Source organism: Coturnix japonica, chromosome 3 (assembly GCF_054131305.1).
Source record: "Coturnix japonica strain WE chromosome 3, WE-NBRP24, whole genome shotgun sequence".
Classification (NCBI taxonomy): domain Eukaryota; kingdom Metazoa; phylum Chordata; class Aves; order Galliformes; family Phasianidae; genus Coturnix; species Coturnix japonica.
Genome location: NC_140665.1, coordinates 54,891,426 through 55,035,604, shown reverse-complemented (window position 1 = coordinate 55,035,604; position 144,179 = coordinate 54,891,426). Strand labels below are relative to the sequence as shown.

At 38.2% G+C, this 144,179-nt stretch overlaps 2 protein-coding genes and 1 long non-coding RNA gene across 52 annotated transcripts; 1 reads left to right on the top strand and 2 right to left on the bottom strand.

Annotated features, from left to right (window-relative positions):
* Window positions 1-4,666: 4,666 nt before the first annotated feature.
* Window positions 4,667-11,420, bottom strand: LOC107311721 (uncharacterized). Its single transcript, XR_014944050.1, has 3 exons — window positions 11,265-11,420; window positions 10,857-11,035; window positions 4,667-5,431 (listed from the first exon to the last, which is right to left on the bottom strand). It is a non-coding gene; the product is annotated as an uncharacterized LOC107311721 (long non-coding RNA).
* Window positions 11,421-31,543: 20,123 nt separating this feature from the next.
* Window positions 31,544-34,057, top strand: SMLR1 (small leucine rich protein 1). Its single transcript, XM_085541665.1, has 2 exons — window positions 31,544-31,778; window positions 33,778-34,057. Exons 1-2 carry the CDS (start codon window positions 31,646-31,648, stop codon window positions 33,882-33,884), a joined length of 240 nt encoding a protein of 79 aa, XP_085397791.1. The 5' UTR covers window positions 31,544-31,645; the 3' UTR covers window positions 33,885-34,057.
* A 5,828-nt stretch (window positions 34,058-39,885) lies between these two features.
* On the bottom strand, window positions 39,886-132,997 carry EPB41L2 (erythrocyte membrane protein band 4.1 like 2). Of its 50 annotated transcripts, none has more exons than XM_015858477.3 (25): window positions 132,938-132,997; window positions 128,712-128,794; window positions 104,076-104,151; window positions 93,656-94,128; window positions 92,324-92,512; window positions 83,210-83,314; window positions 77,494-77,536; window positions 72,537-72,612; window positions 70,833-71,051; window positions 70,339-70,426; window positions 69,672-69,824; window positions 67,940-68,037; window positions 62,602-62,774; window positions 62,014-62,195; window positions 57,777-57,839; window positions 55,571-55,717; window positions 54,375-54,479; window positions 51,725-51,871; window positions 50,719-50,772; window positions 49,963-50,520; window positions 48,317-48,439; window positions 47,717-47,815; window positions 46,655-46,735; window positions 44,565-44,703; window positions 39,886-41,153 (listed from the first exon to the last, which is right to left on the bottom strand). In XM_015858477.3, exons 4-24 carry the CDS (start codon window positions 94,112-94,114, stop codon window positions 44,596-44,598), a joined length of 3,270 nt encoding a protein of 1,089 aa, XP_015713963.2. In that variant the 5' UTR covers window positions 94,115-94,128; window positions 104,076-104,151; window positions 128,712-128,794; window positions 132,938-132,997; the 3' UTR covers window positions 39,886-41,153; window positions 44,565-44,595. The 50 variants fall into 50 exon arrangements, with proteins under 50 accessions (XP_015713963.2, XP_015713962.2, XP_085397790.1 ...); XM_015858476.3 differs by having other exon boundaries at window positions 132,897-132,956; XM_085541664.1 differs by lacking the exons at window positions 57,777-57,839; window positions 104,076-104,151 and adding exons at window positions 58,102-58,134; window positions 59,936-60,583 and having other exon boundaries at window positions 132,897-132,956.
* Between the last annotated feature and the right edge of the window lie 11,182 nt (window positions 132,998-144,179).

Genomic DNA, 144,179 nt, shown 5'->3' with positions numbered 1-144,179 from the left:
CAGTTGAGCCATCCCAAACTGACAGACCTCATCAATGCCACCATTTTTATTAGGCTAGGCTTGAAGAGTGTTTAGACACTCACTATTAAGAGATTAAACCATATGGTTAATGTGAAAACATGGTAAAGGCATAATCTCGGGAGAAATAAATAAGATATTTGAGTTTAAGAAAGGACACATTAACATTAGAAGCAGCTCATTATATTTTCTAGGAATTTAGTCAAGAATTGCATGAGTAATCCTGTGTTTACATACTCGGTCTAGCATTAGATATTTTCCAGTAAATTGATGGTAGGAACAAACCTTCCCAGATTTGCAGCAGTGAAACATAACAGATAGAGAATGTATCTTCCTTTGCCTGTTACTCCAGTAGTGACACAAGAAATAAACAAAATCCAGGGCCTAGGCTGTAGAAGGGTTAAAGAAATGCTGAATTAAGGTAAGTAAGAAACTGTTACGTCCTCAATAACCTACATGGAATTCATCTATCTAGTATTCAATCTGTTCTAGATTAAAAGATCCATTGTAATTACATAGCAGCCTCTCACATTACCCAAACAGGTATCCTCCTACCCTCTTCTTCCTGCATCCATCATGTGCCTTTATAAACTCTTCAGACTTATCCTGTGGAAATTTTCCAACTGAAGTGCAATCTATTTAGCTAAATGTCTGCTAACCTGACAGCTCCTTCCAATTAGTCCTTCCTATTTAAGCACACGCCCTGTCTGCTACCGCAGGAACATTCAATTAAGATGAAGAAAAAAAGTGCAGTAGACAAGTTTGACACTAATATAAATAAATGAGTGTATTTTCTTCATGCACAAAGATATCACAGTTCAGATTTCTATCGAGCTTTCACCTCAAGGGGATTTAAGTACAGATAAACTTGCACAATGCCTGTTTGGAGTAAGTAAAGGAAAAGTGGCATTAAGAAAAAGCAAAAATGTCTTCAAACACCATGCAAATTCATGCAGATCACTAGGATAATGAAATTAAGAATGATTTAAATGCCATTCTAACTTCTTTTCTTATACCGATACTGGTGTAAAGATAGACAACTAAATTGATAACTTTCTTCCTCAGAAAGCAGTCTTCTGCAAAATCAGAGAGGTGTAGCCCATTTTCCTTCTTGTCTTTTATTTCCTTGCATGCCAGTCTCTCACCCTCTTCTAAAGGTACCAGCTGGCTTCTCTCAGGCAGCCCAAGAGACAACACAGTCATGCTGAACCCGCAGCAGTCTGCCCTCAGATAGCATCTGGACAGAACTGCAGGGGTTGGAAGGGACCTGGAGAGATCACTGAGTTCAGTTCCCTTGCTACAGCAGGTACCCTACAATCACCATCTCCATTTCAGATATGGGAGAAGGCATCTCTCAATGGAATCTTATCTCATTTTTCATTCAGTGAAATGATACAGGTGAGAGGAAAAAAACCCACATTTTTCTCACAGCCTTCAAGATGTGTAAAATACGAGGCAGTATAACAAAGCACATGGAAATGTTGTAAACCATACCTCCTTGTATGATAGAGTGTCTGTAAGGTAGTTAAATATTGCCATGATTTGTCTGTTAAAAAATGCTTGGATTTCTTCTGCTGAAGTTTTACTTCCCAGTGTGAAGCATTTGCTTCGCATCAAGAGCCATGGTTTACTAGCACACAGTTCATCAGCAGAGGGGCCAGTCCCTCCAGCAGAAGTAATTATAACCATTTCCAAGAAGGCTGGTTGTGGTTCCTGTTAATTAGGACCCAGTTGGTGACAGATGCTCACAGATGTTCCTCAGGGACAAGGCTTGTAACATGAACTATTATTATTCCTGTAAAAGCAATGGGCGGCTGTTCAGACCTTAACCCAGTAAACCACACTTCTACTTTAAGATTATCAGGAACATCCAGAACATTAGAAGGTGGCCAGGTACTTCCACGTTTTCTCCATAGGAAGGCATGAGTGGAACAGGAAAATATTGTCTATATGCAAGTAAAAGAAACTATTAAATTTTCTGTATATAATACTGTATCCTAACTTAACATGCCAAAAACTGCAAGAAACGGAAGATGCTTGCATGAAACACTAAGTCATGGAAATGGGCATTTTAATAGCTTCAGAGCAAATCATGTGCATTCTGATTTAAATCAAGCATTGGCCTGCATTTTATAAACAAGCACATTGGTTGCGCTTTATTGCCATATGCTTACTTAGCTAATTATATCAAAATCTACTTAAGCATTTATAAGGAAATGGACTGCGGGCTGCTGAGCATCATGATAACACATAGAGCAAGAGTTAAATTCTATTCTGTTTATCCAGGCAAGTAACAGAAAACATCTTGAAAATGCCAAAGTCAGAATAAAATTTAATTGGAGAAAGAAAAAAAAGCAGAAAACCAGGGACACAGTGAGGTTCACAAGCTCTCTGTGAACTGAAATATGCTAACAGTGTTTGGAAGAGTTTCCAACACATAAAAAAGGCAAAAATTATGACAAACAACTGCCCTTGAGTGTTAGGAAACAAAAGAAGAAGACCTGTATTCAGGGCTACAATTCATGTCCTGAGTAATTTGCTTTGCTTTCAGCAAAAATGGGAATTCAGCCAAGGAAATGCATTTGACCTCGCTGTTAAGCCTGCAGATAATCTGGTTTATAGAAGGGTTTAGTCGTAAAGGGCTCCCAACACACCTTAAGCATTTGTGGTTCTCAAATAGCTGTCGTCCCTTTCCAATATCAAGGCCGGGAGATCAACAGCTGGAGAAAAACACAATTTCCAGCAATGACACACACTGTCTGATAGCACACATCAGCTAATATCAGGGAGGAAATTTTAGCTCAGTCATTTACAACCATGAGAAAACGCTGCCTGCCTCCTGCATTAGCCTTGACAAACAGGCATTGGGCCCCTCAGTACACGAAAGTCATTGAGATCCTGAAGCGTGTTCAGTGAAGGGCAATGGATCTGGAGCACAGTGTTATGGAGAGCAGCTGAGGGAGCTGGGATTGTTTAGTCTGGAGGAGGTTCAAGGGTGACCCAATAGCTCCCTATATTCTCCTGAAAGGAGGCTGTGGCAAAGTGGGCATTGCTCTCTTGTCCCAGCTAACAGTGATAGGATGAGTGAGAATGGCCTTAATTTTCACCAGGGGAGATTCAGGCTGGATGTTAGGAAAATCAAGAAGTAGACACATCAGCCTACCTCACACTTCACACAGAATTTTGACTAAGTCAGTAGTGGAAGGAAGGGAGGGTTTTTGGCTTAGTGTGATTACTTGAGCTGCTGTCCCACCATAGTCACACACCTGTGTATGCATGAAGTTGCACTGGGTGCATTTTATAGAAAACCTGAACTCTCATATTTGTGGGGTTTTTTTATTTGTTTGTTTTTTGTTTTTGTTTTTTTTTTCCTAGCTGAGCTCTGCTGTCCAGGCACCTGCACACATGGAAGCAGCTTAAATTGCATTTTTCTTCATGTCATTTAAATAATTTAGAAACTGTGAGCAGAGAGAGCGAATATTAAGCAGTTTGAAGGTTTCTCAAGAATTCCAGAGAGAGAATTAGAGGATACTGCCTGCAATCAAAGTGGAACTGGCTCTTCTCCTTTGTCAAACTCAGAGGAGGTACCATGTGAGAACAAACATTCCGGTAACAAAATATTTAACATAACAACACTTCCCTTGAAAACGTTTTTCTTTCCTTCCACATGTACAAAAAGGAAGACCATGTCTTGTATTATAAACTGTTTTCCCATACTTCTCTTTCTATACTAATCACACATAAGAAACTACATGTTGTAGAGGTTGCTATAGCAACAGAATATATATATATATTTTACAATAGTAGCTGTTCTTTTCCCAGGTACATCAGCAGGTCATAGTTTAGCCTTTGAAATTAAGCTTCTTGTCTTTATGTAGCTACATACCCAGAGTAAGAAACGGTATCTACCACTTAGTTTTCACAAATAATGATGCCTTGACTCCAACTAGCAAACAGAGAAAATAGCACACGAATTTTAGTGGCAGAGAGCACATTAGTGTGCCTGAATGCTTCATAAGCTCTGAAGCATGCATCCACATATGCCTTTCCTACCTTTAGGTATTTATTACTCATTTCACAGCAGACAGGGAGAAGACAGAAGCACACAGAGGGTAAGTGCCTTGCCACAGTTGTACAGAAGGGCTGTGTCTGAGGGGACTGTGAGATGAAGTGGCGCAGTTATGAGGCTTTTGTCCTCTCTGCCATACCATTTTGTGAACACCACTGAAGTGGAAAGGATTATTTGTGTTCATCTTGATCTCCCCTCCAAACTATGCTGAAGTTCAAATGAACTTCCTTTCCTGCTAATTCACTTCATTGCTCCTTTATCACCCAGGGCTTGATCATAAGCATCAAGTCTTTTCTTTATCATTCATTTTAGACACTCCCATCAGTGCAATCCATCCCCATGTCCACCATCATCATGAAGAACCAGCTTGGTTCTTCATCCTTTCATACTTCCTCAGACTCACTTCTCCACTCAAGTATGTTTTGTCTCCATTTCCACCTTCAAAACATTTTCTGAGCAATTCCTTTTTGCCTAAGATTTTTCTCACCAGTAAGGCTTTTTTTCATCTTTCACCTCAATCTGTTATTTTGTCCCGATTCACACAGTATCCTTTTAGGACAAAGAGCATTTCAAGTTGCATTTGATAACAGCAGCACACATTTATGCCACTGGAACAACACAAAAGCATATACAATCCAGATATCATCATTCTTGTTTGCGAGGATGGGTGAAGAAGACAGTTATCTCACAACTCAAAAAGACTATTCTTCTTCCTCCATTATTTTATTGTGCACTTAGGCTATTATTCATACTAGGACTTTAGCTTGTAAAATAACGCAATCTTTCTGTCAAATCAATCCCTAGGAGGCAAGTGGCCCAAATTCTGTTTGTTCTACACTGCTGGTTTCCCAGAGCCTGGAAAAAAATACAGACAAAACCCAACAACTAGAATGCAAAGCAAACAGAGCTGGTCCAGCAGGAGGGAGGAAGATTTCCCCAGCCTGAGAACAGTGTCAAATCAGTTCTCCTGAAGAATATCCTATAGGAGGCACAACTCTGCTAGGATCTACTCAGCATAGCCCAGAGAACTGAAGCCACCATCTTGCTCTGGTTTTAACTGGCTTGTCTGTTTAAAAAAACCTTTTCCCAAGCTGCTGATATAACATGAGTAGAGGGGGCTTCAAGGCAACCTGCTTTGTGCCCTGTGGAATATCTGGTTTTGAACAGTAACTCTCCAGGTTACAGTCTTCCAGCTGTGAAGAATGCAGGTCTTAATGAAGTGCTTGTTTGGCCTCCCACAGACCTTTCGCAATGCTGAGACTTTTTTTTTTCCAGTGAAGTGGTCACATCAAGGCACCAAGCAGGCTCAGGCCAGTCGCTGAATTTCAATTCTCCTTGTCTTCCCTAAAAACCACAGCAAGATCAATCAAAGACCCAGGAGAGGCAGGACAGATCTTGAAGTATATGGATTCTATTTTATGGGCTATCAGAGCAGTTATTTTCACATTAACATTTTCACCATGAATAGCCACTCTAATTTAACTTGGTTGCTCTTCTGTAATTCAATGAGAGATCAGTTACTCAGCAGAACAAGGCATTGGAGCAGCAAGTAAATAAAGCAGACAGGTTCTGCTGCTGTCACGTTATTTCTGTTTTGTCATGCTGAATGTGTCACCAGGGAGCAAGGATTACTTTAATTACCAACTGCTTTAATTTCAAATAGTTATGGAAAATTGTGGATCACGTTAATTTACTTTGGCAGCATGACAATGGGACTGCTTTCAGTCCTTGCTGGTGGCACTGGGAGGCTGGTGGGGAGGGAGGGAGGGTGGAAGGAAGGCACTTTCAAGTGTTTCAGTTTCAGAGGAGGTGTTGCCATTCAAAAGAAAGTATATGACAGGTTCCAAAATGCTGTTAAGCTGGAAATGAGTTGAGCCTGCTGAGGTAGTCTATCAGAATTTCTACACTGATTATTAGCAATCCAGAAATGTTCATTATCTTCCATTTCAGCAGATTGGAACTGAAGCACCTGGTGGGAAAGGCTTGTTCCTTTGACTTCTGCCTTTCCATATGTCATTTTGACCTTTCAAAAGTCTCTGTGGGTTAATTTGGAAGGCATGCCCACCCCTAAACCAGACACCTGGAAATACCTTGGAAAGGTATAACTAGAAATGCAGTGATCATAGCCCTTTTAAGACTTTTGAATTTGATACCCTCCCCGAGACAAGATACTGAGTCTGGATGTGACTCAATACACCATGCCGGGCTGCACACCTCTCTTTCCCTCCACCTCTGTTTTAAGGTCAGGGGAACTTGTAATCACAGGTAGTTTTAGACGCCTTTTATTTGGTAGCAGAACTTCATGCCTCCTCTGTACTCTTTGGTGCCCAAAGTTAAACACTAATTGTTTCATCCCCAACATACTGAAAAAAGAAATAAGTTAGTTTTGATTTTAAAAAAATTTAAGCTCTGTTGATCTCAGCAATCCACTCTCCAGTTCAGACTCATGGACAACTGAATCAGCTCAAGTGGGAAAACTATGGAGAAATGATGGAGGATCACAAATTCTTAACCGCATTTCTGTGCTCAAGATAATGCATGAAGAGCTGTATTATACCCACAAAATGCAAGTAGAATCACTAGAGATTACAGAGCTTTCAGTGCCTTTTTTGATTGATAAAATGAATTTAAAAAATGCAAACAAGTCAAGTCAATAATAAGGCAGTTTCTTCTATTTTGGACCTTAAAGAGATAACATAAGTGCAAATTTCACCCTTATAATTCCTTTGAATTAATGAATATTTCCAACTAATTCAAACATACACTGAAATTCCTTGTGACTAAGGGAGTATCAGCCACCAGAAGCACTCTATCTTGTTGTTCCTGTCTGGAAATGGGAATACATGAAGCCCTGTGTTAATAGCTGTCCTAGGACTATTTAGTCACACCACCTCAGACTAGGACACTGACTGCCTGATTCCCTCTACCTTTGTAACAGAAGCACTCTTCTGCTCATACCGAGTTCAGTAGGATCCAGAAGAGACCCTACTGTCTCTAAGATCTGACCTCAAAAACAGTGAGTGACATGAGTGGTGAAAGGAATCACCAGTATCATTAGCTGTGATCAAGGTTGCCCTGATCACAGGGTGTGCCAACGATGCTCCTGAATGCTGCAGTGAAACAGGACAAAACAAGAGGAAGAGATATGACTTCCTTTTAGGGTAACAGGGTCACTCTTTACACTCAATTCAAGTAAGTTTGTCTTATTCCTTCCAGTTCCTTTTCTAGATGCCTGCATATCATTTTCACTTCCTTCAGAGGATTACGTGTCTCGAGGACAATTGCTGTTTTTGCTGAGTGAACATAGAGTGATTAGAGCAGTGGTGTAGGCAGCCTCCCACTGTGAAGAAGTGGACAGCCTGCATACTGCCCCACTGTCAACTGCCAGCTTTGATGAAACCTGAATGAAGCAGTGGTGGTTTCAGAGCTTTGGCAGATGGTATGTAATTGGTTGTGTATTCCTAGTCCTTTCCTTAGGGAGAGGAAGAGTGTTAAGTGAAATCTCTGGAAGGAATGGGGATGATTCTCCTCTGAGAGGCAAGCAAGCTGCACAAAGGCCTGAGACAGCCATAAAGGTGGGAGCAGCAAGGCAGTGGAAGGGGAGACTTTAGCAAAGAAGTTGCTGAAAAGGGGCAGAGATAAGAGGTCAGCTTAGAGGTCACAGAGATCATCTTGGACCACCGAATATATAGAGTTTACTGCAACTCAAAAACCTACTGAGCTGGCTGAAATCAAAGAAGAAGGGATCAGCCCTCCCAAAGGCAAAGAGGCTTATGAACCTTTTCTTTCTGTTACCTCTTCCCCAGTTAAGAAGGTATTCTCTACATATAGTGTTAACAGTCATGCCTTGTTTTCTAATAGCACGTGGCTTTTTTAAGTTTGAAACCTTACTGGTCTTTTAGGGATGCTCACAGTGCAGTGCAGTTCCCTTGTAGTGTGCTGGCCAACTGTTCCCAGATCTGCCCAAAACTGAACCCTTCAAGTGAACTGTGTCATTAATATTCACTGAATGCTGGCTTCACAGCATCTATGCGCTTCAGTAAAGCAGAACCTCCTGCCTCCCTGAGAGGGGGCACTTCAGAGGACAGTCCCTGGATACCTGGTAAGAATAGCAAGGACTGAAATGGGTACTCCCTTTGTGAAGACCAGGTCCACCCGTGCTCTCTGTGTCCCTGGACAGGAGCTGAAGCAATGGTGTGCCACACACACACTTGCTGCCAGCTGACCCTGTTTTAGTGTGGGAACCATTGCATTTTTAAAGTGTACCAAAAAATAAAAAAGGGCCTTTTATCTCATAATGCCTTCAAAACTTCTCATTTCAGAATGGGCACAGCGGCATTTACTTCTGCTCCACAGTTATGGAAAAGTTTCACTGTTGGCTGGTTTCTTTCTTTCGTTCTTAAACTGTTACTGTAAGGACAAAGATCATGTTTGTTTTCCATAGTTTTTGTTTGTTTGTTTCGAAAGCAGAAATAAATAAATGTATGATCAAGACTCTCTCAGAAATGATAACAAAATGCATTTCAGAAAACACATTTACATTTGAAGGTGCCTCTCTACAGAGGAAAAGTTCTCCTGAGATTTCAAAACCAGAGGCCATGTGAGTTTGATAATAGCAAATGACACAAGCACAAGCCATAGGTATGCTTAATATTTTCTATTTAGTTTCTGAGACAGCTTTCAAGTCTGGTTGTTCCTTTATTTTGATTCCTCAGGATAGCTTTGGGCAGTCATGAATGTAAATTGAACTCTAAATTCCAAGGAAACCAGTTGGAATTGGTAACCTATCGCAGTACTCTCACTAGATGCAAGGGTGGAGAGCAAGGAAATGTTATGTCACATATTCGGTGTTATTCCCTATATCTATTGTCTTTCGAAGATTTTTCAATATTATGTCAACCAGAAACACATCCCTAGAAAGCAATTATCTTTTAATAAGCACTGCAATATCTAAGCAATGCTCATTTTACATCTTTTTTACCCAAGCATCCAGATGCTCTTGCAAATAACAGCCCTAGAAATAATTCAATTTCAAGGATGCCTTTTTATACTGATTGCCAGATACCACAGGGAAAACTGGATAACAAACAGGCTAAACAGCTGTGTGTATTTAATCCAAGAGCAGCTTTTTTTTAGCACTGTGATTTCTGCTAATTTACTAATTTATTATAAAAGCCAGCTTAGAAGGTTGACATCTCAGTTTTGTCAGGTAGCCACAGCTTGTACTGAGATATCTTGAAAATAAGAAAGCAGCTTGAAACACAAAGCTGTACTGTGTACATCTGCTAAGACGAACAGCAGCTATAAGAGTGCTGCACTGGCCTGATGGGACAGCCCCCTCAGGCAGCTGGCTGGCAGCAGGAGCTTCTCCCCCCCTGCACTTGGCTGTGCTTGGCCCCACCTTGGAGACTGTGGCTGGACAGTGTACGTTCAAACTGTTTGTTCAGCCCTTCTTGTTGAGTCAACATACAGCTCTATAGACATAGGTCCAGTTCAGAACAGTTTTTGTAATACAAAGCTGTGGCAGTGTGCTCCCTCTGCCCCCAGCTTCCTCCTTCAGCCTGGCTGTTATTCCCAAGGCCTTGGGTACAGACAGATAGTGATACCCCAAAGACCTTGTTCAGAACTGGTAACTTCCACAATATTGTCTCAGACTCAGTGCTAAAGGAACTGGCAGCAGACACTCAGTTCAACAGGTGCCAATTAAGCCTGCACTTAAACACTGTATCAGCTAATCATCTTACCCAATAAACAGTGACCAGCCAAGAGCTCTGTGCTGTATGGTAGCTGGCTGCAAGATAGGCTCTCCTCTTGAGGAAGGACATCTCTTGATGTTACACCTGCACCAAGATCCCTTACATCTTGGTGTCAGGATGCCTTGCTGATACAGATTCTTGGTTGACACAGTTATAAGCTTTGTTAAGGTTCAGTCATAAACTGACTGTGCATGTATAACTCCTCAGACATATAAGTATTCATCAAGTCTGGGACTAGGAATGAATTCAACTCCACCTACATTGCATACCTCCGTAGTTCAAGGAGTTTAGAATGCAAGGGAATCCACATTGAACTGTTTGATTCAGTGGGAAGGTCTCCCGAATTATTGTGCTTATGCTGTAAATAATCAAATGTCCCTTGCCATTTTAAATCTTAAACTGCTGCCTTCTTTATGACCAAGCTTTGCTAATGCATTATATTTTAGCAGTATATTCCTGCTTCTCTCTTACAAGTGATGTGTATAGTATAGCTGAATCCATGCGACAAAAGCCCAGCAAGAGAAACCCTCTGTGGAAAAGCTCCCTTACAGGTATCAGTAGCATCACCCCCTGATTCAAGAACAGGTCTGGTATTGCTTTGAGACTATATTTGATCACATATTCACAGTAAACTGCCTGACTCACCTTGTCCACGTGTTATGCTACACTGAGAGCTTATTTAAGGTATAAGAGCAATTCCTAAAGCTTTCTAAATAGCCCTAGACATTATAACCTGTTTGCCCAGAAGTAGCTAAAGAAAATTTGCAACCTGATCAATGCAATGAAACAGTATTTTTATCCCTTTCATTATGTCTTATCTCCTTAATATTGATAAACCATATAAACACCCGAAGTCACAATACCAACACTACATTTCAAAGATATATTACATGCATTCTTATACATGGTGAAATTTGGCAAGTGAGCAAAGATTGTTTGGAAATGTGTACTGGGGAAAGAGCATCTTTATAAAGACAGGGCTCTACATTATTCATGAAAAAAGTTATTCTCACCAATTCAAGTATCCATTGCTATTTTTGGCACTCAATAGTGGCATCAGCACAATAAATTTCCTGTTTGCAGCTTTCAGAGCACAGTGTGAGACCCATCTCTTCCTTAAGACCGTCTCCTAATGGACTGATAAGGTCATCCAGACTGTTCTTGAGGTCTGATACTTTCTAAGCAGGATCCTCTGAAAGAGAGCAGAGTTATTACTCACATGTTACCCTCACATGCACTCTGCCAGACAGTGCCTCTGGCTCATACAGAGATTTACAGAGATGAGCCATACCATCTTCTATTGTAAATATGCCCAGATCTCCTGCCCTCATGCACAGAGCTCAACAATCTTCCATAGAAAAACGTATCTTAAAAGCTGAGAACCAAAGTGAAATGAGTGAGTAAATTAAGAGCAGTCTTACCCCACAGAAGAAAATTCATGGAAGAGGATACTAGGGTATTTCTGGAATTTCCAGGAGTCCAGCTACCTTAGAAGCAGTGGGGGATGTAGTCATTTGTATAGCGTGGTGTCAGACATTTGTTGTCTCTATCCTATGCCAGGAAACCCAACGATCAGCCTGTGTAGGAGCAGGAAGAGCAAAATCACTGAAAAATGGGAGAGGTCAATGAATTGTCAGTTCAGAGGCAAGCAAAAGTATTGGGAACGTCCTTTCTTCAGCCATGTATTTTTCAGCAGACTAGGAACAATAAGCATCACTCTGACTCTTGTTTCATGATAGTATTTCAATGATTCTTTAAACTGGAATTGCTTTTCACATAATTATTCTGCCTTTTTGTCAGCCCACGCTTCTAATACTGATTCAAATAAATAAATAAATGAATAGGAACTGGTTCAGCATTTAATGAGAAATTATTGCTGCAAGTACAAATGTAATAAAGTATTCATAGTAATAAATATAGTTTTAAAGTCTTTATTGTATAGTCTTACCAAGGCATGTGATTTCAAGGACTAACTTTCCAGATAGTTTGTCATCCACCGAATCAGAGAATGGAGGAAGGAGTTCGTCTCTTGGGTAGAGAAACTCATAGAACCAATTAGATCTCCTTTTAGGAGCAGACTATTTTCCTTAAATTGCAGACTTTTTAGTAGAGCAGATCTCTGCAGGCCCATGATTTATGTTGAGCTGATGAGCTTCAGCTCTCTGCAGTCATGAAAAAATTAAAGGGATTATTCACTGATTCAGGAAGCATCCATCTAATAGCTACTTATTAAACCAAATGAATCTCTTTTATATGACAAACTTCAGTCCTTGACCACTTAATTATGTGTGAATAACCCTGCTTACTCTTCAGGAGATGTACCAAAAGAATGAGCTATCCTACGCACAGTGGCTAACATCAGTCTGAGGCAAAGAACATTAATTAAGCACTGAGAATACTATTTCTTTCTTCACATGTAACAAATGGAAAGGTGACAGGTGAGAAAGTTACATTATTGCTAAACAGACTTGTATTTCCTTTTAAAGCTATCTATTAATAATATTTATAAAGCGTCAGTGACAAAACTTTTTTTATTCATTAAACTCTACTTTTATTACAGTAATTCTTGGAGTCTCAACCACAGGCCAAGAGTATTTAACACCTTGTGAGTCTTTAACAGATCATCCCAGAAATCTATCTATATGTGAAGTAAGGTAATTTGGAGGCAAAGAAATGAGACTTTGTCAAAGTACAGAAATGGTGAGGAAGTGTTAGAAATGCATGATGAGGACAAAGGTATGAAACTTCATCATTCAAGTCCTGATGTTAGTTACAAGGCTAATATCCAGCACTGCAATGACACAGAGAAACTGTAAGGATGAAGCAACTGTTACAGCACACATCATTCCTAGCTCTTCAAATGACTTCTGGATCAAAGTTCCTATTTTCCACTTGTATTTTCCAATGAAGAAGAAAGTCTAATTAAATCCCACCAGAACACACACTTACTCTTAAGTTGCAGTAAAGGAAGCTAGGAGGTCACAGCCAAGAATAGGGAATTAGCACACAAACTCAGAAGTGACCTGCAGCATGGAGATTTTTAGCAGAACATCTACAGATTGTTCCCCATCTTCTCATAAGATCCCTGATGTTGCCCTCTGATGTTCATAAATCTGATTTATGGACAAACACTCACAACCATTTAGAAATCAGCAATTGCTATGAAGGCATGAGGAAGTACCCAGGACAGCCCAGCAACAGCTTTTTCCTTATCAAAGGTAAAAATTGTGATAAATATTTCATGCCATTTGATAAATAATTTCTACATTTTTAAGAGACATACTGACCAGTATATTGCCTTAGGAAGTAATGGTAAGTTCCCTTAAATTTTCAGCCTAGTCTATAAGCATAAGGAAATGAAAGATCAATGCAAGTAGCTACAGCCAGATTCAAACTAATGTATTTGACAGAGCATATTAGATGTCAATATCCAGAAACAGTCCTGTACACAGATGCACAGAAATGAGAGGTTGTCAAAACAGAAAAGAGAATCTGCTTCTGCTGAATTCATAGATTTATGATCTACTCAGAATAAATTGAATAAATTCAGATCTGGAGCTAAAGTCCAGAGAAGGTCACAAAGATGCTCAGAGGGCTAGAGCATCTGAAGACAGATATTAGGGGGAACTTTTTCACTCAGAGAGCAGTGAGGCCCTGGCATAGTCTGCCCAGAGAAGCTGTGGTGCCCCATCCTTGGAGGGACTCAAGGCCAGACTGGATGGGTGCTGGGCAGTCTGAGCTGGTGGGTGGCAGCCCTGCCCATGGCAGGGGGTTGGGATTGCTTGGGCTTTAAAGTCCCTTTCAACCCAAGCATGGGATTTACTCCAACTAAATAAATGCAGCTACTTTGGATTCCTTTGAACTTGATCAAGGGCCAAACAGCTGAAATTTTATCTGTATTGAATTTTCAGGGGAAGAGAAACTCTATTTCATTGCAGGGGATAGATAGTGGCTTCTAAATCTCACCAGCCATGAAAGTAGTATAACAAACAAATCTTTTTTGGATGGAACTTAGGGAGGAAACATAAGGAGACAACTAACTTTAAATTACAAGCACTGAAGATTAAATTCTTAGCATGGTGCAAATAGAGGATTATTCACAGCACTAGTAAAAAAGTACTGGCAGGAGCCCTTGTGAATATAAGTTCCTAAACTTAATTTAATAATAAAATACTCTGGAAAGCAAAGGCAACAATTTTTTTATGACTAAAAATGCCACTTGAATGCCTGTCAGTTTCCATAGTTAAACAATTGGGGTGCTTTTAAATATAACATGCGGCAGAAAAGAATAATTTTTTGACATGCTTGGGCAGAGTAGAACTATTAATAGAGTAGAAAGAATTCCTGAATGGGTACACAGTAATAGAAAACTGCCAGGAGCCTTGAAAACACATTAAAAGCCTGCTTATTTTTCCTGTAGATAAAGTCAATTTTGTTCAGAGAACAGATTGGTCTGCTCTGTCGTCTAATTTACAAGTAAATAATATTTTATACTTCTTTTTTTTTTCTTTTTTTTTTTTTTTCCCCAGTTATAATGTATCTCAGTGATGGATCACACACACAGAGGTTGCTCCAAAGTAATGCCTCCTATTTATTTCCACAGAAACTACAACAAATACAAAGAGCTCAATGACACTGTTTGATAGAGCATATTCTCAGCTACAATATCCTATATTTTTTTATTTTTTTATTTTATTTTTTTTCAGCACAGTCCCCACCATTAGTTAGGCATCTTTCCCAGAGATGAACCAGAGCTGCTACAACAGTATTACTGCTAGGACAACTTACCAACGTAGTCCATTTTTCATTTGCCTGAAGAGATGGAAGTCAGGCAGCACCAAAACTGAACTATGTAGTGGGTGTGGTAGGACACTTCAGACAAGACTTGTAATGTACTCTATGGCCTTTGAACTGGTATGGGGCCCAGAATTAACATGCTGCAAGAGAAAGGTTGTTTTCTTCTCTGGCTTGACTCTGGAAGTTTAGGCCTTCAGCTTAGTCTGTCTCACAATGTAACAGTGAGTGCTCACGGTTTGTCTGGATTTCAGGAAAACCAGAAGGATCAGCCATTTTTTATCCGAAAAGATAATGCGCATCATGTAACCCACAGATGGCTGAGTCTTGAACACTTTCTTTGATGTGTAATTCACGTCACCACCGCATGGATTGCTGTTTTGACTCCAGCTTGCTGTGGTGACATGGTGTCTCATCAGCAATGATGCGATCCAGTAAAGTGTCACTTTCCACCTTGTATTGGTTCAGTAGTTCCTGACAAACCTGCATATGGTGCTTTTTCTGTTCCTGAGTGAGAATTTGTAAGACCAACCTGGTGCAAACCTTGCTATGTTCCAGTGTTGCCACCGTCATCTCCAACTCACTGAGGCTGACATTCAACTCCATACACAGTTCCCTCATCACAATCCATTGGCTTGCATGAATGAGCTGATTGAGATACTCTTCATTTTGTGGTGTGACAGCTGTGCATGCCCATCCAGAATGTGGCTTGTCTTTCATGTTGCTGTCACCACTGCCGAAATGCACCACACACCACCTCACTGTGTTCATGTCCACTGTTTGATCTCTATAAATGTTCAGCTAGCATCAGTGAATGTCAATGAGTGCCATTTGTTTCCACATGGAAAAATTCAGTGATGCACCATTGCTTTGTACACACTTCCATGTTAGATACTATTCTGTCAGACTGCCCCTCTGCTGCCATCTGTCACACAGCAACAAAATGTAACAGAACACTGGTGGGAAGGTTCAACCTCTACTGCCATACCACCAACATCCACCTCTGACATCATAGGCTGATATCATAAAAATACAAGGCATTACTTTCAGAGCAACTCTTATACCTTCACTGTCTCTAGGCACATCCAGTATAAAATAAATCTTCCCAGAAGCCAAGCCAAATCAGACTGAACTAAGCCATGGTGCTGTTAACAAAGTCTGTGTCTCTTCCACTGCCAAGCCTGATCTCACTACTTAATAAATACTACACGATTTACTATATCTATATATCTATTACCATAAGCATACATTTTTAAATGTTTTATAACACATTCACAAACAAGTACTTCAGTTGCTTTAGAGATGTGGAGACTGGAGTTCTTTGCCAGCAGTATTTTAGGCATGCAGCCCGTGTAAAACTCCTTTCTATTGCTTTAGTTCTAGTACACATTGAAGTAATTGAATCTGGTTTTTTTTCATCAATGCACAAGGGAGAGGAAAAAAAGGGACCAGAGTGACTTCACCAAAACCAGTCAAATCAAATCATTCTGGGATTTGCAAGTAAATTTATTTGCTTCATGTTATCTTTCATTTTCATATAGTTTGCTTCCAACTGGAATTCAAAGTAGAGAAAAATACTTTTAAAAGTTTTTGAAACACATCCATTTTGCAGGCTTAGAGGAGTCAGTGGGTTTGAGTTGAGCTGAGATAAGCACTCAGAAGAATGAATGCTTATCTGAACCAAACTTTCTGAGGTTTTTCATTTTATAAATAAGCATCTTAGCTGCAATCAGAGATTTGAGAGAGCAAGGCTGGTCTTGGGACTAAGGGCTCCAGCCATTATGCTTCCAATTCTGACTCTAAGAAAGTCCGCCCAACTGACCTTCAGCCTGTATTTTTGGCCTCCCTTCATCACTCCGCCGAATGCAAAATGGAGATAGCAATACATCTTTTTCCTTCAAATACTGCCTGCTCCTAATACTGCAAGAAATTAACTGCTTTATACACATAATTCCCTTTTTCAGTTGGACCCCAATACAATGCTATAACATTAAAAACATAATGAAAAGTTCCAGGTACTGTAAACACATTAGTTTCCTTTCTAGTTTTCTTCATTTCCCTCCCAACACTGTTTACAAAAATGCTTTTAAATAACAAACTATACTCAATAACGTCATTCATTAGGATGTTAGAAAAATATAGCTAATTTCAATGTCTTAGTGAAAAAGTTAGTAATTTTAAGAACTGTTGTTTTGCAATCTAAAACATCTAATTTGTTGAGGGAAGAGGTAGCAGGCCATTTAATATCTTTTCAATTCACCTGATTATTTCATATACAAGTTAATATCTCGGTCAAGGGACAGCTGCAGAAAAAATTAGTATTGTCCCTAGACTGGGCTACACTTAACTGTGAAAGCACAAGATAGAGGACTGTGCTGAACATTTTTTATCTCACTGAAACATACCAAGGTTTACTGAAACTTTTGTTACAAACATTTAGGACCTCTGAAAGCTAACGCAAATTAGCTGGCAGTTTAAACTAAATGGAGCTTAACAGCAAGTTTTCACACTGCTTCTTGATTTGACTGATGTTATGATACTCATTAGGGTAGAGTCAGACACCAAGTTCTTGGCAACATTGAACAATAATGAGAGCAGCTGCTGTTCCAATATAGTTATTCAATATTTTGATGTGAGGATACAATGAAGCAAAGTCATGAATTTTCAGCTTCTAATACCTGTTTTAAACTGTATATGAATACAAGCAAATAATCTGAGACAGGATATGTCTCCATTCAAAAACAGCCTGGAAAAATAGTCACTGCAGCCCTTGAGAGAGATTTGTTTTAAAGCCAAGACTTGGAAAAAAAAGCAAAACAATTTTCCCAAATCTTGTTGCTGAATACATGCATTGCTCTGAATTCCTGTATTGACTATGGTGCTAGTGAAGTAGGTTGATACCACTGGGACTAAAGAAAGCAAGTTGTTAGGGCTTTGTAATTTACTGCCAGTTTCTTTGTACTGCAATGGAAAGATCTGCTGATGGTTGAACTGATTAAGCACATCGCATGGGAGATGATAAAATTATCCAAGTAAAAGCATGAAAAAATAATATAAATAGAGGTTTATCCAACATAAGTTTTACTCTAGTTCTCTGGTTTTACAGATTGGAGAGCTTTAATGAGCTTCAAGACTGACCTGTTCCTTCCTGCCACATGATGCGTAATTGGTAAATTTTATCAGGAAAAGTGCAATGAGGATTTGACCTCTCTCATTCTCAGGAGGGCCCAGAACCCTTATTGTTAGTGGACTTCCTATGTAACACCTCATTTCTTCTTTGGAAAACTAAGTCTGCAATACAGAAAACTGGTGGAATGTTCAGTTTGATTTGCAGAACAATTTAGATGTTGTCCATAACTTACTTTTTCAAGAGAAATTTCTATTTGTGAATCCCTTAAGATGAGGGTGACTCTAAAATATCCTACCAGAAAATCTTGAATAGTTTATGCTTTAACAGCAAAGTGTAAGCCCAACATTGTGAGCTCATCTTAGCCTTAATGGTTTCTCCAGTGACAGTAGTTTAATCCGTAAAAGGTTACTGAGACAGCTGAAGCCTGTACTTTAAGCCACGAAAACCTAACAAGGCAGCCAGGGGTGTGTGAGGGACCAAAGTGAGAAGCTTTCATCTCCATGCATCTGTTTCCATGACATCCTTTTCCGGGCTTTGATAGGCACAATCACGTCTTCTCCCATATCTTCTTTTGTCCACTCAGAATGTATCTGCAAGGAATCATTTTCTAGACTACTGTTTTTGTATCTCATCTTCCATCTACCTGCTCATTCTGATTTTTCCTTTAGAGTCTTGTGGCAGCTACTTTTCCCATTCAAGGTATCCCATACTCTTTCTTTCCTCACTGACCCTTTTTTTCTGATCAATACCAAGATACTGACAGGCTTATAATGCCAAGCTGCATCTCAGACCCAAGATGTTCCCGGTTCACTGTTCTGTTAAGTATGAATGGTAACCCAGACTTAAGCACTTTATAAACTCCCTCAGACTGTTGACTAAGACCATTCATTCATTCACTCAGACTAGTTCTTAAAACTTTGCTTGCTGTGATAACTACCAGAAGTCATGGTTACTGTGCTAAGTCTGTTGCTAATTTTATTGACTAATGAGGTCTTTTATTTCTTTGTGTACAACTAACTGTTGGCTGCCATGTTGTATGTTTGGATGACAGAGACTTTTTTATTTAGCTCTACTTAAAGCTTTCAGAACTATGCCTGTATAGTCCACAATGGTCAGTAGTTTAACGCAACAGAGCAAAATCTTTTCAACTAACATTTCATTCTGTATTGGTGTACAAAAGCTGCATGATCCACCTATGAAGTCTTTAAAAAGTAAAGCCAGGCTATTTTTCAGTAGTTGTTTTCTTTGCAAAACTAGAGAGCAAAACAGAAATATTCTATTTTCCACAACAGCTACTTCAAAAGAAGATGAAAATAAGAAATGAAAATGGCATCACTCCATGCCCAGAGAAGAGCCCAGTAAAGAAAATTAAACAATAAAGATCAAGTACATTATTCTACTGCTCTACTGGAAAAATGCTACCAATTTTACTGGTATCACAGCCATGATTCAGCTCACGACTCTCTTGCGTCCATTTTTTTAGTAAAAGGTAACCTTCTCTCTTCATGGAAACACATAGCTGATTTCTTTACTTACAAGGGAAAGCAGGTTTCTACTCCAAGATTTAAATATACTGAACTTTGCAAACTACACCATGTACTTCTATTATTACGCTTTCAGGTTCCATTTCTATGCCAAGTGTATTAGGGAGAAAGCCTTCTGACTTTCTGAAGATGCATTTAAATGAATAAAGGCAGCCATGGGGGATAGCTGGAGGCCTAAAAAATAGAGCACACTCAGTGCTTTTATGAATACTTACATTTAATTAAAGAGCACCATATGCCATCAGAAGTACTGTTGGCTGGGTAACGTCCCTTTTAGCAGATGTGATTACAGACATAGGGTAAATATTATGCAGAAAGACATAATAGTAGTATAGCCCATTGGGAAGGGAGAAATACAGGAATACAAAAGCTACTCTAAACAGCAGTGTGCTGTTTGGCAAGGTTATAGGCCTGCTCTGGAAATACCTACCTTTTAGCCTTGCATAGGAAGGTTTTTGAGCTATCCAAGCTTCACCTTTACACTTAGCTTGAAAACACACACCGCTGTCCTCCAAAACACACAAAATGTAGGTTTTATATTTTACCCCAGAAAGAGATCAGGCAGAACTACAACTGACATTTAATGCATAACAACCTGTATCAGAAACTTCCAGTCCGTTCATCCACGCTTAAAGCACGCACATTTACCCAGCCGGTTCCAGTATCCATTATCAAGGAGAAAGTCCCCGGTAGGAGCTGGCCCTGGCAATCTGCACCTCAGTGGCATATAAGAAATCCATGATGCTCTCCTTCCTTCCACTCTGCCATATGGGGGATGGAGGATGGTGAGATTATTTACTGGAAAAAAAGAGGATCAGAAAACAATATCAGGAGATTGAAACAAACAAGCAAACAAACAAAAAAAGAAAAAGAAAAGAAGGAAAAGAAGTGAAGAAGAAAACACACACTGGAAAATTATTTAAAAGCTGCCTGGGCTTTAATGTTACGTTTTGCCATACAAATTGAAGGGCAACTGCTGTTGCATGGAGGAAGAATGTGCTAATGGAAAATGGGAAAAATATGTAAAGCATTAATACCTTATTTGTTTTTATTGCTATAATTTCTGTAATATAAAAATACATATTTTCACCACATTTGTATCATTTATATAATTTAATGTTATGGACAGCATAGCTTTCTATCCACCTCAGTCACTGCAAGATAAAGTAACTGTTAACTGAATCAATATAGACTAAAACAGACAAGCCACAGGATTGGGAGACTGTCAATTGGAACTGTCAGGATGTAATATTATTTGTGAGGAATTATTCTTTATTGCTGGCATGGAAACATGCTTTCAGCTGCTCTTGGCTTCAGTAAGAGTTCTGGCTGATTAAGGCAATAGAAAATCTTCCTTTAACAACTATGTGCTGGCTAACATCTTCAGGAAATGGCTACAGTTCAGCTAGTATATGTCTGACAAGAAAATAAGCTGAAGGAGGATGTCAAAACTACATCTGTCTGAAGATGAGGATGGATATAAGCTACTATTTTCTTATCAAGAAAGGTGATGCTCCACTATCTTGACTGATGTCACCGTGCAGCTTTTAACTGTGAAAGTAGGTCCTTCCTTAACAATATTGTATTTATCAGGAACAAGCTGTGAAAAATCTTTTCATCTCTTTCTTTGAAAAGATGACTAATCTCACGTAAAGGAAGAAACTACCAATGCAGACTGTCCTGATATTAATAAGCCTTTGGTACAATTGAATACAAAATGAATTTATAAACCAAGAGTATTCCATAGTCACGGGAACAACAAACCAGCAGCAAGGTAATAGTGTCCCCTTCTGTAAGCATTTTAAAATAGGTCTAATTTTTACAAGCAAAATTTTCGTATATAATAGACTTGTAGCCAGAAAGCTTCTCAGTACACTATGAACTTTCATGAAGGTACAGCAAATTACTTCAATTAAGTCTTTTTCTTTTTTTTAGCCTGACAGTGCTAGCCTTTTTTTGTTAACCACTGACAGAACACTTGGTATTGAGGTAAATTTCCCTGAGTTGTGCTAGAATACTGACAAAATCTAAGGTGGAGTACATCCCCTGCATTATTTTTAATATTACTTCTTTTGCCTAATAGTCTTTAAACTATTTTTTCTTGCTCCTGGCAAACAGGGAGTTAACTGAAGCAGCATCTCCTTCCTTGCAGGTGGCACTGGCTAACTCCTTTACAGTTGGCTGTGCCATTCTTTTGACCATGTACCTCTGCAATTGGCACTGGCTACACTCACTCTACTGTGGAATAGAGGAGGACTATCAAAATATTTCTGAGAAATAGGACCATTTGTTAGTCAGAATATAGGACAACACTTCATTGCTTTTCCTGCTTCTCGGTAGCCAGCACTGCTGTTAACACAGTTTCTCTTAGGTGTGTCACCATGACTTCTGCTCCATCACTCAGCTTGCCTTCCATCTTCTTTTTGTGCTTCTCTGTACTCAGATAGACAGTCCCACTGAGGTGCACCCCTGGTATCTTCTGGTCAGTGTGCCCATCCACCTTTTTCTACACTGATTTGTGATGTGGGAGATTTTTCTATTCTTTAGCTGTGATGAACTGAAAAGACTCTGTCACTGTCATAACATAGAATTCACGTCTGCCTCCAAACAACCCCAGGGAAATATATCAGCTCCAGCTGTCCTGTGTGCCCTCCACCAAGGGAATCTTGGGAAATGCTCAGAAAATAAAGAACCTGTTTTCTAATTATGGATTTGTTAAAACAAGGTGAAATCTTGGTTCTATTGGTGCAAAACAAGGAACATTTAATCCCAGTGTAACTGGGAAACACTGAACTCTCCAGCACATCTGAAAGAGTGAATCCACCAGTGCTTTGAAAATCATCTGTGGACCCTTAGAGAGAAAGCCCTATTACAACTTCAAATGTTGGTATTATGACTCTCTGCCAAATGCACAAACAAGTACTACAGAAAGATGGGAGAACACATCTCTGTAATGTTGTTGATTGTAACCCATTATCTGAGTACCCCTGAGTGCAGTGTGCTTCTGAGATCTACTGACTGAAGAACAGTGCTAGATAATAAATGCTGTTGGAAGCCATTGAAAAACCAGCAGGTTGCCGTCATGCGACTAACAATAAGCAAAAACAGATAATGTTACCAAGATAAAAGCAGCAGGAATCGAAGGAACCGTGTGGAAGAGACCTGTAGAGGTGATGATTAAAGAAAATGGACCTGAAGACTTAAAAATGTGTATTTTTCACTAATTTATTGCATGCATTTCAATCTACAATAGAAGACACATGCTGCGGCAATAATTATAGATGATTGTACATCTACAATGCCATGTTGTTTCTGTTGTTATAAACAATAAAACTGTCCATACACTCAAGACTGATAAATTATGATCTTTGGATCCACACAAGCATGCACACATGAAAAAGAAATGTCACCAGGTAGAGCAGTCTATGAAATTACAACTATTCTGATTCCACACAGGTGTATGTCCACGAGAGGCACCAAATTTTGATATGACAGGTAAAAATTTACCTACAGGCAGATACCCAGAGTAGCCAGAGTGCTGCTCTGAGTCCATACCCCTTTTGATTCATATGATGTAAAGTTTATTTCATACCACACTGTACTTGAGGCCTTAGGGTATTCAGTATATTAAAGACACCTGCAGTTCTTCCTGTCTATCCTTTCTGTTTGATCTTCCTGACACTGGTGACTTCTATTCCTCCAAAGAGTCAAAGTACTCAACACGCTTTTAAAATAAAGATCAGACATCTCTAGGAGGGAAAGCCCTGGACAAGCCACTGCAAAGAATTTAAATAGATTCCTTTTATAAGTATTTGCTGTGGAAGAAGCTGGGGAGATTTCTGTGCTGGAACTCATTAGTGGAGAATAAGGAGCACCAGATGTCTTAAACTTTTAGTGACTGTACAAGTTACTGAACAAACCTTTAACGCATCCCCATTATTCCTTGAGAAATTCCAGGAGAAATCAAGGATGATATAGGTGAGCTATCAACAGCAGTGGGTAAGAGCCTACCTGAAACTGTTTTCATACCTCAGGTGTGAAAACCACTCTGGTTTTCAAGAAAGACGTTGGGAACTCTAGGGTAAAGTACTAGTACATCTGCACTAGGCAAACTGGTAGAAACTCAAATAAGGGAATACAACAACAGAATTACCCAATTCCTGGATAAATGCAATCTGATTTGTAACAGTCAGCATGACTCGTGCGAACAGATGTATTCTCTCATAAATCTCTGAGGTGGTTAAACAAATCATAAGGATAGTTTTTGTGGTTTCCTCCTGACCTATAAAAGTCAGTGTCTGAGCATCCATCTTGGCAAGAGTGAGAGGTCATAAGGAAAATTAAGAGGGGCCAAAATAAAAGTGGGCTGTTATGTTCTTTTATGGAAAAGGTTCGTACCAAAACCAACTGCAGTTCAACTAAAGGTTTTCACAGTAGGCTCTGAAGCCTAGACTGAATTTCTGGTCAAACCCAAAATTTGTCAGCATTTTATTGCAAACAAACACCCATATCACCATAGGGTTATTGTTTAGTCTTAAAATAACACTGAAAAATAAAAAAGAGAAAAAGAATATTTTTGAGCTTCAGATTTTACATGGTAAGAAAACAAAGCCTTCAACCTCCCCTGTTCCTCAGTCATTAAACTTTAAACCACAATTTAAAGCTCTCATTTTCCCTTGCTCACACTTCAGGATAAAATATTCAATCAATGTCTTGTAGTATAAGTGCAGACTGGCTGTGTAGTCTTGCCTCCATACAGATAGATACACTATCCTCCTGATCAGCTTGTAAAGGCCTATCTAAGGCCCTATATAAATACAGCCCACAGTCTGAAAAGACAGAATTGAGGTTACATATTTTCTAATCAGCAGAACCTTTTCCAAACAGAAGACATTTGTCTGAATTATTTCCCATTATTCCTATTTTATCAGTTTGCAGTGCTTTTATGCCACAGATTTTTGCACTTAAACATTCATGCTAGAGAAACAGCTGCCTATAGGGCAGTTTCCTAGCAAGGATGGATTGTATTTACCTTATAACTCCAGTGAATAAAAAATCCCTTACAGAGGATTCCTCATTCAAGAAAAAATGCAGATACTGTTCTGTTAAAACATTACATAAACTTCCCCAAGGCAAAACATTCACATTAACAAGCTGAAATAATCAGCACAGGCTTAAAAACTCTTTTCCAGGTCTTACACAGTTGCTGGAAGTCTCCTGTGTAAATTAGCATCTGTTGATGCAGTGTCAGGGTTAAGCATAAGGTCTTCGGTATATGCTACATTGCCAGGAAAAACATGAAGGGCTGTTTGTTCTTCTCCCTTCTGGGGAGAGAAAAAAAAAAAAGAAAGGATAATATCATGACAGTAGATGGCTACAGCTCATTATTGTGTATACGTACAGCATGGAAAGTGGAACATTAAATTAATCAGCACTCACTAGGAAGGCATGACAGAGAATGATATATGCTCTCATGCCTTTTTATTTCATGTCACATTAACTGAGTAACAGATAATGGACAGAACATGTTCAACTAACCATGGCTTTCACTAACAGTAGTGGATAAGCTGAAAATTTCTCTCTCCAAGATTTTCTTCCCTTTTCAGACAGAGTGTTGGAGGAGGTATTTGCACACAGCCCTTCATGTGGCTCTCAGTACTGCTAATTTACCCACTCATATCTTCTTCACAGTGAATTATTTTCAGCAGGTTTGTACTAGGCTGTACCCCAGTGAGCTTCGGATAAATCAGAGCTCAACCCTGATTAACACATTTTTCTGACATGTGGATACAAAGAAAAGTGAAAGCCTGCATAAAGTGTCTGCCACACTTTTAATCAGTAATTTTAGGCTACTGACAGCAGTGTCACAGACACTTCTAGTGCGGACCTGGGTATGCTGTAACTCTAGTACCTCTAGGAAAACCTGGGTTTTTTATTCCCAGTACATCAAACAGGGACCTTGAAACTGAGATACTGCAAATCCTCCTTAAAAGTCATTACAAGCAATTGAGGCATTATAGCTCATGCTTCTTCTATATCACACAAGAAGAACCGATAGCTAACACCTTGTATTTTTTAAATGTACTTTCCAGAGCCATGCCTCAAACCTAACACAGCTGCGCATATTTTGCCACAGAACAAAATGCAGCTTTTGCATTAGTGCCACCCAGAGGGCTGTACCAGCTCAGGGCTGGGGTCAGCCTGCACCAGGAGAGGCACAGAATCACAGCATGATCACCTAGGGACGACTTCTGCTACAGCAGCACAAGGGAAGCAGGGATGTTGCAAAGTAATATCAAGAAGCAATAAATAGCGTAACACATTTGAAATCAGGCAAGTTAAAAAAAGATCAATTTAGTTTTTACAATCATTTTAATTTTTACAATACTTGATCACTAATATGAACTCCTTAACTTGCAGTGTCAGGATCAGGCATGAACTGGGGCACAAGATAAATGTTACACTGGCCAGTTTGTAGATGTAGATTGTGTCAGGGATGCTGCTCTGTATGTTTCCAGGTGAAAAATGACCTGTCAGCCAGTAAATGCTAGTGCATCAAACTGCGAACACTGCATGGGGAGTGGGCCATGGGTAAGGCAGAGACAGCCCTGCACTGCTGCCTCACAGCTGTTCCCAGTGCAACCTTTTTCTGCCCTTCTGGTATATCAGTGTAGAGCAGACCCTTAGCACTCACTTATCTGCACTTCTATATGTTACACTGATTTCTCTGTTACTAATCGAGAAGAGCACACCAGGAGGCAGCTGTGAGCCATCTAAGTGACGAGATGGGAAAAAAATGGGCTTATTTTTCAGTGTTTGTTTAAAAAAAATACAAAAGCTTCCATTTAAATACACTTCTGTTCCAAGTCTGAGGATGAGACTATTAATTATATGGATTCTGAATATTTCCAGTTTTCTACTAGAAATGAGGTTCTGCTGAATGGAGACACTGAGTGGGACTGTGTTATGCCGCGTATGAGAGGAATAACCATTGTAATGGGACTGGTAAAAAGCAGCTGATCACAGTGTTGTAGTTTAACCTGGCAGCAGCTCAGCACCACAGCCATTTGCTCACTCCCCCCCCCCCCCCCCATACTACTGAGATGGGGGAGAGAACTGGAAAAAAGGTAAAACTCATGGGCTGAGATAAAGCACAAAAAAACAAACACCCCCCGCCACCCCCCCCCCCCCCCCCCCACCAAATAAAACAACCAACAATAGTAATGATAACTGTATGTGTGCCTATATAAACATATATAAAATCAGTGATGCACAATGCAATTGCTCACCTGGTACCCAGCCAGTCCTTGAGCTGTGGCTGTCCCCCTGCCCAGCCAACTCCCCCATTTTTATAACTTCACACAATGCCACACAGTAAGGAAAATCTCTTTGGCCAGTCTGGGTCAGCTCTCCTTCCTTAGCACTGTGCAGCACTGCTCAGCAACAACTAAAACATTACTGTGTTATCAACATTCAAGGTCAGGCTGGACCAGGCTCTGTGCAACCTCATCTAGCTGCAGATGTCTCTGTTCCTTGCAAGGAATTTGGACTAGATGGCCTTCTAGCGTTCCTTTCAAATCAAAGGATTCCACAGTTCCATGATTCTCCTAAATCCAAAACACACAGCAGACACTATGAAGAAAATCAGCTCTGTCCCAGCTGAAATCAAGACAGAGCAACTGTTCACAGGGCAGTGATCAGGATCCAGTCCTGTTAAAGCTGTGGCCACTCTAGCAAGACCACACTCTCACACAAAATTAACCTACTCTCCAAAAATAAAGACATTTTTCAGCAAAAATGCTTAGTGAAAAAAAGATCAAATAATTATTAATAAAAAATCTATCAGGCTTGATAATTTTGTATTTCTTTAACATTTCAGCAATCAAGAAACCTGGAAGGGGACTACAAGTTGGCCAAGCACATCTTTATTTCACTGATGCTAATTTTTCATAAAGTTTAATATCCAGGAGACCAGAACTCCATTCTTGCCATGCCAATATTCAAATAATCTAAACTAGTTATAAGTAGGAAAAAAAAAATGCAAGGCAGAGAGAATGCAAAGATTGTTCAGTAAGATAGAGAGCTGGAATATAAATAAGCTACTTGGTTTATGCATGGCTTATGCAAAATAGCTATTACTTTATTAATGAGATTACAAGTTTGTTTGATAAAAGCAACCTCAGCTCCAATATACTTAGATTTCCTAAGGCTCTCGGATTAGTAACACACAACATGCTTATTAAAAACTAATCACTTTTCTATATCAATAAAGCACATGAGTAATGATTTAGGTATTGCTGCAGAGATCCAAAATGTCACATCCACAGGGGATTGGCTGCACGCAGCACTCTGAGCAAGGCTGCAGCTTGGCTTTTGGCAGCACAACCACTTCACTAAGGGGAAAGGGCTTCTCAGCGGGTGCTCACCACCACCCTGTGTGACACATAGCTTGCACCAGCACCCAGAGAGCAAAGCTGATCAGAAAATGGATCCAGTTTAGAAATAACCCAGTTACTACCTTCTCTCAAAGCTCAGAAACTTGCAGCTTGCCAGATGGTTCAACAACTTGAACCAACTTAACAGGTTTTCAAACCTGAATTACGGAGAAACATGAGGGTTGTACCTGAGCCGCTGGTCTATACTGGAAGGCTTTGTCATCATCACCATGCCCTGAGCTAACTGCCACCTCCTTTCTATGATAATTACAGATATTTATTTATTCATTTAAAATTGACAAGTCTGTTTTGCTGTGATCTTTTCAGCGCTTTCCTTAGGAAAGAGCAATTTCAGCTCTGTCAGCTCAGCCATCATTTGACATGAGGGTTGGCCATTTGCCCTCATGGTACACGAATATTTTGGTTGGTGTCCAACACCTGTGGTAACTACTTTCTTTTCTTTACTATGGTTGAGTCTTCAAAACCTTACTCCTTTCTCCTCAGCTTCAGTGGCGTTACACTGCCTTTAGGTATGCCTTAGTACAGCTGTCTAGAAAGTTTACTTTTGGAAATGGTGATTGAATTAAAACAGTCAAGAAGAAAGTATTGATTAGCACACACACATCTCCAAAGATGAGAAGTTGAGTTTCTTTAACAAGGCAAATGTGATGTTCATTACATCTAATGTTACTTGCCAGGTTTTGGAAATAAGAGTCATTTGAACTTTGCATTAATTCATTTGTTTTCATATTTTATGTAAATAATCAAAATGATACAGATGAAATAAGACTTCTGATGGCTTTAAAATTAACATTCCTTAAATTCCATTTCATGGAAAATTACATTTCTGTGCTGGTGCAAGTCAATAGTAAAATTACATTTTTAAAAAGGCAGAATTTCCCATGAGCCAGAAAGTGAGCCTCCAGAAATCAACCCGGCATTGCAGGGCCGGCTGCACCAGCACGGGGATGAATCAGCTGCTTCTGTCAGGCTCTTGAGAAGTAGGGGGGAAATTTAGTGTTGCTCAGGAACTCATCTATTTCCCAAAATGCACCCAAGCTTCACAGATCATCCAGGAAAGGATATGTCCCTGCCTAACTAACTGACTCATGCCTGGTAGATTTTCCAGCTTTCTTTTGACTGTGGTAGACAAATACACCCACATATTTGCACACAGTGGACATACAGGGCATTTACCACTCCAGCACAGGATTTGGCCAGGTGCAGGGCCCTGCAGGGTGAGGCAGTGCTGCTACTGGCAGAGGGCATGGGTGGTGTCATACAATGGAGGCTTTTAGTACACTGCCAGGGCAGAGGTAGCTGACAGCAGAGGTGCGAATTTTATTGGTGTGACTTTGCAGACATTCTGACAGACAGCTCACAATGAACTACTATGGCACGATCTGAACTGGCTAGCCCAAATGCACTTCATTTTGGGGCATAACCTGTATCTCAAAAGTCATCCAGAGTCATATTTTGGAATTGTTACTGACAGAGATCCTGTTGAAAATGAAATGCCCTCGCTATAAAAATATACTTAACCTTGTTTCTACCTACATTTGTGCTCCCTCAGTACAGAAGCTTATTTCCTGTGTCAGCTGCCATTAGAAAAGTTTTACTCCTCCCATAACTGTTATGATCCAAGGTGACAGCCATCTTTTGAAAAAGAGATTGTACAAATGCGGAAGGCTGATAATTTTCCTATTCTTCCTTGGTAGAAGGTAACTAGTCAAAAGCCGTGTGCTCTGCAGTCCATCATCTATGCAGCCTCGGAGCCCTTGGCTGTGACAAGCAAGGTAACTACGTGCTCCATCATCTCCTGTGCCTCACATTTGACAGAACTTGTATCTCAAGCACACAAAGAAAACCAATTAAATAATCCAAGTAACTACTTTGCCCTTGTATTCAGATATATAGTTGCCATTAACATCACTGTGAGCCATGCATGTGCCTCAAAGAGAAATACTCCACTGGCTCATTCTGCAGTTCCATAGCACTTGGAATTAGGTCACAGATTTTTCTCATTCCACCATAAATTCCCACTTTCTCAGTAATTAATACCATTATTTTTTAAGAACACCGGTTAGAGAGGGCTTCTTAAAAGGATCCAGAAAAGGGTTCATAAAAATGTCGCCATTGCTTTGCAGATCATAACACCAGCATTCAGAATAGTCTAAAAAAATATCTGAATTAACTCAGTATGTACAACAAGAATTGAAGGAATTTACTGATTGCAGCTGACAGTTATGTATGCAAGGAGAGAGTTATCTGGCAACAGATGGCCCTGCAATAATATTAATATCCCCTGTGCTTTTCATCCTAAAGCACTTTATGAATGAGGTCAAACGTAGTGGGATGAGGGAGAATCAGATATAACGTTTAAAAGCTGAAGCCAAACAAATACAAGTAAAAACTAAGTCTCACTCCATTTGTTCTATTTATCAAAACAGCAGATGAATAGTATAACTGGGAATCTGTCTGAAACATGACATTCTCCATCACTTATTGCCACAAAGGGAGGATCTCATGCTAGATATGTGACAGTTCAAATAAAATAAACCTTAAAATAAATGTTATTTGAGGTTGTTTGCCTTTTTGATACAATAGGTGAAGAATACAAAGTGAACATAGAAATACTTATTTTCCTTGAAAATGTATGATTGATTCTACTGTATTTCCCATCAACTCCAGCCTAACCACTATAAACCCCAGCCTAAATCTTATTCCCCATTACTCAGTGTCCAGAGAGATCCTATCAAAATGGTAATTTTCACTTTGAGCTCCGAGTTCCATTTTAGATTTAGTAGGTATTAAATAAATAAAATTGCTTTGCATCTCTCAAATGTACAGGAATCAACAGATTTTTCTGCCCCTGTCATAAGAACCAGCTGAGGACACAATACCATAATGCTTAACGCTACCTGATGCTTTCCTTCATTGGTCATCAGATTTGATATGCTTAAGACTGGAAGATGGGTAGACTTACCTGATGTCTGACAACCTGAAGCACGTCTCTGTAGGGTTCAAGCACACAGGCAAGTCAAACAGCAAGATCCTGCACTGTTCCCAAATGAAGTCAAGACGCCAGGTCCACTGAGCCGATGGCTTTAGAAGCCTGAAAGTGTAGAGAAGGGATGTATTACAGCTACTCTACTTTCTAAACCCACCAGTGCAACCTACGTAGCAGTTCTGCAACAAACTGGTGGTCGGATAGAAAAAACACACAGAACACCCCAAGCCCAGTGACTTGCTGGAATGTTTAAAAGGTTACTGAATTCTTTGGTACATTCATCCCCCCGAAACATGTATTTTTGACATCTGTAAAGAAGAATTATTCCTGAATTTCACAGTGCAGCAGCTGCACTTTGGAAAAAAATCTGCTGCTGTAATATCCATTCTCTGAACTTCTGCCTGCCTCAGTGGTTTGATAACTCTTTAGAGCAGTGACTGCATGTTTGCCTGTGTGGTTCAACCTGTATGTGTGACAGGGTTCTCACTTTGATTGAGTAATTTAGGTCTATTGTAAAAATCAATAATATGTCTGGAAAGAAGATGCTTATTATTCAGAATGACCTGTACCATGTTAGCAGATGATAGTATATGCAGCTCAAAAGGAAGCAGCTCTACATACTGAGACAAACCCAACATACGTAAAGGTTTTGAAGCCAAGCACTATGATAAGAAGCACTTTTAAACTCCACAGCTGAGTGACTTTGCAAGTGAACTCCAGTCCTATTAGGAATCACAGGCCTATGCAAACAAACCAAAGTCCAGAAAGTGATAATGGTCTGAGCAAAGGGTAGAATGTGGATACAGAAAAAAAGGAAGAAAGCAGGATAAAATAGGCTCTACACTTAGAGATCTGAAGGAACTTGTTCAGTTAGGCTGCTGCAGAAGAAATGAGCATGATTTACATAATTTCGGTGTTTGCAAGGGAGCTGCCTGGATACTTTATCTTTGTTTGTATCTTCATGCCAGTGACTTTACTCCTACTGCTGCTGATTGCCTATTTCAGGATCCAGCTATCAAAAGGTGAGTCAGAATTTGGGCAGAAAGAGTGGGTAGGCAGACAAAACTTCTCATTTAACAGCTTGCTTTCAGGCTTGTACTATTAACTAAACTGAAGAGAACAGTGGTGGTAATTTTCTGAAGCTGTATGCATTTTAGGTCATTTTCCAATTTGAAAAATACTGTAAGAATGTGTTTAGAATTTAGAATCAACCCTCACTTAAAACTCCATAGTTTTGTCTATGCCGAGGCCTTTCACAGAGTGTTCATATCAGAACTCATCCTGTTTTTCCTTCAGCCCTTTCAAAACCCTTTCCTCTAGACACTGGGCTAAGCTTGTTCCTGAAATTAGCTGCATTTTGACCTTTCCTCCTCAGAGAGTGTTGGAGGAGATAAGATTATATCCTAGATTCCCTCAGTAAACTTTACGTCTTTCTTGGTATAGCTCAATGTAAATCCCGTGTAGGATAAACATTCATGAGGCAGGTACTGTGGGTTGCAGATCCAGCAGCTCCCCATGATCTCAAATGTGGACTTGGTTAAGTCAATCCTGACAACAAGGCTCTGCAGGCAAATCAAGACCAGGCAACAGCTAGACATCAGCTGCTAGGAAACAATACTGAGATAACACTGCACTCATTTTTACATGGCATTTCTCTTGCTTTCCTATTCCAGCAGAGACTGAGAGAAATATGAAAAGGAGATGGGCTACAGATCCCATAGGCTTCGGTATTTTGCTAAGGTTCAGAAAATATTTTCATTAGATAAAACATCTGGAAAACCTCATAGACATTCCTGGTCATGCTGTGTGATCAGTCACTGAAACAGCCTGGCCATTAGCTCTGGATCATAATTTCCTAAATTTTCTGAGAATAACAATCAAGTTTTCAAGAGAGAGATGAATGATCCGGCTGGCAAACTAATTCAACAGAGGAATATTTCTTCCTTCTCCTTTTCTTAGATAGAAGGATGAAAGATACCCCTGACTGTCCAGCGACCCAGAGAAGGAAATTCTCACAGGTTTCCTGGGTGGGATCATCAGCAGGGTGGGAAATGAATTCCTATCTGCCTAATCTGCCTTGTTCTGAAAAAGCAAGCATATAGGAGTGAAGATTTTGTTTCTATTCTGTTTGTACCACAAGCAGTATAGGGATGATCACACCAATGATAAAGGCTGTCATGACACAGTCACAGTAAAACCGAAAGCAAATATTCAGAAGACACTAACTAGTACTCTTCTTTGCACTGGGTTCAGTCCCACTATGTGCAGATTTAGGCACCACCACATAGAAAGGATATAAAAGTATTATAGAGCATCCAAAGGAGGGCAGCCAATCTTTTGAAGGGTTGAGAGGGCAAGACGTGTGAGGAGCAACTGAGGTCCCTTGGTTTGTTCAGCCAAAGGAAGAGGAGGCTGAGGCCTATAACTCCTCATGAGGGGAGCAGAGGGGCAGTACTGAATTCTGCCCTTTGGTGACAGTAAAAGGACCCAAGGGAATGGTGTGGAGTTGTGTTAGGGGAGGGTCAGGATGTTTCTAGGAACAGGTTCTTCATCAGAAGGTAGTGGGCATAGAACAGGCTACCCAGGGCAGAGAGGACAGCCCCAAGCTGCTGGAGTTCAAGCAGCATTTGTACAATAGTCTCAGACATAGGGTTTGAATCTTGAGTGGGCCCGTGTTGAGCCACAAGTTAGACTGAGAGATCTCTGTATGTTCCCTCTATCTCAGGATATACTGCTTCTATGCTATTACTGTAGTCATTGAAGGATTTAATTCTGACCAAAAGGTGGTAGAGGCAAATGAGAATTGTGTATTTCTTTCAGTGTCAACAGAGTTTATGTCAGAGATTCATTGGAAATAGGTATGGTCACTGTTTTGCATTCAGAAGTCTTAAAGAAACATGTAAGCCAATAGTAATGTGCCACTCATGCATCTTCAATCTGATAAGCTTCTACCAATAAACGCTAGCTCCTTTTCTTCTAAAAATTCATCTGACGTATATTTTATTGTTGCTTATTTTCCAGTTGATAAGGAGCTGGCCATGCTGTATGATCCTGGAAACACCCTCCCAAATTATGATGTTGATCAGCAGAAACCGTGGAGATCTCGGAAACAAGCAAACAAATACTGAAATTAAATGACATTAAAGGGAGCCTCAAGCCTCAGGATATAAGGTTACAACCAGTGCTCAGCTCTTCAGGCTTAAAAATAACCAGCTGTAGATAAATATCAAAGAGGAGAACAAAATGGATAGAAGCTATTGGCATGGTGAACAAGTAAAGCAGCTGCTGCTATTCTAAAAGACCTCATAGCAGTTTTTCTCTCTCACCTCTGGCCAAGTGATCAGTACTTTCATCAGCTCATCAGACACCAGAGACCTCCTGCAATCAACCGCATCATTTTGTTTATGTGGTGCAGGATTTGGTGGGACAGAAAGCACCTTGCTCACCACTCTTTCACCAGCCTACAGAGAAGGACATTCAATATTTAACAAGCTCCTCAGAGAGCTGAGCTACATATACAATGCAAGCAGTCTTATTAAATTGAAAATGCAAAAATAGCAAGTTCATACCAAGCAATGACACCTAGAAATTAAGAAGGGTGATGGTGGGGAACCGACTTATGTTTATCAGCATGTATACTTTGTGTAAGATCGTAGGCTTTCTAAAGTATGTAAACAAAATATGACAGTGATGGGAAACAGAAGGACACCACTGATCTCACCAAAGTTTGAAATAATGGAATGTTGCAATCAGTATTTTTCCAGTTATCACTTTATTCTGAGGACAATTATTGAATAAATGAATAAATTCTTACAAAAATTAATGAAAAAAAACAAAAAATTCTCTGTATGGCCATGTGTGTCTCACATACTCAGAAATCTCCCTCCCCCTCCTGGGAGAATAATGCTCCAAAGGCAGTTCTTAAATCAGAAATATGCACTCTATCACCCAGTTGTTAAACAGACCTTACTTTCACAACATCAAATTGATATACTCAGGATGTTAAGGTGTGCATTCTTACTTACATCTCTGACTCAGGCTTTTACATTACCTAGCAGATATAGAGCAACACAGTCCAAAGTTGAGTATACTTTTCTTGAAACCTAGTGCATCCAAGACTATAAAGGCAGAGAGTCTCAAAAGCTGTCAGTATTGGCCTGCTCCTACCTTTAACAAACTGCTGTTAAGCACTGGCACCAAGTAGCCAAAATAACACTGCTTTCCTTGAAAGACGCATCCTGACCCCATGAAAACAGTAATGATGAAAAAAAGTGATGACGTGTTTAATGCTTCTAAACTTGAATTTATGTCATTAGATATTTAATGTTCAGTAAAGATAAATCAAGATAGTTAACACAGCGACAGTAATGTATTTATGAATACTTACGTGACACAAAGCTTGAGAGCATAAGGTGTAAGACAAATATTCTTAAGAATGCCATTAACTCATACAACTACTACTGACAGTGTAAAGAACAGTCATCTCAAAGGACCTACATTAAAAGCCTGTCTCTTGGTCACACAGATAATGACATCTTCAGCATCAGTGCTCCTGTAAGGTGAAGATGAAACAACATACCTCAGTCAGTAGAGATCCTAAAGTTAGAGGCAGGTATGCTGTCTGAGGAGAGAGATCTGAAAGTTTGATTCTAATGATTTGCTTACAAAAACAGAGAGAGTAGCAGCTTCAAGGAGGGAGGACACCTTCCAGTTTCGGGGATTAGTCCCTGCTGTACTCATTCCATGTATCTCTTGGCAGGGAAAGACAGTCTATCTGGTAGAAGTGGTTCATAGGCAGGATTCAACACACAGGTCACTTCTGAGATCTTGGGTTGCAAACGATGTAAGGTCAGGAACAGTCTTTGTTTGTCCCCTGAATGGATACAGAATAAGAACCATATCCTGCTTGGAGTCCTTACTCAGTGCCCCTCACCACAGGTTGCACTGAAAACACCTGATGGGAAACATTTATTTATTTTTGACAGAGAAAAATCATGCTTAGAGATTATGGATAATTGAAAATGCAAATGGATCCCTGTCTTCTGCAGAAGGATATTCATAGAGACCAGGTTCTTCCGCATTATGCATATGTCAGTCCTACCCAAAATCGTTATTTTACATTTAAAAAACGTGCTGCTGTCACAAAAGCAGTGACAAATGCCAAAAACAGAGATTAAAGCAATTGTACCCTCTCCAGCGCAACTCTTTAATTTCAGATACCCATTCCCACATCACTCAAAGAATGACTTGCCTAGACGACAAATAAAGATACAGAATCAAAGTTTAGTAAGCGTTTTTACATCACAAAATTTTGTTGATTTCACAAAATGCCAGATATAAAATGTTATACAGACAGATAGATAGATAGATATCACTGCTGAAGAGTGCTTTTCTGTAAAATGGTATTAGAGCTACTGAGAAAAATATTTTAGAGATATTAAATAAGGATTATAACAGAAAACCACTAGATCCCTTCACCACAACTGTTGATTAACATGTAGGAGGATCTGTCATTTGGGACTCAGTAACAAGCCATGAATGTCTCCAGGTCTTAATGTCCTTAATACCATTACTGAATCGTGTCAAGAACCACCTGTTTTCATGCTACTGGCATGGAGAACATTATGATATCTTTGTTTTTCTGAGAGGTGAAAAGTATGCATTTAAGCATCACTACAGTGCAAAATCTTTAAGAAGCAAATAGCAAATGCATAGAACAAAAATCTGCTGAGGCAGATAAAAGAAATACAACAATAAGTCTTTGAAAACTGATGAAAGCTGTAAGAGTATTTAGGAAAAGTACTACTTTCTAGTACAGCACTTACTCTTTTGTTATACACATCCCTAGGCAATAATCAGTAGCAGGATTCTGAGTTAGTCATTCATATACACACCTCCAAAAATATCACTGGATTTCCTTCATGCTAAACTGAATAAGCTAACGCTACAGAAGCATTAGCAATACTGCTAATACCTACCTTTTACAAATATTACTAATCCAAATGTATGGTTTCCCAAGTGTAATATAAGAAAGGAAAAAAGAAAGTGGAATCAAGGAAAAATACAACAAAGCAGCCTGAAAAATCAAAACAGTTTCAAACCTGGAGCGGTGTCAGGTCCTCAGTGTGGGATACCAGCTGCTCCAGGTAGCCCATGTTCATTGCAAACGTACCTAAAATCTAAGAAGCTCTTGGTGTGTCCTGGTCAAGGGTACAGTTAATCGTCACTCTGATCTCTAGTATTATATTTTATTTCATCTAGATAATTTCTTCTGTAGCTAAACTAAAAGTTGCTGCTCAGCCTAAGTTGATAAGAAGAATGTGTCAGAAAACAGAACTGTGGAGAGGATTATTCTGGAAGTGATTGAAAAACACCCAAAAGACAATGAGGTCATTAACTGCAGCCAACATGAGTTCATAAGGAGAAAGTCCAGTTAAACTAAATCTTTACCCGTTTAGGACACAAAGGGAAGCCTGTTGATGTAATCTTTTAGACTTTCAGCAAGGCTTTCATCACATTTTCTCACAGTATCCTTCTGGAGAAAATATCCAGAATACAGCTAGACAAAAACACAGTGGTGAACTCAAAGAGTTCTAGTAAATGGGATTACATCAGTCTGGTAGCCCGTCACCAATGGAGTTGTCCAGGGCTCAATTTTAGTGCCAGTTCTCTTCAGCATTTTCATTAATGACTTGAATACACAACTTCAAGGCATACTTAGTAAGTTTGTGGAAAACAAATTGTACAGAGCTGCTGACTCCCTCAAGGGCAGAGAGGCCTTGATGAATGAAAGGGCTGGACAGTCAACCACATGAAGTGCAATGGGAGCAAGTGCCAGATACTGCACATGGGACAAAGAAACTCTGAATGTAGGTATAGACTTGGGGGTGAGAGGCTGGAGTACAGTCCTGCATTTGAAACAGCAGTGTGCCCTGGCAGCCAAAGAGCCAACCATATTCTGGAGTGCATCAGGCCCAGAGCTGCCATCCTGGCAGTGGGAGGGATTGTCCCACTGCGCAGTCCCACCTCAAGCCATGTGCATAGGTTTGAATGCCACAAATAAAAAGCACACAAAAGCAGTACAGAGCATTCAAAGGAGGGCAGCAAGTATGCTAAGGAGTCTGAAGGACAAGACATGAGGAGCAGTTGAGATCTCTTGGTTTCCTCAGCTCAGAGCAGAGGAAGCTGAGGAAAGACCTCATGGCAGCCTGCAGCTCCTGATGAGGGGAGTGGAGGGGCAGCACTGATCTCTGCTCTCTGTGACAGAGACTGGGCCGAGGGAACAGCATGGAGCTGTGTCAGGGAAGGGGCAGATGGGGGTTAGGGGCAGGGTCTGTACCACAGGGCGGTGGGCATGGAACAGGCTGCACAGGGCAGTGGGTATGGCCCTAAGTGCCAGAGTTCAGCACTTTCACACATAGGATCTGAAATTTGGATGGTCCTGCGTGGAGCCAGGGGTTGGACTCAATGATCCCTGTGGGTCTCTTCCAGTTTGGGATATTCGATGAAACACTATTGCAACTGCTTACTGCGTTGAGCAATATCTACATATTTAAACTACCTGTTGAGAGAGTTGTTTGCTTGCCCTTTATGAAGCCTTAATCTAGCAAACAATCTGGAGTACAATTCTAACATTTATTTTTGAACCCTCGGGTGATTTATTAAGTGTTCTGGTATAGAAAGCACGTGAATCACTTCTCTCAACAGTATTTAAGTAGAATTATTTACTCAAATATCTCCTCCAGATTTTCATGAAATGGTCCTACAATTGTATGTGAAATCAGGTAGGTATTGAAAAGGCAGATTGAGAGATGTCTTGAGAACAATTTCTTCTGTTGCATTTTGAAGTTTTTGCTATGGATATGTAAAAAAAAAAAACAAAAACAAAAACAAAAAAACAAACAAAAAAACCCCCCAAAAGTAGCAATGAAAACAAATCAGAATTGCACAGTTTTCCAGAGCATTTAAATAAATGCACACAACCAGAATATCTAAAACATGACTACTTTTACAGCTTATCACACTTGGAGCCTAAGCTTATCTGCATGACAAAGGCTGTTTAATTAGTACATGTTTAATCAATGAAAGTGATAGCTGTGCAGAAGCTATGCTGACCTGAAAGCAGTATTAATTTTTCCCTAGCAAAAGGTTCTGATTGGTATCTGAAAAAATACAGCTTTTAAGGATTAAGTACAATTGCAAGTTAAAACCCACAACTATTGATCTAGAGCCTAACAAACTGTAAAGATCCAACTCAATAAGGAATTGAAAAAATGCCCTATCTTCAACTCAAAGAAGCCCTGCAACTAATATTAGGGCATCAAAAATACCTCTAAGATGGTACAGAGCTGCTGCTTATATACTTTTTGTGTAAATCCACAAAGACATCCCCTTAAATGCACATATTGCCATTTTGACCTCCTCTTACCTATCCAAAACTTGCTGCTCTCTTGACAGTCTCCTTACTTATGCATAGCGTTGTTCTAGTGTTCTTAAGTTACTAGGTTAGACAAGGTTCTCTTTTTTAAAGTCAATTTGTTTTTTGAAGAAAAACATAGAACTGTTATCTGCTATATTGGAATGCAATTAAGAACACCTGTATGTACATAAAAATATCAACATCTTGGCTACTGTTATATTATATTGTCTAAATTATCCAGAGCCAAAACTAGAAGGGATTTCAGTTAATCAAGCATGCTGACAACAGATGGCAGCAATCTAAACTGAGAACAGCACCAAAAATACATTGCTCAGAAAGTGAGAAAAAAAAAAGGACTGAGAGGTTTTATGATTTGTTTTGTTACTTTAAAGTCACAGTACATCCTAACTCGATTAACTCAGTAGAACAGCTGGCAGAGTGGGGCATTTTAACTTGAGTAGTGCTGTCCAAATCTCGCTTTTAAGATTTCTTCTACAAATCACAAACTGAGATACAAATTGGAAAACACTTAAAGAAACACACTGATAGCTTAATAGAAGGCAGATAAGTATGCTAATCTTCAATAAAGCCTGGAATCTATCTGTACTAATCCCTAATACTTCAGGTTCTTTAGTTTCTAGAATATTATTTCAAAATTGATACGCTCGTGTTAAATATTTACCAAATGCAGGCTTGAGCGCCAATAGTCATACAGAGAATAAACAACTTTATTTTATAACAGAATTACAGGAAGCAAAAATATCACTTAATACAACTTCAAGCTGCTATAAATCTAATTTGGCATTTTAACTATACACAGAGTCAAACAGCAAAACAAAGACAAAACAAAAACAACCCCAAAAACAAACAACCCCCCAAGAACTAAATAAAAATGAAATCCAAAATAATTAACAGGTTTTCTCAATGGCAGTCTCAAATGATGGTAGCCTTACTACTTTATGAATGGAATCCACCCCATACTTTTGCTGAGTGTCCTAAAAACCTGCGTTAACCATTAGACAAAGTATCTGAAACATATACCTTCTCAATAACAAATGTCAGTTCTAACATGTAGGCAGTGAGGTTTAATAGAAAGCAAGCATTCTACACGTATATTCAAATAATGGAAGTGTTGAAGTTTGGACACAGTAAGAAAAAAAGCACTAAGGTTTTAAGCTGCCTAGATCTCTTGTTGGGAGAAGGCATTTTGCTATTCCTTCTCTCCCTATCTGGAATGTTGCAGACAGCAAAACGTCTACAAGAAGTTGAGTATTGGCACCAAAGTGCAAAGAGAACACAGTGCTGAGTCAAGAGATTTCTTCGTAACTCCTTCTCCTCTACAGTCTGCCACACCATTTCTGCCCCACAGAGAGGAGAATCTTAGAACAGAAAGAGTTACAGGAGATACCAGTATAAAATTTATCCAAAGAAATATATATTTTCAAATTTTAGGAAAGGTTGTATTTTTATAAAAAAAAAAACCAAAAAACTTTGTTATGTGAAACCATATATTTACCTGAATAATCTGGAAAAAAAAAATAAAAAAATCTGAAAATTACTCCAGAAAGAGATTTCATTTGAAATATTTGGGAAAAAAACTACACCTAAAATAGTTAAGATCCCCTTTTCTGCACAATTACCACCTGCTCCAGTGAACAGTGCCTTCCAGACCCCTGCTTTTGTTCACTTTCATATTCAAGAATCAGCTTCAAAAATGCAAATATTTGTGAAAAAGAAGATCATGCCCTCTACAGTGTCATTAAAAAAAACTAAGCTGGTTAGGAAGTGGTTATAAAAAAAACACAAGAAAGCTTGTAAGGGATTATAGGCCAAAGTTGTTAAAATTGAGTTTGGTATTGGCAACTCGTTCTTAAACTTCTGATCTTCATTGCTAGGCTTGGTACACAGTTGAGCAGTGATGACTTGGAACGATGACAGTTCTTCAAGGTTATGATCATGGCCAGCATAATTTTTGTTTCTGGAAGAAAAAGGAAGGGGAAGATTACATAAGCATGCATAGCAGATGATGGGGCATTTGCAGAGCATGAGATTCAAGAAGTCATTTTTCCCATATCAGTTATTTTGGGGGAGGGTTATTTCACAAAATAAAGAGTGTTGCATGAACTGAAACCTCCTTTGGCCCTAATTGGACAGCAATTCAGTTTCTATCAACGCTTTTCTTGCTTTAGTCTATTTTTCCCTCCTCAAAATTTTCATGGCCTAGTGCATAAAGAGAAATGAAGATATTTGCTCAATTAATAACCCTTAAGACCAGAACATCTTTCACTTTCATTAGAGAAATTAAGCCTAAATTAAAAAAAACAAAACCAAACACTTTAATAGTTGTTGTCAGGGCAAAGTTAAATAAATAAATAAATAATATGGATTCATGGTGTGATTCAATTGTCTAAATGTACTTCCACATCTGGCCCTCACTTGGTGAAGAAGGATGTAAGTCTTCTGACAGCCTGCGCTGCAGACACATTTACGGCACTTCATGTAACTGAAGTTTTTCTGAACATTTAACTTAAAGGCTTACAAAGTTGTAAAGCAATTGGCAAACTCTAATATATTTCAACCACCACTGTACAAGGTATGTATTACTCAAATAAGTGAAGCACACCCTTAAGACACAGAAACAATTCTTTGAGTTTCTGTTCTCAATAAAACTTTTACCAAGTAGTAGAATATTTGATTAAAGAACACTGTCAAGTTTGCAGTTGGTCACTAATGCAGAAATACAGGGAAAATCTGCGCAGACTATTTCTCCCTTCCATGATTAAGTCCCTCCAAAAGAGATGCTACAATTATTTATATTGCACAGATTATGTTGAACACTGATTTGCAAGGCAATTTTGCGGACTGAGACAGTGTGAAATATTTGGCACATTCTACATAGATATAACAAAAGAAGCAGTCCCCACTCCCAAAATCCTTAAATTCATGCTGAATAGTAAGTATAGTATGCAGTGCAATACTATAACAACAAATCCTTAAAAATCAAAATGATTTGTTCTGCTCTCTCAGTGCATTTTTCTACCCTAGATCCTTCTATAAAATACTGAAAAAACAGTGTGTGGGTTCAGCACTGCTGTGTACCAAGGGGGTAATGAAGTTACCTAGAACACAGACATTTCCTTACTGCAAACTAACAGCTTGCAAAAATGGTGTGGATTTTTCAATCCCTTCTGGGACATGTGTAACATTTCTACAGTATTACTATCTCACAGTTAGTGCAGCTCCATGACTGTTGGGTTTTCAAAAGAAAGCTGGAGCATACACGCTCATTGTTTCTCATGTCCCTAAGCAGCAAAGCTACAAGGCAAATCCTGGTGAACGCCAAGAAAAGTTAGTGAAACAACTGCACAGCTCCTCATTTAGTGACTTGTTCCCAAGCATACCAAATATCTCAACAAAACAATATACTCCTCTCCACTATCACCCAGAAACCCCAAATCCCACAGCACAGTACTAGATTGGCAGCCCTTCAGTCCATTCCTTTCCAGTCTGAATCACCTTTATTATACATAGCAAATGAAGACAAATGTTTTGAGGAACAGCAGAGTGCATTTTTAGTTACTGACAGCTGGAGTTGTCTGAGAGCATTGCAACTTTTGAAGATATTTCTAGAAAGGTCAGAACTCTTCTATATCCAAAAGACAACCCTTTGTTATTTCCAGTTTTTAACAATAACAATTTTTATCAATAACAGTATTTAACAGTGTCCCAGTGATGGGACATTCACCCAGTACTTCCAAATCTGACCCATACTGCTTTTGGTTTGCAGAAGTTAAAAGCAAAACTTACTCATTCCTTTTTGAAATACACATTAACCTAACTAACACTGAAGATGTTTTAAAGAGGGCAGCTCAAACTTGCTCCATTCTCACAAAGCCTCCGGATTCTCAGAAAGCTTAAAGAAGAACCAGTCAAAATCTATGAACTCACATTACCAAGAAAAAACAACCTGACCCTTCTCATTCAAGTGCAATCTGCAGGAAGCCAGGAAAGGCAACTGGAACCCTCTCATTCAATAGTGAAGGTCCACATGCATGAAGAGAACCTGAAGCTCTCTTCTGAAGGACACAACCACTGTATAAATTACCAAGGCAAGAATCAAAGCAACTTTAAAATACAAGACAAATTTCTTTTACTGTCTCTCCCTACATTAACAGAGTTTTCCCACATGAGAATGGCCAGCAACCCCTCTGCTCTGCTAAATATGGAGATTAACCAGTAAAAACTGAGAATTCTACTCCAAAATAAAGGATTAAAATAGCGCTGTTTACTTCTTGCTTATTTTTAAATTTCTCTCATTGTGATTTACTCCTTCCAACCTGTATATTTTAAGTTGACTCTACAGTAAACACAACCTATCAAGTTCAAAAACACTGAAGCTTCAGTTTTCATGATACCCATTAGTGTGACAAAGCTGAAGAAACTTGAAGCAAAGCTGGTACTGAGCTTCACAGCATTTGCTTATTACCAGTGAAACAGAGGGTTTTACCCAGCTTCTCATTGTGATCTTTCCACTGAAAAAATCCAGTACAGCATTTCTTTTCATCCCCACAGCTTTGTTATTAGTGACAAAAATATTGCTTTCTTTTGCATGTATAAAATTTGAGCACTTTGGTGGCACTGTGAATTCTGCTGATTACCAAAGCGATTTTTTTGTAAGGAAAACTACCACAGTTTTGACCCTGGCCATTATGGTCTATTTGACTGTAACTGATTCTTGGAAATAGCTCAGAGCGACTGGTCGGTCCAGGCCTATTTTTCTAAAATAAATATTTTAGCATAATAAAACTTACAGAACATCCAATGAAAGTACAGTTATTGGTATATGATAGGCATTACACTTATGAGTAAAGAAAACAACCTTCTATTTATTAACTTCATTCATACTTAGATACAGTGAAAACCAGCTGTCTTAACTAAGACGTTTTAATTTATCTAAAGATATGTTCAACTGTGGGCAATTTCTCTATTGATAACTGCAGTTTTTCTACTAAATAAGCAAAATGTAAGGCAAGGGCTGCAACTGTACATTTCCATTGTAGCACAAACAGAAAAAAAACCACTTAATCTTTGTGCTTTGCAGAAGCCCAAACTCCCTTTAATGTGAAAACCACATGCTGAGCAAGTACCATAGGAAATACCATGAGACCACTATGAGAAACCTGGGAGACATTTAAAAGAAAATGTGAATTTAATATCAGATTAGGCTATAAAATAAAACTTACATTAACTGTCTTCAACTAATGCCCATTTAAATTCAGCATTTCATAATATATAGCAAATACTGTATTTTTTTTTCCAAGTCAACTTATTAGACAAAGCAGTGGAAAATACAGATAGAAACTGAAGCATAATTTTATTAAAAGTTTACCTGAAATGTTTGCTTGAGGGCATTTTAGGTTTTAGTCTTCATCTTCCTCAGCAAGTTCAGTTTCTTTGTGCACCACTACTCTTGTGACAGACATGTCAGGGTGCTGTTCTTTGGCTTCTTTGATTGCCTGTGCCAGAGCCTGCCAACACATTCAAAATACATAGCTTAACAACAGAAAGAAGCATTGAAGAATGGGCCTTAAGGGACCAGGGAATAGGACCGAGGCCTTAAGGGACCTGAGAATGGGTGTGCAGCATGAGCAATTTCAGGAATAATTATTCATAAGTCTACAATTCCTAAACATGAGAAGGCTTGGGAAGAAAACAAAACAAAAGAAACAGAAAACAACTACAAAACACACTAAAATAATGGCTTCAAAAATTTAACACTGATTTCAGCAAGTAGCACATAACCATGAAGTCCTCCCTGTAATGTTTCCATCTCAATTTAGAAGACATACAGTACTTTATATAGGAAGTTTCACAACTTTTGCAACAGATCAGGCAAATAAAGACAAAGTAAGGATGGTCCTATTAAGAGAACACACCTGCACCACATGCATTATTGATGTTTGCTCATGTGATAATCTTACAAATCCGTAACTGTTTGTAACTTTGTACTTTGCAGCATTCCAAATGTAACTTACGCTTTACAAACAACAAATTAAAAGAAAGGAACTGCTGAAACTTAAGAGGCACTTGATGATCACTCTTGATTAACAGTGAATAAACTTTTACCTCTTTTGGGGCCTCTAATTCTTAAATTAGAAGTGCTAGTAACACTTCTATTCTGAAGCTCAAAACTAAAATATTCTTCTCCTATCAAGAATTGTTTTGGCAATGCAAGGGGCAAGAAGACAAAACAGTTTGTGCTTCTCCTATATTTACTGAGGAAATTGCAGTAGAGATTTCTTAAATTTCTGAAGAGCTGCTCACTGCTTTACATTCCAGTGATTAAATATATATAAATAATAATTTCATTTATTTTGCTCCATTAACTACTTATCTCAAAACAAAGAATGGCTTGGAAAATGGTTTTAGTAAAGGTACTGCCTAGTATACTAAAGGTATGGTGTGACCTTTTCAGATGTCACAAGAGAATTGAGCAAAGGCAGACAAGAGCAATGCCTAATGCTGAACAACCCTATCATTTAATTACAAGTTTCAAGAGGAGCTTGAACTTGTCAAGAGTCACTTTCTAGCTGCAGATCAAAATCTGAAATTAAATTCCCTGAAAGCTCTCCCTGTATTATACTAAGAAGTTAAATTAAATTCTGTTGAGCTGTGCAGCTTTCATAAAGTTAGAATTGGATTCACTACAACTTTATGCATAAGGTAGTTTTTCTATCTGTATTATGCAGTGACTATTGATTGACTTTCTCATTGTAGTTTCTTAGAAAAAAAAAAGTGTAATAGTCTCTACAAAGAATAGATAATCACAGTTCTTTCTCAATTCTTTTAGCGTATTTCTTAAATTCAATCTTCTTAATTGGACAGATAGAATTAATTTTAACCTTTATTTCCAAGGCACCATAAAACAAAACTGCTTTGGTTCTAATAGAGATCAGAAGCACCTATATAAGATGCCTGCAGATCAATATATATACACATATATTGTACATAATTCTGAAAATAGAAGCAAAAAACTATTTTACACATTGAGGACTTTATGCCTTGATATATTTCAAAGCTTTTAGTTGAGTTCCACATTTAGATGTTGCTGACACAAAAAGTAGAGACTCCTATCAATCTAGATTAATGTATCAAAATAGATTACTTTAGTCATGCTTTTCTTTCCAAATGACAAAAGCAGCACTAAGCAAATTGGGTCTCTTTGAAAATAACCAATCCCTTTAAAAACCTACTCACATGACCTATAATGCAAAGTTACAAATGCTTTTATCTCAGTCATATTCCATTCACTTAATACCAGAGCTTAAAAAAATCAGCTGCTATCAACAATCTCAAGATCTTTTTACATCTTCACAAAGTAGTTCTCTACCTTTCTTCTATTTTGGGTTTTTTGAAACATTTTTTAGATCTCACTGAACTACTGGTAAGATACCAGCTGCTAATAGTATAGATACCCACCTCATCATGGTCAATATCTGCATCTCCAGTAATGACAATTCGTTTCTCAATTCTTGTTTCTGATACACCACCTTTAACCATCTACAGAAGGCACAAAAACCAAGGAAGTATCTTAGTGTAATTAGTCCTTACAGCCACAAGCATTCATAGAATCATAGAATCACCAAGGCTGGAAAAGACCTAAAAGATCATCCAGGCCAATCATTCACCTATTACCAATAGCTCCCACTAAACGATGTCCATTCCTCACATTGCTGAAGGAAATAACATCATGCTTTGTTTCTTCATTTCTCATTCTAATTTTAGCTCATACAAAAATTCTCACAAAGATAATTTTTATTTATTATGTTAAAAGTTTAAAGACAAAAGCTGGAAATACAAAATTTGTAGTTTCATAAATGATAAATAAAAACAGCACTTCTGTAGTTCTATCATATTCTGGCATGAAATGGTATAGGAGGCCAAAATAGATGTCATGTCCTGTTAACATTTAGTTTTCCTTTCCTTTCAAGCATGGAAGGCAGAACACATAATTCAACACCAAAATATGCCCACATAGAAGAGTAGTGGTATGGTGTGTTTTAAAGTACACTGTTAACCCACCAATACAAAAGGAGGGTGAGCACAGAGGCTAAGAAAACATCATTTCAGCACACCCTTACAAGAGACACCATGAGCAAGGTTTCTATGGATCTGAGACAAATCGATGATGTTAACGAAGATGCAATAAGCTCACACCATGTGACAAAAGAGACGAACTTAAAACTTCAGTGATGTTCACCTAACCAAACACAGAAATAAGAGTAACATGAAATGCTAAAAAATAATTCAATAATTAAATACCACACTTTTCGCCATTCTGTTCCCAGATGTTCCTGTTTATTCATTAAGACTCTTCTGTTCAACATCTGAGTACAGAAAAACACAACTCCCACATGTGCCCAGAATGAATCTAATCCACTGCAAGTCAGTTTAGCAGTTATTAAAGTAAAAGAGACTTCATGTAAGACTTTTAGATTTTTTTTTTTTTTTTTAAGTTCAGAGAGAGATTATCTGTTTTACCTTTGTGATGTGTGTAGTTGTGGTAGTAGAAATTGACTCTGATGTAATTGTCTGTGCACTCAGCAGCACACCAGCACCGCTGCCAGCGCTACCATCAAACTGTAAGGAGAGAAACATTTTTGCCATTTAAAAGCTTTGTTTTCAGATATTTGAATTTTTATTTTTTATTTTTAATTACTAAGCATACATTTAATCTTTAGTTCAAATTGAAAATTAAACATCAAACTTTAAATTGAAGCCATCTGAGTTTACAAAGTCTGTGCAGGCTGTTAAGGTTTATCATAGCGGAAAGTTTATGACCAAAGTTAAGTGTTTCTTTCAGAAGCAATGTTACTATTCTAACCATGTTTACAAAACGAAATGAGTTATGAATTTTGATTGAAACTAAATTCTTCAATCAACAAAAAATACTTTCAGAACTTTAGTAGAAATATTGTCCTATTCACACGTTTCACTTCTCACAGCCAAACTACAATCTTAGTTGTCAGAGAAAGTATAGTTTTTGAAAAGCATATCTTTGATTTGACTTATTTTGTGCTATAAATTACTGGAATAAAACCATGCTTTCAAACAGTATAATAAATCACCCTACCACTGTACCTGTGGAGATTCGTATGTGATGGTTTTAGTTTCTGTTTGAACAATTGGAACTTCTTTTGTGGAGATTTCAGTTTTCTGTGTGGCATCTGAAATGGTTACCATCTCTGTTTTCACTACTGGAGGCTATGGTGCAAGAAAGAAGCAGTCAACTCAGAGGGCATAAGAAGAAAGTTTGTAAAATCGAACAACAAAGTAAAATAAATACATAAGAAGTCCAAGATTAAGATAAGCATTTGACTCTTTTTCCATTTGTAAAGCATGTAAATAAGCAAAGTGAAATGATATAATAAATGCACATACACAGCAGGAAAGTCCGATCTCCTAATAAGCCTTGCCAATATCCCACATTTCAGCCAATGGTAAATATCACAGAAGGTAACTGATAAAACCCAGTTCAAAGGTGTTTAAAATGTGTAAAGGAGCATCAGTAGGAAAAAAATCTCTGTGTAAAAGTTCCATCAAATGAGAAACCGATAGCTATCTCAGATGGATAAGCTTCACATCAGAATTAATATTGGAAAAATATCTATGTTTACTTAGTCAAATTGCAAATAACAACAAGAAATTCCAATGTAAAAGTTTAGCTTCTGAATATGCACTACTGGAACAAAAAACGACCTGGACACTTAGATTTTAAGTAAGGGAAATCCAGACGAAAAAAAGTCTTTCCCTTCCCTCAGATTCTTCCGCACACATAGAAGCCCTTCTGCCCTCTCTTCAAACAGGCTATGATTTAGGAAGCGTGTGTTGTCTGTTTCTAAAGGTCTTATAAGCTATTTTTTCAGGTCACTAGACTATGTATATAGAAGACAATGACATAAAAAGTTGTTCAAGCGTGAGTTGGGAGAAGCAACCACTAATGCAAGACAAACAAGAAAAAAAGAACACCCAACTGTTGAAAAAACCTCAGTAAAAGACCACACTCACATTACAAAGACAAGCATACTCACACTTTGTTTTTTACACTTGTTTTTTCCTCTTTTTAATGAAGGTTACCCAGTAAAGTACCCTTCAGCCTTGTCTGGTTACAATCAGGTGACTGTGACTGGAACTAACTTCCACTTCCCTAAAGAGTGTAATAGTAAAGATATGCACATATGCTCACTGAAAGATATACTAGCTCTAGCCTGTAATTTCATAACACATCTTTAAAAAAGATGAAAAAAAAAAAAAAGAAAAAAAGAAAAAAAACAAGAAAAGAAGAAAACAACGGGGGGAAAAAAAGAAACTAAAATTTGGGATGGGTATTTTCTAATTCCAGTTGTTAATAGGTTTCCAATTACAATTATGTGTCATGGACATGTCAAAAACAACTGACAAATAGACGAGACTTAAAACATAAGAAACACAAATAATAAATATACACTGTGTATATGCACATAAAATAACGGGGTATAAAAAGGAGATGGCAGTCTTCGGAAGGCTTGCTTTACTGGTGACTCTCAACCAGTTGTAGCAAAAAGCCAGAAACCATAACTGAAGCAGACAGAAATTCGCTGCTCATCAGTGGTTTCCCCTTCCAAATGATCTGAATCTTGTTGGATGCTGTAACAACTGGAAGAACAGGAGAAGAAGAAAGGCAGGTACATTTTCACCGAAAGAAATCTCTCTGCTTAATCTAGTTGTCAAACTGTTCTACCATTTACCTCAGAACAACAAATTATTTGTGGTGAAACATCAATGTCAACATGAGACACATCTCCATTGAGTTTCAGCTGTTCCTCCTCCTTTTCTTCACCTAGGTCTCGCTTAATTTCCTCTGACAAATTCTTCTCCTCTGTAAGTATGGTAGTTGCGTTTTGCTGAACCAAATCTTCAGCTGCAAGTTGTATGCACTCAGCTGGTATAGTTAGCTGACTGACTTCTGGTGTGGCTTCCACATGTCGTATTTTTTCATCATGTTCTTTCCTTTTCACATCTTCCTCTTCTTCCTGTTCTTTGATGACATCCTCAGCAGCCCTGTGTTGTGGCTGGTATTCTCCCACCTCTTCATCCTCACTCTCACTACTACTGCTGCTGCTACTACTATCTGATGGCAAAGAAGAAGAGTCCTTTTTTGTCAACTGCTCCACCTCACATGTTTCCCCAGCATCAGTGGCAACTTGTATTTTCCCTTTGTTGGTTTCGTCTACGACTAGTGCTTCTTCTATCCCAACCTCTGCCTGCTTCTTCTCCTCCACTATGTCCAGAGTCTCATGTGAACTCTGCACAAAAAGACATGGATGAGGAAAAACAAAAGTAGATTATATGAATAAAATAAAGTGATGGAAACAAAATTAGCTGATGGTTGGTTCATGTCATGTAGAAGACAAAAGATGGTTGTGATGGTTAACTGAAAAGAAAGAATGAAGATGGATTGGAAGAGTTAGAGCCACATTTAACTATGGAAAAATCAGTAGAACCTTATCAGCATTGCTGACTTCCGTGCAAGGTCCTTCTGCTCTGGAAGCATGTTTCTGTGAAACAAAAAGCAATCAGAACAAAAAATCAATGCATAACCTTTCTAAACAAAATAAGATTCCTCAAGCTAGCTTTTTTTTATAATATATTTATACATGATACAGGACAGGTACTGTGTATTCACTGTGAGACCCACTTAGAACTAAGCTCCTTTTGTTCTACTTCATTCCAGTATTTCATTCAAAAGTAGGTAAGTATTATGGACATTATTAAGCAGGACAAAGCAACATAATTAAGAGAGACTGAAAATAAAAGTTTGAATGCACAGGTCAGTGATGCTACTGAGGCAATTATTTATCTTAATTGAATCAGGAATTAGGAATAAAAACACTATGGGAAAATATATGAAGAATGCATTCTGGTATTGATTTATCACCACACAAGATAATAATAAAAAGAACAGAAAAACAACAAACTACTGTAAGATGTTATTAGTTTGTTCATTTTTGGGAGGGAGGCTGCTCATGCTTGTGTCTTGTCAAAATAGCAACAGGTGACTACCAAGATGATCCCATTAAGATTTAGTTTGAGTTGAGATTAAAGAAACTATGTTAGTATTTGTTTTGCAAGAAAATGAACTGTGATAGACATAGCCCACTAAAAGCTATGTATTACATACTTTACCTAATTATTTCTGGAAAATGTCGATTTGAATTCAAGCAGCAACAATACAAAACCAACACATCATCTGTGACTTAATCCTAACATTTATGGCTGTTTACCAAGCAAAGCACCTACAGAGCACGTGCCAGCATTCCTGGCGACGCTGCAACAACAGCCCGTTAATAGTCCCGATGCCTATAAAGTACGTACACTAAGCTCTGGCTGTGTCTCCCTCCCACCAAACCAAGCAGCCAGCCGGCTCTTGCAGCACGGCACAGCTGCATCCCGCTCCCCGCCGTGTAGGCGCAGGGCAGCGGCCGCGGGCAGGGCAGGGCGGGGAAGCACCTGGGGCGGCGGGGCCGAGGCGGCGGTCTGCTCCCCCGCAGCGCCCTCTGCTGGCCCCGCGCGGGCGGCGGCGGCGAAGGGCCGGTCCGGGCCGGCGCTAAAGCGCTCTTGGCTAAATAAAATGGACGCTATCTCTTCTTCTAGGCTCTAGACGAGTTAGAGAAGGGAAAGAATTAGACGGTGACGAACAAAGCGGCAGCAGCCTACAAAGGAAAGGGTCGGCAAGAGAGAAAACACGACAAAGACAAGCGTTTGATCCGGAGCGTTCGGTACGAGCTTGGGGACATCTCGTGTGCATCAAGGTGAGAAAGAGAAGAACAAGACAGAACATTGCCATTATCACAGTGCTCAGCAGCGATCTAACGCGCTGTGCCCACCAAGCATATAATTCGGCTCTTTACTTTGCACTGTACAAATTAAAAGCATTCAATATTTCCATGCACTTCCTACCAGAATACTTGAACTACTACTATCACTGTCAGGATTTCTCCCTTTTGAAAGTCCATTCTGAACACTTACTAACTTCTGTTTGGTAGCTTCAGGCACATACATTTGCTTCAAACAATACATTCCCACAAAGCTAAAAATAATTTACTCATCCAGGTTGTTTATAAAATATTTAAAATGAGTGAATCTGCATTTATTAAAGAATCTGTTTTCAAAAGCCTTTCCCACTGCATTGGTAAAACCTGCCTTAATCAAATGTACATAGAAGCATATACAGTTTAAGTTGCTTATAGCCTGTTCTATTTTTGATAGTACTATGAAGCCATATGGTAAAACAAGCTTTTAACATTCTTGTGGGTACAAGCTTCTGAAAAAGCATATAAGATCTTACATTACATTACAAGTATGAACAGCGAAAATAAAAAGCCAATAGTGTAACAGATACCTAACATGGACATAACATACACCAGGTAACAGACAGGGTAGGAGCACACGCCAGAGGAAAGCTAAAAAGCCATGCAGATAAACTGCTGTTTGGGTGGACTTACTGTGCACTAGCAATGCAGAATCTGAACACTTACACAGGTTACACCACGCTACCATGCATACAGTGCTGTACGTTTGGCATGCAGAAGAACAGAAAAGGAAAAAGAACTATGTTTTCTTCCCCTACACTAAGATTTGAATTATGTTCCAAAGGTGGCCAAGAAGATTTTAAGGAAATGCAGGTTGATTACATCTACCTTCATGCGATGTTTGATAATCATCATAGCAATGTATTCCTCACCATCACTCCCTTTCTCTTATTTGCTGTATCCAATGAACATGAATCCATCAGTAGCTTGGATAAAAAGGCAAACTATGTTCACGATTTCTAGCCTTCTAATCTTTTAAAAAGAAAACTCCAATTGTGCAACTTGCTTCACAATGTAAGCCTTGCTCCCTGAGGAGGCATTTAGCACAAGTAACCAAATGTAGGAATAGAACTGGCACTATTGAACCAATTACTGTATTTACAACAATGCATCAGACTCTGAAGATGCCTAAATTTCCTGGCGAACGATCTCCAGGCACGTAGGTGCATATGCTGTTTGGAAGCAAAAGAGGGTGGGTCTGAGGTTTAGGAAAAGCCACCCACAGTAATGATTCTGGATAGCCATAATATGATGGTCATTTTTTTGCGACTTATGTATCGTTGCACCATAATTTTATAATTAAGTCACAGATGCTGCGCATTTGTGGGAGTACGTGGATACAAATGAGACATATCCAATGCAACATTTCTTATACACAGGAAATGCAATTATTTGGCAAAAGAAGGAAGAAAAGAAAGAATATTAGCAGCGGTATCCTTGTTAATTCTCATCTATTATTCAGCTATCCTAAAAGATCAGCAGGAAAATGTACCTTCCAGGAATAAGACTGAGCAATGTGTACTAACAGTAGGAAGTTTAAATTTAGAGGTAACAAAGAACTTGAATTCAAACTTCTCTACTAATATCAACAAATAATTTGGGATGAAAACATGCTTTATCCCAAATCTAGTATTTATATGTTATACTTAAATAGGACTGGCAGTTTTACAATCTGTTTTCATCCCATCTCCTAGGTGGTGGAAAACAGTCCAAAAGTCATGTAAAAAAGACAACATCTCAGTTGCCACCTCCATCATCACTACTATACTGCTAGCAGTCCCACTAATTATATAGCGCTTTTCATAGGTGTTAACCAGCTTAGGAGAGAAGAAAAATTCTCCCATTTCCTGGATTAAGAAAAAAGTACTGAAACATGGAGATACTCAAAATGTGACTGCATTTTTAGCATTGTTGATTTGAGACATGGTTACATAGTAAATACAGGAAATAAAAGTTATTGTGCAAAGTGTTATGTAACTGCAAACAGCAAACAATTATTTCCACCTGGAATGGAAATATATGTTTTGCTGTTGTCCAAATCACATAAAATACAGTAATTTTCCAGTGGAAAAACATTCACTTCAAACTGGAACCACTCAATTTCATAGTTAGTGCTTAAGCAGAATGTTTCTGGCATTCATACACGATTCATATACACAGATCTTGGTTTGAAACTCAAACTTCTCTTTGCAGTAGTGGTAGCAGGGGGAAAAAAAAGAAAAGAAGCAAGTGCCCAAGCCAGCCCACAGCAGATACAGCAAAAAGGCAGTAGATTTCAGGGCAGCCACCTTATCAGTTTCCTCTGGTTTTGTTCCAGCAATCGATGGCATTGCAGTCCACTGCTTCTCCTTCCCAGGCAGCACTTTCACTTGGAAAATGTGGTCTCCTTTTTTCTATTTAGTTTTCATTTTGTAAAACCAGTGTAAATCAACAAGCAATGAGACAGATACACACTATTCATAAACATAAAACCAAACCATCTGAAAATAACAGAACATACTAAATGAACAAAGAAATAAAAACCAGACATGAACGAATGATACTTGGAAGCTTCAATATGGAGAAGTCAACATAAAAAATGCACACAAACACATAAAAATTAAGTTATGCTTTTACATAAATGCCTATTTTAACCAAATAGATATTTATAGCTTCAGTGTGTCAGACATTTGTAAATTTGTACCATGTATCACTATGCAAAGATTCTAATGCAGTACCCAAAAATTAGAGTAGTAATTTACCTGCACTGGGGAGTGGTAGAGATAATAGGGAAAGAAAGAAGGTAAACAGATTGTTTCTGAGGACTGATTGGCTGTTCTACTCTATAAAAGCAGCAGCAATTAACTCCTCAAATTTAGGAGTTCAAGAATAGACAGAAATTTGAGCAGGCAGGTTTTCTGCCACAAACAATTAGGATGATATTTTTGGAAAATTGTTTTCCAAACTGCTGTTTTAATGTCTAGTTAAAAAGGAGGTTTAAAGAAAAAGCAGGTAAATTCATTTTATACATGTGTGGAGCCTAAGGTGAATAAATTTTAATGACCACAATAAATTTGTCCCCAAAGAGGCCAACAACATAAATTATCTGATCACGTAAGGTTCTTTGCAAACAACACAGGTCAGACAGCTGTTTCTGCATAGGCTGCCTAGGAAAAGTTAAAAGGCGCATGGAGTAAAAACCTCTATCACTGAAAAATTAACTCTGTAGATATCAAACTGAAATTTAAGCTGCTGTTAACACAGAGCAAAATATTGCCATTGCTTCTAACTTCATCTAGTGACTCTAGACCAGTTGCTGAGGAACAAAATTCCACACATTATTTAAAGCCACGTCCAATGATAAGCAGTAATAAGTTAACATATACGTAGTATAAACAAATATTACATTAGCTGGAAGAATTAACATAAAAAACAAAAGGCATTTACTACATCGTCTACAGGGTTGTATGGAAACGCATGCGGATAAGTGTCTACTGAGACATACCCCTTGTGTCTGTAGGGACAGAGGTGTGATACGCCGCTTTTCCCACTCATTGGGGCGTGGTTCAGGTGTGGATTCCATGAAATTGCGCTTGAGCTCACTAATGCTAGCCTGGTGTTTCAATAAGTCGTCCTGGGTCTTATCCAGGTCCTAGCAACCCGCAACGTAAAACAAAGTAGGACAAAACACGACAACAAAAGCAAACTTAACAGTTAAAAAAAAAAAAAGAAAAAAGAAAAGAATCAAACCAAGGAAAGTGCCTTGTGTCTGCAGAGTTGTTCTTTGGAATGCATTAAAAGTTTAAAGCCATAATGGAACTAAGTTAATTTTTTGGCGACTAATACACTACAACGCTACTGCATTTTGATGCAAAGGAAAGATAATGCTGTGCACAGTTATTTAATAGAGAGCCATTTTCATCTGAAACAAGAAGCTGCTAGCCCTTTGAAACAATAATTTCTAGTCATTACTTGCTTTCATCTGAAATTGGCCAAGTATGCAAGCAACTAACACCTGCATCATTCACTTCAGAGGGCCTACTCATCGTGCCTATTGTGTAGGCTTAAATGTACTGGAAGAATCAGATGTAAGGACTTAAAGATTATTATCTGTGTTTTCCACATCTAAGAACCTGACTGCGGATGAATCTGTCAGGTATATATATTGATATGCACAAAACCCGTGAGGGTGTCTTGTCTAAACTGGACCTTCACAGGCAAGCATCAAAGGGGGTACCAGTGTCAATATCAAATTACATTTTATTATGGCTCACTGAGGCTCAGATACAGCAACTTACATTGAAAAAACCTGTCGAGTCATATAAAACACAAAACCAATACAAATCCTTACATTTCTGATGTCTTTTCACTTGTATGTTCAATGCCAACAGTGCTGCAAATCTATTTCGTAATTCTCTGAATCTTCAGATAGACACTGAACACTAAGAACTTTTTCCCCTTTTGGTAATTCAGTAGGACCAATGCCTCACTTTTCATCTAGGACTAATAATCAGGGAGTATTAAATATGTCCTCCTTATGCATTTACTCTGAGAGAGTATTGAAACATTACACCAAGGACATTCCAATACACAAGTGAAGATAGTGAAAATACCCATGTCATAGTTTTAAAAACTGTCTTTGCGTGACACAAGGCATGTTTCCTAGACTTGATCACAGCAAAGTAATGCAGTGTATGCTTTCAGTGCTTTAGTAAGTTATACAAAAGCAAAGTTTAAATAGTGACCAAAAGCTGCAAAAAGCCAAAAAATATATTAGTTATGTTACCGTGATCCACATACCTCCTTATTAACAAACAAACAAAAACAATGATTCTTAAAAAGACGGCTCTTGTGACAAAAGGAATTAATGATAGCCCCATTTGGATGAATTAAGTTAAAGACAGCAGCAGGATTTTCTGGATTTTCTCTGGTTACTGGCTTCTGTTATTAATGACCATGTTAAATGATGCTGGTTTTAACTACAGATCAATCCACGTTTACAGAACACACGGAAATCCTTACAATAAAAAGAATCTCCTTTTTAGTGGCAAATAAGAGCACTACACAATCAAATACTGTTCAAAACTCTTTGCTGTTGCTCATTTTCAATGAGCATCAACGTTTAGGGAGCAAGACTGCTTCTCTTTTTTTAGTTCCATTTAAAACAAGAAAAACCAAAATTTCATAAGCACTCAACTTTAAAAATCTGATACTTACCTACATTTCTCAAAGCTCCTAAAAAAAATCCTAACTGTCTGACCCAGAATTAGTTTTTCTATACTTACATCGCTACTTCTGCCTTAACTGCCTCCCTTAAGTCAGATTTCACATTTGAAAAAAGATGATTTTACTGGGGAAAATCAGAAACGTTACTCAACAAAGCAAATGCACACTTAAAGTAATGTATAAAAAAACCCTGTTTATGTTGATGTATCAGCCTAATGCGTTGGATATATCTAAATAGGGCTATTATTCCCACTTGCCACCTTGAAAACATCCAGCAAAAATACACTTAAATGTTCAAGCTAAGGGTTTTCTTTTCTAAAACTAATAAAAACTCAGAAACTAGAATCATAACATGCAACATTTCCAAGCTTCTTTTCCCCATGCACTTCATGCACTGTGTACATAACAGCCTGCAGGTGACCTCCCATCCCATGCAGCCTGGCAGCCCATTAGAAAAGAAAGTGTTTCTTTTATTATATACAAACCTCCAACATTAAATTGCTATGTCTGACATAAATATTTTCCCCGTCTACTCTCAACGAATTGCTCTGTGAAATTAAGTCACACACACACACAAAAAAAAACATAATCAAAATGAACATAAAATGTATCAGGAAGTTTTTAAAACAACAAAAAAAGCACAAAAAAAAGAAAAAAGACTCTTGGAAACAGACTGTCAAATACAGGAAATAAAGTGGTATGTTGAAAAGGAACTATTCAGACAAAAACCCACAGAAACTTAAGGGTGCTAACAAATCAGGCAGCTACAGCCAGATTTAACTATTAAAATAACAAACAAAACCTATGCACCTTCTTTTGTACTTCCTCCTCTTCAGATTCCACCTATGTAAGCATATTATAAATTATCAAAAAAAGGAACCATTAACACACGCTTACAGAGTAACAGAGGCATCATCTCTTTGTAAATGCTGCAAAGCGTGCTATTATTTACAGACCTTGACTGTTTCAGCCCCAGATGTTGTTCAAATTATTAAGCGACTTTGGTCTTCCTTCACCTATATTGCTGTAGAATGGCTGAAGTAATACTTGGTATGTGGCATGAAAAATGAAAATTTCACACTATGCCCCTCTTGCTTCTCAGTGTTATCTCGGATATTAAAAAATGAATGAAAAAGATGGTATGTATAATTTCTATGATAAAAACCCTAAGCCCTGCAATGACTTGATGGGAAAATGGAATTTAATACATGACTTTGTTTGATAAAACAGTTTAGAACTCAAATTCACTTGATATTAACACTTTTTAGGTACATTTATTCTTCCTCAAACTGCACTGCACTCTGCTGGAAGTGATTTTCACATCTTAACCACAAGGATTCTGAATGGACAAGGAAAAGGCATTCTTTAAAAAGCAAACCACCTCTCATCTCAGTCTTGTCACAGGTACAAATACGAAAAGTATTTGTATTGAAAAGTCAATGTGTGCTAACACGCACATTTGAAGAGTGGTTTAATTATTGCATGTATTGTTGCATTTTAGATTGTGCGAATGCACACCTACATTGTACATATCATGTTATTATTCATTTCTCACTTATCTATGATTCTACTGTCTGAAACTATCATGGATTGCTTTAGGTCACTGAAAAAGTGACCTACCTTTAAAGTAATGTTTTTCATTATTAAACTATATTTGTGTGTAATATTTGGTAAGTTTTTAATGCATACTATGTCTATTGATTGAATTGGTTTAACCAAGTTTATTAAATGTAATATTGAACAGACCCCAGTTTTGATCCCATTATTTTGCTTTATATTTACTTTGAGGATAAAAATAAACCACCTTTTTCTAGTGCATGGTGTTGTTGCTCTAACATGAACAGTAAAGGCAAGGATGCATTTTGTCAACCACTCCAGATGATCAGAGCAACAAAATAATGTGAAAGAAGCTTCTGTATAGCAATTACAATAGTGCATTTCAAAGACAGTTCAGAGTTCAGTTATTAAAGTCTGAAAGAACCTGAAATCTCAGCTAAGGAATGAAATCAGTCTTTGCCTTAACTACTGCTAGAGATCAATGAAACCACTTCAGAAAAAAGTAATATTAGAACCAGCTTTGAACGTATTTTTGTAGAATGGAAACATCTGAAAATCTAAAATCTAACTAGCAAAAGCTAGTTTAAAGAAATCACAGTAATACTTTTTGAATTCAGTATTTAGGAATTTCACTTTTCAGATCTTCACAGAACTTCTGAGATGTGCATTGCAAAGTGAACGCACTGAGGAGACATGCATTTTAACACAAATCTGTCAGTGCAAGTAATGCAAATTGCAATAATTTTCAGGTAATAGTAATACTAGATATGTTATTTCACAGCAATTTTCAGGTTTCTGTGTTCCTAAACATTTTGAACTACAAAGCAACTCTACCTCAGTAGGGTGGAAGATCAAAAAATTATGCATGCTGCATGAATTCAGGCAAAAATCATCCAACCCCCCCAAAAAAAACCCACCACAGCTATTTACTGACTAAAGACCCCTGAATGGCAGTTTTTCACAAACAGGAAAAGTTAGAAAGATACATACACATATCTCTGTCAGTGTGTGAAACTGAGGAAGCCTCTGGGAGAACTAACGTAATGGCTATGCATGGAGTCAACATTTAATCAACAGAATTACACACCTCCTCTTCCTCTGCTTTGTCATTCAGGTCATTGTCATAAGAGGCACTAAATGAAGTCGCTTTAGGCTCCAGGTAGCAGAGGGACAGAGCAAGAGGAAGGGAAAATGTGAGCGAAAGAGGAAAAGACTGGAAAGCTGAGAGAAGCAGCAGAAAAATAAGGAGAAAAGAGGGGATGAAGGAAGGAGAGGTGATAGGAACATAGTGCTGAAGATCAGGCGGGAGGAAAGAGATGCAAACATCAGGAAGGCTAGGAAAACTAATATAACCATCTTCATCAAGCAGCGATCGAAAACAAAAAGAAAAGCATCTGATAAAGCTGAATGAAACACACAATTCAGTGTTTTTGTATTCATTTCTACAGATTTTTCCTTCCATGGCAGAAGGGCCTTGACTAGCTAGGGCTCTCGTAGATTCAAAGTTATTGATCAGTGGAACTATTTTATTTTCATTATGATCTGGTATTTCTCTCATAGAATTATATTCTAAGACATCTGGGATGGTAAAGACAGGCTCACAGAGAGGATCTTCCTCGGAAATATCTGAGAGCATGTCCATCTCACGGATAGGTGACAAGTTTGTGAGATGGGATGACGCAGCAAGGATGGGTAGTGATGGCGGGTGTATGTGAGTGAGCTGAAAAAATAAATTCTATGCACGGTGGAAAATGAAAGCACAACAAAATGAAAGTTTGTAGGTACAAAAAGAGGGAGGAAAAAAAGAAATCATTTGTTAGTGAAAATTTTTATTTAGGGATAGCTCTACTAATGCAATAGAAACGCCAAATGAAAATAGAAATCCCCTAGCGTTTTACAAGCAGACAGCTTGTTTACTTCTATGGATTATGAAATCGAAACCATTATGAACGTTCTGTTCTCCGGCTGCAAAGAACTTTGCACTTTTGAACTGCAATAGTCACATCAGATGGAAGCAGACAGACATTCAAAGCTTTGGCAGAAAGGTCAGGGGACAGTGCAGTACACGAAAGACAAGCTGGCACTTTGAGTCTTGGGTTTATAACCGTTTCCTCTAAGACTTAAAGAGTGCTTAAGGGGGAAAAGAGAGCTGTTCACAGAGTTGGCATGTGCAACAAAACCTTACTAATCAGCTTCATGGAAAAACTTCCCAAAATACTGCTTTTTTTCTTCTCTTGATTAAAAGATTGAAAGATACTGCCACTTCAGAAGGCAGGGAGAATCATCATTTTATCAAGCCCAAAGTCAAAACATAGTAATTTAACTATTTTTCTCCCCTCAGTGAAGTTCACACGTACCTTTTCCTAAGCTAATTTAAAAATCCTTTCAAGTAGTGAGCAAAGAACATCAAAAACGCAACCATTAGTATTTGTTCTGTTCCAACACTTGAATGTAGTGGGAACACATCAGCTGCACAGAGAAACTGCAGTTCAACTATCACCACTAAGATTCACATGGGGAGTAACTGGCAAAAAACTTCCAAACAAAATTACTTTTTAAGTATGAAAGTAAGTTCTGAAGAACAGCTAGAAAAATAAGTAATATCCCAGAGAGAGATAGTAATCACACTACTCCAAGGTTTTAGCCAACACCGTGGAAGGAAAATTTTATACAAAATCCTGCAAGCTCTGAATTTATTTGTGTTTTACCTATTCCCCCAGAGATGGACCAAAATACTCAAATTTCAACAGAAATCTGTACCTCGGTTCAACACAGAAGTTTTTAAATGAATAAATTATTCTACTAAATTACTGCTAAAACAACACTGTTTTTATCTATAAATATTTAAAAGCAGTTATAATACATCCAGATTTGTATAACATACTAAAATGGATATGCTAACAAATAAGTCTATGCAAACTAAGAAATTAAAACGCTATTTACACTTATAAATACTTTCTCCAGAACTGAAAATTGATTCTACACATAAGTTTGCTTTCGCTTTTGCTTATATACACTTACATTAACATAAACTACAGAAGATACTTGACAATTTTCTTTAAATATTTAATACAGTGTTCTGTATGATGCTCAGAGGCGGTGGGCTCCAAATAAGCAAACATGCACTAAGTGGACAAATAATTTAGGTGTGAAAGATATCCATACCTTTCCATCCTGAATCAACTCTAATTGTGGAGTTTTCAGTGGGCTTCCATCATCTTCTCTGCCACCTTCTTTCAATTTGGCTTGTCCAGCAGCTTCGAGGTCAAGGATTTTCTCTCCTCCAGGCTGCCCTCTTGTAGTATGGAAGTCTCTTGGCAGACTTTGATCTGAGATACTTATGGGAGCTGTTAAAGAACAAAATAATGTTGCTTAATTGGAATAAGTTAGAACATTTTGTTTTTAAGACTTCATAAAATATTTTATAGTGATATCAATAAGGAGGAACACAGGCCTGTGACTGAGTGACATCATTTTTCAGCTTTTTGCTATGTACAAAGTCTATGATTCTTATTGCTCTGATGTGAACAGGAATGTACTCTTGTCATAACTTCTGACATATCACAAAATAATTTAGGAAGAAATATCTTGAGATTAGTTAGTTGGACCACCTGTTGAGAGTCAGTCCAGGTTGCTCAGGGACTTGTCCAGTTGAATTCTGAGTATCTCCAAGGTCTCTCAATATGAACTCATATCAGGGTGACCATACGTAATATATAATCATTGTACTGAATAAATACATCAATTTCGTACCACCATCAAGGCTTCTGGAAACACGTTTGCTTGAAGAACGCTCAAAGTAAGGGGCTGGTCTGTCTATAAGGTTGCTAGCCTGTCGTGTTTGTGCTTGCGTACGTCCACTGTAGCGGAACTTGGAACCCAGGGTTAGAAATTTTGATTTTGGAGGCTGTTCTGGTGATAAAAGTCTAAAAAGTAAAAAGAAAGTCACTTAAAAACATTTCATCTACTTAATGAGGTACTTCTAACGCTACTTATTATATTGCAGCTTCAGTTCACCAGGCATGATTTGTGCAGTCCAAGAAACAATTCTATCATAAGAACTGAGAAGAACTAAAACAATACATATAATCTATTATTTGCATTTGGAGCTGAAGTGATGCTGTTAATTAACACATTTTCCACAGTACAAATAAGCATCTGGGGTCCTCATCTATTGGTGCTATCATTATTAAACGGTATTCTTTCTGGTTAGTTGAGGCCATTGTAAATCCACATAGTACACTTCTCTAATCTTACTTATTAGAATATTGCTTATAAGGGAAACTGTATGACCCACTTCCGCTGTCTTTCCTATATTCTGAGGCATAAGGCAGCTGCTGTTCCTCAAATTTAGAGCACGGCATTTCAAAGCTGTGTAGAATGCTGTAGCAAGTGGAAAACAAATAAACAAGATCAAGATGACTGCAGAACTATCATTCAACTTTAAAAAGTTTAACAAGCTAGATTCAGATTCCATTTTAGTTACAACATGGCTTATAGATTTATATAGGATACAAGAAGAATGGGGAAAAAAAAGACCTATCATGAAAAGGATGAAAAAGATTCAGTTATGAGTAGTATCAGTGTCGGGTTCTGTGCTGGATATGCATGTTCACACTGAAGAGTTAAGAGTCAGTGCTAGAGAAAGTCCTAGTTGGCAGAACTTGCTGCAAGATATTTGATGAATGTCAAGTTCTCTAAACTTTCCCATATTTCTTCATGAAGACTTCAAGCTCTTATTCAACCTATCATAGAACAGCCTGGGTTGGAAGGGACCTTTAAGTTCATCTAGTTCCAACCCCCTGATATAGGCAGGGACACACCCACCACTAGACCAGGTTGCTCAAAGCGCCATCCAGCCTGGCCTTGAACGCTGTCCAGGGAGGGGACATCCACAATCTCTCAAGGCCACTGGTTCCAGTGTCTCACCACCCTCACAGTAAAGAACTCCTTCCTAATATCTAGCCTAAACCTACCTTTATCCACTTTAAAGCAATTTGCTCTCATTTACCCCATTCCCTCTCTGAACACCTTTTTTCAAGCAGAACCAACAATTACTGTATCTATTGTACTTACAACGGCGCAAAGGGGCAAGTAGGACAATGGATGCTGACTCTGTTCTACACTTTTGAAGCACTTGCACAGGGAATATTTATGTAAGTGGAATCAGATCCAATATATTTAAGACAGTTTCCAATATTGGGTTATGAAAATTTAAAGTCATTTAGAAGATATTCCAACAAAACTGAATAGTTTTCAGATACTTTGCAAAATGAAAGGTGAGAGAGGAAGAAGACTTAACATTTTCAGAGTTTCATCAGAATGTTAGCCAGAAGGATCCAAGCCTGCATGCCTAAAATGTATAAACATGCACCTTACTCCTAATCCATCACAATATATTTTTAAGAAAGCAATTCTCATATTAGTCCACTCTTCTCTGCACTAAGGCCACATATCTGGAACTTCACTTTCATTGCTTCTATAAAAACATCTTGAAGCAGTATTTGTGACAGATTTATTTGTCCACATTATTCTCAAGAGTACATTATGCATTAAGAGGAAGCAGGCTAGAGTGTTTTTCCAAGTTCCTTTCTGTTCTGGATTTCCTAGTCTTGGCAAGCCGACAGCATTAGCTGCCAATTTTATCTTCCACCCTGCTGAGATAAACTTTTAATCTTTTAATGTGGAAAAAACAAGAGAACTAATTACTTCCTGATTAAGGACATATAAATTTATTTTTTGCATTACAAGTTTAATTACATAACATAATGAAAACTATGTTTGCACCATTTTAAAGACACACTGGGAAAACACTAAAACAATCTTTAAAACTTCAAATAAAATTTCATAAAGCAGAATTCTAAGCTCATTTTAGCTAGGATCCAGAACTGCAGACCAAACTTACCTCAAGAGATTAATGTAGGTATACAGTCTAACTATTTTTCTTAAAGCAGGCTGTTGACCTTTGAAAATGTTACTGAATAAGGCTGAGTTGACACAATCAAATCCAGTGCGCTTTATTTGTAATTTTTAACATGGTTGTCATGGTTTTGTAATTTTTCTATTGGTATTCCACATCATGACATCATGTGGAGCACAGAGAAGAAGAACTACACGTCCCAGAGGACCTCATGGTCAGAGAGGAAAATATATCACGGAAGGGATGCTCACTCTCACTGCCTGGCAGCAGGTGTGGTTATGCTCCCAAGCCGTGGTGCCTTCAGTTTTAAAGCAGGCTTCTTGGTCTTCAGAAACATCTCTCTTTTACTTGATTTATTAGCCTCAATTTCAATTAGATTGTATTATATTGTGTTACCTTGCATTCTGATATCATAGTTAGTAAAATAAGATTTCTGCCTTAGATCATTGCTGTTGCTCTGTTTGTTTCCTTGAGCCCAGCTCCCATCTCCTTACACCTTCCCCTTTTCCCTTCCCATTTTTGGGGTCAGGGGGCCCACGGGCCTACTGCCCCCATCACACACATAGACTGATCTAGATAACTCTGTGAGAATGGTTCATGATAGATATACATAAATAAACTCATATGCTAAATTAATTTCTAACATTATAAAAGAAAATAGATTTTAACGTAAATAATATTTGAGGAAAACTGAAGCACCATGAAGTACTGTAAGGAATTTTCAATGTTATATAGGGCACACTGAGAGATCTGAAAGCTAAAAACGTACATCTAGATTTAATACAATTTACTGAGGTACACACAAGCAATATACATGCTATGAAAAAACTAGAGTGTCTTGCACTGCAGTGATTGCTTCTGTTGTTTATCTTTGGAGACAAACAGAACTGGATTTATTTTACTGTTTTTAAATTACGATGAGAGGCTCTGAGGATTTTCAGTCTGATGACATCAGTGGAGAATATGGATTTTACAGAATGGTTGAAGTATTTGTTACATAATTCTTGCCATCATGTCATTCCTGATTAGAAAATTTCATTTCTGATTGGAATGAAGTGCAATTGATTTTATTGTGTCAGAATTTCTGCAGTAAGATGATCTAATTCAAATTAATGCTCCTGATAATTTTTCTATTTGCAAATGGTAGTATTCGGTTCCGGATTTTTTACTTCTGTTAGACCTTTTCCTTCTAGTAGGAAACACAGTTTTCTTGCCAAAGCAAAACACTACATGAAAAAAGAGTGCTTTTGTTCTTGCTATTCCAGACAAAAACTGCATGCCATTAGGGGTAACAAACAAAACAAGCCAAAGGAGACTTCAAATTTTTGAAGTAAACAATGGTGGGCTATTAATTTTAATAAACTTACCTAATGAATTCTATCAAGCATGAAAAAATAAGCATTTTGAAATAATTGATTCTAAAGTAAGGACTTCAATTGTCATTTTCAACAAATGTCACATTCAAGTACATTCTGGAATAAATGAAAATCTGAATACTTAAAACTGCCCAGTGAAACAGTTCTACTAATAAATTAGGTGTCATGTTCCTCAGGTTCTCTGTCTATCAGGTGTGTTTAGTTAATACCTAGCATGCAGTGACAGGATTGAAAGCATCTTAAAATACCCTTTCTTTTAATAAAAAAAAAAAAAAAAAAAGACAGACTACTGAAGGAGCAAGCTTACTCATGCTACAATGAGAACCTGTGATTAAAGATCCAATGCCTATTTAATGCACAAGAGATTCAACCTAATCCTATATACACAGACTGGGAGGAGCAATCCTTCACAGTAGCCCTGCAGAGAAGGATCTGGGGGTCCTGATGGATGAAAAACTGAACATCAACCAGCAGCGTACTCCTGCAGCTTGGAAAGCAAATGGTATCCTGGGCTCCACCAGAAGAGGGGTGGCCAGCAGGGACAGGGACATGATCGTCCCTCTCTACTCTGCCCTTGTGAGATCCCATCTGGAGTACTGTGTCCAGGTATGGAGCCCTCAGTACAAGAAAGATAGAGAGCTGTTGGGAAGGGTCCAGAGAAGGGACACAAAGACGATCAGGGGACTGGAGAACCTGCCCTGCAAAGACATGCTGAGGGAGCTGTGCTTGTTCAGCCTGGAGAAAAGAAGGCTGTGGGGTGACCTAATTGTAGCCTTCCAAGTACCTAAAGGGAGCCTACAAACAATAGGGGAGCCAATTCTTTACAAGGGAAGATAATGACAGGACAAGGGGAAATGGTTTTAAGTTGAAGGAGGGAAGATTTTTAGGATGGGTATCAGAGGGAAGTTCTCTGCCAAGAGAGTGATGAGGTGCTGGAACAGGCTGCCAAGAGAGGCTGTGGATGCCCTGTCCCTGTATGTGTTCAAGGCCAGGTTTGATGCGGCCCTGGGCAGCCTGGTCTAGTATTAAATGTGGAGGTTGGCAGCTCTGCCTGTAGCAGAGGGGGTTAGAGCTTCACAATTGAAGTCCCTTCCAACCCAAGTCATTCTATGTTTCTACAATTCTGTGATTCTATGACTCCTGGGATGCAAGAGTAGTGGTGCTTCCTCACAGAGGTTGTACTACTACAAAATCAAATTACTTTTCAGTTGTGAAAACAGAAAGAGAAACAATGCTATTGTTAAAGTGGTCATTTACAAGTAGTCTACAGTTTCAAAGATCAATTCAGAATTTTATATTTACTAGTTACTGGGGAAAAAAAACAAACAAACAACAACCAGAAAGAAAGAGTTCATTATGTAAACAAAAAGCACTCTTTGTTGAAGTAATTCTTACTTCAAAGAATGACTGTGAACTCAGCTTACTTTATAAACAAGCAAGAATTCAGACGTAAGCATTTACACAGCTGAAGATTCTAAAAAGTGCATTTAACGAAGTTTACTGTCAAATCCTCAGAGCTTCTTTTGAATACATGCATCAGCTTTCTAAACTCTCATTCTGAAAAGTCAATCTTACAGGTAGTACAATGTATGATTACTTGTTTAGTTCCATACTGTTAGCTTGTTGGAAGTTTAAGTGACAGTTAATCATAGCTGAGACCTTTGAAAATGGTAATAACCAGTAGGATGTATTTTGTCTAAGAGGTGTCAATTGATGGAGTAAGTAAGGTAAACTATTCTTTCAAATAAAGATATGAGTATAGCTGGCAAATTGGAGGAAGCAGAGAATTACTTACCTGAAGAAAGTATGGTGCTCCACACAAACCTTCCATAACCTCTTAGCGGCCCGATGGTTTGGCAGTTTGAATCCAATAGTGCTCTCAAACTGTTCTTGCTGGAAAGAATTCACAAGTAAATTAAAAAATTTCCTTAAGCTGTTTATTAATTACGAGGCCATTCACATAGTTCAGTTACTTTAACAAGCAATAATTCTCCTGTCATAAGACTCCATAAGACTTCAAAAGAAAAGAACACAAAACACTAGTTTCCAATCTTTTAATATAATTATACTGGGTGGGTTTGTCGCAACAGGTGATGATCTCTTTATCAGCCTATCTGTACTAATAACTCTTCTGAAAAACCTAATAATACTTCGCTTTTTCTTGCAAATTTTCTGACAAGCTGCCCAATGTACTCTTAAACTGCAGGAAATAATTGTACTGCAGGTTGTGTTGTATGCATCCATTGGATCTAATACGAATCTGAAATCTATACTGTAGTGTCACTCTGACCGATCTGTTTCATTATATATCAGATTATAGAAAGTCTACTGCATCTGTGTTTATACATCTGTATTCCAGAACTTACAAAACTACAATGTTTGTACTGGATTGCTGACATTTAAACTTCAAACTAAATTACTTCATCTTGTGAAATGCAAGAACCATCAGTATTGTTATAGCTCCTGCCATTTCATTTAAAGTCTATTTACACTAAAATACTTTAATGACTTCAAACTGATACCATTCTGCACTTCAATACATCAGCAGAACAGGGTCTGGAAAGTTTAGGTGAGTGCAAACACTTGACTGTTCTGAGAAATTATGAGTTGTTTTATAAAATTGCATGTGATAATAACTTATGGAAATTTAAAAAAAGACATCTTGAAGCCAAAATTGAGACACTTAAAATATATCTTTAAAACTTGCCTCAATGTTTATAAACAGTTGATTTCATATCGGCGTAAAGTAGCAGTATTGCTTTTACGTAAGACTATGGAAAAATAGTTGGCATGCCACTGAATATTTTTATTTATTTATTTATTTACAAATTTATAATCTGCTTCAGCAAATAGTACATACCTTGCCTAAAATAATTCAGGAATAAATTTAAGCCTTTTTTTCTATTTAGCTCTGCAATTTCACTATCATCTTTTGTCTTATTTACTCACACATTAAGATACCCTAAACATTTCAGAGCAAAATTCATAAAGTTCAACTTGTTTTTACCAAGAATTTTCTGTTAAAATGAATTTAAAATGTAAACCTTCTTCCTTTATCAACTTTATTTTCAGATACCACTGTAAGTTAATGAAAGTTGAGTTCAGTATTTCTATGGCTCCTAACAAAAAGAGCGTCCTACAGGACAATTCAGGCCTTTGGCTACACTCATAAAGCTAGAAGCATTGACATTTAATGAACAATTATACCCAAAGAGGAAGTGAGTCTGCCTTCTCCCTTAAGGCTGCAAGTTTCTATGGACAGGAAAACGAGGGCAGAGTACTAGATTTGTTTGTAAGACTGCTGTATCTGGCAAGAAAAAAGATTTTATTCTTGGATAACATTCATTCATGAAAAAAGCTGTTTAATATAAGCTGTAAAATTTGAAGAGAAAAATCCAGTTAATTCCAATTCCAGCATAAGCCCTCTAGAGTGCCTGGTAAAAACTGATGATGTTATTTTGTTGCTAGATAGAAATGTTTGGACAAAAAACAAAACAAAACAAAAAAACCCACAAGACATTACTTACTTCTGCTGGTCTGACTTTGATGTAGAAATTACTTCTCTTATAGGAAATCTTCAGAATTTTTGGCCAAGCAAAGCGGTTGATTCGGAGTCTGTCTTTGTAAATGAGCAGTCCATTAGCACATACACCCAGCATGATATCCACGCCTTCAGAATCCTATCATGTATGAGACAGTTTCATAAAAATCAGGTTAATAGTATTCCAAAAAGAATAATTATCTCTGGTATAACCTTGAAGGAAGAATTTGTTTCATATCCAAACCTGAACGTGAATGAAATACTTAAGGAAGAAATGACAAAGTAAAACAATTTCAGAGGAAACACCCTCCCCTCAAAAACTTCTCCTTCCCATACTCTCTAAGACATACAGTATCACATAAATAATTGCATATTCTTTTGGCTTTTCTTTATAGTCCCAAGTCTCTTTGTCATTAAAACACAGACAGTTAAAATTTACTTGGACCCTCTTAATATTCTAGTGATATCTGTGCATGAAATAAAGGTAGTTTTCAAATGAATTCTAACAATTTTAGAGCTGGTAGCCACGTAATTACCATGATCAAGAGATAAAAGACATGTAATTACTGAAGTTCTGAAAAATTTTAAATGAAGTAATTTGTATATGCTACATCCTTAATATCAAGCACTGTCTTCAAACCAAACCCCAATACCTTGGCATGATGCAAATCCACTCCATACATTGAGAGCCTCTTAGCATTTTCCAGGAACTGGGAATCCGCCTGTGCTGGAGTCAGGCCCCTAAAACCATTGAACAAACTTGTGAGTTCACTGACAAAAGTACTGACAAATCAAAACTAACTGAAGAAAAACGAGATTATGAGGTATCAATAGCACACTTGCCCTAGTTTTATTTATTTTATTTTTTTATTTTATTTTTTCACTGTTTCAACGTTTTTAGGTCAACATTTCCTAACATACTAATTCACAGGCTTTGACAAAAGCATTTTTCAAAAAATATCCTTTTCTGATATCTTACTGAAGTTAAGATTTTGAAATGCTTGGAATTAAGAGCTCCAGTTAAAACAGCAAAAGACTCTCAGAGCAACAATAAACTTCAGTCTAACAGTTATGCACAAACTTTTAAGAGAAATGACACGAGCATGACAAAGCATGATTTCATTTTGTCCCACTATATCTGATAGACCTGTGTGTTTTGTGTAGTTCAGCTACTTTCTCCTCCATTTCTTGGGTTTGATTGGGTGCAAATTGAAATTCACTAATGTAGTCACTACGGTGCTCCTCTGGGTCATGATCACCCATTTCAGCCTGCAGGGTATATGAACCCAGGAGGGCATGAGTCACAAAAGAACATGGCAGTCGACCAGAGGTGATATCCTGGCGAAGCTGTAGGCACAAGAAATATCTGCAAGACAAAGGAAAGCAGAAACAAAAACCAGACGAAGTTACCAATTTGAGTTCAGATGAGATACTGCAGAATTTCTTCAAATACACGTGATCACAAAAGCACACTTTAAAGAGAGTGAGTACATTAGCTATTTGTTACACCTTCTTTTATTTAAGTATCAATTTATTATGAGGTAATTTCTTCAATTTAAGAGTCAGGATCACTTCCACAAATAATCTGAAAAGCAGGAAAAATTCTGATTTCCAATGTATAAATTAATGAAAAGAGGTATCTAGTAACAAAAGTAGACTTAGTAATGCTTTCATTTCACATTCTTGACTTCAGCTGCTTAAGGTTTACAAATAAAACCCATGAATTTCCTGTTAATTTCCTACTGAATATCCCTTTGGCTTAAAAATTGTAACTTTCATATACCTTATAGCATATACTTAAATAGTTATGTAAGTTCACGCTAGCTAATCAAACCATGTAGCGCACAGTAGAAATCTGTTTTAATACTGAACTCATAGCTGTCTCCCTTAAACCACATATAGATTAGAAGTTAATTTCAAGGACTGCAGATAATCTTTTACCAGATAAAACAAATTAATCAGCAGACATTGTGCCCTAGCACAGATATTAAATTTTTTTTTTCCTTTATAACGAATCCCAAATTTTAAGGAATTTAGCTTTAAGCTATCATTAAAATGCTTTTATCAATTGAATATGCAATTCAAAGGCCAACTGATTTACTGGAAAGTTCCAAAGTAAACACAGACAGTTAAACTACTAAAGGTCTTAAGCTACCTGTAGTAACGTATCAACCAGAGATTTGTAAAGCTATCTTATTTTGTGCAGAAGACTGATCGGATGCAATGTATAATAATATATCTAATCACAGAAGAATTAACTAATTCCAAATTAAAAACAAATGCTTATGTTTTCCCTAACTACTGAAAAAGAACCAAACAAACGAGTAAATTGAGCAAACTCTATCCACTGGTTATGTTTGTCTTACAGTGCTGTATTTTACGTGCCTAGAAAGCTCTGAGAAGGCAGTGTAAGCACTAAGGATGATAATTACTTTTTATGGTTTTATTTAATGCACACATGTAAAACTAAGTTATATTGTTGAAAATGTAAACTACAACACAACTGTACCGTCATTTACTCTATAATAAAGCAGTAGCCCAAAAATAAACCACAAGTTTCCTTCAGACACACTCACTTTTATTTACCTCCACATCCTGCCTTCCTTCCAAATCATATCGCCACTTATCAGAATAATCTTTTTTTTCTGTATAAACAATGGCCTCTCATTAAGAAAAACCTTAAGAAAACACAAAGGGACTCCTTTGTGTCAACAGTCCTAAGAGCTGTTGACATAAGAACAACTTTAACACTCGATACTGAAGTTAAACCTGCTTTGGCATCCAGAAACCAAAGAAGTCTAATTTGATCAAATAACATTTGGTTACATTTAAAATTATGAACTATGCATACCTGGTGATGTCTTCAGTCAATTGAGAAGGATCAGGAGGATAAAATTTCACATTAAAAGTGAACAGCCAAGGTAAACCTAGACACAGGAAACGATTGTTAATCTCAAATACAGATGAGGCAAGCAAAGAAAGAGCCTCACTGAAAAAAAAATAAATATCAGGCAGTCATGTAAATGTTAGATTAATGAAAGCTTGAAGAAAATACTTGAAAGTACTTTCCCCCCTTTTTATATTACTAAGAACCACAGAATATTTTCATTATCAGTTAAACGATACAGTGAAATATTAATATGTTGAAACTTATTTTTATAAATAATGTTCTACAACAATTTATGTAAACAGCACAGATTGCTTTTAATAACTATAACAATTGAGTTTAATTTTTAATTAATATATGTCAAAATTAACACCACATTCACCTTATATACCGAAGCACACTTAAAACTAAGCTAGTATTTTGACAAAGTATTAACACTCTGCCTTTAATCATAACTCTAGTTTCAAAACAGCTTTCAAACCTTAAAAATGTGAGGCACTCAAATAATGAAAATCCATTATCAGAATGTCATGCTTTTGTAAATCCATGTGCAAGAGGAATACGCTCACTGAAAAGTACTAATGACTTGACGAAATATAGAACTTTCCAAATTCAAACAAGTTTTAATCGGCACAGCACAGTCATATACACATAAAAGAAAGTACTAAAATAGAAAGCCAGAAAAAGAATTTAATAGCTTGTTTTTGCACGCTTCTTCAAAGCAGCTAAGCTTTATCGTATCTTGCCAGACATAGAGTAAAACTAGTGTAATTCGCCAAAAATGATGATGAAAGATTAAAAAAAGTAAGAATAATATAAATAAATAAAATTAACTACACTATTTGTGTCTCTCATCCCTTTTCTAATACTAATATTTTTGTTTGTGAAAGATTTAAAAATAACTTGAAAAAAGAAAAAAAGCAATGATTTTATGAAGCTGATCAACCATGAATTTTGAACCATATAAATCATGCATTAAAAGATATCTATTATAACAAAAGAAATTGCCAAAATGCCATTTTCAACACAACATTATGGATGCTGGCATTTTTTGTTTATAGTTGTTTTCCTAGACACAAAAAACTCCAGTGTTTTAAAATTTCAAAGCTGTTACATTGAAAAGGTGTTTTGTGTTAAAAATTCAGCATTTCAAACATTACTTCAGATTTTCAGACATGAGAACTCACTGGAGCACTTCATTTTCTGCATAATTCTGTGTAACCAAGAACCCTGTATTTCAGCTGGCTGCTAACTCACCATTTCCTTTAGAGAGTTTAGCAATCTAATGTATCTTAATGTAATAATTCATTAAGACAATGACAGCTTTGCTTACAAACTAAGAGACATCTCCTTAAGTGAGAAAGCCCAATTTGTGTGACGGACATATAACACTGAACCAGGTAAAGTAGCTCTCATTGCATCAACTACTGAAATCTAGCACAAGACAGAATTAAGACAAAAACTCTATAAGAAAATTTCTAACTGTAAGATGAACAAATAGAATGAAATCTGAAATAAATAATATGATGGAAGAGGACTAATCAATCCCTCAGGAATTTAGCATCATTTAATGTTAATATTAAGTGAATCAAATTAATGACAACCAGCAGCTGGGCCTAAAAAACCTACACTAACAGTAGTTAGGAACTGGAATGATAACAGAGGTCATGGGGGAAAAGTTGCTCTTCCACACGGGTGCCAACCAGACAATGCTTTTCTGGAATGAAGCAAAATTTTTTTGTCATGAAGAAATTTTTTCTAAGATTACAGTCAAACTACTCACAGGCTAATTCCTGCTTATCCTATACCTCCTTCTTGTCAGTACTTTTACCTTTATTTTTCAGAAAGCTCTGTAACTAGGAACCTACACATTACAGAGGGTGAGTAGAAAGGGGAGGGTGGGAAAGATCTTCTAAAGGCTTTCTAAAGAGCACAAATCCTTTCAGTCTACAGACTACATGAAAAATTCCAAGTCTGCTCATGCTAATTCCCATAACTAGATCACTGGAAAAAAATGTAGTTGACTTTCTGTGAAAAAATTTCTGGACTGTTGATAACCTTATACACTATTCTGAATACTGAAAGCACACATCCTCAAAATATAGACTAGCAAGTAGACTACTACACACACAGCCTATATTTCTAGTTCTCAATACTGCATACTGTTTATAATCACATCACAGAGGCACACAAACATGACTGTCTTCACACAATAATGCATGCTATTAGTAACACTATGAATTGATAGCCAAGATAAAAAATAAATGGTATTGAAAATGATATTCAGCAATTTGTCTCTGACAAAACCCTGTCTTAATGTTTAATAATATAAACTAAAGAAATGACAAAGAGTCTTCTAGACAGCTCGATACCTCAAAAATGCTTCTGCAGCAACTTTGGGCACATTCTTAGAGAAAAAGAGAACATTGAGTCTGATAATGGGACTCATTTCAAAAATTCACTTGTGAATATTTGGGCCAGAGAACATGGCACTGAGTGGATTTATCATATCCTCCTATCATGCACCAGCCTCTGGTAAACAGGTTGTTAAAAAACACGTTGAAAGCAATGGGTGGCAGAATATTTAAGCACTGGGAGAAGCATTTGGCAGAAGCCACCTGGCTGGTCAACACCAGGAGATCAGTCAATCGAGATGGTCCTACACGATCCAGCTCCTGTTTGTCCCTTTACTACATCCAAGAGCTGAAGTTCTCAACTCTGCAGAAGCCTGAATCCAATTCAGATGTACCACTTTTCAAGATAGAGACAGAAATGTAATGATCCCACCTGAACATAACTGGATTAACTTGAGCTTTTATCACCACAAATATATCATTGTAAGTGTTAAAAGAAAAATTATCTCCTGAAGAGTTCAGGTTGACTGAAGCCAGACAAGTTGTTTTTTTGACATCTTCATAACAGTAAGAAGACAGCTAGTAATTTGTGTAACTTAAATATATTATAGATGAGGTTTTTTTATATGTAAGATATCTATTCCTAATTAGGACTAGATCTGAAAAGAAAAACCAACAAAACTAACAAATAACCCCTCCTTGCTTGATACCCACCTAGCTGGTAAGAAAAATTTGCTTTTGCAGTACATTCAGATATCTGGAAATTCTAATACATTGATTACAAAGAATACAACAGTATGTTAACTACTTGCAAATCAGCAAAAGCAACTTTGATTGTTTACCTTATACACTATGCCTATGAACTCAGAAGTACTACAGACCAGAGAAAAAACTCCGGTTGTGATGCCTAATTCAAGAAACAGGACTTGATCTCCTGTATAAAAGCATGTCTTCATGCTGTATGAAAAATTGTATTCACTTAAAATAGTTTTGGAGTACATATTAGACAGTATTAAAAAATGTTAAGCAGTGCACCCAAAACAACTGCAGGCCATTTCTTACAGTCCTGATTTGTGACATTAGTAGGGTCTATAGAAAGCAGATGACTACTGAAGACAATAGCACAAAGTATCAATGTCCTCAGTCTTAAAAAATAATTTAAAAAAATATTAAAGTCTAACAAAGCATCCTTCAGCACACATATTTTGACAAATAATAGGTTTTTATTGAAGACCTGGCATATCTGCAGAATAAAGGTTACAATGCCTATAAACTTTTCGTTTATTGAAAGAATAATTGAAGATGGCTTGTACTTATATAATTGTATTGGTAAATTTTAACAGGAGTATATATAACAGAATATTAAAGTAGTTATCCAGTAAAACTTCTGTGACTTTCATTCCTTCGCTAAAAAAAAAAAAACACCACATGCCTCCCTTAAAATAATAAGGGATTTCATCAATTTACAATGACTATCAAAAGGTTTAATTAACATACTGCTTTTCTTAATTAGCAGTGCTACAACTGGATCAAACACCTCAAAAGAGATCAAAGTCATTTTTTTAAGTAACTTACATTCTTGTTGAGTTGGAAGTGTAGGCACACAAGTTTTATTATCATTACCTCCTCATAAAATTAGCATTATCTCCCCACTTAGATTTCCTGTCAGCTACTAAAAAAAAGAATGTTTCCACTGAATAATAATAAAAAATTAAAAGGAAATCATGTTGGTCACAAATGTGTAAAGCAATGAGAAGAAACTCATTAAGAGCTGTTCTTTTTAGTGGTCATTTTGAGACATTCAGTCAGGATGAGCATTTCCAGAATTTACTGTCTACTATAAAAGTTACATGCCTATTGAAATACTTGAATGAACTTTATTGGAAACAGAGTAAAACAAATCACCCATTGCACAGGGGTTGGAACTCAGTGATCTCTAAGATCCTTCCTAACCTAAGCCATTCTTTGATTATCTGATTCTATCTTGAGTATGGGAAATAGTCTCCTCACAGGTATTCAATCAGAAAAATGTAGTATAGAGAGTACACAGAAGTTCTACAATTGACAAACAAAAAAAAAGCTAATGGTCTGGACTGGTCAGGTTTGAAAAAAGAAACATGCTTTCTGTAAGATATATTGATTTTCTTCTAGTTTCATATTCTTCTGTTGAGTCTTTTAAGTTAAAGAGCCCTACAGCAACAAACATGACTATTTTTGCCAGATAACATTCTCCATCTCATAACTCAAATATCAGCAGCAACATTTGAATAACGTTCACTGTTTTGAGATGCAAAAATATCAACCCATTAGTCAAATATAAAGCAGAAAAAACTGGGTCATCAGCCAGTATAATGATTAACTAATATAGCACAAGTTTCTTCCTCTCCCTGGATAAAAAGACAGAAACAGAAGCTTTAGTTTCTGTTCTAAGGCTAAATGTGTCACTATCAGTCAAATTCTTTTAATGCTCTAAGCAACTTAGGCAATATACAAACCATTGAGTTCAGGAAGAATGTTTCTGTGAGCAGAAAAATGGGAGCATAACAACCAAATACATAACTACTTACTTCGAATCTGTCTCTTAATTTCCTTTGAAGAATCTAGCCAGTTCTGGAAAAATAAATAATAAACAATATTTAAATCATTTATCAGCAAGAAGTAATAATTTTGTACAATTTCATACAATGCAATTAAAGTTTGTATTGTTCCAACATCTGTTCTCTTTAAAATTTCCCAGAGAATCCTAAAATTGAAGTTATAATTTGGTAGCAAGTCTTCCCGCTATTGCACATAAGTGAAACTGTGTAATGCCATCTACTTCACGGTTGTCCTATTGCTTTAGACTATTTACACTAAGTGGATATTCTTACAATAGAGGTGGTTTAGCAAATTACATTTGACAAATGCAGTTTTCCCTCACTCGTATTTTACTGACATAAGCAGAATCTCAGGAAAAGTTATGTAATCCCTGCATGTCTGTACCTACACATCCATATAGAGCTATTTAAGACAAGATCTTTCTCCAGATATCTAAAGATTTATTATTTCCATTATTTTTCTTAAAGAGCATACATTTTAGCTCTGGTAACAATCAAAGGCGCTTAGAAAAATGACTCAAGTTTCTGAGCTTCCCCAAAGCAAAGTTCTCTATGAACATGGACAATTTTAACACCGACAGAATGGCAATGTTAAAACTTAGAAGCCTGGCTCCATTTTAGGCAATGTACATCAAGTCAGTTGTTCATATCAACAACAAGCTGCCTAGAGAGTTGTGGAGCCCTGCTTCTCTGGAGAGCATTTACATTTCAGTAGCCCACTGCAGACAGTAGCAGCCTCAAGGATCAGAGGTGGACCTCAGCACCAGCACTAACATTTCTAAACACTTCTAAATAAGCATAATTACAGGGATTTTGGTTTTGTTTGTTTTTCATTTGCATCTGTGCCCTTTGTTATGGATAAAACAAACACTATTGAAAAAAATCTACCCTGAAATAGACCCCTTAACACAGAATAGGCAGGTCTGTCTTTCAACACAAAAGACAAAGCGTATGTACACTACATTGCTCCAGTAGGCAAAAATCTATTTGTTTGTGAATGGTAAGGTTACAGATATGACAAAATAAGGAATTGTCAAAGAACAACAAAACGTTCTTTAACAGTACAAAAGTATTTTGTACAAATTCAGAAAAGCAGCATTTCCAGCTGGTGCCCACAGCATAAGAGCACAAGCTTTCTAACACTTCTGCAGACCAATTACAGTGTGAATGGAGCATTCATGAAATTTTGGGGGGTGTAATGCAATGAAATAACTAACTAAACTTGAGATCAATAAATTGAACGTTTATAAAGCCATGAAAAAAACTGTTAGTAACTTTACCTAAATAGCTTTAACATGTCTACTAAAGCTAACAAAATCAGTATGATTTGAAAAGCATGACATCTCTCCCAGCTGCACAGAATACCCATAGAGGAAAGTTAATGGGACTCCTCCTCCAATGGTACCCTGATGCTGCATTAGGGAGCAGTTCTAATTCAAAGAGTGCCTGGCATTGAGTTTCCACACCCCACAGCTGCTGTCTAGTTGAACAGCTGGCTCCTAAATGGGTGGCTGTGATGACTACACAAGAAAGAGAAAAAACACATCATTCAGTATTTAGTACTGACAGGGATGGAGGTCAGAGATCTGTGGCATTCTAATCTCAAGGGGAAATATTCATAACAGGAAAATGTATCAGAAAGAACTGGTACTGAGATGAAATAAAGACTTCAAACTCGATTTTAATGCAGAGAGTTGAAAAAGAGAAGGCTAAAACCAGTCAAAATTCCAAGTCTCCAAGCTTTCTGTGGAAGATATTGGTGAACAGAACTCATCAGTATCACCACCCCCACCTATTAAATAAATAAGTACATAAAATGTTATTTTTTCTTTCTTTGAGAAGAATGAAAGGATGCCAAGATGTAAGAAAATCCTAAGATCCTTTAAAAACAAAAGTAAGAGCACCTATTTTACTGATTACATTCTGTGGGGCTGTACTATTTCAAATCTACAAGCATGAAAGAAACATCAATTGGACGGGGAAGTGGGGGAGAATGACAAATCTCTCAGCACACAACTAGGAAGTCTGACTTAAGATGCTGCAGTGGCTGCACTTCACATTGTCAGGATGCATTTATATCATAAGTAGGTCTAGAACTTGCTAAAATTTGTGATATACAAACGTGATAGCTTTAAGTCTGGTAATTGAGTGACAATAGCAGTGAAAATAAAACACCTATACAACTAAGGCACATGTTGCAGAACGGACCGTGCAACCTACAAGAGACTGTAAGTACTCAGATAAGTGCTGATTCATACCAGAGCTAGGGGTTTCAAATTCTTTTTAGGAATTCAGATTTTTCTCACTCATCTCGCAATTAGAACTTTAAGCGGCAGCAGAGACCCACATCCACACTTGTCATGCAGCAGAAAACCTAACAGGTCACTTAAGAGATACTTCAACTGCTGGGAGCCTCCATTTCCTAAAGGAACTGAAACAAACCACAGTCCTAAATGAGGCAATTCAAACCAGAATCTTCAAGAGCTCACATCTTGCTGAGTATCTTGCTGTAAATGTTATTTTGTATAAGAGAGTTACGACTGTAAGCAATAGCTGATGACAGCATCATCAGTTGCTTCTACTTTCTGCTTTTCTGTCAATTTGTGATCTTCAGAATTTCTCTAATAGCGTAAAGCTCAATAAAGTTTAAAGTACACATGGGTCAGAAACAAAACAAACTTGTAGAGCTTTGACACAGTCACCTGAAACATAGTGTAGTAAAAAACTTTATATTTATGTTGTTTACCAGAAAATATTTACTTGCATCTTCCTTATGACAGTAATAATCATAGGAGGAAAACAAGTGGTTGCAGATGGTACTCATGTAAATAGCAAGATTAAGAAAAAGGAAAACATAAGTGAAAATTCATCATTGTTTCAAGGTCTTAAACACTAAGTGCTGTCTATCTATTAAATAGCTCCAGAAAACCACAACCAGGATCTTTTTTTTTGTGTCTGTGAGTGGCTTTGAGTCATTCTACAACCCTGTGTCTTCTTTAGCCTTTGCACATGACCAGCAATTTTCCCATCCCCACTTTTCCCCTCCACCACATCACCTTATTAAAGTCATGTGCTGTACAGTAGCCAGATCTGAAAGACTGCCTCAGAATTTTAATAAGTCTCTTACTGCTATTTCTGTTTCTGCATATTGATCACAGACTGCTAACTGAGGAAAGAAGCAAAATCAGACAATCAGTTCTCTTAGATGCATCAGTAAAAACAAAACACTAATGAGGAATAAAACAGTTATCTTGCATATATATCAGTGTTTGTAAAATATATGCCAATTGCACAAGAGAAGAGCTGCTCTAATAGCTTTGGAAATCACTCTAAAATTAAAAGCTCAAAAATAATCAGCAATTGAGGAGGACTATCCCTGTTAACAAGTAAATGCTGTACATTTGAAGAACAGAAAGAAAACAGAATGGGAAATCTAAGTAAAGAACCTCCATTTGATGTGTTTAGGAGCCATTTGGATGTGGTGCTCAGGATATGGGTCAGCAGAAGGTTGTTAAGAGTTAGGGAACTATATAGTTAGGCTGAGGTTGGACTTGATGATTTTTGAGGTCTTTCCCAACCTGCGTAATTCTATGATTCTATGATCCGCCATACTCTGCACTAATTCAAACTTTCCTTCTCTGTTTTTAAAAGTTGAAGGTTCTCTGTTCCATCTCTTAAGATCTACCAAAATGAGCTCTTTCCTGATATAAGTCAAGAATGGGAGGTGTGCTTTTAGACATTTCCTCTCTTCCAGTGATAATGGATGATCCAGTGACACTGTATATCACTACATGTACACATTCGTGTACTACAAGAATACAGAGTAAAACAAATTAAGGGACCACAAGTCATAACAAAAAATAAATGACATTCTTGTTTTGCTCAGAGGATCAAATGGGGGTACTCTTCATTGTTACACTGACAAAACTTGTACTTCTATAAGGGGTTTAAAAATCAGGAACAAAAAAATACAATACCCAAGTGAGAATAATGATTTCCATGTATAAAATGTAACACAGAGCACCTGAGTGTTTTGTTCAATGTTTCACAGAAAACTTCCACAGCAAGCAAGTCCAGAAAACAACCATGTTTTTGAAGTTCTCAGATTTATTCAGATCACGAAATTAGACTTCACTTCAAACATAACAATTAAATTAACTAGAAATAATTAATACTCACGTAAGGATACTTCCTGTCATGAAAACAGAGATTAAAAGAAATACATCTTTTCCATGTCAATTTGCAATTATCAGTCTGTTCTTTATGATGGAAAAGATGACTACAAGTATATTTTGGTTTGTGGACAGAGTAACAGCTGGTCCATCACTAACCATAAACATTCAGATGTAGGGGAAAGCTAAATTGGCTCTTAGTCATTAGTGGAACTAATGCCAAAAGCTGATCTAAGACGTTCCTCAACTCATCAGTGTAAATGTGTTCACCAAAAAAGTGTAAAAAAAATGAAAAAACAAGTTATCAAAAGCTACTCAAGATAACTTTTTTGAACGTATTGATGCCAAAACATCCCTTCTTTTCTGAAATTAGCAACCAGAATTGATGGACTAGCTCCACTCTCATATTTTCAAGTCAATTTTTTTTGATGCTATAATTGGGCCTCTGTGAGATCCTATCTGGAGTACTGCATCCAGGCCTGCTGCCTCCATCACAAGAAAGACGTGGAACAGTTGGAGTTGGTCCAGAGGAAGGCCACAGAGATGCTCAGAGGACTGGAGAATCTCTCCAACAAAGAATGGTTGAGAGAGCTGGGCTTGTTCAGCCTGGAGTGAAGGCTTCAGAGAGACATCATCATGGCCTTCCAGTAGTTAAAGGAAGCTTATAAACAGGAGAGAGACTGAACTGTACTTGGGCAGACAGTGATAGGACAAGAGGTTTTACACTAAAAGAGGGGAGATCTAGATAAGATACTATGAGGAAGAACTGTTACTCAGAGGATGGTGAGGCATTGGAACAGTTTCCCCAGAGAAGCTGTGGATGCCCCATCCTTGGAGGCATTCAAAGCCAGGTTGGATTGGGCCCTGGGCAGCGTGGTCCAGTGGTTGGTAACACCTGCCATGGCAGGAGGATTAGAAGTAGATAATGTTTAAGGTTTCTTCGAACTCAAGTCATTCTATCATTCTATGAAACGTAATTATAAAGTCTAACATTTTTGGACCTTGGGCCAAGATATCCTTCATATCATTTGTCAGAGCATTATTAAGCATAGTTGAGAAGAGGCAGTGAAATTCTTGGAAAGGTAGGCAGAAGATAAGTTTGTTTCTATTATTTTATCATCCCAAGATTTGTTTGTGTATCTGTATTTTCGTTAACAAATGAAAGTCTTCAAAAACTCTGGCAGGTTTTGTTAGGCTGTTAAGACAAAGAGCTTTCCCATCTTCACTGGTAGGGATGGCAAAACATTTTACTATAACAAAACAAAGCCCAAGAATGGTTTGTTTTCCAGGAAATTCAAATATTTACTATTTCAAAGTAATGAACAGAAACTTCGTTAAAATACACAGTATTATTTTGTACTTGACACAATTGCACACTGGACTAGAATTGTCAGTTTATAAATGGTTTCTCAAATGTTTGTAAAGGTATATATTTAATACAGTATCCCTTACTAAACTACTGCAATCACAGTAGCAATGTGGGGGGGTGGGGGGAACCTCTAATACGGGCTTACCTTCTGATCTGAGTTCTCATAAAACAACAGCCCAAAATAGTCCTTTTCCAGTAAATTGAGATGTTCACACACTTTGTCAAACAGAATTTGTCCTTTCGCTCTTTTCTGGAAAAATAAATAATAAAAAGTACTATTAATAAACGCTTGATTTTATGAACACTGATAAAAAAGGCTGAATAAGGAAATACAATCAGTCAGGACAACTTAAAATATCAGTAAAACAGGTCATATGGCTGTAAGCTTTCTTATGATAAACTCTTTACCATATTTTAAAAACTACGGATACCACTGTAAACATTCCCATTATTTTCCAACTCAATGGCAAAGTTGACTTGTAAGTACAAGGAAAACTCGGTACCATTTTTTATTTTAATTATGTCACACATTTAGTTGTTGCTGAATAGTTTTTAAGGTAGTTTTTCTTAATCTTCAGAATAAGCACGGACTTCATGCGAGCCAACTTTTTCTACATAAGTATCTTTTAAATATCAAGAACCTTTCCACTGTGTTAATTTTAGTTAATTTCTTCATTTCTAGCATTTTTATATTACATCCCAATGACGTTTCTGAATCATATAAAAACTCCCAAGAAAACGTGTAAGACTTTTAAACTGAAGAGGAGAAAATCAGATATCAAGTTCTGAATTACAAAGGTGGTGAGGCACTAGAATATATTGCCCAGAGAAGTTGAGGATTCCAACCCTGAAGGTGTTCAAGGATAGGCTGGACTGGAATGGCAGGGAGGTTGGAACTGGATGTTCATTAAGGTCCCTTCCAACCCAAACCATTCTGTGGTTCTGTGAAAACCAAAACCTTTCCTCATCTTCAAGAAACAAAACAATGGAGTAGAAAAAAAAAAACAAAAAACAAGTGATCTAACCAGTAGAAACACCATACAAGAACAAGCAGAGAACAGCTAACAGAACTGTCAAATCTGAATAGAAATTTTGAGGGGAAGAAAATAAAGAGGGCTTCCTTTTATCTAACTCTCGTTACCCAAAAATAAATCCATTAAACACTCAAAAAAAAGTTTTAGAGAAGTTTATTCTCTAAAACAAACAAACCAATCTCTGGAAATAATTAAAAAAAAAAAATTTAAAAAAAAATCATTTTTATGCTAATTTCAATGTTTCAGTCTGATATTTTAAGATTATATTTTCATTACCATTATATCATACTCATAAAATATCTGCTTTTTGCAGCTCTGAAGAATTACAGCTTAAGTAAGTTGCAGTTAGTCCTGAATTTTTATCTGGTATTTCCATACTAGAAAATGGGAACATAAACATGGTCACCCCATGTCTTCCTATTGCTGGTAGTGACAGGCTCATGCCCTTTTTCTGTGCATCAGATTTTAGGGGAAAAAATTGCTGTACTGGAGATAGCAGCCAACAAGAAGCAAAACATTTTAGATCATTTGGCTTACAATACACAATCAGGGGTGGGGAAGATCAGAATTTCTTTCCACAGTTAAAATACAGCCTGTTGGTGGAACTTTTGAACATGAATAGTATGCAGTTTAGCCTTTTGAACCTACATGACTGTTCAGCTATTTGTGGCATTTACCAGTGAGGCCACAACATGGCATTTTCAGAGGCCTGGCAGCTGAAAGGAATTTCTGCATTTGCTTATCCTACAGATTTCAGTAGATGCCATACACCACTACAATTCCAAAGAAACGCCATCAACTTGCCTCTGTGTAGGCCCTGCTGACACTGAAGTGATTGTATCCCGCAAACAGTGACAGAGCGCTCACAATGCTCCTCAAGTGCGCCTCTCACTGCAGCTCTATTGCGCTGCGCTAAATGTTAAGGCTGGGAGGGCAGAGAAAGCGGTATGCACAGAGCAAATAGTGAAGGCATTGTTGTTTTATTCCCCAAGAATCCAAACCTCCACTTAAAGACTGCACTGTTCAGTAAGCATTACAGTCTTGAAGATCAGAAATTTCTCAAAAGATACAATTATAAAGCAAACATAATTTGTAGCTGAAGTGTTAGAAAGCATTGGTGAAACTTAGAAGACCAAGTCGCTTCTGTAAAAAGGGAGTTGGGAACCTTAAGGCCAGTTGGTACTTTCACAGATGTTACCCTTCAGAAATACAGGTATCTACTTCCCCAGCAGTTTCAAGTAGCCACATTTCTCTACAGCCTCCCCTTCAGCAGAGTAACAGACAGAGCGGTGGGCTGACCCCAGCCAGCTGCCGGGTGTCCCCAGGCTGCTGTCACACTCCCCCTTCTGAGCAACACATCCTGGAAGTTTGTGCTGGTGACTGATCTCAAGGCACATTTCTGGCTTTGATGCAGCTTCACACTTCAACATTATGTTGAATCCAGAGCAAAGTTTTCAAAACATGCAAAATTATTTCATTCTTATTTTTATTTTCCTAAATAAAAGATGTTCTTTCGTTAGGCAGACCACTTCGGTTTATTCAAATGCTAGACTACAGCAGTCAAAAAATAAAGATTCGCAAATAAATCCAATGACAATTAAATATCTATTCCGTATCGAGTTCAATCATACCTTTCTTTACTCAGGGATAAAATATTATCTTCACTGTACACTAAGGCAACACAGATTTATTTTATATAAGCAAACTAAGTAACCACAGAACCCTTATGTCAACTCCAATACATTTCAGTTGTTCATACGTGCATAAAATGCAGTCAGTGCTGGCATCCTTTAAATGCTTTTTGTTATAAATATTTAATTAGACTGCTGGCAGAATGCTGTAAACAAACAGTATGATCCTCATTTCCTTCTAACCATTAGTCATTATTCAGTTAGCATTTCTTTTTATTTAAACTGCTATCCTGTACTAAAACCCACATTACATTTACAGAAGAAAATTGGAATAAGACTATCACAGATTCCAAAACTGTTTAAGAAATTTCCTTGTAACTAGCTAAGGTACTGTAGAAGAAAGAAAGTACAGCCTATTTTCCTCTACTTTCACTTCATCTTTAGCAAGAGGAACATGTACGTCACCCTCAGAGACTGAAAACTTGCACCTGCACTCAAAAATGTCAATTATTGGGAAAGGAGTTGGTCAAAATGAGGTAATTTGCATTACGCTAAAAGATAGTTTCCTAGATTATGTTGCTTCCTAATCTCAAGCATTACAGCAGTCTACTCACTCAAGTTAAAATTAAATTGCCCATTACATCTCACAAACATTACACTATTAAACATGAATTGACCATGCTATGGCCATGCATATGTTTATGTCATTTCAGGGAAGTACAACAATTCTGTGAGTTCTTACAAACACTGCTAGGTATCTTTCATCCTCCTGCTTTGACAAACCTCTGTCCCAAGCCGCTATTCCTATGAGTGAACTTAACTCACTTCAAAGGAAGTAATAAAAGGCAACTGAATGTTACAAGCAGTTCACAACCTCTGAAAGTTCTTTTAAGTCATGCTCCTCCCAAACTAGTCAAGCAATTATTTCTTCCTCTTCCCTGCTCTGCAGTCATTCACAGTTTTCTGTTAAGAATCTGAGGATACCTGGATATTATCTTTAAGAGCTGGGATACTTCTAAGGTTAACATAATGCGATAAGTTGCTCACATTCTCCATGTATGCACATACTGAATACACATAACTCATTTTCATTAGAGTAGTACTTCTACCTCACAATATGATACCTTCACATACTTCCTAAGTTTCCTAGAGATGAGTAGCTTTGGGTAGTTTTACTTTCAAGTCACAGGATAGAAAACTAATCTATTGTGTTAACATGGAATCCATGGGCTTAACCAATTGCATTCCTTAGATTAAAGGTTAAAGGCCTTTTTAAATAACTTTTCAATGGAGGTTAATGTTCTCATTTATTCCTAGTTCAACATACAAAAAAATAAGAACAGGTTTGGAAAGTGCCTGGTATCAAAAGTCTTTAACACTAGAGCACTAATGCTGCTTAAAGTTTTTAATTTCTCAGATCAGATAGCAGAGATACTGATGTTGGAATTCACAACAGTTTAATTTTTGCAAAAATCATAGACCACAACACACCACAGCAAGAATAACACATTAAAATGAATGGAGGAATAGATTTCATTTGGTACAAGGTTTATCTTCATTACATCAACTTTCCAGGAGGACAGTGCAGTACTGTAAGCAATGTATCTACACCTGTGTTCAGACAAGTGAACACTAGAAGTTATACTAAAGAAACAGGCATAGTTTGCATCTATGAAAGCAAAGTAATAAAGTACAAAGATAGACTAGAAAAAAATAATGAAGGAAAGCATCACCAAAGAAGCTGAAATATCTGTTAAAGAAGTTCTTGATAAAAAGAATTATGGATACAGGTAAGGTTAAATTGGCAAGCTGATACCAGTTAGAAGATCCAGTAAGACAGAATAGGTTCTAAGGGCAAAAGAACAAAGGTGATAAATTAACTTACAAAGCAATTATCAAAAAAGAAATATCTGAGATGTACTTTATGTTAGAAACCAAACAACTTTCATGACAGGCATGCCCTGGGCAACAGGAAAAACACGTAAAAACAAGCCACAAAAGGCAGAAGAAATAATTCCATAGTAAAACAGTAGGCGACTTCCAAAAAAAAAAAAAAAAAAAAGTAAAAACACGCTGATTTTCTGTAAGTGAACTTTTTTCTTTCCATAAGCAATTTCCAGTATAAGCTTGGTGCCTCAGTATGTTAAAGGTTTTTCTACATTTTCTAGCTCAAAACCTCCCAGTCAATTTCTATTCTGTGGCTCTCACCAGCAGATGACACAACATGTTCGAGATGACATGCAGAGGAATTAGCTTTCAGAAGCATTTTATCATGGAAGAAATAATTAGGATTCTGTTTACTCAGAAGTTTCTCTCAATGCATTCCATATGTCATATAAATAATCTTTTGATTCAGTTATAGACTTCAAGAGAAAAGTATCTTATGCAGAAGTTATACTAACTTAATTTTAACTAGATTTTATATCGTAATAAATCACAACTCCATTAACATCATAAAAGTTTGCATATGTACCTAATTCATTAAATGAAAACTATAATAATTCCTGTTAGAACAAAATGTAAAGATGTTTCTTCTTTACTGATTTAGCTAAGCTTATAACTGCACTGCAATTTATACTATCAATTTTTTTAATTCTGATGGTACAGATTCCATAGATTTCCTTATAAATATTTGCTCCCAACATTTAACTCATTTCTGAAGATTTCAGAAACATTTTGAGTGATGTGCTACATGACTTCGCTGTGCAGAATCTACTTCTACAACTGCCCTTTCACTTGAAGATAACATGACATTAACATTTCCATACTAACACTGATAAGCATTAACATTTGCTTATTTGATAAGGACTTCAAGAGCAGCCCTATTTTGACTCTGTAAATAGAAATAAGTTTCACATTAGTATTTCATAATGTATGCATGACATGAAACTCCGAACTGATCCCTCAGACTTTCACAAATTGCTGCTCAGCTGCAAAACGAAAGAATGGAAGAGCTGGAAAGACACCACAACTTGGATATTGATGTTGCCTACTAGTTATTGTCACAGATGCAGTGGATTTTCACCTCTGTAAATAGCACATATCTTACTTTAGCCCTTGAAATTCACCCTAGTTGTGCTGGTGTGAGTGACAGGTGCTTGGCAAAACAGATTTCTGTACATCATCTGCAAATAAAACAGTATTTTCTTGTCATGTTTAGTAAAACTGTGCATTAAAAGATGCTTTTGACTTCTAATAATGAAGAGTTCCCAAAAGCAGTAAAATTAAATAATTTAAAAGCAAAATAAAAATTGAAAACGTTATCTGGATAAAAAAGCAGATAGTTTTTTCTTCAGCTAAGAACCACCAAATTCCCAGAAACAGTTACCTAAGATATCATGTGCAAGCAGCTACAACTATATGTAAATAAAGTTTATGCTGCTTGTAATCAAAATTCCCATGCATAAAATAATTTATGAAGCATTTGAAGAAATAGAACTAGATGCATCAGTCTCAAGCACCCAAGAGCGTTGGACACTTCAATACTGCACATAATCTTTGAAGGAAGACCTTCACAATTAGCCATTACTTACATGTTAACCTCCCACGAAGAAAGTTAACTGAGTTAACTCAGCATCATCTGGCCTAATACTTGCCCTACTACAACAAAGATTTACTTAGACTCAGTGGTCAAACACATACATTTACTTAATTTCTTCATATTTTAACTATGACAATTTTAATTGATTAGGCTAGGGATAAACCTGTGAGCTATTTATTCAATGCTGGGCACATACTGTACACTTGCAGAGACAACAAGAGAAAAGGTCCCAGAGGTCTTCATAGAGGTATTCTGAGGTATTGTACCAACCTACCACCAGTTAATTTCAGGTTAAGCATGCATGCACGTATCTACCAACTGGCAGTGACTGATGATCTTACTAACTCCTCCAGCTGCAGATCACACAAAGGCCACTACTCTGTGAGCATGTGAGTAGTTATGAGCATCACTGTAGTTACTCCTGCTTCAGACTAACACCACAGTGAATGCAGACATTTTACATGGAAACAACTCCATTATATCTGTGAGGAAGAGTACTGGTTAATTTGCATTGAATCTACATAAGAGATTAATACTGTATCTGGAGTTCCAGCTGCATGGCATGGGCCACACAGTTCACACAATTACATGAATTTGGTTCTACTGGAAAGATGTCCATCTTCCATGCATTTGCAGGTTGATCTGATTTTCCCAAAAGAACCTGCTTTGTTTCCCAAGAACCTTAAGATGAGACTAACCAAAGCTAGTCAGATGGAGAATGGAGATGGAGGATTGGTTCTCTTCTGCAGATTTCAAGTAGCTCTGAATATAGGAACTGAAGAAAATAGCTAGAGTCCTATTTGTCCTATTAGAAAACAGCCTTCCAGGCCTTTGCACTAAAACAACTGCTATCTTTAGGGAGATGGCATTAGCCTGAAGTAATTTGCTGATCAGATCTACTTCCCACCTTATTCTACTAGAAATTCTCAAAATAAAAGAATCTAAAACCTAAAAGATTTGTCTACATCAGTACCCTACAGCTAATGGATAGTAGGTCTCACATGTAGAAATTCATAATAGTAGTTGCCTGCTTCAAAAGTAGCGATTTCCATAAAGAAATTTGAGCATAAACTCAGCAACAAACTTCCATCCCTTCAGGGAGAAAACAAACACACACACTCTGTGTACTGGAAGTTTAATACTTCTGAAAGCCAGAATGTTTTTAAAACAAACATGTTCTTTAAGCCACAACCTAAGGAAAGTAAAAGATCATGATTACTGAGAGGAATTACTTGACTAGTAAAGGAGAAACGCAAGTTACTATAAATTCTGTTGAGGAATTCCCCCTTAGAAATATCAGAAGCTCATCTATTACTCTGTTGATCATTCAATACGTTGTGCTTAAGCCACCATGAAGAAAGCAGGAGCTAAGAATAACAATTTGCTTCAGGGAAGATAAAGAGCTGCATATAGCAAAAGACCCTTAAAATTTTTGTCATTCCCTCTCTGCTCTTGCAAGTTCTATTCTCCACATACATAGGAGCTTTTTGTCTTATTAATTCTTGAATGCATGTACTTTTGCTTATAGATGATGCATATAGATCTAGAGATTCAAACATGGTCACTGCTGATACTTCGATTACTATGAGAAACGAATAACATCTGCTCAACATTAAAACAAGTTCAAAGAATTTAAAAAAACAGCATATTAAAAAAAATCAAGTATGAACATATGATAATAATCAACATGAGTATAAATGGCATCCTTTCCTTTAAGGTAAAGAGCACTGTCATGTTATCAAACAGATTCACCAAAGCACACATGTAAGCTATTTTTAACAAGTCAGATTTACAGCAAGTTATGGTAAGACACCAATAAAACAGTGAAAACATGAAGAAAATTTGATTGGATTCTGGCATTGCTGACCAAAATGAGTACTAAGTGGAAAGAGAAAAAGTGATTGATTTGAGGCATTCTAAATATTCATAGTTTAGAATGAATGACAGTGAAACTGTATATACAGACCAAAAAGGAAATAAATCAAGCATCTGCAATCTAGTCATGCACTGCGGGGAAAAAAGCATTTTCTGAATTCATATCCTCATAGCTATCCATTTTTATGTCTATAATTATGAAGTCCATTAAACTTGAAAGTACACACTTCAAATTATCTCACTGACAGAAGATTTGGAATACAACTTTATTCTTCCTTTCATATAATTTTCTGTTTCACAATTAAACTTTGATCTAAAATATTAAAAAACTTCTGCTGGACTTAAGGTTTGGACACTATGGTCAGACAGAGAATATTCAGAGGATGTCGAAGCTATAAAAGCCAAGAAGCTGTTTTCCAGTACGCTTACTCTTTGTCAGTGATCTTAAGTCAGATTTAACAGACAAATGTATACAATGCCTAATCCAGAGATTTATATTTGTAAACAGCCCATCCAGCTGTGAAGTTTTGGTACTAGAACACTACTTTAAATAAAAAAAGCACATAATTTAAATTTGTAACAGAATACTATTTTGAGGCTTTTTTCGAAAAATATACATCCAGCTGAGATTATTATTTTAATTGAAACTAATGAACTCAAGGCAATTTTACTAACACATGTGAATCCACATTGTAGAAAACCTTTATCCTTTGCAAAACACAAATACAACAGAAAACACAACTGCTCAGAGGTGATCTCTGGGCAGCTAAAACTGTTTTGTTCATTGCACTTTATCTTCTTTGCTAGTATAACACATTTTCTGCCCAGGTTGTGGATGCCCTGTCCTTGGAAGTGTTCAAGGCCAGGTTGGACAGGGCCCTGGGCAACCTGATCTAGTGAATGCGGAGGTTTAGTGACCCTGCCAGGCAGGGGGGTTGGAACTTCATGATCCTTGAGGTCCCTTCCAACCCAGGTCATTCTGTGATTTTTAAGGACAAAAATAGATATGGAGTTCAAAAAGGAACAGTTATCAGAGCCCAAATGATAGCAGTGGGAATGTAACCTTGTAATGTGCTCATTAGACACACAAAAACATACTTGCTAAACTGTGAATGAAATGAAAGCATTTTCTTTTTCTCTGTAAAGAAAGAGAGCTCCATATAAAGACAATATCTTACCTCTATATCACAGCTGTATTCTGTGCCATCTAGGAGCACCACTTTACACTGCACAGTTTTAATTTTCTTAGGAGGCTTCTGGGGAATACTTTCAGCTGTCTGTACTTCTTTTGTTTCCCTTTTTTCCTTTTCTTCTTTTTCTTCTGCAACTTTCTCTACTTCCATTTCTTTACCATCTTCTTTGGCAGGCTATATAAAATACAGTTAAACAACAATGTGATAATTCAAGCTCATAAATGAGAACATTTTTATCCTATTCATTGCTTTTAGAAGCCACTAATTCAGAAATTAAGCTTTAATAAAATGCATGAACATTTTGGAAGAGCTGTAACCTGTGTAAGCATTGAAGTATAACACATTGGGGACCAGATACTGAAAACAAACAGAAAAACTGTTCTTGCTGGAGTCATAGAAGGTGTCTTTTTTCCTTCTTTTTAAGCTCCACGTTAGAAAGTAACTTGTGAAACCCAGTCCAATCTTCCTGCTCAAGCAGAGCAAGCTACAGCAAATTGCCCAGGACTGTTTCCAGGTGGGTTTTCAGTATTTTCACTGATAGACTACCACTACAGCTAATTTGCACCTATCGACTCTTATTATTTCTCTGCATACCACAGAGAAGAGTCTTGCCCCTTCCTGTTTATTTCCTCCATTTAGATGCACTGATCCCCTCCAACTCTTCTCCTTTCCAGGATGAAATGTTCTAGCTCTTTCAGCATCTCCTCCTACGAGAGATTCACTGTGTCCTTAATCACCACTGTGGCTCTACAGAATGTGAGGTTTGAGGTTCAAGAACTGATACACAACTTGTGCACATCAGGACTCAAACACTGCAGAATACAGTGCTTGCTTTCGAACTCAGTACCGGACTTCTAGAGCAAATCAATATGAGCAACAGCTACAAGTGTGGTTTAAGGTTAAGTACAACAAAAGATTGACATCTAAGGACTCTGAGATAACTACAACAGATAACAAATGGATTAAGTCACTAAGGAGCTATTTGTGCAATACAAAGACTTCAGAAGCAAATCTGGTTAAGAAGCTTCTCTTCTAATCCCTTCTCATTTCTACTGTAATAGTCAGTTTACTGTCCCTTTGGACTATTCCAATGGATGATGTTACACTAAAGCTACAGCTAAAACAGCTTGAGTGAAATAAGTAACTGTTGTGCTGATGAACTTGCTCATATCAACCCGATCTCAAAAAGTGACAGTAATTGCCATTTTTTCCTTATATGACACCAATAAAGTCTTACATGGCTTATATACATCATGAAGTAGACCCCACCCCCTCAGAATTGCTCCAAAACATTCATACACACTTTTCCACACCTACCTGTGTTTCTGCACTACTAACAGAGTGTTTTTCTTCTTTGTCATCTGCTTTAGCATTATTTTTAGCCACTGTTTCTAAGCTCCTTTTTGGCTGAGCCACCCCCTCAGATGGATGGCTTTCACTTTCTTCAGCTACTTGTTCTTCCCCTGTTGCTCTTTTCTTGGCCTCATCTTTGGGCTCTGCCAAGGTATAAGATTTTTGTTTCTTAAGCCAGGGAGGAAGGAAACGAGAAATACCCTTGCTTTCAGATGTATCTTTTTCCTTCTTCTGGCTACTTGGGCTACTAGGGCTAGTTGGTGCTGGGACAGGAGAATCTTGAGTTTCTTCAGAGGATGCCTTCCTGGACTTATCATTTCCTGGAGTTTCTGAGGCTTCTTCAGGCTTGCCCTTGGCTTTGTCCGGTCCCACCTGCTCAGAATCTTTCTTTACTTCAGTCTCTGAGCCAACTTCAGTTGTCATTGTCACAGCTTACACTAAAAAATAAAAATGCAGAAATAAAAATAGCATTATGTAGCATCACTACTTTTACGGACTTATTCACAGTAATTTGTAGCAACAGTCTACAACAACTGAAATTAAAAACAAACAATACTATAATAAGATATGAAAATGATCTTTAACAGCTTTTGTTATTTCTCCAAAAAGCAGCTAAAAATCATCACTCTTGTCCTTTGCTGTATGGTACTAGATTTTGCTGCTTTGCTACTCTGAAAATGTAACATGATCATGTTTTTCCTCTAATTTATTGAGGTAAACCAACAAAAATAAGGCCCAGAAAATCTAACAAGAAAAGATCAAAATAACTGGATCCTACTAGAAATCACTGGCTGATTCACAACCATCTTCAAACTATTATTTCTAAACTAAAGTTCAGTTCATTTGTCTGAAGATTAGCAAATTAGTTACAATCATATTTATAACTTGGAAACTCTGCATTAAAATCAACTTCCATCAGCATTGGCTACTAGTGAGGAGACAACTACAATCACAATGGAAGCCAATTAGAAACCAGTGTAGACAGTAAAGCAGACAGTACCTCCAAGCTCCTAAAGAACATTCAAAGATTCATCAGTAGTCAGAAATTAATTCTTAATTTGGACCACCCCTAATAAAAGATATAGAAGTTCATAGATGCCTGAACATACCAAAGAGAAGCCCTTTTGGCAGAAGAGATGGGCAATGCTTAGTCAAAGGAAACAAATTCGATAGTTACTGCACTAAGAAGCTTAGAAATAGGAGCTTTGAACTGACTACAGGTAGATTCATATTAAGCAAGCATCTCAAGACCAGAAGTTTAACTATATGGAAAGAGTATTTCCTTATTCATTACTTTAATAAGCTTCACCACCTAAAACAAAAATAATTACCATTAGGAAAATCAAAACATTTTGTATCTCTACTGCTACATTGGAGACTTCCAAATATAATTCAAGCATTACTATTAGTAGCTATTTTCTTTACTTATTATGAAACATTCTTCATGCTATTTATAAACTCTGTTACGATAAAACATTAAGTTTAAATATTTATATATCCTATTATTTCTCAGAGGTAATGGGTATCTAAAAGGTAAATTTCCATTTGACTAGCTGTAGAGATGAAAGGATTTGCTGTTGAAGACATATTAGTATGCTAGTTCCAAAGTTGCTACAAGTCAAATTACATTTTGCTTATACCATCAGATCTTACAGAAAACTGAACTGCTGCTGTGACAGGTATTGATCTTTATAATAAGTTTGTACATCATTCATTTTCCAAATTTATTATTTTCCGAATATAAAACAAAGTAACTTCCCTGAAAGAAAAAGAAATCATAGAGTAAACCACTGTGCTTAGAAAAATCAAATAGGAGGTTTCATTGTTAGTAGACACAGCAATTATTCTTTTTCTTCTTTGTGCATTTCTGATTAAGGAAGGTGTAATTTCTTCTAAGAAAATAGCTAAAATGTTTTTCCAAGAATTCTTAAGATCCACAACTGAAATCTAGTGCTGCAGGTCATGAAGCCTCTGATGTTACCTTGGTACAATCAAACAGGGCAAGCAACCAGTATTTGGAAACTGCTTTTACTTCATCCCCTCCCTGTTCTGAGAGGGAAGAGCTTGGAAAATCACACCCAGCCCTGTTTCTTAATAGCTAAGAATATAAACTCTTTTCTCCAGATACAAGAGCTTGACAGCATTTCTCTCAGAAGCATGATCTGAAAAAAACTAAAACCCATTTATTCTCAAAATTCACCCGTCTGAACTTAAATGCATCTTTCCTTCCCCTCCTGCTCCCAAAGAGGCATTGTGAACTCGCATTTGCTCTTACTAAATAGCACAACTACACAAAGTACTTCTCCCCACTCTAATCACAAGGCCGCTAATAGATACAGATTTTTCCCTAACATACCACCTTCATACCATAAGGTAACGTTATTATATACTTTATTTTGAAATGACCAATATGCATGAGCTAAAAAGTCTTGCGGCAAGAAGGGAAAGCAGAACTTTAGGCACCCAGTCAAGTGGAAAGAATACTGAGGTCTGAAGAACAAGAAAATCACAGGAGATGATGCACTTGTTGGTGATCATTGTTAGCATGGTTTAACAATCATAAAAACTAAAAGAATTCTTTGAACTCTAAAAACTTAATCAGAAACCAGAGAATACTATTTTGTTGTTTGATTCTACACTCCTTAGGGAAAGCAAAATCATCCCTAAAATTTGTTTGGCTACATTTACTAAAACTAAAACTATACTATGATTTAGCCTCGGCAATGATATCTCCTGCTGAAAACACTTAGAAACCTAAGGCAATTGAAAAAATCAACCTTTATCCTTACGATTCTACCCAAACTGCCTCTTAATTCAACATTATCAGCTTATTCTCCATGCATGAGCCAGGTGTGGAAAACCCACATTGCCAGTCTTTATACTGGTCAGCAGATGGTGCCATAATAGTTCTAAAAATCAGTAGAACAATTCACAGGTCCAACCGAAAACAGCAATAATATTCCAATTTCAAGTATGGTTTGTGAGTTGTAATAATAAAGTATATGTTTTCATATACTCTTAACATGAACTATTTTTAAGAGGTAGCATTTCAGAGATGCATACAGTAACACTACTTGGTGACGCTAAGAATTATTTACCTGTACACATGAACAGGTGGATGTTTGAGTATACACACATGGAAGGCTACGTGCACATACATATCTCCAAGGTCAGAAAAGGCATGGAAGAGCATCCTCCCAAAGGATACTAGGTCCTCAACAAAAGCCAATTTCCAAAGAGCTCCAGACATATGCATGGTGGATATAAGTCCCAAAGTTAACAGGAGTAATACTGCAAGAATTCTTGCTGAAGTCGCTATTTAAAATAACAGGTGTTCTGTTACTCTTTAAAATCCATGTGATCACACAGCTGACTATCTGCATGCATTCAATGTTCTCATTTCAAATAAAGCACACACCTGAGTTACCAGGAAATACTTATGTTGGGATAAAAGTGTTTAAGTCAGTAGAACCAAGAGGTGAAGCACAAATATATATATATATATATATATATATATATATATATATATATATACATATATATATGTATATGTATATATATTTATATATGTATATATATATATATATACACACACACACAGCAAATGAGTAACTGTTTTTCATAGAATACTCAGAACTCATCAGAAAAACTGAGAGGTCCTTACAGAAGATATTGTGAGCTTAAATGATACTTCTGAGTCTATTATTTGTGTGAGTGCTAACAGCAGTTCTGAAGACCACCAAAGAGAACCGTGAAGGATGTAGACAGTAAATGAAATGAGACAGAGAAAGCTATTTCTAGCAAAAATTGCACAATGAGTACCTGCAGTACTCTCACAATGAAGCTATGATGCTGACAAGTTTCTGATTCAAAGCATCTCCAAAAAAGTTACTGCAATTCCTGTTGGTAAAGTCAAAATAGATTCAGCAATTATGACTATTTCTCAGTGTCTTTTCTCTATTAAAGCATTCCAAGAGACCAAGTTTATTCCCAATCACTTCAGCACTCCCATCTTTTCATAATGAACCTATTGCAGGCCATCGGTTCATTTTTTTCTGGTGACTAACTTAACTATTGCAATCCATACACAACTTAAATTGAATTATCCTTTACAACCAATACTATTAAGAGGTGCAACTCCTCAGAAAGCAAAGATCACTACAGCACAAGCAGCTTTGCTAAAGTTGGTCTATTGACACCAGGTAGCAGTCTTAAAAGTGTACAATAGAAGGTATTTAGAAAACACTGTTTCCTAAATTAAATGAAAAGCACTGCAGACTGCATCATTTGTGTCAAAAACCTATATAATATGCAAAGATTATCACAACAAAAGCTTTCAACAAACAAGAACATGAATACTTTTCAAGTGCTACAAGAAGACAAGTTGTGAAGGCAACACTGAAACATTTCTGGGATTAAATTTAAGCAAATAATTACCTTTCACCCACCCCAATGGAATCCATACCATGTACAGAGGCAATGAGAGTCTCTCACTCCTGTATTTTCTTTACAATAAGTAGTTCAATATATCAAGGCTAGAAGTTTCAAAAAGAAGTATTGAATTTGAATTGAGAAATTTCTTTGCCAGAATCCATATGCACATACAGAATCTGCTTATCAAGCCAGCATTGTGCTGTTCCCTAGCACTGAAAAACATGCTGTAGGCTGAGGAGAATCCAGTAGTCTTTTTGAAAAGGGTTATTGAATAAGAGTGACCCCACCCAAGCCCTGACACTGCTGGAGAAGGGCATGCTCAGTGGAAAAACCGGGATTTAGTTCCAAGTCTTTTCATTCCAGCAGCCAGAAAACGTTCACAGGTCAAGTGACAGCTCTGTTTTCCAGTTATCTGTCCAACAAACTAAGAACAACAGTTTAAGAGAAATCACTCCCTATCTTTGAAATTAACGCTGTTCACTCTGAGCAATGTTTTCTCTCCACTCTCCATTCCCTTCCTTCAGCCCTATTCCATACCGCCAAATGACTTGGTTTCTGTGGGATGCATCCAGTACAACACAGACTAGTTTCTAATACATCAGCAAGATTAAAAAGAGTTTATTTTTTATGCTTGCAACATTAATTTTACTCTTGTTGCAAGTGTGCTTTCAGGACACTTACAATAACTTCATTAATTACTGCCCAATTCAAACAAAATATTCACTGGTTTCCTCACACCCAAGAATTCTTTTCCTCAAGCACACTGAGAAGCCGCAGTCTGATAACAACTCTGGATGCTTCAATCCCAGACACGTGTGATTATTTTGACAATTATCTATTTCCTTCTCAGTGGAAGCCACAGAGTGAATTATTCCCATTCCTCATGTTTAGGAAATGTACAATACCATATAAAAAAAGGGAAATAACCACAATACCAGTACTCAAACTCAGGAAAAAGAAATGACAAGTGACTAATTTGTGCCATTTTTGCCATCGCCAATACATGTCTTACACAGATCGTTAGCAAGATGCTTCAATAATAATCATGAATGTTCACATTGATGTTGTTGAAGGAATTAAAAACAGAAAAATTGACATTTAAGTTATTTATAACTTCATATTGGTGATAGACGTAAAATTCTTCTGCTATTTTTTCCAATGTCTTTTTTTTTCCTGAATCAGGATGCAAAATGAAGTACAAATGATAGCAGCACCACTTCCTACCAACACTGAAGACAGTTTCAAATACTTGGTTAATACTCAGCATCTCTGATAATTAACCAGTAATCTTAATCTGAGCTTCACAGTGAAGCAATTATAGGTTTGTGTAGATAAACCGCAGCTGGATGCTGCTGCCATTATGTGAATTAACTGCTGAAGAACCCTCAGAGATCTTGACGCAAACTAAAGATATAACAAATCAGAACTGACACCAGATATAAACAACAGTTAAAAACCATTGCTGCTACAATGAGTAAAATGCTTTTCCCAAGCCTCTCTCAGCTATCCTATAATCCTCAAATTTCACAAGCAAGCCACCTGAGATGGCATTTTTATTTTGCAGCCAATACAAACTTACTGCATCTTTCATGTGCTGCCAGAACACAAGTACTCTCCTGGAAGAGCAGAACTACTCTGCACTATATTCTTTCCCCCTGAATACTTATAACGCACACAAAGTGATATACGTAAAGCTGGACATAGCAAACCTCCTCATACATACTTACACTTACTGTAGAATATAACAAATATCTGATAGAATTGCTTTTCAAGAAAGCACACACCTACTGCTCCATTGGGAGCATAGCACTTCCAACCCCAAAGCAACAAAACATAATAAAGAGAGAAAGATGCCTCTTAGCTGAGCAAACAACATTAGCAGCCAAAATTTCAGTCCCTTAGGCTCTTCTGAATGCTGGTATTTGATTAGCAGAGCAAAAAACATCAGCAGTTTTGTAAAAGGTTTCCACTTCTCATGGCAGTGACTTCCCCACTAATAGTATTTTGACCACTACAACATCTCTCGGCTACATAAACTGAAACGATTCTCTAGAGGTCAGAAATAAGGCTAACAACACTAACAAAAAAATGCAAAGAAGAATTTGATCCAAATAGTGCTGTGTTTGAGCCTGTACTTCAGCACTTACTGCATTTGTTAGTCATCTAAGTGCTTTAGTCATTTTGTGCTTTCTGGAAGGACATTCCCAGCATGAAAGATTGTAATATAAAACAGATAACAGGATATGCAGGAAATCCCCAAGGGAGCAACTATTTAAACAAAGGGTTGTTTGGTTGGGTTGTTTTTTATTTTGAGAATTAGTAAAAGATAAAGAGACCTAAAAACTAATTCCTATATGTCAAGAAATGAATAGAGAGGAATATTCATGACTGTCCTGCAGACGAGGAAAAGAAAAAAGCTAGTGACTTGCAATGGCATTTTCATATAAATACGCATCACAAAGCACAGTTTACTAGAGCAGACACTCATTGCAGAAAGTTTTTAATGAAAACACACAAATGCAGACTGTGTGTTGTTAACAGTGATCCTATACAGCAAGATAGCTTTGAAAGCTCAGGAAAAATTGTAAGCATGCACAAACCCAAGCTGACAGCGACTTAACAGTTTCATTACAAAGTTATACAGCAAAACATTCGGGGGTACACACCAAAAGGCAGATTTAGTTGAACGAAAGTCCCAGGGTGCACAGATTTGGAGGAGTTCTCTTTCTCCTTTTGGGCTCAATTGCTTATGCACTGACAGAACGTGCTTCAAAGCATTTTTGTTTGTTTTTCAGCTTCCAGAATGCAGCTATTCTCTCGCTAATATTAAACTTAATCTTGGATCTAAGTCCATATTTAAGCTCACAGTCACAGATCTCTCCCTTTATAGAATTACAGAACAGTTTGGGTTGGAAGGGACCTTTAAGATCATCTAGTCCCAACCCCCTGCTTCAGGCAAGGATACCACCCTCTAGACCAGGTTGTTCAAAGCCCCATCCAGCCTGGTCTTGAATACTGCCAGGGAGGGGACATCCACAAATCAGCATCCACCATCAACAGATCTAAGCTTTTAGCACTTAAAGCACATACATCCGTATCGCTGTTAAGATGGGAAATGCACACTTACAACAGATTTGACTTTTGGGAAGCAGAATGAAGGATGCATAACTGACACTGAATACACATCCAGCAAGAAGTCTGGATACAGAAACGTAGCAGAGGAATGCTGTTATTCTCTTTTTATTATTATAAAAAAGAAATAATTGGGGAAAAAAAGTAAACGTCGAAAGAAAAAGTAAAGACAACACTGGAGATAAAGTCAGGAGTAAAAAATGGGGTGGGAGAGGGAAAGAAAACAGGAAACAGCCGCTGAAGACAAAACAGGAAAAAAGGTCATATTTGTGTAATAGCCAAAAAACTACAGAGAGGCCAGAAAGGGGGCAGGGTGGGAAAGACAAATCCTGATATGGGTGAGGTTACAGTGTAGAAATTACTGGACAGAACACAGCATCTTCATGTGCAGGTCCTGCAGCTTCTAGAGAACAGTCACAGTGGATGCTGCAACTTCATCCTCATATAAATGCTGCCCGGTTAAAGCTTTAACATGAAGTTCATGTAAGAAAGGGCAAATGTATGAAAAACTACGAGAAGGGATGCAGCAACCTCATGATACAGCATGCATAGAACAATTTTGTTGTGTGCCTAAAATAGCATACAATCAAATGCCTCTTAAAAAGCCAATACATTAACACTGGCCCCTCCGTTATTCTTTTTTCATCCTACTTCAAGACTTGTTCCAGAAGCATAAGATGTGAATAGAGAGATCGCTCCCTCACACCCCAACAACATTAGTTTACAAATAGGGAATGCATGCTTTGGATTGTCTAACAGATTAAGCCAGCCACATCCAACCCACTGCCCAGTCTTGAACCCATACCCATCATTCAGCAACAACCAAACCACTGCTATGCCAGTAGCACTGTCTCCATTGAAACCAGAAGTGCTAACTCCACCTCTTGTGTCTACCTCATGCTCTCAGTCTAATGGAAACCAGAACATTTTACGCATTACAAGCACTTGCACCACTTGAGGAGTAAAACATGCTGATTACCAGTAATACTTCAACCTGGTTAATGCACTCTTAATAGAAAACAGAACCTAATGATGTCTCCTTAAATTGAGAAAGTGTGCTGCCAAGTTCGATGAACATCAAGGAAGTGTTTTGTAAATACAAAATAGCAGAACTGAAAGTCTGTCGTCTTATTTTTTAATTTATTTTTTTCAAGTTATAGTTCAAATGGACTATTATGAAAAACTAGTAATGTGGTAGCAAATCTGACTGCAAAAAAATTACAACCACTTACGGTGAGCTTAGTAAGCAACATATGAAAACAACAACTAAAATTAGATTTGTATTGAAGTCATAAAAATAACATTAAAGTGACTTTCTTTAGCCTTTGTCAACATACCTTGTATAGCTACTGATGGCGTCCTGGAGATTGTTGGTAAAAATGAGGTATGTATTAAATTAATAGACAATGCAATTGTCACCAGCAATTCACACTTGATGGAATATCGCTGCACTGCACATCAAGCTTTAGAACTGGATAATATTGATAAAATTCACATCTTTGACAATTTGAATAAGTCCAAGGGACCAAGCCATCCCTGCTTGTGTTTAAGAGCTGTTTGGATGTGGTGCTCAGAGATATGATTTAGCAGAGGGTTGTTAGAGTTAGGGTACTGGTTAGGCTGCGGTTGGACTTGATGATCTTCAAGGTCTTTCCCAACCTGGGTTATTCTATGATTCTATGACTGAATCGCCCCCAATTCCAGGAACTCTTTACTAAAGAAGTATGTGTGCTGATTATGTGGTTGTCATCTACTTCGCTGGAGGAAGGTGGATAAGTCAGGTTAAAAATGAAGAAAAGTTATTATAACTTGTAAGATGAACTCAAGTTGCTCGGAGAATCAAAAGGAAAATTTGTCCTAAAATATGAAGATTAAAAATGAGTCACAGACTTGCATTTTTGTTAGATTTGACTGACACATTACTAGGAAGTCAGGGTGCCCAACTGTATCAGAAGAGTAGGTTGCACCCAGATAGTTTAGAATCTCATCTGAACAGTAAGAAAAATAACTGATTCAATATGCAAACTGGATTTAATTTGAATTATATTCACAAGAGAACAGCTGCTTATGAAATTATGTGAATGTTTTTATTTGCTAACTCATGGCAAAAATAAGGAAATCCACATACAGTACTTCAAAAGCTATTCAAGTAATCACAAGTACTCCATAGCTAAATATTTAATAACGATCAGAGCTTTAGAAATACAGAATGCATTTGCAGAGCTAATTTTTCCAAACAGAATTACACTCTAGCCCTGTATGGGAATTTTGTTTCTGCCCCAAACCAACATGACTTATTTACTATAAGTAATTCCAGGGAGGCTGAAGCAAAGGGAATTCAGTTCTTTTTCTGTGCATCAAGACATGCATCCTTATCAGTGTTCTCAATGTATAATTGGAAGAAAATGACATAAATCCACTTAAAACAGATAATCAAATATGAGAATGGTATAAGTTGCCAAATTTCTCTGCTCTACACTCCCAAGTCTCTCATTCTGAAAAAATGAGACTAGATTATGTTCTCTATCAATATTTGAGAAACCCCTCTGAGTTCCATAACTGAAGAGACCGCAGGTATAGAATCATAGAACTACTCAGGTTGGAAAAGACCTCAATGATCATCAAGTTCAGTCGCAGCCTAACCATAGTACTCTAACTCTAACAACCCTCTGCTAAATCATATCTCTGAGTACCACATCCAAACAGCTCTTAAACACATCCAGGGACAGTAACTCAACCACCTCCCCAGGGAGACTATTCCAGTGTTTAACAACCCTTTCCGTAACAAAGGGTTACCTAACAATCAACCTAAACTTACCTTGCTGCAACTTGAGGTCAGGTAAATCCAATGTTGAAGTTCATTTTCATAGGGAATCTCCTTCAAGAATGACCCCCTGATGAACAGAGATAAAGTGGAAGGCCCAATTACCTCAAAGAACCTGCCCGACAAAAAATCCAAGGCAAGGCATATCTAGAAGAAAAATGGATTCTACACTCTGTCAGCACTGACAGTGACCTCCTTTGAACTGTTTCAGACGGGATGAACAGCATAAGTCACCAATCCATTTTGCTTAACAGGTTTGATGCAGCACACTGTACTACACAGGCTACATTAATCTTTCTGCAAACCAAAACATGCAGAGCTGCATCTGCCCCTGCCTGTCAACAAAGAACAGCCCTCATCCTCACAAAAGTCAAGGAGTACCTTTATTTGAAAAGAAACACTTCCAGTTCAAAGAATGACTTCAGAAGTTTCAAAGAAAATATACATTGTGTTATTCAACTCAGTGCTGGCTTTGTTTGCAGACCTCATGCAGAGGTGGCAGACGTATCACATTCTCTCTCTCAGTTTTGACCATGAGACTATCTTCAGAATTGGCTCTGACTAATCCTTAGCATATCCGTTAGAAAAAGAAAATAAACCCAGCAGGAATGAAAATCAATTATAAAGAAGAAAAAACTGTAACAGAAGAGATGTCATTTGTCTTTTCACTAATTCCTAGTATTACAAGACTGTGGAAAAAGAAAGAATACTGAAGTCACTTGGAAGCTGCAATATTTCTACATCTTAGCGTTTAATCCCTTCAGGAAACTCAGCAAGACTATGAGGAATGCAAACAAACTTTAAGAAGCTGTGCTGGAGCAAGTTTTTCTTCCCCGAGTTTTGGAGCATTTTGTAGACAGCAATCCAAGAAAAGCTCTTAATGTTTAAAAATTAAGTAGATGGGGAAATAGTTAATATTTATAAGTTCAAAAGCTACCTATAAAGCAAAGAGTGTTATTTCTTTACAAAATTACTTGTCACTTAATTTTTAGGTTGCTCTAGTGACAGAACCTCAACAAATCCAGCAGCTGATTTTAAGTTATCTCCAAATTTATTAACAACGTGATCAAGAACTTCCGTAAAGTAACTTTCCAAAGGAAAAGAAAGAGTTTGCATGCAGTTGTCATGTAAGATATCTGGAAAGCCTTTCCGAAGTATTGCACTCTAATCTTTCGAGACTAAAGGTTTGTTGGTTTCTGTTCCCTTGCCCCATAAAGGACAACCAAAACCCATTAAGGTCAATACATGGCATTGTGTGCCCCGGTGGCGCAGTGCTAGCAATGCCGCTTTGCAACACCGGGGCCCGAGTGTTCGAATCCTCCCTGTGGTGCAAGTGGTAGAAGTGCCGCTCTGCAGCACAGGAGGCTCGAATCCCGGGGGTTGGACTCGATGATCTCTAAGGTCATTTCCAACTCACATGAGACTATTACCTATGGCAAAGCAGCAAGAACTTCAAGGTTCAAGAGCTGGTAGTAATGCTCCAATCAAATGTGTACAAATGCCTGCATAGATGCGTTTTAAGGTTTCATTCCTTCTTGATGAACATCAATAGACTTCAGCAGAACACAGCGTAGTATTATTTTTGGCATTCCTTTTGTGATTATCAATTATTCACACATAAGTTACTCTTTACATTAATTTTGGATTCATTTCACTTAATGATGTTCCATGATAATCTTTACTTGATATTAGGTCGCCTACTATTAAGACTGAAGTTGAAATTTGTTTTTAAAGTGTAGCACAGAACATGAGAGGTAAAAGTTTTAGAAAGACATGGTTTGATTGGAAACACATATAGAAATGGATTATTATACTCAAATGGCATTTTAAAAGTAACAATCCTAGCTACAAAACAAGGACGGGCTTTTTAATTTAAGAGAGACAGGTCCAGCTGCTTAACAGGCTGAGGACTGTATTCCTTTTCACGAACTGGCAATGCATGGGTCCACACTACCAGTTAACATGCTTGTATATTAACCAACAAGAGATTAAGTCAAGATCAATTAACTAGTTTTTGATAAAAGTAACAGGTTAGAAACCTAAAACTATTATGCAACAATTTTAAAATTAATCGCCTTCTCTCCACTTCTCAGCATACTTTTACAATATCAACACTGAAAATGCTGATTGTATTTTAACAAACAGTCATTTACAGTAAACAAAGCTGTAAATTCTTTTCCCTTCTACTTCCTTGTCTCTAGAGCATCCATTAGACAACCCTGTTGATTCTGTCCTGCTTTGATGCTACTCTAACAGAAGGAACAGAGGCCAAAAAGCTGTATCAAAATACCTCAAGACCATCAGAACATGGTATAACTTCACTCCGCACTATAGCCTTCCTCCACTTATGTTACCTTACCTCAGGATCTTGACATACTGACTCTAATACAACTATTCACAAGAGCAGCAGACTAAAGTTCTCTACTTCAGTGCTTCATTTTTGCTGCAGGAAGTGAAAGGCCAAGCGTCACAAGTGAACTTGTGAAGTCACAATGCTGGCACACAGACAAGCTAGTACATGGGGTGCTATGCCAGACCAAATAGGCTGACTTCAAGTAGCAACCAGCAATATTGTTTTGCATACTTCCACAAGCCACATTATTTCCTTTTGTCTGAATTTAATACATAGCCATAAAACAATCATTTTAGGAGGAAGAACTCATGTCAGTCTGCATAAGATAAAGTATGTGAAGGTAATAATACACAAGGTTTAGTAAACACATTAAGCCTGTCATGTGTGTAGGAACTACAAGGACAGCAGCTATAGACCTGCTAAAAAGTGAGCTGTATGTAACACAGATTCACCCTGACAGAAAATACAATGGAAAAGAGATTAACTAAAGGAAGAGTCCTTTCAATATCTGCATCATTTTCAGACAGAAACACATTCATGCAGACATTGTTTCATTTTTCCCTCTCTCCATTTTCTTAAGTTAAAAAAGCAGACATGATATGTGAACCCATAAGAAAGATTGGAGTTTATAGATGTTCTTCTCAATAGGCATTTAAGCCACATCTGTGCTGATAACGTTGCTCAAAGTATCAGACAGCTGAGATGTCTACACCCTCACTCACACGCTCAGCACTAGTAGAATACAGTGCATATATACATATTTTAACTTTGCACAGAATTTCATTTGCCGTGTACTCATAAGTTGATGGCAAAAAGAATAAAAACCTAGGAAAGAAAAGAATTCATGGAATCTATCATGCTTCTGTTGAAGCAAAACAGACTACTACATACTGCAATACTGAATATTAAATATACTCAAAGACGCTTGTTACGTAGACTGCGCTAATGCCTGGCTATATGCATTCAGAGGATGAGGCTACACAGAAACATGGAAGCTTTGCAGAATGCCTGGTTTTATGCAGCAAGACTGGTACGCTCAGCTTCTTTGGTATTTAGTGGCACCATGAGAAATATTAATAGCAAGATGAAGTCAATCACACTCTATTGACAAAACATTCATTGTTAAAGAACAGCATGAGTTACTGGAGAAATCTTGGGCATTAAATAAAGGACTCTCATATCCTGTAAATTAAAATACAAGAAAGGCCTCTAGAAGCCTGTTCGTTACAGTTTCTTTTCCATGAGCTGTCACAAAAATACTAGCTTTTATTTTTTTTATTTTAACTTAAATACAAACACTATTTGTACAAAGAACATTTTAGAACTAAAAATAGCTCAGATTCTCACACCATTGGATGAGCCTTCCCTCCCATAAGCCCTCTGAAACTATGCAGTAACAAAGTAGAATACTAACAGTGGAAAGATGTTGTAAAAGGCTTAACTGAGAAATGATGATGCTTGGATGAATGGGTATGAACTTGTATTTAACACAGTCAATCCAGAAATAGAATGTTCTCACATATAACAAACAAATGAGATTTTGAAGCACTTTCTAAGAAGAGTATTAAGATGGAAAACTAAACCCGCCTTACAGTTGCACTTGCTAAGCTCTCGAAACAGATGATGTGTTTAAATACTTGACGACCCAGGAACCTATTTCAGTCTTAACAGCTAACAATTCAGACATCCTAACTCCCACCAAAACTGAAAGTAGCACTCTGTCAGCAGGCATTGCTGTCACTATTGCTCAACATCTCCTTTGACTCTTTTAGAATAGGAGCACAAAAACTTAATGTACTCTCTCTGCAGCTTTGAACAGACAACTTTGTAACCATTCAAAGAATGTGTTTTGCAATCTCTCATAATTTAATCACTGTCAGTCATAATAGCCTATTGTGAAAAAATAATCCACTCATTTATTTTATCATCAGTGCACTCAGGCATGGTCAATTTATGAGCAACACAGTCACATGCATCAGCCACGAGAGATCCATTACAGAGCTGCTGGAAAGTTTGCTTCACAAGCATGTTGCTTTTTTCCCCAGTTATTCGCAGGCTGAATCTACAAGTCTCAGTCTTTCACGCTGTTCTCAAAGAACAAAAAAAGGGAAGCCATTAAACCATAGTCCTACTGTTTATTTCAACATACACTTAGCCAGTAGGCTTATTAACTTATAATTTTACAGAATTGTAGGGGTTGGAAGGGACCTCTAGAGATCGAGTCCAAAGCAGGCTCCCTACACCACGTCACACAGGTGGCGTCCAAGCGGGTCTTGAATATCTCCAGAGAAGGAGACTCCACCACCTCCCTGGGAAGCCTGTTCGAGTGAATTTAATGTTAAAACTTGAATTACAATAACAGTAACAATGTCCTTCAGGTCAGGTGGTCATGGAAGAAAATTACATCTTGTTATCACACCTGTAGCTCACAGGATGCAGGACAATACAAGCAGCTCAGCTGCTAAAATGCTAAAAGTCATTGGAAGTGTAGGAGCTGTTGGGAGATATAGAGGCTACATTAAAACCTGGAAGTTGTAAGGCTATGTATCTGTCAGGAACTGCGAAACAGCAAGCGAGATCAGTAGAACCACAAGTGTTTCACAAGCCCTACCTACACAATCAGGTTAGAGAAAGCATGCAAGTAACATCAGTAGAATCCATGAGATAGATAGCACTAAAAGACTGAGACTCTGCTAACCAAGAAATCTTTATGTATGATCAGTGACCAAAAAGACTGAAGATTTCCATATCATCTATATGGATGACATCCACACACGCCTTTTAAAATATATAAGAGGGCTTGCACGCATGCATATTGCTGCATTATCTCTCTCATCCACCCAATGGCTTCACAGGAAATAGCCTCCTACTTGAGACTTCATACAAAATCCTGTCTACTATAGCAAATATTAAAGAGGAAATCATTCCAACCATAATAAATCCTATGTTTGTAGTAATTTTTATCCAACAATTGTTGAAACTCCATTACTGTATGTGAAATATTTCTCTTCAGTAAATCATGTACACCTGCCTCTTTTAGTGCCACATGCATAACACCCATGCAGTACCCCACTCCTTACAGTTCCACTGTCCATTCCATTTTTAAAAAGAGATTTTTCCCTACAATTTATCCCATGAAAACAGCAATGCAGTTCTCACAATATGCAGGGATCATAGAAATACCTGATGTGGCCAGAAAAATATTTCCAGAAGTTTTTTGTTTACAGCAACAAGGTATGAATATGAGCTAGAGTACAATTAATCTTCCATATGGAGGCATAATCACTTAACACAATCTTAATACATTAATAATACAAATTAATAGACCCAACATACTGGGTAGCTGCTTAGGTAATTTTCATCTTGAAGAATGTTTGTGTCTATTAAGAAAAAAGCTAAACGGCTATTAACATATAAACTTGCATTGTGTAAGTAGTTAAATGACTTTCAGAAGAAATCCAGTGTACCGGAGAGAATCATAGAATCACCAAGGTTGGAAAAGACCTAAAAGATCATCCAGTCCAACCATTCACCTATTACTAATAGCTCCCCAGATACCTAACAACATATAAGAACCGCAGCATCACGTTTATTCCTGCATTTAAAGATTTATACTTTATCCTCTAGAAGTGTTTGATACCATGAAATAACTTCTTTCAATTAACTGAAAGTAATATACTTTGAGTTATTTGTAAGTGAAAAAGGCTAATACAAAAAGAAAACACGGCTACAAATACTATTCAGCATTCAGGTTTCGATGCAGTAACAACTATCTGAAGTTGTTTTAATTCAAGCCAATGCTTTTCACAGGGAAGTTTTTCAGGCTCCGAGTGTTACTGTTATTTTTTTTTCTTTTTAACTAAATCAATGAGAAGTAATTTCTCAATCAGCATTCCATTTTAAAGTCTGACCAGAACTCAAAAGACTGCAAACAAAAGCTGGAGCTTACTATCCAATTAGGTCAGCCACACTAGCGCCCCAGAAAGCAAACAGCAGCAAACTGTCATGGTTAGAGTCTAATTCAGAAGCACACATTTGGGACTAATGCATTGAAAGTGCAATTCTGCCACTTTCTAGACTAATAGGTTTGAATTCTGAAGAAAACAAAAGAATGCAAGAAAGAAAGGCAAACAAAAGCAAGCAGCAAGTATCCACAAAATTAAGCTATCAGGTTTCCCTTCTAAAACAGAAAAATGAAAACCTTCATTTTGCACCACTGCTACTTCTCTGATCTAGTGGGATTTCTGTGTCAGAACGGAACACTAACAGCCAGTACATCATTAATACTCCTTATTCATATATCAACTATACGGAGGTACAAAACAGGAGTTTAAGTCTTGGAATTAAATCTTAAACTTACACAAACATTTAAAAAGTAATAGCGAAATTTGCTAAAGAGTTTGTGCTAGTTCATGTATTTATTTGATTTGTGAAGTATGTGTTGAATGAGGTCTTTTCAAAATAGCATATTTTCTTCACACTTGATTTACTGGTTTGGCTAGTTCATCTGATTTCAACAGCAAGCTACAACACTTTCATAGGTCAAACAACACATTTCTCACATTACCTTAGCTTTAAGTTTTGTACATACTGAAACATCAGATCTTTTCAATATTCTTTCTACCTTTTCTCCCATTTCTAGCATCCTTGTTTCCTATTAATTCTTGGTGCATAAAGAAAAACAAGGCTATCAGAAGAGATGCATGATATTACAGTAAATACTTTTCCTGAAGCAAGTCACAAAAACTTAAATATAGCTGATATGTAGCTTTCTAAGATTTGTCTATTCTGTTAGACACCAGTCACATGACTAAGACTATTAAGCACCCAACCCATGTGCTGGCTTAGGGACAGAGCAGCACACAAAGAGACAGATGGAGGTCAGAATCTGAGGACTCAACAGGACCGATAAGATGCAACTTTTTCCAGTCCAATCTGTTTTCACCACAGCACAGCAACAGCACAAGCTCTCACCTCCATCCTTCATCCCGGAGTTGAGGAGTCCCAGTGACTTTCCCAGACTCACTGCACAGTGACCCTCATCCTGCTGCCTTCAAACAGTGTTCCTGGTTCCTCTCTGCTCCAGCTTCCAGCCTACCATAGAAGTCCACCCATTTTCAGCCAGGAGAAAATGAACAGGTGATGATACTGCAGGAACCAAGCTTTTCTAGCTTGCCTCCACCTCTCTATACAGATTTACTGCAAAGATATGTTACTACCTTACTCTCTGCTACCACCATAAAAGCAAGTACAAGATAGGGCAAGACAGACAGGCAGAATGGGCTACAAGTGTCAGTCTCAGCACTCTGAGCCGTTAAAGCTGGCAAGGCACAGAATCTCTACCTCAAGAAACTCTTCCTTCCATTCCAGGCCGCAGCTTAACTGACCTTACCAGCCCTCCAACCTACAAATCAACTCCTGTACAAAGGACACTTAAGAAAAGCACATAACAAAGGTAACCTTGGTTCCTTTCAAATAAAGAAAGCCATGACTTTGTCTGCAGTATTAATGTAAGACATTAAAAAAAAAAGCAGCTGCCTGGCAAATTTTTGTATAATCACTTCTACCAGCTTTCACTAGAGGGTTTACATTAAGCATTTAAGTTGAACTTTGTTTTTCCACACAGGAAAGAAGATGAAAGAAATAAATAAATCAGTATAAAACTACTTCTGAAACAAAACAAGTTTGTTTCCAGTTACAGCTAAATTCAGGAGGTTCCAGTAAGATAATTCAGAGAAGTGCCTCAGGAAGCATTTCTGTTTGGCTTGGAATTACTATACAAGCCTGCACTTTACATTCTTCATCCCTTTACAGCTGTCTATATACAACTGCACTTCAGTTGACTGAACAGCTGCCATCAGCTACTTGCATTCTACAGACACTTAGGCTATAAATATATATATGGCATTTTATTAAATCTGCACGTATGACATCTTCAATAGCACTTGGTATCTGCAATACCTGCAAGTTGCCAGCACTTCTCAGCCAAAGTCCCATTCTTAAGTGTTCTCCACAATCTGACAGTCATTACTAGCTTCACAATTTACACAAAGCCTCAACTTCATCCAAACAGAGTTTAAAGCAACTAACCTGCAGATGATCAAAAGGAAGATAGAAAAAATAAACTCTCCCCATTAACATTCACTGCATTTACAAGTACTAGTTTCTCCCAGCCAAAGACTCAACAAAAGGTTTGTAAGAACTGTCTTAACAGAAGCCTGTTGTAGAAGTGCTACCCTTTGTACTCCCATGAACTCCTGACTAACAAGAAATAAAAAGAAAAGCTTTCAAAGTGTGCAGCAGATCGGCTCCCAACAGAACTGGCAGTTTCTTTAGACTGTCAGCTGTGTTTCTTCAGGTAAATAACAGATAAATTAAGTATGTTGGACTAAAGCACCTTCCTCTTTCCTTCAAAGGAAAAATAAGAATATCCTGTTTACAGCTATGGTCAGCAATCCCATCACAAAACCCAGAGGCTGACATGTAGTATTGCTCTTCTTGGTCTGAGCTGCCACTCTGGAAAGTGGTTTTTTGTAGCCAGCAAAACCATCATACAAATGAAAACAAAGGGAAATCCAGATCTGCAGGTCAAACAGAACTTCATAATATTTTGTCATTACTTCAATAAGGAGTGCAACAAGAAGGAGCACTCTCATCTATGAGCTCCATACTTAGCATTTCAACAACCTTCCTATTCAATGTTGTTGCAGATTAAGTTCTCTATTGCCTTTATAGCAATAAATACATCCCTCTCCTGTTAATTAACATCAATTTAAAAGAATGAACTATATTACTACTTGCTTTAAGCCATATCATAGTGCTGTACTTTTTTGTCCCAATCAACTGTGGCTACAACATGCTGTTATATACTGAGTTCGCAGGAATAAGACTCAGATTCTTTAATTCAATAGACACATACAGGTAACAACATCAAGCTTTATAAATTTCTTGACTCCCAGCACAGAGGAAGTCTAGACTGATGAATATGTTCAGGAAGCAGCACAGACAGCAGAGATGTTAAGTTAGTTTTCAGACTTCACACTAGATGAAAAGAAGCATCTTTTAATCTTTAATGACTAAGCAGTATTCAAAACACTGACTTATAGGATATGAAACACTTTGCATATGATAGATGTAATCAAGTCTACAGAATACTATGCAGTTATTTCAGCAGTCCTGCTGGCAGCTCTTCAGTGCTCTCTCTGAAGAAAAACAAACACATTCTATTAATCCAATTCCTTTGAAGGATGGCAAGTAGCTCCTATAGGCACAGTAATCAGTTTTTCCCTCTTTGCAGCTGCAGCTTTCCTCATTGCAAACTTGAAAGGCTACATTTTACATCAAATTGCAGACTAACATGATAAAATTGAGCTAAGAGCACCCACAATTTGCTACTGTCAGACACTTCACACAACCAGATATGAAAATAGGGGAATATAATTTCATATTAGCCACGTATTATAAAAAGAATGTCAGTAGACAAGTTTCCTTTTCATTTCAAGATATGAATCTATCCTAAACATATTTCCAGTATTTGAGGAATACAACCAGCTTTAAAAAAATGCAGCCTTAAACACAAACACACCACAATTTAATGAAAGAGAGTATATTTAACTACTACAGTCAAATAAGTGTTCCTTACACATTTGCCTCCAGTATTCCTAAAGGATTAACTTTATATTAGAGCTGCAATTGAATTTTATAATGTATTTAAAGAAAAGTAATGCTTAAAAATCAAAGTTGGAAAGATGCGTGCAGTTCCATGACCTGGTACTCTTCAGCCCACTGAAGGATAATAAAATGCATCTGAGTTTTTAGAACATTCTGTTTACAGAGAGAACAGTTCTGTACATTGAATATTCTTCAAAAACCTCAGAACTGTATTCTAATCAACTAATTTAAGAAACAAGATCACTTTAATGCAGTCTGAATATTTTATGCAACCTTAGAAATCTGAATACAGTGGTTTACACAAAATAACCTGTCTTTGTAACTATGATCCAGCCTCCTAAAGCCTTCAACATAAATTCACAATTTGGAGTTTTTAGAAACTGCTCAACAAGTACTAAGCTCTCCTGAAAACATTCCTAAAAATCAGAGGATAGTGGACATCCAGTCCTTCCCCTCTGAATCTTTCCCATACAGTTCTATCAGCAATTTCTCCTCGCTGGCACAGGTTGCCCAGAGAAGCTGTGGATGCCCCATCACAGAATTGTAGGGGTTTGAAGGGACCTCTAGAGATCAGCGAGTCCAACCCCCCTGCCAAAGCAGGCTCCCTACACCACATCACACAGGTAGGCGTCCAGGCGGGTCTTGAATATCCCCAGAGAAGGAGACTCCACCACCTCCCTGGGGGTGTTTAAGGCCAGGCTGGAAGAGGGTTTGGGCAGCCTGATCCGGTAGGTGGCAACCCTGCCCACAGCGGGGTGTTGGAACTGGGTGAGCATTAAAGCCTCTCCCAACCCAAGCCATTCTATAATTCTATTATTCTTTTCTTCAAACTTCAGAAGCTTTGTTTTCTTTAAAGTATCCAATCTTCTTTAATAGCACATTCATCACTATCATATAAAGTCAAAACTGAAAACATTTCTATACTTAAGTGCATCTGCATCTCTGTTCTTGTCAAGTGTTATTTTAAATGAGTTATAAATATGCATCTGATCACTGAGAACTGGAGTTCGTGGCATGATGTTCAGCCCCATAGAAGTTTCAGGCATATGACTAGTATTTTTGTGAAAAGAATAAGGATAAATTTTGCATTTGATAAGCAAGAAAAGACTGCAGACAACATTTCTGAAATGCTTGTGTGGGCAATGTCATTTGTACTTCTGGAGGCTGGTGCACTCAAACAATGGTTTAAAGAGTATCTTTCAGATACAATTTGATTGCAGATGACTGGCTCCATTGCAACTGACTTGGAACATGCTCAAATTTAGGTAAATATTCACAGGATATTCAACTAGGATGCAGAGAGGTTCATTATCACTATCATCATCTTCACTCCTCTAGCTGTTCCTTACCCTCTCTCTGTCTCTCTTCCAGTGCACTAAAAACAGAAAAAGAACCAAGGAAACCAAGTAGTATCCAACCCCACAGAACCTTCTCCCTGGTTGCAGGCAGGCACTGGGATTTATAAACCGAACTGACTGGGTCACAGGCTGCAGCTAATGTCGCCTGCAATGTTGGCAAGCAGTTAAAGTTACAGAGCGAGAAACATGTGCCAAAATATGTACTCCTGCTTGCCAAACATATAATCTCAATGCATACTTCCTGATAGGAAACCGATTTAATAAATATGGGACAGTTTCCTCTTCCCTTCACTTAGAAACCACCTTCTTTCCCACACAATTAAAGCCAAAGAAGAAACAGCACCACTTCCACAACAACAAGAAGCCCAGTATTCTGCATGGAACACTCAGTTTCATTTGATCAGTCATATTCCATATTTTCTTACCAATTCAGATGACCACCACCAGGCCTCGGCTCCTAAGGAGTCTCTGCCACTGTTCCTGAAACACTCCCAAACATCTGACAGCTAAGTTGATGTGAATCAGCTATTGCCTGGTTCACTCTACTTTGTGATTTTAGCAGGCCCTCTCTTCATCAAGGAAAGAAATACCTGTGAAGGACTGAATTTTGTACTGAGTTACAGCACACGCTTGGTTTACTATAAAATCCCTGGTAAGAGAATGTTTAACTAAATAACTGGATACATGCAGAATGGTGAATTTCTTCTAATGCTTGAAAAGATAAAGATACTAAGTAGAACATGCGGCTCTAGGAACCAAACAGCATTCAGCATTATAACATAGTCCCGAGGCACTTACTTTGCTTCATTACTATGCCATGGCAGTGTTCTAATACAATATCTACTGTCTTATGAGCAACACTCACATTCTAGAAAAACTACATCTGGGCTTTAAAAAACAAACACTTAAGGAAATCCTAAAGGTAAGTAATGATAAATTCAGAAATCTTACTGAAGAACAACTATGAAAGGGGTATTAATAGCAATGTTAAAACACGGACTTGAAATCTTTCACAAAATAATTAACTGAATTCTACAAAAGAAAAACAACTGACATCTAGTTCTAACAGAACATCTGTCCACAACAGACACAGCTTAATCTTACTAAGAAACATTCACAGCTTATGTCTTACTAAGGCAATAATCATGGCTGCATTTTCCCTATCTTGCAACATCCTCTTACTGTTAACACCTTCTCCTCTGAGGGAGAAAAAGGAGGAAATAAGACTACTTAGTCATGACAAGCTGTCACAGATTTCAGTTGCCAAATAAGATATATTCTGCTGAGTAAACTTAGAAGCTTGCAGAAGTCAACGATGCATGAAGTTTGCATGGCAGCAAAATGAGATCCACAGTACTCAGCTTTGCTAAAAGCATAACCATTCTTGGAGGAAGGAAAAGCAGGCACGTGGATAAATGATTTCACTGAAGGGAAAAAGTGGTAAAGTAATTCAGAAACCTCAGCTGAAACTGGGAAAATTAACATCTTCAAGTCTATGACTGCTATAAGTTTAACAACAATGCTCCCAAGCAGGGTTTAAACTGAACCCGACGTCTGCACAAGACAGTATCTGTACAAATAACAATCAAAGTAAGAAATAGCTTCTACAGCAAAAGACAAGCAAAGTTGTGTAAGTTCTTATTTTTAACCGCTGATTCACAAGTCCTGAGCCAGGTAAAGTTCATACACACATACACACAAAAGCAGCCCCCCATTTTCTGCACTGGCTCTCTTTTGACTAATCTCTCCCTACCCTATTACTACCACCTGCAATATCTTATACAAAACCTACAAGCTGGACTTTAGAACCAAATACAAACTCTATGCTCTTATAAGGAGTGCCAAGGTAATCATTGGCAAAATGTACACAAACCATACATGGCAGAGCATTAAACCAGAATAGGAGAGGGTCCTACAATCTTAACAGACACCTCTGGATTCTCTGTACCATTATTATTCTCTTGCCATTATTTTCTGGCATCATGTCTACGAACACATAACTTGCAGGTCCATTCAGCTTATTATTCTTCATACAGAAGATGTAGACCAACTGAAGCAAGCCCAGCAAAGATAAGATGCCTGAAGCATCTGACATCAAGAAAGGCTGAAAAAGCTGGGATTGTTTAGCATGGGAATGATAAGGCTCAGTGCAGAGAATCTTATTATAATGTATCAATATTTGATTGAGTAGAGAAAACAGAGCCAGGATCCAAATTTTGACAGTCATCATGGACTGAGAACAGGATGCCAAGAAAAGTTGTGCAGCCTTTTTCCTTGGAAATGTTCAAATCTGAGCGGACAAGTGTCTGTGACCCCACTTTGAACAGGAAGGAAGGTTGGACAGAACAGTCTCCAGAGGTATCTTCCAACTCGAATGATTCCATAATTCCTGGCACAAATAAAACAATGACTAATCTGGTTCTCTAAGGAAAGCAAGAAAAGAATACATAAAGTTAATAATGAATGCTTTTATGTTCTCCTAGGACAAATGCCAAATCTACCACAAAAAATAAAGTTAGAATCCATACCCCAAAACAGCTAATAACCTAAGCAAACTGAAACAGTGATGCCCCAACCATCATTGGATTCTGCTTTTATCACATCATGAAGTTTATTTGAAAAGTGTTGAAGTCTACAGAAAAAAAACCTAACTACATAAGTCAGTTTCAGCTGATATTAGAGAGATAGGATCTCTAGATCCAGTTTATTCAGCTTGAATGACTCATGAGTTTTGCCTTCTGGCTCTCCTGCTCATCCCACCACTGTTACACTCAACGTACAAAGTACTTTGTGCACAAATGTAATTTTGTACATTTAACTCAATCTTTCTAACTCAAATATGCAAACAAGGGATTATGAGAACTAGAATGGAAGGCTGTAAAGCCCCGATTGCTGCAAGTGTTGAACTGATAACACAAAAAGGTATAAAAAAATTACACTCTGAGATGCTAGTTTGATAATTCTGGTTAGACATCCGTGATGTTTTTGCAAATGAATGAACTGAATTAGTTCACACTGATTATCTGAGTACCTCGGCTGTTGCAGATGAGGCAACTTCAGATGGTCACTCTGGTATTCTGGCAGCAATTCCTCAGACTACAAATAACCCATGGCATAATTCCTACCCTACCCAACACAAGGGCTAGAAAATTGCAGTTCATTTTATTGGGCATGGTGTCACACTAGACCAGAAGTAACCACTGTGTATAAGAACAATGAAGTGTCATTCTGAATCAAAAGGTGACCTTTACTCACAGCTGGGCAGCCCATCAACTTCCAATTTGAGCAAAGACAGGCAGTTTAAAAACCTGCAACAATAATTCAGGCATAGGTGCGTGTTCACATATAGACAGTGTGAACACCTCAGTCCTGCCCAGGGACTACTCTAGAAATTGCTATATATTTTTATCTTGAACATACAATGTTCAATAGGCCGTGTTGGAGGTTCCTACTATAAATCACTTCAGAGAAGTTCATTTGAAGCCTGTGTAGGTCTTTAGTTGCTTAATTCAATTCTTGCCTCAGAACAAAAGAGCTGTGAACAAAATTCTCTTGACTTTCTACAAGGAAGAGAGAAAAAGTAAAGAGTCTTTAGCATCCTATTACAAGAACTCAGCAGATCTGATTTAGGACACTCATAACGGCATCACAACCTTTTCTCAAAGGTCAGAAGATGCCTCATATTTAATGACACAGTACTCTTATAATGCTTACATAAGCTACAGGGAAGAAAAAAAAAGAAAATAGTCATAACACCATATGTCACAGTGTTACACATATCAAAAATCTTTTAATGCATCAGTTTCTGCATTTATGTAGAATAAAAAATAAATCATAGTTTTCACAAGAAGAAATCCCTCCATAGAAAGCTACTGTCTACCTGCCCATCAACTGCTGTATTCTGACATTCTCCCACATGAAATGCAGGTAGAGACATTAACAAGTCACTAAACCATTCTGATGAGAAAACTTCCTTAAACTGAGAAGTCAAACAGTATAAAGGTACAATAAGAATGATTAGTTCTGCTTGTTAATAATCCTGTTTTTCCTTATATGTAGTTAGCTCCAAAAATAATGTATCTTATTTCTACAGAAGCTACAACAGAAATAGCACAGTAACTATTTGATAGAGAAACTTCTCAGCTTCTCAGCTATAAAACACTAGTTTTCAATGTAGTCACCACCATCGTTGGGGTACAGATTGGTGCTCGGCTGAACATGAGCCGACAGTGTGCCCAGGTGGCCAAGAAGGCCAACGGCATCCTGGCTTGCATCAAAAACAGTGTTACTAGCAGGAACAGGGAGGTAATTGTCCCCCTGTACTCGGCATTGGTGCAGCCGCACCTCGAGTACTGTGTTCAGTTTTGAGCCCCTCACTGCAAGAAAGACATTGCAGCCCTGGAACGTGTTCAGAGGAGGGCTACAAAGCTGGTGAGGGGTCTGGAGCACAGGCTTTACGAGGAGCGGCTGAGGGAGCTGGGATTGTTCAGCCTGGAGAAGAGGAGGCTCAGGGGAGACCTTATTGCTCTCTATAACTTCCTGAAGGGAGGCTGTAGTGAGCTGGGTGTTGGCCTCTTCTCTCGTGTAATTGGTGATAGAACTAGAGGGAATGGTTTTAAGCTGCGCCAGGGCAGATTCAGGCTGGACATTAAGAAGTATTACTTTTTGGAAAGAGTAGTCGGGCATTGGAATGCACTGCCCAGGGAGGTGGTGGAGTCACCGACCATGGGAGTGTTCAAGAAACGCTTGGATGTGGTGCTGAGGAATATGATTTAGCCAGGAAGTATTGGTAATGGTTGGACTAGATGATCTAGGTCTTTTCCAACCTTGATAATTCTGTGATTAATTACACACTTTCACCAGCAATGAAAAAGAGCCTGCATGCTGTGCTGGTAAAAATCTGTACCAGCAAAGGTGGCCCAGAGTCTCTACTGTTGAAATCACCATCTACCACCACAGCATGCTCACACACTCTTTAGTTTCCATCAGTGTACAGCAAGCATCAATTAATGTTAATGTGTGCCATTTCTTCCACATGGAGGGATTCAATGACACACCCTTGTTTCATATCTGATACTATTTTGTCACACTGCCCCTCTGCTGCCATCTGTCACACAGCAACAACATGTACCCGTGAGAAGGTTCAACCTCTACCACCATACCACCAACAGCCACCTTTTGAAACAGCTCCTGTGCCTTCTTTAAATCAATAGCAAGAGCGAGCAAAGATGCTTCCTAACTGATCTAGAAGCATCTACTCAGGAAATGCAAGTGACCAGAGAGAAGAGGGCAGTCAGGAATGGAAAGCTAGCAGAAGTCTATGCTATCACTTTCCTCTTTGCAGCAGCAAGCTACATAGACAGATTTTGAGGAACAAAGCAGAAGGATCAGACTTGCACACAAAAGCCTGCAATTGCATTTAGAAAAATCATATTAAATCAACAAAGCATACAACTGATTCAAACAAGTAACTACGACCCAAACAGTAGATCAAACTAGAGAACCAAATATAGAACACATGCCCTCTTGCTTGAAAAGCACTCAGTTGCTGAGAAACCTCTTAGAGAACATTTTAGCCTTTTGCAGAATTGCCAATCCTTCAGGGTATCAGCATCAAAAAGAACTTTGTCATGTGAACAATTGCTTACTCTTGAGAAGGAAGTGTAGCCTATAGCAGTGCTTTCCAAGCAAGGAGACAGAGGTCAGTAAATTGCAAGGAGAACATGCCTCAAAAGATAGCAAGCCAACTTCCTTTCTTCTACTAAGGCTAAAGGAACAACTGTTTCCAGAACAGAAGGCTGGAAGTATTGGACTAGAGCACATTTATCTTCACTTTATGTTGCAAGAGAAGAATCTTAATTGTCATCTTGTTGATGCAAGGCCTACTTTAGATTATCTCATTTGCAGCAATATTATGTTGCCTATTTCGTAGCAAAATAATTCAGTCTGGCTGCTACACTTTCAGTCCTAAAAGTGATCACCTTCAGGTAAAGCAACAAGCTGCTTTTCATTCATGAGCAGTGTAGCATTTTAAAATCCCACCTGTGGATCATGTAACATATTACAGCTCACAGCAGTGGCATAAAAGTTACACAACTTTGAATTGTAAAACCATAACTCAACTCATTACAAGTGTTTCCTCTAGCTACAATCAGAAGAGAAAAAGTTGTCTTGAGTCCCAGTTGCTTTGGACTTTGCAAACAACAATAACGTTTACTTCAGAGTTAACACAAGGGATGACAAAAAAATCAACAGAAAGACTAGAGAACAAAGGAAAACACAGTGGGAAGAAGAGGGTTATGAAAGGCCTGGAGCTGAAAAGATGAAGGGGAGAGAAAATACAGAGCATCACACCTTTGGAGGATAAACTGAAATGAAAGGGCAGGAAAAGAATTTCAACTCAAAACAACACACCTAACTGCTGCAAATGAAAGGCCAGCTTTAGTTACTTAAAGACCACCTACATAACCTCCATAATACACTGCAGATATTCAGCCTTCTGATTTTAAGGCCTTAATTCTTATTTTCAAGGACACCCGATAGCAAGACCACAGTACTTGAACTATCCGTGGACACTCATATCACTACTTGGAAGCTAAAATTCTGTATTGATATAAAAATTACAATTTAGTTAGCAGGCAAATTTGCTATTTCAGTGTTTTCAAATGCAAGGCAGATAATGATTAAAACTACAGAAGAGACAACTATACATTAAGCTCATCACATCAGACTTAACTAGCCAGAAGAATGAGGCTGGTCTCTTCTCAGTAGTGTGTGGGGACAGGACTAGGGGTAATGGGCTGAAAGTACAGCATAGGAAGTTCCACATGAATGTGCGGAAGAACTTCTTTACAGTGAGGGTGACGGAGCACTGGAACAGGCTGCCCAGGGAGGTGGTGGAGTCTCCTTCTCTGGAGATATTCAAGACCCGCCTGGATGCCTACCTGTGTGACGTGGTGTAGGGAGCCTGCTTTGGCAGGGGGGTTGGACTCGATGATCTCTAGAGGTCCCTTCCAACCCCTACAATTCTGTGATTCTGTGAATTTCAAGCAACTCCAGGTCCAACTCATTTCTACAGGACGCTACTTCCCTCTGTGCCAACATCATTCATTTATCATGTCAGACCAATTGCACGCAGCAAAAATATGCTTAAATGTCTGCAATTTTATTTTATGCTACTGAGAAGTAGAAATAATTACAGCTTTATGCCTTAAAAAAAAATGGCAAAACGAGGTTGGTGGCCATACACAAAATAGACGACTTACTACTCAAACAACAGCAAACAAACAACTAGAAAAATGACACACATAGAATTTCCATTACAGCAGCATCTTGCTGTTTTAATAAGAATATGAACTACTCATGAAGCTTTGTTTGGACAGGCAAAGTTATTTCATGGTTCTGTTTCTCCTATGTTTTTAAAAAAAAAAACAAACAGCAAAACACATAGAGCAAAAGCAGCTTCCAGTTTTGTAGAATAATCAAGTAAACATTGTTCTGCTGTGCAGCAAACTTCAAAACACCATGACACTGAGAAACCTCAATAAGAGAATTTCCACGCAATTCTTCAAGTACTAGTTATGATGTTCTACTATCAGAGAACTCAACTTTTAACTGAGCACACAGTGTTCACCACTCAGTGCTGTCCCACTCTCTAGCACCAGTTTCTGAATCCTAACACTCAGGCAACTTGAGCCCAGCTCTAACTTCTATCAGCTATCAAAATATTGTTCCTACAACCCCAAAGCTACTGCTACAAAAGCAAAGTCCAATATTGAAAGAATGTGGTCAGAACAGGGAACTGACCTCCAATATGAATATGCAAAGTGTTAAAAAAATAAATAAAAAATAAATACACATGCAGCTTCCTATGTCTTCTAAAATAAGTTTTTAAATCAACACCAGCTTCACATTAAACAAGATACCTCTAAATTCTTAAATATATACATTGCCATCTCTTCCAATGGTGACCCATGAAACACGCAGAAAACTTTACAATACCTCAGTCAGATAATTTTACTTAAGTTCCTGTTCACTCCAAACTCCAGGTCTTGATGACATTTACATTCCACTACAGTTGTTCCCAAATCACCAACTTCTCAAAACCCCAAACCCAGATATTTCCCTCCAACTTTCAAAAAGCAAATTAAGAACAGCACCTGACAGAAACCAGCAGCCAGGAACAGCTCGTCCTCACTACACTGTAGCTCTAAATGAAACTAAGTGGTTTGTGTTTGTTTTGTTTTAAGCAAAGAAGAAGGTTGTACTAGAAGAGAACTCAGAATGCAAACATTAAGTTTCTTAAATGAGTTGCAATCAGAATTACAGAGCCCTTTTTACCAAGACGCATCTACAGACACACTGACAGAGGCATCTGAAACAAAGCTTCAATCAAGAAAAAAAGTCAAAATCAGCCAGAGGAAAGAAGCACTCTTCCAGAAACGCCCATGCTTTTACCTTCTTGACATAACCAAAGGTCACAATATACCCATTTTTAGTGTCTAGCACAGAAAAATTAACTGCTTATATACAATGATCCTTCTGGCCAGCATCCTCTACCGCTGTTAACATTGGGAGCTGTACAAATAAAATCCCACTTAGAATTTGAAAACTAACACTTACAGGAAAGTCTCTTTAAGATAACTACATAAATGGAGTCACCAAATACTTAACAGGAAAGTCAAAAACCTGGCTCCTCTTTAAAAGCAGCCAAGCAAGAACATCCTTGTGAGCTTCTCAACAGAAAGGATCCATGCATCTTCCTTTGCAAGCAAAGTTCATTCAGAAGTAAAAGAAAGCAGATTGATTTCAATGTCAGTAACATAGTATCATAGCATATTAGTTTTCATTTAAAAATACACCTTTGCTAGGCAAATTAATCTTCTCACTCCTTCAACAATTTATATAGACACTGGTATTTCAAGTGAGATAATTAGGGCTCAGTGACTAAGTACTTCACCAAACATCACCTACTTCCACCTGGTCCCATTCCTAATTTTTGACACCCCACAAGGTAGGTCCTGCCATTTAGTTAAGATATGCTGTAAACAGCACCAACAGACAGTGAATTCTACAGTAAACCAGCTATCTTCATAGCAGGCATTGCTCGATAATGGAAAGAAACCCTAAAAACTAGAGAAAACTGAACAAAAGGTATGAAAGATGCAAAGAAGCCAACTTAAAAGTAACAAAAAGCAGCTCTGCTGCAACACATCAGGCACGTTTTGTTTTTCACATAGCCTTTAAAAAAAGATATTCCATTCACTAGCAATAAGTGAAAACATTTTTCATTCTTAACACAATATTCAAAGTTCCACAATGCCTCAAGAGCCAAATCATTCAAGACTTCCACAAGTCAGCGCCACAAGATATACTTCAGGTAATATATGATTATTTTCCACAAGAGCTTCATTAGGCATTCTACAATACAAGCAGCAGAAAGTCATGATACATACAGAGACCATAACTAAAGCAGCCTCTGGCATCACCCTTTGTATATAAGCTCTTCCTTTAAAAAGACTTGTCTGATTTTAACACTTGGCCTCTAGCTGAGACTGAACGTTTCTCTCAGAATTACTGAGCTTCCAGTGGTCAAAGTATGAAAGTAAGATGTGCAGTTACACATCTCTTAGTTAATTTGCTAAAACAAGCACAGATGTGTGGTGCTAAACAAGTTTCTGGCCTTAGCCCAGTCAGGTCTTACCATTCAAGAAGATGCAGTCTCAAGTTACCTGTTACATGTCATTTCTTAAAACTTGGTATTCAGTCCATCACATTGATGCTCTCTCCAATAGAAAACATTGTAGTCTACTACACTATTTCTTAGTTAGATTTCATTTTCTATTCATATTACAATTTCAAGAATAAATTCCTCTGGTACTATATAAGCCCTTCTATAGAGCTACAGGGAATGCACCTTTTTTCCTCAAGCGTGCTCGCATATTCAACACAACAATGAAGTACTTCCAAATTCGCATCTGTAGTGTCATTTCTGCCACAGTACAAGCACAAAATGCTGGTAATAATGTAATTCCTTCCCCTTCCCCCCCCCACCCCCCAGACTTTCTCTGGAATATTCAGTCTACATTGCAGCTCATTATTCTGCAGTTATTCCACGAAACTTAACATCTTTCTTTCTGGAATGACACTACACTAAACTCAACCGTGACCAAAAAAAAGGCCTATTTTAGCACGGCTAAGTGTTTCACCTTTTCTACAGACTGGAATCATGAAACAAAGACTGAGTATGAATCTCAAATGTGTGTTTTTCTTCACATTGAAAACATGTCAATGCTTGGCAACATTTGGAAAAGAGTTACAATCTTGTAGTATACTGTGCAAACAGCACACTTGGGTGCAGAAGAGAGGTTGTGGGAAGGACAGGAGAAAAAGAAAGATCTGTCAGTGCACAGCACTTAACGACCTCCACAAATGATAACTGCGTTCTATAAAACACATCCTCCAACACACATAAGAAAGTACTCTCTGAAAGCAAGTCTTAAACATCCAACAGCTTAACCATTAATTCTACCATGAGAGAATTAGATGTCCACAAAGGGTTTAATATTAAAATCACTTGCAACATGTCTTTTTTTTTTTTTTTCTCCTTTAGAAAAGGAGTTGATGAAATAGTATTGATTTGTAGGAGCCTCAGGCTTGACCCAAGCAGCTGCCTTGGATCATTATGTAGCTAACCTCTTGTCAAAGACTGCTGCAATAAAGTAGCACTGACTATAAAGGGGACAAAGCAGCCTTAAGACCAAACAATAACTTAGCCATAAAGTTTGTGTTAAAACATTCTTTGTGGCTCCAGCCCTGCTGCCCCTCCAGACATGGGATTTGCTTCAGATTCATGGTCCAATAATGCAACATCCTACCAGGAAAAGGACCCAAAACATCATACAGATGAAGCACCCAATCCTCTAAGAGAGGATCAATGATACACAGTCTTAACATCTTGCTATTTTAAACTGAAAGACAACGGAACAGCAGCACTTAATATCATAAGTAAAGCTGCAAAAAAAGTAAAGCAGAGGATAGAAGGGAAAAAATAAAATTTTTCAAAGGAAACAAATCACAGAATCACAGAATGACCCGGGTTGGAAGGGACCTCAAGGATCATGTAGTTCCAACCCCCCTGCCTGGCAGGGCCACCAAACATACACCTTTACTAGATCAGGTTGCCCAGGGCCCTGTCCAACCTGGTCTTTAACACCTCCAAGGACGGGGCATCCACAACCTCCCTGGGCAGCCTGTTCCAGGGCCTAACCACTCTCCTAGTGAAGAACTTCCCCCTAACATCCAACCTAAATCTTCCCTCTTTCAACTTAAAACCATTTCCCCTTGTCCTGCTATTGTCAGCCCTTTCGAAGAGTTTACTACCCTCCTGGGTAAATGGCTAATTTCCAAGTAGTGTTGAAAAAGTAGAAAACACTGTACTTGAAAATAGAACACAAAATTTCAGAGCCTAAAACTGAAATTTAATTCTGAAACGAGTTTGCTGTGGTTTTTCTTTTCGTATTTGCAAGATAAACTCCAGATAGTCTAAAACATTTTAATAGTGAATGCTTGCACTTGTGAATACCTGAAAGCAGAAAGCTTTTGAATAAGTGTAAAACAAGTGCTTATTTTTATCATCAGATTTCAATGTTTTTTTAGTTTTCAGAAGTGGGATATATACTGAGTCAAGAATCAGCGTAAAGGTTGCAGAAGCTTGCAAGAATATCTATTTTAAGTCCCATATAAAGGATAACAGAGCGTTTCAAATTGGAAAGAGCTGTTGTAGCTTTCCATTGCGGTAAGAGATCACATCATACATTTTAAATATGCACTGAGGAATGTTATTAAGAATACAAAAACTATGTTTTTAAAATGTTGTAGTCAAATTCTTATCCAGCCCACTAAAAAGAACACCACACTTATGCTCTGTACTTCTCAAGCCACAGCAATGGCATGCTATAATTTCCAGTAAAGTCTGGTGATACATTTAGCTGTACAACACTACTAATTACAGGGTAACTGCAACAATAAATATTTGGTTACACTCTGCTTTGTCATCAGCGCAAGCAATTTAGCTGAAATTGATCACTCAGAATCCAAACTTCTCTTTTAAAGTCTATTTTTATTTTCTGGTCACTAAAAAGCTTTTCCTATAGAACATTTCTCTCGAAATAGTGCTTTGCAAACAGAAAACCACACAGACAATGTCAGAAGCAAAAGGGAAGATTCAGATCTAGAGCAGCAAGGCAATTCATAGCCCCTTTTCAACTGTCCTCAGTTAACCCTATTTTACTACTCAACGCCAAAGTCTAACAATGACCTTACAGAGCACACAGGCTGTGCCACTCAATAACAATTAGGTAAATTAAAGTCAAGATATATCACACCATTCTTCAGAAAAAAAATAATCCTAGAAAGAAACAAAACATAGAAGAATGGGCACCACTGTAGCTATTATAGCAAGTAAAAAACAGCCCCACAGACACTGACAAAAGTCTCCAGTTTTACTAAAATCCTCCTGCAATGCTCCTTCACAAGGCCTGAAGAGCCAAGCTACTGTTAATGACCAGCAGTATCTTATCTCCGTTAAAAAGAAAACTAACACATCAAATAATAAATAAATAAATCTACCTGTTTCTGAGAATATTCAGAGACAGCCAGTCACTATTTATACCAGAGGCCAACTTAATCAGTCAGGTCTTCATAGCATCTCATATACTTGAGTCCAGCCACCATCTGTTATGCCTCCCCCAAAGAAAGCTGTGATGTGCACACCTCAGCTTCTTGGACAACCTCAGAGCTCCCCTACAATCAAGTGATCTACTCTGATAAGAGAAAGATCCAGAACCAGCATTGCTCCAAAACTAGGAAAAATCTACATATTATGTTCTATTGATACCACTTTATCCTTTATTTATCCTATAAATCTTTACAACATACTCAAACACATGGAAAACATTAATATGGAAATCAGTCATTAGTAAAATTACTTTCACACAGCAGTTCATACCATAAACACTCTAATTAAGAAATCAATATTTGCTAGAAGAAAAAAATACTCATTGTATCATTCATATGCCGCTTCTTGTGAAATATTACAGAATTGCCACATTCAACAGTTTAAGTTTTTACGCGTTAAAAGCAAACATGTTTATTAGAAGTTCAAACAGCCCACAGATATGCTTCAATATGTTTCAGCTGGATAATTTTCTGGCAATAAAAACAACAACAACAAAAGCCACAAGTTACCTTTAACGCCACTGAAAGCCTTGAAGACTTGCAGAACGCAATCCAACCACAACAACTGGATAACAGCCCGATGTCTTCTTGATCTGTAACAAAACATGGAATTAGATTTCTAGTCAGAGTACACCAATCGTCTCCCCACCAACCAACAGATTTGGAAAACCAGGAGTGTGAACTTATTTTATAAAACACATTCCTCATTTAAGCACTTCAGCACCCTGCAAATACTGAGGAGGTGACAGCCACAAATTAACTTGCAGTTTCATTTTTAAAATCTCTTGGGGAGAAAATAAGGAGTTAAACTGCCATGCATCAATAGTTATTAAGTCAGAAAGAGAGTTCTTCTCCAAAGAGAGAAATAACCTCTCACAATGCAAAGAATCACAGAATGACACAGTTTGGAAGGGACCTCAAGGATCATGTAGTTCCAACCCCCCTGCCTGGCAGGGCCACCAAACATACACATTTACTAGATCAGGTTGCCCAGGGCCCCGTCCAACCTGGTCTTGAACACCTCCAAGGACGGGGCATCCACAACCTCCCTGGGCAGCCTGTTCCAGGGCCTAACCACTCTCCTAGTGAAGAACCTCCCCCTAACATCCAACCTAAATCTTCCCTCTTTTAACTTAAAACCATTTCCCCATGTCCTGCTATTGTCAGCCCTTTCGAAGAGTTTACTCCCCTCCTGGGAGTAAGTTCCCTTCAGGTATTGAAAGGCTGCAGTGAGGTCACCCCGCAACCTTCTCTTCTCCAGGCTGAACAAACCCAACTCCCTCAGCCTGTCCTCATAGGGGAGGTGCTCCAGCCCCCTGATCATCTTTGTGGCCCTCCTCCGGACCCTTAACAAAATCTCCATGTCTTTTTTGTACTGAGGGCTCCACACCTGGACACAGTACTCCAGATGGGGCCTCACATGAGCAGAGTAGAGACGGACAACCACCTCCCTATAAATGCAGCTGGGTTACTTGTACAATCCAGGCCATAACACTCTCACACACTCCCACAGGCCCCTTTCCTGCTTCCATGCCTTTCCTTACATCTAGCACACAAAGAGTGACTTTCCAGCATTGCTTTTCCTGGGTTTATTCTGCCTCTTATAAGGAAGAAAACCCACCTTTCCCTCTTCATCTCCTGCCAAAAATGTAAGATCAGCTCCAGAATGAAATAACCGTTTTAATTAGCACATCTTCTTCTAGAAAGCACTTAATTTCACTTTAAAAATATCTAAAAACAGCACAAATACTATCTAATACAATCTCTGATAACATCATTTTTATCCTACTGAAATCTACAAGTGATAAACTAAGATAAACCAAACTAAGTGATAATCCTGCCTTCTTTCAATCATTAGGGTAATACTTCGTACTACAGCTGCAAAGTAGAAGCTGTTTAGATTTTCTTTTTAGCCAGTGAACCCTTTCACTGCCACACTACCCAAGCTCATCCATGTTACAGGTGTATCACCTATCGCTGGTGACAGTGACGGGGCCCAAAGGAATGGTGTGCAGTTGTGCTGGGTGTTACAGGCTGGGTGTCAGGAAATGGCCCTTCACCAGAGAGCAGCAGGCATGGAACAGGCTTCCCATGGCAGTGGGCATGGCTCCAGGTGCCATATTTAATGGAGTATTTGGGCATGACTCTCAGATACACTATTTGATTATTGGGTGATACCATGTGCAGCTCAGAGTTAGACTCCATGATCCCCGTGAGTCTCTTCCTGCTTGGGATAGTCTGCGTTTCTATGACCTATCATCCTTTTATTTTGCTTCTTCCCCTTTTTATAGGGGAATGGATTGACACATTTCCTAGTTCTTCACATTATTTCCAGTTACATGCAAAAATGATATTCAAAGAGTAATATCTCACTGACAAAAGTAGAATTAAAAAAAATGGAACCCTATAAGAACCAAATACAGAATAGAAAGATATGATCTTGTTACTTTTTATATGCAGCTTATAAATCTAGTTTGATATTTTTTGAATAGGAACTTACAGATAACTTATGGCTAAGTGGTTGTTAATTACAACCCTCAATACCTCCCTTAAGTGTCTTAAAACATGCCCAGAACACTTTCCTATGATCCATGGTCCTCATTCCTTAAATATATGACTGAGGAAAGGGCCACATGAAAAATGTACATTTTTGTCTATATCCACACCCATTAAACAGGTCAGACCATATTGAATTTAGTAATTAATACAGTTATTCTTTGGTTTACACCACCAAATAAGAGTGGTTTAAGCCTGAAGTATTGCCACTGAGATCCCAGAAAGACACCAACGGGTCACATTGGTTTCAGACAGCGACCATTATTTGCTCCCACCATTAAAGCCATAAAAAGAAGTGATAATAAGAACGCTATTTCTTATGGATTAATTGCAATTACCGAGGTGGAACAAGAAGTGTATTTCTGCAATTCCACATAGGTGGAACAAGAAGTGTATTTCTGAACAAATGGAACTTAAGTCTACTCCATGCAGCCCTAGCTGTTATGTTTTGTGATTTCAAAGTATACACATGGGATATGTGCTTCTGCAAGTCCCATCTAGACCATTATAAATTGCATTATTACAGTGCAAAATCCTCCGCCATGGGTACAAGCTGGCAGTACAATCTCTGAGATCCACAGCCTCTGAAAACCAGGAAGGAAAGGCCTATTCTAAGCTCAAAGGGAACTCAACTCAGCAGAAAGCTGTAATTCATGCAAGAGAGCAGCTCAGCTTCTCACCATAGAGAAAACAGCACAGTAAGCAGAACTAGAAATGTTGGAAGGAGGAGAGCAGCAGCTGAAGCAGAACACTTCAGCTGAATAGCCTTTCATCAGGGTCATTCCCATGTAACATGGGATGGCACAAAGCAGGGTCTACCCAGCAACAGGTTGGCTCTGGAGTTTAAGGACAGAGTTCATTCCCTGCACGAAACTTTAAAACTTCATGCTGAAGGATGCAGCTGTACTGTTTGAATATTCCCTGTTACAGCAATACTTCATTTCAAAGTCTCCAGGTCTGGGAATATACAAGCCTATGAGAATTTCCTGAAGGTTGCTGTGTATCGCTAAGGGCATATAGCATTACTATAGCTGGTAGCACACATACTAGCAGACAAGAAAATGAGGCAGTAAAGCTAAGCAAAGCACTACATGTCATTGAAGGAGCTACAAACTATATGTTTTTAATTAACAACAGGTATTGGGCAGCTTTACAAGAAGCAAAGCCATCTTAAGAGATCTGTTTACTAGCCTTTCCCATTACCAAAGCCCTTCAACATTGGTTTGCCCACTGGCTGGCTATTGCTTCTTCCCAACCAGCAGCTTTATTTCAGAAGCTGTTTCTGGAAATCATAATCATTAAGATGGCAAAATCTCAAACCACCTCCTTTTTCAGACCTCCTGTACGCCTCAGCAGTCACTGACAGAATAGCCGCTCCTAAGCCCGTTCTAGCCACACACACTGACCCCTTCATTTCCACACCTGATGTGCACACAACGTGCAGATCTCACTGCATGGAAGCGCAGCTAATGGAGACGAGGACACATCTGAGGATGACACTAGATCCCGTTCCCCGCCTCGCAGCCAGCCCCAGCCTCAATCCAATCCCACCGACAGCGGTGGGACGGGCTCCCAGGACGCCAGGCTCAGCCAGGGCCCGGCAGCGCGGCCGGAGACAGCGGCGGCGCCGCGAGGGAGATTCGAAACGGAGCGCCGAGCGGCTGCCGCGCGCGGCTCAACCTCCGTACGAGCGTTAACAGACTCCGAGCGGCCGCCAGAGGGACCGGGGGGGCTCGGGGAGCCCCGGGCCGCAGCCGCCGCGCCGGACACGCTTCCTCGGAGCCGCTGCCGCCCCCTGCCGTCCCCACTCCGCCCCTGGCGGGCCCCGCTCTGACAGCCCCCGACCTCCCGCCTCCCAGCCGCCGCCCGGGGCCAGGAGAGAAGCGAGAGGAAGCGAGGCAGCGCTGCTCTCAAGGCGAGCGGCCGGCCCGGCTCGGCCCCACCCGCGGCCTCCGCGTCCCGCGGCGGGAGAAGCGGGAGAGAACGCCGGTGGCTCCGGGGCTCAGCGGCCCCCGGCCGCCTCCGCAGCCCGCACACGGCGCCACGACCGCTCCGTGCCCCCCGACCCCTTCCACTCCCCCCGGTTCCGCCGCTCAGCGCCGGCCGAAGCCGCGGACCCAGCGCAGCCCCCGCCGGTACCTGCCGGCCAAACGGCCGCCGCTCACCCGCCGCTCACGTACCGAATCCAAGTTCCCAACCGCAGCCGTCAGCGCAGCCCGGGAGAAACCCCCGCCGGCCCCGCCCCGCGGCCAATCCGCGCCACGCCCGGCCCCGCGCCACGCCTGCTGCCAGCGCTCCGCCTCGCCCCCACGATGAGCCCTGCCCCTCTCCCCTTATCTCTCCACCATTGGCTGAGCCGCCCGTCAATCCTTAGAACGGCTCCGCTACAGCCTCTCCTCAGAGCTGGGTGCTCGGTGTTCCTTACCCGGCTTGGTCCGATCAGTAGTTGCTTCATTACCTGTATCAAACTCTTCGATCCAGCTTTCTCCCAGCGTAGGAAAGATGAGTTAAGCTTTGGGCAGAGAGGTAATGCTCTGGCCTTCACTTGATGCGTGTGTGTACAAGAAAGAAGGACAAAGCTGGGAGAAACATTGCTGTAACAGGTGTCTAAGATCTGTCTCATTAAATAGACAAGACCTTTCCTAAATTTGATCTTTTTCATTTTGCTTCTTAAGAAAATTATTTACAGCGCACAGTCAGACTGAATTTGCAAAGCCCAGAACACAGTAACTGTTGCCTGTACTACTTCATCATCTTTAAGCATTATCACAAAATCATTTCGGTTGGAAAAGACCTCTAAGGCCTTCTAGTCCAACCATCTGCCCATCACCACCATGCCCAGTAACTCACATCACATCCACACGTATCTTAAATGTTCCACCGCCTCCCTGTGCAGCTGGTTCCAATGCCACGCTTTACTTCAGAGATGAAATTGTTCTAATACCCGACCCAAACTTCCCCTGGTGCAATTTAAGGCCATTGCCACACATCCTATTATAACCTAAAGTTAATCAAAGACTTCCCACCTCACCTCCATAAGTGCACAGAATAGATTTGCTGGCTTGCGGCAGAACCGTGTGGTAAAGTAAGCAATTTTCTAGGTAACCTCTGTGTAATGATAGAGAAAACTGGAATGTGATGAAAAGAAGGGAAAGAGAAGTATTATGACTAAGATTCCGAGTGTTCTTTAGAGAATTCTAGAATAAATTCCTTAGATCTCTATAGCTTCTTTATCAAAAGTTTCTGTGTAGTGCTATGTGCCACACATCACTTGAGTCACATTTTATGAGGAGGTGGATGGATATGTCTTCACAATGACAGTTTTAGCATGCCAGGTTCTCATTTAGAACAGCTTACTACTGGAAATGAAGTCAACATGCGATGTACCATAAATATTTCCATATTCATACTCTAAGTATTTCATAATATTTAAGGTGGAGGAATCAAGGCCCGCTTGATGCTTCAGAAATAAAAGCTACCTTACAGTGCACGGGAGTGCTATTAAGGGAAATTAATGTAAACACTGAAGAGCAACAGGCAACTTGCAGTGACCAGAGAGCAAGTAGAATTTGATATCTGTGCTTAATTCAGCATTTTTCATTCCGCACACAGTGAAGAAGGTTAGGGACCAATAATTAAGGAGTGAGTTATAATGCATGTGCACAAGCAGTTTTAATTCTGGCATTTACTGGGGATATTACTTGATGTTGTAATTTTCGTGTTTCATTATAGCATAGAATTTAAATAAATCTAATTAAAGATTTTTCGGTATCATTCCATATTCAAAAATAGAATTTAAGAAGAAAAAAGCCTGTGACTCTTAAAGAAGGGATAGATTACCGCTTTTCTTATTCAAGAGCATCAGTCACTGTGTTTTTTTCTGTGATATAGCAGTTGTTACAGTTATCACAGCAAAACCTGGGTTAGGATTGTACTTCTAGACAGATTTATATGCAAAACAATCTCCAAAGCTGTATTTCTAATCTTCTTTGACTTATTCTTCAGGAGCTTCAACATCTCTGAGCATGAAGGAAAGACAGCCAAATATTCTCTAGTTCCACAAGAAAATAATACAGCAGCTTCAGATGCCTTCAAACAAACAAACAAATAAACAAACAGAACCAACCAGGAACAACTGTCCCTAACGGCTCATCTTCTAGACACAATGGGAGACACTTGGTCTGTTCAGCTTGTAATGCTACCTGAGTTACCACTCTCCCATTTGCTGTTTATTACTGCTAGCAAAGATCTGGCTGCCAGTATGTAATGCCATTGGCCTGAGCAAGTTTCATTGGCACAACACAAAAAACAGCTGTGCCTCTAACAACCTTATCTTCAGTAAGGTTCCCAGTGTTGCTAAACCCAATGGAAATACCTGTAGTGAAGTTTCCATAGATTAGAATATTCAGGAAAATTGTAACACTGGCTTAAACTGCGATGTTGCTTTTCTTTAAAACACATAGAAAAAAACAGAAATTATTTGATGTTGAAAGAAAGAAAGGCACAAAGATAAATATATTACCTTTGTTGTATGGAAGGATTTCTCCATCTTAAAAGTTTTGAAGAAGAAACAAATGGAAATTATTCCAAGGAATGGATGAAGAAAGTGAACACAATAGCAGTAAAACCTCATAATTTGTTCCTAGTTCAATAATGTAAATCCTGTTAATTTGTAGTTGCTTTAACCTTAATTATTAAGCACCATCATTGTGGATTTTATTGAGTAAAATCCTGAGTGCTTTAATAAAACTGGTCCTGAAACAGCATCTCTCTCCTTCTTCCACAAAGCATTCTCATAGGTGGGAATCTTAGGAGGGAATTAGCATTTGCTCTCTGGTAAGGAAAATGTATCTCTCCTTTTTTGTTCACAGACATGCCAGAGTCTGCTGGCGCATCCACTTTCATGTTTGCTGGTGTTCAGCAGGGCTTCAAGGAAAAGTGGATGAGAACATCTTCCATAATTATTAGAGGATATGCTACCGTATAGAAAAAGCACTCCAGGAAAGGAGGCTCATTGTACTTGAAACCTTTCTGTGATAAACCTTTGTTACCCACCCTCTCCATGGGTTTATACTAAATGATTTCCAGAGGTACCTTCCAACCCCTCAGATTCAATGACTCTGTGATTCTGTAAAAGTCTTTTCTATCTATTGGCATGAGTTTTCATATGCACAGCAGCATAACTTGCAGTCAGTGTCTCAGGTTTACACAATCTACACACATACTCAAAGTGATGGGAAAGGTACCTGAGCATCACAGGAAAGGATGTTGCTATTGATTGCTGATGACTAAATGTCATTTCCAAATGTGTGATTCTGCTTTGCCTTTCTGGCAGTAGAACAGCGCCAGATTCCTTCCTGCCTTGCATTTTGACACATCAGATACAGCCCCAAACAAGAGACAGATTGTATTGCTGTGGTTTGAAGGCGTGACTTTTCGTATTGCCCAGCTGTGGTGCTGACAGGAGGGACAAATGCAACAATCCCACTCTGACAGTTATTACAAGATGATTATAAGCTGATAAAATTAATTGTGGGGTTGTTAAATTATTAAGATTCCAATCTTACAGACTCTACTACTGTCCTCTTTACTGTGAGTGCAACTTTTGAATTGCTAAGATTCTTTTGGGTTACCGCTACCCTCCCTTGAGGATGGACCTCAAGTTAGTACAAGTCACCTCTGTCAAAGGAGATGTTGACTGGCAGATAAAACCATTAAAGAAAAGAAGCTTGCTTTTATCTCTGGACCAAAAGACACACCTTAATGGCATCTGTGTTTCTTACAGCAACAGAAGTTGTGGAGCTATGAGGGTTACATGCAAAAAAGAAAACAAACCAAACCCAAAATAACAGAAAAATTCAGAAGATGAGCACTATGCATTGTAGGGCAAACATAATTCAATTAATTCCTTTACTCAGCTGTTGTTCATGGTCAAAATCAGCTCCACTACATGAATTCCACTGATCACAAAAAGCGAGTAGTACAAAGTGACTGCTGATGTGAAAAGCCTGTGTTCTCTTGATGTTGCTGCTTGGCATTGCTACAGACAGGGCAGTGAAGCGGATAACACATATTGACATGGGTAAGTGGCAAGTGTTGCCGAAGACCTAGATTTTGTTTGTAGAGCAAACATCCACAACACACACAAAGACCCAACCTGGCAGACCAACCAGGCCTCAAAGCCAGTTATGAAAAATGAAATGTAGTTGGAACATTGCTATGTGGTAATGAAGGACAGGATGGAAGCCATTAATAAAGAAAATAATTTACTTATTTTACAGCTCAACGTTCACTGGAGACTCCAGAAAAGAAATATATTGAGAAAGCAAGGGATGTGTCTGTTCTAACTCAGTAACAGCATCATTGTTGCACATCTGGTGTTTCTAAAGCTGATAATTCTGAATTCAAATACAATCTCTGCTGACTCTCTTCTTTTTCTGATTGTTCCTAATTTAATTAAGTACTTACAAAAACTTCTGGACTCTGGTTAGACAGAGCTTCTCCTCAGCACATCAAAAATGGTGATAGATACGTTTGGCACATACACACTAGCTGCAACTTTTAGGCGTAAAGCCATAAGGTGAAAGACATTTGGCATTAAAGAAAGACCACCTTAGAAGGAAGGCAGAACAACTGGCTCAGTCCTAGACTGGAAAAAAGAGTACTGGAGGAGAATGCTGTCTGCTTGCAACATCCATGTCAGATTAGATGAAATGGATGCATATTCATCAATAATAACAACTTGCAGAGGCACATCCTACAGCTATCTTATTAAGATAATAGAAGGAATTAGCCTCTCTTTGTGTAGAAATTTGCATAGTTGCTATTGTCTCATCAGGAGATCTCTGTGTGCCTGTTCAGACTCTGATCTCCACTCCTGCTTTAAGAGTAGCTACTATAAAAAGCCAGCAGAGCACACTGATATCTGCTCCTCCTGAGGGTAAAGATTTTCTTGTTTTGACTTCTACCTTGCAATTTCAGAGCGAGCAGACGGGGTTGTGTGAAACAGCTTCCACATGGCTGACAAAGCTACGGATAATTTTCACAACTGTAAGAAAATTTTGTGCAGCTGATAAACAGAACCCTGGAAAAATTGTACTCTGGAAGGGATGTTTTTTATTTATATTGGAGCCCCATGAGAGCTATGCCATATAGTTCAGTTCCCACTCCAATGGTAAAATGGATATTTATCTTACCAGCTCTGTCATACCTATTTCTAGAATCACCCAGCTAAACCATGAAGCAACCAATCTTAACTTTCAACTAGGTTGGAAGAAACGGAGCCTGGCTATTACTCATACAAATCATCTAACAACTCACAGGAACTGTTCCCCCAAGAGTCTTTAAGGACAATCTTGAGCTCAGTACCTTATATTAGGAAGGCAAATCACCATGAAAGCATTCGAAAGAAGGTATTGCAGTGTGACATCACAGCGTGAGAGAAGGGTGCGCTGGTTAATTAGATGAGTTACATGTTAACCCTGCAACTCTTCATGGGAGTTTTGGCCTCATTAATCCAACAGCGAAACAAATTAGACTATGTACCACAACCTGCCTGGACGCCTACCTGTGCAACCTGGTGTAGGGAACCTGCTTTGGCAGGGAGGTTGGACTCAATGATCTCTGGAGGTCCCTTCCAACCTCTACAATTCTGTGATTCTGTGATTTGTACATGAAGAAAGTCAAATTCCTGACTACCATTTCATTTGTGGAGCAAGCAGGGACAACCACAGAACTGCTCCAATGGAAAAGTAACTTTAAGAAAATATTGAGTCATTTCGAACTGCTCCAGCTGTGGTTCTGGCCTTTACTTGATGTGAGAGAACACATACACAAGGCAGCTAAAATACTTATTTCTGTCCCATTCCAATCACTTAAACAATATTCCTGACTTTTCCTGGCTGCTCCTCAAAATATGTGGAATCAAGAAGACAGCCTTATGCATCCTATCAATCATCTACTGCAGGTCACAAAACTGTCTGCACATTCCATCTCAGAGACTGCTATGCTGGGAAACACAATGAAGCTGTGTTTCTATGAGTCTGCTTCACATGACCATAAAATAATGCTTCTCCAATAGTTCAAGCTTCATTGCTATGAAAACCCAAATACTTCCAGAAGTATCTTTTTCTCATATCACTACTGGCGTGGAAGCGCATTTCCTTGCACTGTAACCCTCATGACATGACAGCATTCCTACATTTGCCTTTCACAGTGCAAAGAAAACCTAATCAGTAGGGAATGCATTTGTAGCAGATGAAGAAGAAAGTAGTGTTCAGGTTGCTGTTAGCACATAAAAATAATTTCAGGTTTCCCAATTATCAAGATTTTGTTGTTTTTTATTTTCTTAAAACTAAGGCACTGAAAGCACAGCACATTATGTGCATTTTGTGACACTTCACCACAACCAAGACGTATATTTTTTTCTTCCAAGTTACTGCCTTTTTCTCAGTGAAGTCCTGGTGTTCCTCCCATAGTTTACCCACATATTTTTGTACGATTATGTGTGTTTTTGTAAGCACACACTTCCAGCATCTCTGAACTTGCTTCCCAGGATATGACCCAGCGTTAAGGCTGAACTAATCAAGTGATTTAACACACACACGGGTTCAGGTAGGGTGTGACCAGAGGAGGGAACGCAGCCCACCCAAGTCAGCCTGTGAGTGCCAAGTTAAGTAATTTTACTAGCAGGCTTTTTCCCTTTAACCACCCCCCAACAAAACATACAATCCAAAGGTGAAGAGTTCAATTATGAAACAAACAGGACTCCTTGAAAAATACGCAGCTGGCTGTAGCCAAAGACAGACCATGATGTCATTGGGTGGGAACTTCCCCTCACTGTACGCAAGCAGCATGGGAGGGATGCAATGTTAGATGTGAATAAATCTCAGGGACAGTTTGAATATATTTTAGTTGGTACAACTTGTTTGCAACATCAGTGACTTTCTGTTTCATATCTCCAGCTCTCGTTCATCTGCCATTAACTGGGACCCACAATTTTTTTCCGTTCCTAGCCACCCATTGTACTCTTACACACAGACTAAAAGCTAATCTGATTTGCAAAGCTGTCAATCACAGCATCGATTAGGTGGTAAATAACGGTGCTAATGTAATCATAAAATGGCAAGCGGCTTTTGCAATCTTTTCTTTGAATAGCTTGTAGGGTCCCATCTATATTACAGCCACATCTGACTTGGGCAACCTGGTTGTTGACAAGTTACCTTATAACTGGGTTTTCACATTTGTATTGATTGGCCCAGGGCTGCTGAGACCTCACAGACTTTTAGGTACATAGTTCACATCTTGTTGGTTTGCAGAGCTAGAAGCTGGGTTTGCCCACAAGAGAGTCAGTAGTTAGCCCTGGATACCACTATAGGAAATTCCCTGAGAAAAACCCACGTATGCTGTTGTCAGCAAAGTTGTCAGAATAAAAACAACACACTTAAAAGAAAAAACATTACTTACACGAATGTTTGCAATTCTTGCTATTCCGCATATGACTCTACTGGTCATAAGAGAAACAAAGGCCAATTCTCTACCACATTGCTGAAAAACAACCTGTATTCTCAGCCATGGGGCCTGAATTTTGTTCTGTCTGTTTTAAGATCGAAATATGGCCCAGGAGGATGAGTCAGCTCTTACCTGTGAGAACTCAGATCAAAAGAAATTGAACAGGATGTTGCTATATATTTCTAACTAGTATGTAGGTGTTTACCTGTATCATGAATCTTTCATACAGTCTTTTCTCATAGAGAGATAAGTTTTGATTATTAGAAGTTTTATATTGATCCATGCTGTGTAATGTTAGCATGTATGTCTGAGACAGATCCAGTTATATCATCCAACTCTTTCACATTTTGTTCTTCCTAGGAAGAATGGCATTCCATTCTTAGACAGTACTATTTACAATTATAAATGATTTATTTCTTTTTAAATCAAGGGGGAAAAATGGATAACAAAGAGTTTTGCAATTGGCATTGATTTTCAAAGAAACCTTTTATCAGTATTGAAGTAGCATGATCACAAAGGTCAATATACTCAAAATGCACAGACTCATTGTCTGAACCTACAGAGCACAGTAAGGGTGGTGAGGCACTGGAACAGGTTGCCCAGAGATGTGTTGGATGCCCCATCCCTGGAGACACTCAATATCAGGATGATGAGGCTCTGAGTTGCCTGACTGAGCTGTAGGTGTCCTTGTTCATTGCAGGGGGTTGGACTAGGTGGCCTTTAAGGGTCTTTTCCAATTGAAACAATTCTATGACTCTATGATTCTAAAAACTGATGTGCCTAGTTTGATCATTTGTGGGAGACATGGTGACCCTGTATGCAGCTTCAGATGCTCCTGGCAGGGATTCTCCCTGCTGAGAAGGGAGCCGGTGAGCCCACAGTGAGGTACAGCATTACATCAAGGGATTCTCCTTGGATGCCCTCCTGGTCCCTAATCCACAAAATCAACTAATCTGCGCTGGAGCCACCCTGCATTATTGTGGATTAGTGGAGTTCTGCTATATCATATAGCATAACTGTGCATTGTTTGCAGAGCCTATGGAATATTAAGCATTACAGACCATAACCTCGTGTGCTGTCAACTTTCTCTAGTACAGGTATAAAAAATACATGTGTGAAAATAGGTATCTACTGCTTCACAATAGAGTGTTACACAGCATACTGCATGCATACCTTTTTGCCAACGTTTTTCACAAGCTTGCAAAAGGAAGACCCACTGTCGCTTGGCATATTCATCTGTGGTTTTGCATGCTGGCAGCCTCTCACAAATTGAATGGGAGGTGCTCAGGGACTCACCTGGTGTCCCATTTACCCTTTTCTAGTTCCTTGGAAGCAGTTGAGCAAGGTGAGTCATTCTGTTTTCACTTAAACGAGACCAGAAAGTCTCTGTTCTACATGAGACTTGGCAGCTTTTGCCTTCTCTCCTCAGGCTTCAGTCACCCTGGTTTTATAGGGTCTACGAATGGTCTTGTGTCAGGTATGGCGGTTAACAGGTGGCCCTGACTAATCCTGACTGGATGACAGGGTCCCACAGGATGGGAGAGTACCTGTGCCATGGAAAATGGGTAACTAAACTGTTAATAGCTTGTGGGGACACATGCAAATTGCTCTGTGTATGTTGTGAACGCTTGTTTTACAAATGTTCCTAAGTTCTCCTCCTTTGAGAGGAGAAAATAGTATGGCGGAGGTTGCTGGGGGAGAACACATCCATCTGCTCTTCTGGGACCCAACCAGGGCAACCATCCCTATAAAAGACTTTTCCCATTACAACTCACTCAGGATCACCTACCCCATCTGAAGCTTTCGCCATTCGGAGGCACTGTACTTCTGGAAGCATTTTTGCCATTGACTTGGAAGTCTTGCAGAGGCTTCTATGACTTACAACTCTAAATACACAGCCTGTTGAATTTTGTACTGGTGTTTCTGGGTAAATACCCACACAAATGGAACTGTAAATCAGCTGTGTGTATGACTATGGAATACTCTAAGAAGTCATAGACTACTTCAGAGGCGTAGCAGGAACTCTTCACACAACACACACAGAATCTCTTATGATGTGAGCAGACTATGTATCTTTGACATGTTAGCTCAATAATCCAAACTTCCCTCAGGCAAGTTGCCTGTGAGTCCAAACAGCACACATCTGTTCTTTTCCACAGCTTGTTTACATGTCCTTCTTTCTCATGTGTCTGTGCCATTGTCATTCTTAAGAAAAGACGGTTTTTATATTTCTAATGCATAACTCACAAATGGACGCTGCAGCAGTAGTACGTGCTGGGAGCTGTTATTTTACAATTTATGAGCCAGTGTTTATTTTTCAACATCCCAGTGTATGTTAGGAATAACTCTGTGAAGTCATTCAAGGTTAAAATCAAGCCTTCTGGCTGCAGCTGACTGGGCAGCAGCATGAAATACCGCATTGCATGGTAATGTAACTAATGAATCTACAATGATATGTGCTATGATGCAGCGCGAATGATTTAGGATAGGAGAAAAAATTTACTCAAGTTAGCAGTTTAACAGCGGCATCCAAAAGATTAACTTGTTTTTTACTGCGCGTACTAAGAGGAATAATACATATGGAATTAAATAGATACATTCTTATTTTGCAAATAGTGATTATATCCACAGTTTTCTCAAATGTTTAGACAGTCAGATTTCCAAAAGTTGGTTCAGCAATACTGAAAAAAATAACCCTGAATTGGTAAGACCTGTGAAGGCTCCCATCTTTGCCATATTAGTATAATGCTGTGCAAATACCAGGACTATGAAGATGCTCACTTTCCCCTAAGGTTCAAGTAAAACATTGCTACTGTTTGAAAATCGATGGTAGAGCACTCCAGGTCTAAGAAAGGGATCACAGACCTTCCGGCTTCACGTGACTGCGTGTTTTGTCTTTACTATTTGAAGTGTTCTACAATTAATAAGCCAGAAAAGCTGAAGTGGATTGTTTGTTCCTCTACTGAAATGACAATCGGTACTATCAAAACAAAGCGCTCCCCATAGCACTTGTTTACATGATTTGTCTGCTTGCTTATCATAGTTGAGTGCTGCCTCGGTCTCTTTTTCCAGATCCTCAACTGACAGCTTGGAGCACACTGTGGCTTCTCATAAAAGCCTGATCAAAGTAAAAACCACAGAGAAACATTCTTTTTTTTTTTTTTCCTACTACTTTTAATGTAGAAATTACAGGAATAAAGCTTTTGAAATAAAATTATGAAAGTCCATGGTGTAAGGAATGGGCACATTCGACATTTTGTTTCAAGAAATGCATCCAGTTGTTTAGCAGTGCATTGTTCAGAGAGGAAACCATGTGCTTTCAAGGTAGAAAAAAACCTTCCCCAAAACATGCCTGTATATGGATATTGATATAGGAAAGAAGTTTCTGTTGCTTCATCTGTTGGATGATCTTGGGCTCCTTTTCTCTTTGCAGAGTAACTCAGCTGTGCATATCTCCTTCCTTTTTGTGACAGTTATAGAGAAGCAAAGATCTTTATTTAGGTTTCTATATATACTATATATAGAAAAAAAACTATATACTATAAAACTAAAAACTATATACTATACTATATATACTATTGCATAAGCCTATGTTGATCTCCGATAATTGTAAAAGGAATTATTTCCTCTGGACAAAACCTTCTGTTCATTAGCACTGAATGGTATTTATCAGCCCTCTTCCTGTTTAGATCATTTGTTCAGTGTTTATATGTTTTAAAGCACTTGGTTGGTTGGAATAGTACCTGCCGCTTCCCATCAAAAGAGTGATGGCAGTAGCTGTGGGTCTAAATCTCAAAGCACCACTCTGTGGACTTCCTAAGTGATTAGTACAGCGTATTATCGCTCTCCGCCATCTGGCTATCTAATATGGAAACGATATTAAAGGAATCAGAAGACTTACAGATGCTACAG

Bases quoted from the DNA above. Each gene is read 5' to 3' on its own strand.
- SMLR1 (XM_085541665.1), top strand. From the start codon at position 31,646: ATGAGCATGATTTACATAATTTCGGTGTTTGCAAGGGAGCTGCCTGGA. The intron at 31,779-33,777 runs GTGAGTCAGAAT...CTTATTTTCCAG, and splicing joins CAGGATCCAGCTATCAAAAG to TTGATAAGGAGCTGGCCATG.
- EPB41L2 (XM_085541664.1), bottom strand. From the start codon at position 94,114: ATGACAACTGAAGTTGGCTCAGAGACTGAAGTAAAGAAAGATTCTGAG. The intron at 62,775-67,939 runs GTAAGTAATTCT...TTTACTTTTTAG, and splicing joins GAGCACCATACTTTCTTCAG to ACTTTTATCACCAGAACAGC. The intron at 62,196-62,601 runs GTACGAAATTGA...GTTCTTTAACAG, and splicing joins TTCCAGAAGCCTTGATGGTG to CTCCCATAAGTATCTCAGAT.